The following is a 118,445-nucleotide window of genomic DNA, read 5'->3' on the forward strand; positions in this document are numbered from 1 at the left end:
AAGACCTGAAATAAAGCAACTGTGTTTCAGAACAGCTATGATTGTATTCAATGAGTCACAAGGACTTAAACTGGAAATCTTTTGAATAAATTTAGTCAAAAATGATCCAACACAGGGAACATCCGGTAGTGTTTAGATGGTAAAATCCAATGTTAAGATTTGGGTAGTAACCATCTATCTGTTTCAGCTGCCACAAAATGTTTTAACAAAAGACAACAGAAACATGTTTTCCTTCCTCCAGTGATTGAGATCAGTCTTGACCGTGTTTGAAAGCGGCAGAGTCCACAAGCTACGTAAGACAGGAGAAAAAGCATCCCAGATGAAACTTGGACAATAGTGGGTGTGCATTCAGTTAACAAAGATGGAGGCATATGTCAGCCCTCATTATGATTCATTAGTGGCAGAACAGATTCTCCATTATTATCTGAAGATGGCATTATGGAAATCAGCATTTTTACCACTTCTCTCTCGGGTTTGTCTCTCACGTTCTGGGGGGTTTTTAGCCAGATTTATGATAATGTATGTCATGGGTTTTTAGAATATTTTGTTGTGGGTTGTTTGTTTTTTTTTTTTTTCCCAGGGAAGGGAATTCATTTTCATAGACTGAAAAAGTATACTTTTCATGGTGGTGTACCTTAGACTCTCTCAGGTGCTGACACAGGCATGGTACATAATAGTCACCTACTATTGAGAGGATAGAAGAGGGTATTTTACTGGGAGTGTTTATGTAATTCTGTGGTATTTACAGTGACTGCCTTGTGGTCTCCAGATGGAATTTAAGATGTTTGTTACGACCCATAAAGTCCTAAATGGCCTATCAGGAATTAAATCTCTCCTTGTGCTGTTCTACTGCAGCTGCTACCAACTGATATATGAGACATGATGGCTGTCAGGATATGAACCATGGAGGCTTTTTCTCTCATCCGCAGTTCAAAGTAATCTGAAATGGGCAGATTTCTGGGAAGTCTGTAACAGATATGTGACACGGCTTTTATGGAGAGGAGTAGAGGCACAGGCAGGAGGAAGCAGGCTTCTGCCTGAAATTTGTGGAAGACACTGAAACTCACTTGAGGATTTCTGTAGTCATTGTCTGATTATTTTAGGCTGTCAAGTACCAATAAATAACACAATTGTATCTCAACAATAGAAGCTTGCTACATGGTAACTGGAAAAGCATCAAATGCTTCACTGTTCTTCCAGTGTATTGTAAAAACAAAGCCACAACATGGGAGCACAAAATGTACCAAGTCTACAGAGCATTAGTAAAACAGATTATCTAATTCACTGTAAAGAATAATCCACATTTGTCCAAACGATTAGTGTCTCCATTCAGTGCTCTCGGCATTTTCTTTTCTGGTTGTGTACTGGCCTGTAGAGATACAACACGTTACGAAGTGTGAGCTAGTCAGTATTATGGGATAATGATTATTGCACTGTGCAGCTCACAGCTCTCAGAAGTGCGGCTGTCTGAAGATAAGACTTCCAGGCCTATCAGAATACAGTTACCTAGAAGATTGCCACTGATTAAACTGTACCTGGTCTAAGCCACTAAGGACATATTTGTGGTTGGTATCTGATTTTAGAATGCATTTTATTACCTTTAAAGAGATGGCAAAAAATGCCCAAACAAAGCTGTAATAAAATCCACTCTTGCAATTTAAGCTGAGGAGGAAATAAGTTGGGTAGCCTGGCAGCGTTAGGGCAGCTGAAACTGTCATCCATATTTCCATATTATACAGAATATATGAGCAAAACAGGTTTTGCACTTCTGCCTCAGATATAGAAGACATCTTACTGCATAGCCTAATTAATTTTAAAACAATATGGATCATGCAAGTGTAGAATGCTAGCAGACAATGGAAGCATTCAGTATGTCTAAGGCATTCAGGAAGCCAGAGGCACTGTACACACACACACATATATATGTAAATAATATATGGAAAACAGAAATAAATCTAAGCTAGCAATCCTAGCAATTCCCCACCCCCCACTCCCCTAGCCCGGGCAATAGATACTCCAAAAATGAGGTGGATATTGATACTTTGTGTATCTGTCTTAGCTGGTAAAATGGGATTTCTTCTGGATATGAACAAGGAAGAAAGCCTGAGAACCAGATTTCATAGAACTAACAGATGTGGTTTCGTAGTGCAGCATTGGTTCAATCTGAACAGAAATAACATAGGGGGTTTCATATAGGTCATACTCTGCTGTAGCTAAGTATATCATTAGTCTCTGGGTAGGCTTAGTGAAAAGAGAAGCCCTCAAGAAGTTTGCAGATTGCAGCTTCTGGGAATATCGAATTCACTGTACTCTGAACTGGATGAATACTGACATGCTGTTAAAAATTCAGAATAGCACTTTTTAAGAAATAAGGTGTTGAGTTACATATTATTTATGTTTTTCTTGGAAACTGGCCATTTCTGCATTATTTGTTAAGTAAATAAACTTGTTAAAACCATTATAATTGTGACTGTTTTATTTTGGTAAATGCTGTGTCACTACTTAATTATCTGTGATGTTGTACCTGTTCGGGACTAGTTGCTTTAGAAAGCTGAAAAGTTCAGATTTAAAATGAAGAAGTAATTTTAAGATTGTTTTGCAATGAAAATGACACACTATTGCTTGAGGGCATTAAGATTCAAGTGTAGGCTGATGCAGTAAAACAAGGGTATTATCCTGGAACCTTGTTTACCTATTATCAGATTACCTCATGTCTCTCAGTGGGTATATTTAAAACACATTTATAACTTCTGAACTTTTTGGCATATTTTAGCAACTGTCTGCTTAAGAACTGTATGATGTGAATTTTGATAGCCATGCACTTTAGCCAAGTGAACAAACATGCTTCAAAGCCTATAGAACAAAGCTAAGACCCTCTTTTTCAGGTGTGCATCAATTCACAGCCTACAGGAGAAATGCAAAGGCCGGCAGAATAACAGTGCATTGGTAATTATTGCCAGCATGAAAGGTATCTTTGTAGTCCAGCACCTCTTTCAAACATAGCCTTTCCTGTCTTGCTCACATTACAGAACATGCACTTTGTATGTGCAGGCTGATGACTCTGAATAAACTAACGTTACTCTTGCCATAGGGTAGTAGGTCCTCCTGGTTTATCTCACACGGTATTAAATGCAGTCATCACTAGATGGGAGTATTGCTCACAAAACTAATCTCACTGGTGAGGCTGTTAAAAGAAATTTGCTAAGTATAAAAGTAACTTTACACATACCTACCTTCTGGGGTGGGAGAGACACATCTGAGAGGATTGGGTCAAGCTGCACCTAGACTCCTCTCTGAGAAGTGTAGAAAGCAAGGGGGTCCAGTCTGAATCTCTCTGGTTTGCCTGCCTGGTGAGACGTGACAGTAGGCTGTATCTGTCTGCATCTACTGAGATTTTCTTCTAGGTGTAAACCTCTTTTCAAGGTTTGTATATATACCTTTTGAAGTTAATTTGATTTAGGAACCATGCAGCATACATTCACAGGTAGCAAGGAACAGAGCATGTCGATTTTTTTTTAAAGAAAATCTGTCTAGCACACACTGAATAACAGAAATTCTCTACCATATAGAAATATAGAGACTTCTCAGAAGACCTATTTTCCACTATATAGTGTGAAAAGACAGACTTCAGCAGAAATACTTCTTATCTCCTTGACAGAAGTGAAGAGTTTTTTATTAGTGTGAGCTTTTCCTGCTATTAGTACCTAGTCCCTCTACTTGAAGTGGATATTGATCTGAAACTTATATTTCCCATAGCATTAAATGTTGCATGTAATAATACGTTAATAAAGTTCATTCTGTTCTGAATATGATTAATCAGTATTTTTTAAAGCACCAAATACCATTTCATATAATACAGGGTATGCTGAATGGTTTGTTTATATTATCCAATTAAATCCCTGTTGATTTGGCATGAAATATCTTTTTTCAAAATGCCTATTATACAAGCAGTATTATAGTTACCTGTACCATGTATTCATGAAAATACATCAATTAAACTTGCAGATAGGTCATCTGGCATTCTTATGGTGCTCCACAGTTGAAGGGGAGACAACTTTGTCTCTATACAGCTGTTATCTGCTGTTTCATGAGTGCCCAGCAAAAGCAAATGCTTTAAAAATACCTCAGGTAGTCATTAGGACTGAAATAAAAATAATAGTAATAAAGGTATCTGGATATCATTTGCTTGTATTTTCAAAACAACAGTAACAAAATCTGTGTAAGAATCTTGGAAAGACAAAACTGTAAGAATGGAACAGAGATATTGCAAATTTTCTGACTACAGAGAACAGTAGAAAACAGGTAATGATGAATTCCTCTGTTTCTCCGTATTGGTGCAGGACTGATGGTTTTATGTTGTTCAGAGCAAACAGTTACTAAGTGTAGGTCACTTCTGAAAGTTAAAGCTACTTAAAAAGCCCTACTGTTGCAAAGACCAGATAAGGCAATTCTCTACTGCATTTTTGCTATTGTTGTTGCTTCTGAAGAATTTAAAGCAGCTGGGTATGGGGAGAAAAAGGGTGTTTGTTTCTGTTTCTCATTCAGTTATATGAGAGATGGAAAGATACTGAAGGGTATGTTTGCAAAAGAATGAAACAACTTTTTCTATAAATCTAAATTTGCACATAGTGGGACTGGATTCTCTGAGTTAAAGGCTGCTTAAAACATGCTATATAGTATTAATGAGAAGTCTGTCTCCAGACAACCAAACTCACTTTTTTCTTGGGCATGACCTCAATTTAACCAGTGGATACTGGTAATTTCTTAAAACTGAACTCTGAGCGTTTTCTGAGCTTAGTTTTCCTACTCTCTTTTTAACTAGTAATCTTAAATGCAATTTCAACTTTCATGTTAACAGCTAACTTTCCTCTGAGAGCCCTTCAGCGAAATCCTAGATTCAGTGCACAAGGAGAGGAGTGTTATGGCTGTATCTGGCATAGCACCAGGAAAAGAGGGAGGAAGCATCCTGGGTGAGGGTAGCAATGCCACCTGCATTGTTAGTAACAGTGAGATTTTTTTCCTATAGCTTTCATGCCTGTGTTTTCTTTGGCTGATCATTAGATCTAGGCTACTAAGAGCCTCCTGTTCTTCTTGGGGCTAGAGCATGATCCAGCTGATGTCCCAGCACTGTTTTTAGCAGCTTCTGGAGTGTTTTTCTAGTGTTGCAGGTGGTATGGCCTCTTCCTGCTGTGGCTCCCCAGGGGACCATTCCCTGCCCTGGCTGGATGTGGAGGGACCTGGGACAAACTCCTCTGGCTCTTCCTGGGGCTCTTCTTGCTCCCCCAGGATGGGAATGGGGGAAGAGAGGGTGCTGCCAGGATCCCCACCAAGGGCAGCTGTGGATGTGCTGACGAGCTAATCCACACTGTATCTGGCAGGGCTACCATAGAGGGCTGGGCTGGGTGTAGGAGACCCTCCACAGGGGGCAGTGGAGCTGAGGGCATCTGCAGAACTGCCCTCTTGCCCCCCTGCAGCACAGCCATCCTCCAGGATGAGGTGGTGGTGGGCCCCCCCCCCCATCACACAGTGGCATGACAGCACTGATGAAATCATGCACAAATGTCTCCATATGGTCATGGAGGAAGAGCCCCAGCAGCCAGACCACAGAGAAACAAGCCAGGCATGATGATGTCCTTCATGACAGCTGTCTGCAGATGGTCATCCTCAAAGATTAACCCCAGCCCCTGATGCAGCCAGGGCTTGAGGAGAGATAGGTGGTCCCAGAAAAGGGTCCCCCAGTCACTGGCCTGGAGACTGACCATTGAAGCCCCGGTCATCTGTCCAGCAGCCCATGGTGAAGCTGCTGAAAGGCTATGGGTGGCCTAGTGTAGAACTGGTGATGCTTTTGATGGTCTAAAGACATACTCTGCAAAGTTGTCTTATGCCTGCACCAAGTGCACAATTCACCCTCCTCTTACGTAGGGGACACTCAGGCTTGCTGTCAACCCACCAACAGATACAGGTGAAACAGAAACAGTCACAGCATGGCATCACGTAACTGCCCTCCTCCCAGCTGTCCAGGCATACGGGACAGCAGTTGTCCAGTTCATGCCCTTCATGCCCTGCAGTGGGTAGGGGAGAACTGGCAATGATGAGCCACTTCTCACCAGCACTGCAGCAGTGAGTGTCTCACTAGAAAAGGAAGAGAGGCCGTGGTCAGTGGCTGGCCTTGGCAGGGTTGAAGGAAATTTCCAGGTCCCTCCAGAAGGAAATCCTCCCAGCTTTCTCAAGTGAAGTTTCCCTGTATAGCTCATCTCTGCTGCTGTGAGCACGTCTCCTGGGTGTCCTGAAACCTGGCAGGATGGGGAAAATCCTCTGATGCCTCTGAGAGCAAGCACTGGGAGCTGCAGTCAAAAACTCTCTGGGAACACCACCAGCACCAACCAAAAGTCTTGCTTAACACTCCAGACCTTGTGTACTTGCTCAGCTGGAGCGAAGGTACAAGCTGGCTGCCTGACTCACTGCAAGGGTATAAGCAGCAGAGGATGTGATGTCACTGTCCATTCCTTGGTAATACTAGAAACCATCGCTCGGTGATGTCCTGGGCCATTCTTTGGGGAGGTCAGGGTGGGCTAGGAGCTTAGCACAGCAGCACTGCAACCACAGTACATGCACCTGGGATTACCACCATGCCAATACCCACTCTATCCCCAGCACCTTGTACTAGACACCAGTGTTTCATGCCAGGCACCGAGGTAAAATCAATGTTTATTTGGAAAAAAAAAATCTTCCTCCTCCCTTCCTTTGAATTTTTCAACATCGTTGAGATTTGTTGCTACTGTTTGCAGCACAGATTTTTAGCTGGAATGCCCTGAATACCCACAAACTCTACTCAGAGACTAATGATGTGATGTGATCTATGCAATTAAAGGGCAAGGTTACTTAGGTCTTACTTGGCCCTTCTCCTTGCTCACAAAGGATTTTGAGGGGCGGATTGCTATTTAGGAGCTAAAAAATTCAATTTATAAATTAATACAGAGGGTTCTATAGGGAGTCTGAAGAACATGGCCTCTAATTATGTCTGCCTGCCCAGGTTCTTTATTTTAGTCAGACATTTTAGTAAAAGTTGTCTCATGTCATCAGGAAACATAGAGAGAAGAGATGAGAGGAAAAAAATACTTAGGAGTGTTTTTGTCTCTCCCCACCTCCCATCCCTCTTCCCTCGCCGCCCCCCACCCCCCCACCCCCCCATCCCCCCCACCTTAACTCACAAACAGCTCCCCTGAAACAGCATGGTCTTTGGAATTGAGCTTAAAGGGTGTTTCCAGTGGAGTTAGAAACTCCTTTCTCATCCACTTCTAATCCTTCAATTCCTTGGAAGCACACCTCTGCAAAGTGTGGGGTTCCATCTTAAATTCTGGCTGCTAGTGCAGCCACTCAGTTTTAATACTTTGATCAAACAGGAGATTTTTCTTTCCTTAAACCAGAGAAAACTTGCTCTCTGAAGTTAATGAAATTGAGTTAATTTCTTCTAACTTGATCTTAAACTGATTTTAAGTTGCAGTTGAAGGATGGGTTTTTTTTTTTCTTCTTAAATCTATTTAATGTTTTTATTTCCTTAGTAATTCTAGCTTTCATTTCAAACTTGATTTATTGCTCAACAAAAATAATTTCAGTTTAAGTACTGCAGGAATCATAATCTTTGGCATTCGATTTACTCTTAATAAAGAATTTTAAATTATCATTATTACAATTCTGGGAAGTCTTTAATTGCTCATGCAGATATCTTCTCCCTGCCTTATATACAATCCTGTTTCCCTCTTCTACTGCCAAAATCTTACAACTATAGCAGGCTGACTTTCATCCCACAAATGTCTGTGAACTACTTCTTTTGTCAATTGAATGCTGACTCTGATAGTTCTAAAGAGTTCAGAGTATAGCCATTTTACTGAAAAAACACAGAGAATTTTTTATGTGGCCTACACTGGCCTCAAATATATTCATTTCCATTTTGCTATTAAACTGTAAAAAAACCATTTTTTTACATTTCAAAATTAATTAAAATAAAGGAGGGATATAAGGGATGAAATTACTTTACATGAGGCTAGTGACTTGAATCTTTTGCAAATAAAATCCTTCACCTCAAATTATGGGCATTTCAATGGATGGATCTCACTTATACTATGCTATTATGCTATTTTTAATGATTTAACATTCAGGGGAACAGGTAGTAGAATTGAGGCATACAAGTTCATTTATATGTGTCTTGCTAGTAGAGTAGAAAAGTAGTTTTCATATTTTGGATCAATTTATACTGAAGTACCTTACGTATGGATTGCAGTGCCATAGCTTAGATCATCGTTTTCAGAGTAACCAATAGCCTCATTCTGGGGACACTCTTCAGTGTGTTGTAAGATATAAAACCTAATTTCATCATGTGAGTGAATTCCAACATCTCATCTAAATATTCTAAAAACCCTCATGATAGTCTCAGAAAAAAAAAAAAAACCCACAGCAATTGACATCAACTATTAGACAAACTAATCTGAAATCACAACCTGGAGGGCTGGGAAATGGGAGGAGAAAATAAGTCATTGGGTCATAAACTATTTCTTGTAATAATCTTCCTAGATGAAATGGAATGCAGTTTAGGGAAGGTTCATTCACAGCTGAGAAAAATGTGCTTCTGTGTATCAGTCAGCTTTGACTTGAAATAGTACTTCAAAGTGTTCGATATATCCGTCTAACATAATTATTCACTCAGAAAATTTGCATGCCTCAGGGGCTTGGTGGTCCCCAGTACAAGAAATACATGGAGCTGTTGGATAAAGCCCAGAGAAGGGCCACAAAGATGATCAGAGGGGATGCGGGGGAATAAGGCACTCCAGGTGCCAGAGAGAGAGATTCCCCAGCAGCCCATGGAGAAGACCATGGTGAAGCAGGCTGTTCTCCTCCAGCCCATGGATGATGATGATGGGAAGCAGAGATCCCATCTACAGCCCATGGACAACTCCATGCCAGAGCAGGTGGAAACACCTGAAGGATGCTGTGGCCCCATGAGTAGCCCACGTTGGAACAACCTCCTGGCAGTGAAAACTGCAGCCTGAGGACAGACTGACCCACGTTGGAGCAGGTTTGCTGGGGGATTTGTGACTCTGTGGGGGACCAGACTGGAGCAGTCTGGGCCTGAAGGTCAGCACCCCATGGAAGGGACCGTGCTGAGGCACTTGGTGAGGAGCCTACACCCTGACAGAAAGGACTCACGGAGAGGTTCGTGAAGGACTGACTCCCATGGGTCCCCACCATGCAGCAGGGGAAGGGTGTGAGGAATGCCCCCCCTCCCCTCCTCCGGCCCAGCTAAGAAGAAAAGCAACTCATGAGGAACTGACTGAAACCCCCATTCCCCTATTCCCTGCCCCTCCCCGTGCCATGATGTGGGGGGAAGAAGGGAGCAAAATCATGACTAAAGTGAAGTCTGCTAAGAAGGGAGGGGTGGGGGAGGTGCTTTAAGATCTGGCCACACTTCTCATTACCCGACTCTGGTGTCACTGTGTGTGTGTGCAGTGTAATAAATAAGAGAGTTTCATTCCTTGATTCTGTGTTGAGTCTGTTTTGCCTGTGACGCCAAGTGTGGAACGATCTCTCCCTGTCCTAAGCCTCTCAATAGCTATTTTCTCCCCTTTCCAGCTGAAAAGGGGAGTGATAGAGCGACTTTGGTGGGCATCTGGCCTCCAGCCAGGGTCAGACCACCACAGCAGTGAATAAACCTCCTTGCGTTCCAGCTTGCCCTTTGATATCGGGGGGGTGGGGACAGCTAGGAGTCTGAGTGAGTGCAAATTCTGCACTGTAAGTCCAGTTCCATTCAGTACTGAGCTATTGCCATTACAGAGTCACAAATAGTGTGCAGCACCCTAGTTGTGTCCAGTGACCTAGCATGACCAGACATGGGCGGTTTGGTCGTGTTCAATTAGGAACCGCTGTGGCTAGATTAGTGAGTGGTGCTGTTTTGGGATTGCAGAGTGCAGATTCTTTGGATTGACGGTGATGATTCCCTGCCTACAAAAGGAATTATGATACAAAAGAGATTTTTATGTTAATTTCATGAAAAAAGACATGTTGTATGGAAGAATCATACTGGTTTGTTTGCTATGATGGGAAGAAGTATTTTATTTCAACAGCAGCACCAGCCAAAGCTTATAAATGAAGCAGTGATGGTAATTGAAGACAACATAGAATCATAGAAGGGATGCTTTAGATCATCAAGTCCAACCATCACCCTAACCTGCCAGTCACCACTAACCATGGCCCTCAGCACAACCTCAGGTCCTGCCAGGGCCTTGCTCCAACACAGGCTTCTCACCAGGTCACAGCATCCTTTATGTGTCTCCACATCCTCCAGTGTGGGGTCCTCCACAGGCTGCAGGTGGAATCTTTGCTCCACATTCATCTTCTATGGGCTGCAGGAGGATCAACCTGCTCCACCATGGTCTTCTCCACCGGCTACAGGTGAATCTCTGTCTCCAGCGCTTGCAGCACCTCCTCCCTCGTCCTTCTTCACTGACCTTGGCATGTGCAGAGTTTCTTACATCTTCTCACTCCCTTCTTTGGTGGCAAAAAGCGGCTGCTTGCAATTTTTCCTTCTTAGATATGTTATCACAGAGGTGCTACCACCATTGCTGATGGGCTTGGCCTTGTTCAGTGGCGGGTCCGTCCTTGAGCCAGCTGGTATTGGCTCTGTTGGTCTTTGGGAAAGCTTCTAGCTGCTTCTTGCAGAAGCAACACACACACCCCTGCCCCACCCAAACTTTGCCACACAAACCTACAGCAACTACTGATAACAAGTCCGAAATCCAGTGCTTACTCACCTTTCTAGATTCTAGTACAAGCTGTAGAAACAAGGGTGTGTAGCCTGGAAAGAATACAGGGATGCTGTCCGGACTTGCAGAGACGGGATCAGGAAAGCCAAGGTGCAGATGGAACTGAACTTGGCAAGGGATGTTAAAAACAACAAGAAGGGATTTTACAGGTACATTGGCCAGAAGAGACAGGCCAAAGAGAGCATAACCCCTTTGGTAAATGGGAAAGGAGAACTGGCTGCAACTTATGAGGAGCAGGCTGAGGTAATGAATGAGTTCTTTGCCTCAGTCTTCTCTGGCAGCCAGGATTCTCATAATTCTCGAGTCCCAGAACCTTGCATCCCTAGAACTCTAGGTGGGAACTGGGGGAGTAAATCCCCCTCCCCCCCCCCCCCCCACTGTAAGAGCAGAGCAAGTCTGAGACTGCCTCATGAGACTGAATGTCTACAAGTCTATGGGGCCGGATGACAGGCATCCCAGGGTCCTGAAGGAGCTGCTGATGTGGTTGCCGAGCCGCTCTCCATCATATTTGAAAAGTCGTGGCTGTCAGGAAAGGTCCCTGGAGATTGGAAAAAAGGTCATGTCACCCCCATTATAAGAAAGGGAGCAAGGAAGACCCAGGGAATTACAGGCCAGTGAGCCTCACCTCTGTGCCTGGGAAGATCATGGAACAGATCCTCCTGGATGACATGTTGGAGCACATGAGGGATGAGCGTGTGATCCGGGACAGCCAGCACGGCTTCACCAAGGGAAGGTCGTGCCTCACCAATCTGGTGACCTTCTATGATGGAGTGACAGCATCAGTAGGTAAAGGGAAGGCAACCAATGTCATCTACCTGGATTGTGCAGGAAGGGAGGGGTGGGGAGGGGTGGGGAGGGGAGGGGAGGGGAGGGGAGGGAAGGGAAGGGAAGGGAAGGGAAGGGAAGGGAAGGGAAGGGAAGGGAAGGGAAGGGAAGGGAAGGGAAGGGAAGGGAAGGGAAGGGAAGGGAAGGGAAGGGAAGGGAAGGGAAGGGAAGGGAAGGGAAGGGAAGGGAAGGGAAGGGAAGGGAAGGGAAGGGAAGGGAAGGGAAGGGAAGGGAAGGGAAGGGAAGGGAAGGGAAGGGAAGGGAAGGGAAGGGAAGGGAAGGGAAGGGAAGGGAAGGGAAGGGAAGGGAAGGGAAGGGAAGGGAAGGGGGGAAGGGAGGAAGGGAAGAAGGGAAGAAGGGAAAGAGAGAAGAGAAGGCTGCAGGGGGACCTCATTACAGCCTTCCAATACTTGAAGAGAGCACATAGACAGGAGGGGAATCAACTTTTTAAAAGGGTAGACAGTGGCAGGACAAGGGGGAATGGATTAAAACTAAAGGAAGGAAGGTTTTGATTAGCTATTAGGGGAAGTTTTTTACAGAGAGAGTGGTGAGGTGCTGGAACAGGCTGCCCAGAGAGGTGGTGGATGCCCCGTCCCTGGAGGTGTTCAAGGCCAGGTTGGATGGGGCCCTGGGCAGCCTTGTGTAGATCCAGGCTGGAGGTTGGTGTCCCTGCCTGTGGCAGGGGGGTTGGAGCTCTATGATCCTTGGGGTCCCTTCCAACCCAGACCATTCTATAATTCTGTGATTCTAAATCTAGGAAATGGTTGCTTACTTGATTCCCACTATCTGGCATTACTTTGTTTCCTGATACATTCTTATTTACAGTATTCCTACATGGCACCTTATTTTATTTCCTTATACGGTCTTATCACATAACTTATCAGCCAAAGACATACAGTCCAGTTTGCACATACTTGGTGCAAACTCTCACTTAATGTCAAATCAGTCCTCTGTTGTCATTGCATTGGAATGTTGTGCTGTCATCCTCTCTCTCTGATTATGAATAAAGCAGGTTTTCCTTCCTGCTCTTCTCAGTTCTTCTGATGTTGCATCAAAAGAGTTATACTCTGCATACATAAGATCCAGTCTGTACTTTGGAAAATCTCCACCTAAATAGCTTGCATGACACAGGCAATATTGTGTCCTGCCTCTCTGCCCTGCATTTCACTACCTGGCAGAAGGCTGTTGTGCAGCCATCTTCCTGAAATGGGATTTTGAGGGTCAGTCCCCCTGACCAGCCTTGTCTGTCAGCATGCTGGGACACGAAAAACCAGAAAGGCTGGTTGTGGCTCTGGGCCATCTGTGAGGGCATGACATATAGGAGGATGTGCACTCATAAAAACCCTACCATAAGACTCATTCCAAAGGTGTAGTGTAGCTCCAAGGGACAAATTCAGACACCAATTCTGCCATATTACTCTGTATCATTAGTAGAAAGTGGTTGTCATCTTTCTCTTCTAGCAGTGGTAGCTGTATGGACCAGTAATGGGTGTTAACATGCCCTCAGCAGCAGCTAGTCCTTCCAAGCACAGAGGGTAGACTCAACTTTGGGGGGAAAAACAAAACAGGAAAATTCCTGTCCACATGCAGATTAGAAAGATTTCTAAGAGACCTTAACTGCAAGCACATTTTTCCATGTCCGCAATATAGTTCAGGAACATTAATGACTTAATCTTATTTCAATGATAATAACATGTGAATTATAATGAATGATCCTTACATGAAAGTAAAATTTATGAAACAAAATTTTTTGCAAGGTAGGGCAGAGTGAACATAGCAAAACTCTGCAGATGAACACTTTTTGCAGAAGAACTCTATTCTAATGAAATATTTTTAAAAGACATAAATTTTTCTTGTATTTAATGGCTGAAAGAAAAATGTTCATTTAATTTACCCATTCTCCATATAAAGGAAATCAGAAGCAGAGCAGCCCAAATTCTCAACTACATCAGAAAAAGACCACACAGTACAGCCCCTAAGAGTACAAATAATCTCAGTGCTCAGCTAATGCGGACCACTCTGAACCACGCCAGAGGTGTATGCAAATTTTACAGAAGCAATCAAGCACAAAATCTCAACAACAAGCAGTGACTGACCCTCCCATGCCCTTCCCACCCCCCCCCACCCCCACCCCCAAACCAAACCAAACCAAACCAAAACAGCATGAAGATTAGCATGCCATCCGCTAGATCTCTCTCACAACATGTATCTGGGTCCACTAGAAGGTCCCCTTCTCACTGACTTCAAGATCAGAGCATGCTTTGAAGGCACACCAGATTTCTCTTCTGGTGCAGTTACAGTTTTCATTAAATAAACTGATAGCTAAACATCATATTTATGATATTTGCATATGACTATGCACTTGGCATCACCGGAGATTTTTTACCAACAGCTTAGACAGACATGCCAATAGTGATGACAGCCATAACTAGAAAAGGGAAATGGACTAAATGATTTCTTGAGGTCCTTTCTGTCCCTAATTTATTTGATTCTGTGAAATTCTTGAAACCACTCAACTATATTCCCACTGGAGTTTTATTTTTCATGCTCTAGTGCTCTGAAGATAACACATACATTCTAATGTTAAATTAATTAGGTCAATTCTTTCTAAGTTGCACTCTGTTTTCAGCACCCTGTAGTAAATGAATGCACCTTTAGGCTTGGAGTGTGCAGGGAATTTGGAATGTGTCACTTAAACAACATGATAACCCGATTTGTTACTTCAGTATTTACTGTTATTCAGTGCACAGGGGCCAGAGATTCTGGTTTCAGATACACGCTCACAACCCCCAGGACACCAGGATTACTGAAGAGAGCAGAGTGTGACTGCTGGGAAGTACGTGCCTCCGGCCTTTAACTGTCTTTCTGTATGCAGTGACAGGGATGATGCCATGAAAGAAGTCTTGGTTCTGGAAAAAGCTGAGCATCGTTAAAAATCTGTCTCTTCAAAATTATCAATATTAGCTTATTTTAAGAATTAAAAAGAAAATATTAAGTAGCTAGCTCTTTGCATAGCTAAACACCACCAGTGTGATCCAGAAACTGCAGGTCTGTAGATGTTGTACAGATGTGTATTTCATAGAATCATAGAACTGCCAGAGTTGGCAGGGACCTCTAGAGATCATCTAGTCTCTGTCTAGATCTAGAACTCTGCCAAGCAGGGTCACCTAGCACATGTCAAACAGGAAAGTGTCCAGAGGTGGAGACTCCATGACCTCCCTAGGCATCCTGTTCCAGTGCTCTGTCACCCACACAGTAAAGAAATTTTTCCTCATGTTGAGGTGGAACTTCCAATGTTCCAGTCTGTATCTATTGCCCCTTGTCATATCACGTGGCACCAGCAAAAAGAGACTGGCTTCATCTTCTTGGCACCCACTCTTCAGGTATTTATACACATTGATCGGATCTCCTCTCAGCCTTGACTTCTCCAGGCTGAATGGACCCAGGTCCCTCAGCTGTTCCTCACAGGATCAATGCTCCACTCCCTTAATCATGCTTGTAGCTCTTTGTTGGGCTCTCTCCAGTATTTCCCTATCTCTCTTGACTGGGGAGATGTTGCAGTTTTGTGAGGCTGTGCTGCTGAGAAGGGTTTTTTAGGCAGCAGTTAGAGTTTTCTGCCAGCCTAAACTATAAACAACGAGCAATTCAAGGCCAAAGTCGCGTCCCGAGAGATGGTTGAGCACCTCTGAGAATCACATATGGGAGAAAACAACCCGGAAACAGCTGCATTTTGCCACTGGAGAAGGGAGTGAGAAGATGTAACGAGCTGGGCAGACACCAAGGCCGAGAGGGGCTGGGGAGTAGGTGGCCCAGGTGCTGGAGAGAAAGATGCCCCTGCAGCCCGTGGAGAAACCCATGGAAAAGGCCGAGACCCCACCTGCAGCCCCTGGAGGGGCTCCACGCTGGATGGAGCAGGTGGAGACACAGAGAAGACACAGTGACCCTACGTTGGAACAAACCCCTGCCAGCACTTGCAGCCATGAGGAGAATCAGAGACACAGAGATGAGAGAGAAATATTTGCATTGGACCAGGTTTGCTGGGGGGAGGCTTGGAAACCCGTGGAGGACTGGGACTGAGAGACACTGTGAGAAAGAGATAAAGCCCCGTGGGGAAGGATTCATGTTGGAGAAGTTCGTGGAGGACTGTCTCCTGTGCATGAGACCCCACGGTGCAGCAGGGGGAGGGTGTGGAATGAATGCCCACACTCCCCTGCTCCCCCGGCCAAGAAGGAAACCAACTTGCAAGGAACTGACCGAAGCCCCATCTCGCAGTCCCTGCCCCCCTGTGCTGCAATTGGGCGGAAGAAGGGAGTGAAATCATGACTAGAGTGAAGTCTGCTAAGAAGGGAGCTGGGGGGGAGGTTAGACGTGTTTTAAGATCTGGAAGAGGAAAACAGCTTATGAAGAAGTAACCGAGAACCCCATTTTTTCCCAGTCCCTGCCCCCCCTGTACTGTGAGCAGGGGGAAGAAGGGAGCAAGATCATGGCTAAAGGGAAGTCTGCTTAGAATGGAGGGGTAGGGGGAAGGTGCTACCAAGAACCCCATCTTCCCCAGACCCTGCCCCCCCTGTACCATGAACACGGGGGAAGAAGGGAGCAAAATCCTGACTAAAGTCTGCTAAGAAGGGAGTGGTGGGGGGGAAGTGTTTGAAGATCTGCTTGCATTTGTTTTAAGATCTGGTCACGCTCCTGACTCTGGTTTTGCTGTTCTTTGTAGTGTAATAAATTAGGTAGTTTCTTCTTCACTTTGTGTTGAGTCTGTTTTGCCCATGTCATTGCTGACAGAATGATCTCTCCCTGTCCTTATTTTGTCTCCTGAGCCTCTTAATATATATTTTCTCCCCTGTCCAACTAAGAAGGGGAGGAATAGACTGACTTTGGTGGGTGTCTGGCCTCCAGCCAGGGCTAAACCACCACAGGAGCCCAGAACTGGACACAACACTCCACATGAGGCCTCACCAGGTCAGAGTAGAAGGGCAGAACAACCTCACTTTACCTGCTGGTCACACTCTACTTATGCAACCCCTCAGGATGCTAGTGGTTTCATGGCCAGAGGGCACATTGCTCCTTCATGGTCAACTTATTGTCCATGAGGACACCAAGGTTCTTCTCCATGGAGAGAAACAAATCAACGAATCTCCTAACAAATCAACCCCCAGCCTGTACCACCGCATGGGGTTATTCCTGCCCAGGTGAAGGCCTCCAGACTAATCCTTGCTGAATTTCATTAGGTTCCTCACCATCCAACAGTCTGTCCAGATCACACTGGATGGCAGCCTTTCAGTGTATCAGCCAATCCTCCCAGTTTCATATCATCATCAAACTTGTTGAGCGTACACTCTGTCCTTTCATCCAGGTCACTGCTGAAGATGTTGAACAAGACTGGACCCCTGAGGAATGACACTAGTTACAGGCCTCCAGCTAGACTCTGTACCACTGATTACAACCCTCTGAGCTCTGTTGTTAAGCCAGTATTTGTGCCACATCAGGCCCCTATCCCAAGTAATACTGTTACTGAAGCTTACCTCCACAGACAGTGATGTCTGCTTGGACTCCAGCTTCTGTCCTGCGCTGCTTCAGTGTGCAATCAAGTGGCAGACCAAGCTGAACTACAGGGACACAGACCAACAGGACAGCTTGGCACACATAAGGGATGAGAGGTGTCAGGACTCTGAACTCCAATTCTCTTCAGACAATACATCAAAATAGTGACCTTCAGGTTAATGCCAGATTGAAACTGAGATAAAATATTTTCTTACTTTTTTTAAATATCGAATTCCTTGATCATTATTTTTAGGATTAAAAATAACACTTGCAAACACATTCTTTCCCTTTGTAGAAACTGTAATGTTAATAAAAGCATTTTGAAGGAAAACACTTTGAGAACTCTATTTCCAGACCTGAGTGTCCTTTCACTTAGAGAGGCATGTTAGACACTGACTTCAGAGAAAATCAGCTGTGGACTCTCCTTTGCTTCCACACTACACACCTACCTGTAGCTTAGAAACAAATAGACTGAAGTTTACTAAGTATTGACCTTTTCTCCTGCTTTCTCATCCATGGAATTTTAATCGGTGTCTATAAATATGAGAAAAGTTTACCTCAAATAAATGCCCCTATAGTTGCAGAAGTTATATTAATTTATGTCAGTCTGAGCCAAAGGCAGTCATGCACAACACTCTCTGGTACAGTGTTTTTTTCCTTGCCAAATTAAGAGTAATTGGTATAGAGCACTGAGCAGAGGCCTCTGCACTGTCAGAGGGGAAAACAGATATGCATCCTCTAACCTTCAGTAAATGTCTTACTAAAGTCCAGCACACCTGCTTCCAGCTTTCTTTAAGCAGGTTTGGCCCAGTATTCTTTTCTGTCAGATCATCAGCTCTATCAAACAGCACACCTCTCACATGCTACTCCTTGCACATAAAACACTTTATAACTAAGCTACTAAGTTCATTCTTGCCACAAGCTTGCTCCATAAAAGGTATTTTTAAAATGCTGTCAAGACATTAGGAGAAATAGTAGGGGCCAAAACTATATGCTGGGGACTGGTACATTTGCTAAATTAGCATGCATTTTCCCGTTCTGATGACCTGACTTTCAGCTTTCCTACTTTTAAATTTAATCACCCAGCTGAAACTGCATATACTAGCTGTCTGTCGAGGACTGGTAATTTCTCTTAATTTTGATGACAAAATGTTGTCATAAGTGTTCTGTTATTTCTAAGAACAAGACTAGAGAATAAATTCCTTTGCTGAAGTTAAAAAATGTTGGCATGATACCCATGAGGAACTTTTAAATTCTCCCTGAACCTGTCTAGAAACTTAGTATGTTGTGGGTAGAAGGGCTACAGAAGAGAGGGCAGACCAAGAAAATACCTGACAGTCTGTTTCTTCCTTCACACAGCAGTGAAGCAAGAGCTTCTCAAATCTGCTGCTAAACTGCTTAACCAAGGAGTAGGCACAGCAATTAGACTGGTACTCCAGTAATGAAAGTAACTTTTCCCATGCCAGGCAGTCCTTCCTCCCTGAGAGATGGGTAATGCTCTCTTCCACAACAAGTATAAGATTGCTGACAAAAAGAATGGGAAAGAAATACAGCTGATAAAATTTAAAGATTATCTTAACACATAACTGTGTTTCCATGATACTTTTTTCTGCTTATTGTGAATAGTCAGTGTAAATCCAGGAAAAGCAAAAGGTAGCTGTTGTTTTGGAGGAGGCCAGTGCCTGTAATGCAGGTCTGGAAATGCTGTGCAGATATAGCATCATATCATTATCTGTGCTTATTTGGGTCTGTTTATTTCTGTGAAATCCATGCTTGAATCCTGTGTAAGAAAACATACCACATAACTGTCATTAAAATCTATGTAATAATATATATGTACAAAATAAAGGAATCAAAGTCCAGATGAAACTAACCCTGAAAGCTAATGGGTTTTGAAGATTGATTTAGCAACTCTAATAAAATTCATCTCAGGTTTGATTACACAGCTGTAATTGACAATTTTTTAAATACAGTATTTACTACATTTGAAGATACATATACATATGTAAATTACTCTAATGTAAAAATGAATGAAGAATCTGTAAAATAATGATTTTTCTTGAGTGATAAGTGTACATACACATGTACATACACTTCCTTCATTAGCCCACTTAAACACTTCATTAGCAATAAAACCACTTGCTGTATCCTAGGTCCTCCTTTAAAGTCCATAGGCTTTGTGACACAATGTTCTTTCAATTAATTGTCATTCCCATGCCATATCTACTGATGGACTGAACCTGATGTTTTCACACTCTGAGGAGGAATATAGGAAGGAAAACCTGGATGATGAAAAGAGCATAAATTTTAATTGTGTGGACTGTGAATTTCTAGAGAGAGATCTATTTCTGAAAACTTACATTACCATATATGGAAAATATGGAAAATATGGATGGTATATGGATTGACGACTAAATATGAGCCAGCAGTGTGCCCAGGCAGCCAGGAAAGCCAATGGCATCCTGGCTTGTACCAAAAATAGTGTGGCCAGTAGGTCTAGGGAGGTGATTGTGCCCCTGTACTCGGCATTGGTGAGGCCACACCTCGAGTGCTGTGTGCAGTTCTGGGCTCCTCACCATAAGAAGGACATTGAGGTCCTCGAGCGAGTCCAGAGAAGGGCAACCAGGCTGGTGAAGGGGCTGGAGGGCAAATCCTATGAAGAGCTGCTGAGGGAGCTGGGGCTGTTTAGCCTGGAGGAGGCTGCGGGGAGACCTTATCACCACCTACAACTACCTGAAGGGAGGTTGTAGAGCGCTGGGCGATGGTCTCTTCAGCCGGGTGACAGGAGATAGAACAAGGGGAAATGGCACAAAGCTGTGCCAGGGACGGTTCAGATTAGATGTTAGGAAAAGTTATTTTACTGAAAGACTTGTCGGGGCCTGGAACAGGCTGCCCAGGGGGTGGCTGAGTCACCTTCCCTGGAGGTGTGTAAAAAGGTTAGATCATGTACTTAGGTATATGGTTTAGCTTAGGATGGGAATGGTTGGACTCAATGATCTTAAAGGTCTTTTCCAACCTTGTGATTCTGTGATTCTGTGTATATGGAATATTGTAATCAGAATCATAGAATTATAGAACGTGTAAGGTTGGAAGGGACCTTTAAAGGTCATCTAGTCCAACCCCCCTGCAGTAAGCAGGGACACCTCTAACTAGATCAGGTTGCTCAGAGCTTCATCAAGCCTGACCTTGAATGCTGTCAGAGATGGGGTCTCCACCACCTCTTTGGGCAACCTGTTACAGTGTCTCACTGCCCCCCTCATAGCGAAGAACTTCTTCATGATGTCTCATCTAAACCTACCCTGCTGTAGTGTAAAACCATTGCCCCTTGTCCTATCACTACATGCCCTTGTGAACAGTCCTTCCCCTTCAAGTACTGGAAGGCAACTATAGGGTCCCCTCTGAGCCTTCTCTTCTCCAGGCTGATAAAGCCCAACTCTCTCATCCCGTCTTCGTAGGAGAGGTGCTCAAGCCCACTGATCATCCTTGTGGCCCTACTCTGGACCTGCTCCAAGAGATCCATGCTCTTCTTGTGCTGAGGGCTCCTTAGTTGGATGCAGTATTCCAGGTGAGGTCTCACCAGCGCAGAGTAGAGGGGCAGAATACCTCTCTTGATCTGCTGGCCACACTTCTGATGCAGCCCAGGATACAATTGGCCTTCTGGCCTGCAAGTGCACATTGTTGGCTCACATCCAGCCTGTCATCCATCAGACTTTGCAGTTAATGTCAGTCTGATTGCCGTGGTCTTGTAAGAAAGCTGACAGTTTGTAGATCTGACAACAGTTGCATGACTGACTCGTAAGTCACAACTATTCCTCTTTCAAGTCTGGAGCATGTACAAAGGATATCAGGTCTTCCAGCAAAATAATTTCCAGGTACTTTGTAACAACCCACAGATCATCCACAATCAGATTCCCTCTCTTTGTGGAAAAAAAAAAAAAGTGGATCAAAAATAAATAAAAAAGGAAAAGAAAATATCATTCTGTTAAAATAAACTCTTACATAATTCAATTTTTCTGTAACATTCCTCCTATGTTGCTACATGCAAGCTGTCTAATATCACCTTGAGTAAATTTAGACGTGCTTTATAATACAGAGAACGAGCAGAGAACCTTCTTGACTCTTCCTGGATAAATAATTTTACACTGTAGGCACAGAAGACTTTCTAGGCCTTTGAAACATAAATCTCTCAATCAGGCACATAAAGAGACCAGAATAATAGTAAAAGTAGTGCCCAATCCACCTGGCTGAAATCAGAGGCTTCAAAGATCCATGGCAAAATTAAGAGTGGGACTGCCTTGTCTGAAAGACAGTCAGAAGACAACATAAGGACTTTTTTTTTAATTAGAATGCCTCTGCAATTATTTCTTAGAGCACTGTTAGTATTGTGACTGCTTGTGATGCAGTGAGGTGAAACAAGTGCTTGATGGTACAAGGACACTTTCACTGAGCCCAAAGAGAGAGTGAGACAGACACATCCATCATGCTTAGCCTGCAGATCCAAGTGCACAAAGCCAAGCATGCTGAAAAACTACCACACATGCAAATAAAAGTGATGAATGAAAGCACAATGGATATGCAAGGTGATATAAAATGAGGAAAATACAGGATTAACAATCATCCTTACTGCTTTCAGGAAGGAATCAAGACACAATAATCAGACTAGCATTTTCAAAGCAAGAAGTGATGTGGAGCATCTAGCTGGACATATTGAAGCCCAGTGTTCAAAGTGGTTAAGACAAGCAAGTCAAAGATAGGCATAATGTGAAAAAAATGAGCCAACCTATCTATTTCTGAGAGTATAAAGCCTAAGCCATTCTGAACTATTTCCAGTTGAGTCCCTATTTTCCAACTACTTAAAATTCCAAAGAAATGAATTTTTCGAGTCCCACTCAGCAATAAGGAATCTATTAAATGGTATGGAGTAATGTCAGAAATCAGAAGCAGTCACCTTATTTTAACGTGACAGCTTCTAAGAAAAATGATAATACAAATCTTGTTCTTGCATTTAAAAAAGGATATTGGGCATAATACTCTTACACAGAAGTTTCTCTAGTACAATCCCACTAACCACAATGAGATAGCTCTGTGATAAAATGGGACATCAGATGAATAGGAGTGGTCTCTAAGCACAGACAAATACAATCTAAGAAAATAAAACAGAACAAAATAAAATGTAACAAAATAGATATTAATATTTATTGATATGCATCTTATAATAACAACAAATAATAGCAATGCCAAGTAATTGATTTTATTAAATGTGCGTGTCTTCACTAAGTCTGTCCTCTCAGAACAAAGGAAAAATAGATCCCAGTTTGCCTGCAGTGTGGTAGCCAAGGGAAAGTACTTTTCTAATCTTTTTTAAGCTTTGTATTTCTTCAGTTTTCTCTTCCTTGGTGAATTCCCTACCGGTTTTTACTGCCACCTCGTTATGGAGCACATCGCTTTGCTGCAGCTTAGTAGATGCGTGAAAGGAGCAAATGTGAAAAGGGCGTTGAGGCCCTGACCACGCGATGGCAGAAGGCCAACTGAACCCATAGGCAGAGAAACAGAAGGGCTGCCGAGTTACAGGCACCATACTGATAGCTGGAGGCAGCCACAACTATGAAACCGACTTGTCAGCTTGCAGCAGACCTGCAAAACTCCTAAAACATGTACTGATAAGGTAGTATGCAGACAACCCAGCTAAGCACTTCCTCCAAAGCCATCCATAGAATCGTCTTGCGTGGAAGAGACCCGTTAGTTCATCACAGCGTTTCCTCATTCCACTAGCAGAAACATTAAACTTCAAAGAAGAGAAAAGTTATGCTTTACATGTAAACACCATGTCATTTGTCAAGACCTGTAAGTGATGACCTTGCAAAGTTGAAGAAGGCTGTCATTTTTCTAAATATTTTACAGAGGAAATTCCGCAGGGCTATAATTGGGGAGCCTAGAAAAGATCTCTTCACAACAAGTCTTCTAGCATTGTTAAGTCTATGCTGTGATGACTGTCCTCTCCTCATGATCCTGGTGTAATTTTCCAAGAAAATCAGGACTTTATGTTCCAACTTTATTTCACTTGTAATTAAACCACACCTTCATCCCTAGATTATCCTCCCTATTTACAACAATAAGATATGGCAAGTATTTGTAGGAACTTGCAGTTTTCCTCTAACCCAGACAGAGTTTATCATGTACAACCAGAGCATTGCCTGTCTGTCTTTGTTGACTTACTCCTGCCCAAAATGTTTATCTCATTTTCTACATGTGGAGGAATAACATGGTCTGTCTGTATCAGAGGTGGGGACAAAACAGGGTTCAGTGTAATTGATCAAGCAGCTATGGACTTGTGACAGCTTCCTGTGTCTTGGATGATGCATGCAGACTGTGCAGTCACAAGTTCAGGCGGTTCCTTTGGTTGGTTGTTTCACTGGAATACACTGGTGTGCCTCAGTTCCCCCTGGGTCATGTCCAGATCCTTCTCTTTCAGAATAAGAAGAGCTGCAACGACAAACTTCCAGCATCACACTCAAAGCTAACGTGACATATAATAGCAATTGGAAAAGCACTTCAAAACGATTAACTGCAGATGTCCTTGCCAACACATGGCCTCTACTGGATATTTAATGTTTTGTTTTTCAAACTGAGAAAAATGAAGGCAGCAACAACAACAAAGCCAATTAGGATTGTTTACTCCATTCAGTAGGCATTTTGGTAAAAGAAGTGTTCTTGAAAATTGCCCAGTTAGGATGATTTCACTAGTAGTATTGGCATACAGGTCTTCAGATCTTAACAGATTCTTTTAGTCCAGCATATCCTTTTTTTTTCTTTCTTTCTTTTTTTTTCCCTCAGTACATACACTCAGAAAAATCACCTTCTACAATTTTCTGCCTTGTTCTGTTCAGGTTGAATTTCTTGCAGCTTGTGAGCACTTGTTGTGCCACTGGATCTGAAAACTAAGCAACCAACCCAACACTGAAACTTATTTTGATGAACTAACATCTCCTGATATGTATCTTATCAGAATTTCTTTCTTACCTTCCTGTAGAAGTGAGATAGCAAACCAGGAGAAAAGACTATTAGCCCCAAATTATACACATATCCATTCGCCAAAAAGTAAGAAATTGCTATACAGTTATTTTCAACATACAGCCTCTTCCAAACAAACTCATACACACAATTATCCTCAGGATGTTGTCACAGTAGAGCTGATAATAAGACCTATTTCAAAATCCTGCTGTTGACCTTTTCATTCACGTTTCCGATTAGGCAAGTCAGTGCTAAAACAGGCTCAATTCCATTTGCAATGCAGAATGTACTTGCATTTTGAAGGAGTTAGGTGGTCTCAACCTGAAAATAACAGCATTTGAGGTTAATAGGGATGTCTTTAGACCTCAGAGACTCATTAGATGAAAAGGAGTTCCCCAATACCAACTAACCTGCTGAGGACTATACAAAAACGTAATTTCCATGATGTAACTCCTGCTAGGAAAAAGATCATGTTTTACTCCTTCCCACTGGTTGATTGCAAAAGAATATGAGAGACTACTACCACGGTTGTATCTTCATGTGGTCACCAGATCCAGAGAACCTGGAGAGCTGGAGATGCCTCTGCGAAACTTCTGAAGCAAGCCTACAGATGAATCGATTAGCTTGAGAGACAATATTCTGCAACACCTTCCAGCCCTTCTGGATGAGAGGTTTTGAATCAAGAAACAGAAGAATTGCATGGCTTTGAGGACAAGGGGATCAGCATTTGAGAGCTATTATTCAAGCACAGAAGATGACAGAACTCCTTAAAAGACAGTTTCAGTTGATGAATGTGCAACAACAAGCCACAGGGAAGGAAAAAGTGAAGGCACCATACATTTGAAACACCTAAATCAATATTAAAATATGCAGTAGCTTGTGATGAGGCTGTGTTATCTCAAAAATCTAGATGCATAAGCCATCTCTTCCAAGTGATGTCATGCACAGTACCAGCTATGCAGGCCTGTGTGGGCTGAAAGCATAAACACGCGTGAGGACTGCTAGGTTTCACAAGTCGGGTAGGAGGGTTGCAGTGCTGCCCTGGGATCTGATGGTTCAGATGGACCTCAGACAGCCTTGCTCCCTAGCCCGACTCAGGTATTGCCTTGGAGTTCTCTTCCCGGGCTCCTGGGGGAACTTGAGACAGAAAAGATTTATCCTCCTCTGGTCCACCCCTTGCCCATCCATGGTGCTGTAGTGATTCCTGCAAGCAACTCATGGAGAGGTGGTTGTTGCCGAAGGCAACATGTTTCTGTTAGTCAGTTCCTTGATGGTGCTCATCTTGCCCCATCCCTCACAGTGCTAGGGAGTTGGTTGGCCATTTGGGAGAAGATTGCAGGCTGCAGCAGGGCCTGATGGATACACAGAGCATAGCAGCAGCTCCTGTGTCAAGGAAGTGATGGAAGAGAGGGTGGCCCTGATGTGCTGCTGGCCCTACCAGTTCACTTCACCTCAGTGCTGTAAGTTGTGACCAGCTCTCTCTGCAGGCACGCATGCCCATGAGAGCGGAGCCACGGCAGGTGCCAAGAGATGCGGTTAGAGGCACACAGGGTCTCTGAACAAGGGAAACGCAAGATTGTGCTTGTGGCTTAGAAATGATGTTTCAGTGCTGTGTGACATTTTGGCAGGTTTTGCCTTGAAAGCCTGGCTGAAGCCACAGGGCCTTTGGAATTTGCTAAGCCAGATAGATCACTCATAAGATCCTATAAGCCTGACAGTGCAAGAGGGACCTGGCTCTGAGGCTCCAGGGGCCCATGGCTGTGTGCCCCAGGGGTTGGTGCCGCCACAGTGGTGTGCGAGAGGCATCAGGAGAAAGGGGAGAAGGCCGCAGCCAGAGACGGGGTCAGGAAGAAAACAGAAAACTAGGGTTTATTTCTTTTCATTCAGCTACCAGAAGATGAAGCCCTGCTATGGTCCCTGGGAGCGCGGCCTCTTGTGGGGCTGGGGAGAGGCCTGTGGGCAGGAGGCCCTCCTCTTCTGAGAGTGACAGTGTCTGGGCCCCTGGGGAAGCATTCCCTGCCTCCCTTGGGATGGGTGGACCCCATCTGTAGGCAGCAATCCTGGTGCCGAATAAACCATCCCATTATCAAAAAACCAAAAATTCCACTGATGGCACCAACCTCTTAGCCATGAGTTGATCCTGCTCCTCTCAGTGTTTTTCCCTCCTTCTAAAGGGATAGATGAAAACACCACCTGTGCTCCCATACCTCTACTAATCCTTTATGATAGCCCTCAGGCTTCTCTCCAGTACTTAATCACTGCCAACCTGGAATACCAGAGCTGCGTAGTAGTCAGAGGTCCATACCAGTTTACGGAGCTGCCTAGTGATGTCCTTGACCCGGATGCCAGGGAGGCAAGGTCTAGGTAGGGTCTGGGCAAGATATCAGCCTCTGTGTTCCCCTCAGAAGGGAGTCGCCTATGACAATCACCATTCTTTTGGGTTTGTTTCTGTGCAAGGATGACCCACTCACTCTAGGTGATCCGCCCCCCCCCAGGTGTGCCATCATCCACATCCTCATTTTCCTGCCTCCTCAGTTCCAGAACAGAAAACCTATTGCGCAAGGGCACCTGGTAGGGCAAAGACAGCTGGGAGGAGATGCACATGCATCTCCAAGTAGGGATCTGTCTCCATTCCTCCCTGTCCCTTTGGCCTCCACCTTCTCTCTGATGGTGACAGGGTAGGGGAACTTCTGCCAGTTGTGGAGCAGTATGTGGAGCACCCCCCCTTGGTGCCTCTCTTGTGAAGATGACAGGGAGCAGCTCCACCAGTGTATTTCCCTTTCACACTTCCTGATGCTCCCTAGTCATTCTACTTCCTCCCTAAGCTCTGCCACCATGCTGCACAAATCATCCACCTCACACCACACATAGTCGGTATCACAGCTACCCTCCAGTAGCAGTGACAGGCTCAGGCACTGTCTGCAACCAGTGACTTGGACTGCTGCATCTCCTCACACACTGGGCCAGGGTGGAGAGAGTGGGGACGAGTTCAGTGGTCACTGCAGCATACACAGAGACATGCACACGCGCGCATGCACACACACACACACACACACACACACACATACACCCCACCATGGGGAAAGGACTGGGTTTGGTGGGCTTCTGAACTAGCTGCCCTGACATTGAGCAGCAGTGCAAGGTGACTTTCACACACTCATTTTGCTAGCACAGGAAAGACTAAGCTGTTCACTTGTAAAAAATACTTTGGTATTTCAGTCAGTTAAAAACCTTACCATGCAAATGTGCTGCACTTCAGTTAAGTCCTGACACATGGAGGGACTTTATGTCCTCTTGGATGACAGAGTTTCTACTGCTACTTCTCAAAAGCATTTCACATCTCTAAAGGCTATTTTCAGAAAGATTTGTTTGTTCTCTCAGGACATTTTGGTCAGAACTGTGAAACTATGCTTAAACTGCCACGGATAAACTAAACTACAAAGCCTGCTAAAAGCACAGGCTGAAGTCCTACTTGCTGCCAGTATTACAAGTTTATGTGTGGCTAGAAAAAAACAGCTGCTTCAAGCCCAACAGTATTTCCATGACTACATGGCGTTAAAATCTCATATTTTAAAAATACATAAGTAGTTAAAAAGAAAAAGGCAATTTCTTAAGATTTTCAATTTCCTACTTTCCAGTTTACTGATCTCTAGCTAAAGGATTTCTTAGAAACTAATTACCAGGAAGACTGTACAGCACTGTCCTCTTCATGATGTCAGATGTACCCATGGTGAGAAGCAAGCATCATCATCCTCATTTCAGGCTGCCCAGAGAGGTGGTGGATGCCCCGTCCCTGGAGGTGTTCAAGGCCAGGTTGGATGGGGCCCTGGGCAACCTTGTGTAGATCCAGGCCTGAGCTGGCCCTGCCTATGGCAGGGGGGTTGGAGCTCTATGATCCTTGGGGTCCCTTCCAACTCAGAACATTCTATGATTCTATGATTTCACAGGACTGAAACAGTTACTAAGAATGGCAGTAAGTTCCATGGGTCCCGTTAACTACTTTCAACAATATCCCTCATGTGATATATCGAGACAAATGAGCAGACCACTGTACAAACCACTTGCATAATTTGCAGTAAAATATAGTCTCTTGTATACCAACAGCTGTGTGTAAGATTTACTTACCACACTGACCGAGCATTCACCTGGCTCCTCTGCACTGCACTGCATTCATTTCTTTTCCACAATCCTAGCAGGCTTTTTTCTGCAGCTAATGCACTGAGAGGGATTCTTGGCAGTTTAAGGCCTTCCTATAGCTACGAAAATTTGACCTACGACTTCCAGTGTGGCTGAACTAAACCCCAGTGGCTAAATTTCAAGTCTCAAAATAATACCACCTCCAAACCATAGAGAATTTTCAAATTTCCTTACAGTTACAGCTGCTTTCGTTGCAATTCATGGAGGCCTGTAATTTGTATCATATTTCTTCTACTACTCTCGGGTTCTTGTTTCTCAAAATACACACTCATGTTCTGATATACTGACCTCTGCTATTAGTCAGTACTTGCCTATCCCAACAGCAATGCAAGTTTCCTGTTTTGCTCCATATTTCAGCCCAAACTTCCTGCCAGAAAATACAGTTATCATCCTTTCCAAAGGCAAATATCTGCAAAATAATTTCAGGAATCACAGTCTCCTGTCCTCCCCTCCAATTTCTTATGCCGATAATATTGAATAGGTATTTGGGAAATAGAGGCCAGTGCAAGTGGTCTTCCCCTGACTTACTTAGAAATTACCATTATTGTTATTGTTACTCTTATGGTAATGATGATGACGATGATGGTAGTGGTTGTGGTTGTTAACGTACCCCAAGACCGAAGACTGTATTACAAAATGCAATACTTAAATACAGACTGAAGTGATGTCCCTATCACAAAGACTTTACAGTCTACAGAATAAGACTGCAAAGAGTAGCTACAGTTCCCCAGATGTGTACAGAACAGGATTGCCAACCAAAAGTGATAAAAAATCACAATTCATTCTTTAGAAAATGGTGAAGCTAGCTTAAACATCATGAGATTTAAAAAGATAAGTTCTGCTTGCCTTCAGAGCATTTACAGTGCATTACCATTATATTTTTAAACTTTTTCTTCAGTCTTTTGGACTAGATTCTTAGTTTACAACTGAGTGTTAATCAATTTTTTCAGGCAACTGAAAAGCTGGGGCTTAGACACAGCCAAACAAAACCACTCAGAGTCTTATGATAAAGCTGCCAGGGATAAACTGGTAAAGCAATGATTATTTAGCTCTGGCTAGAAAGGATGTCAAGGGCATCAAGCATTTTCAAGTTCCTGAAATAAGCCGGTCAGCTGAGTGACAGTTGCAGTGCCTGTAACTACTTTTTGAAAGTTGCATAGCCAGTAATTCTGAATGCCTTTCTCCACTTTGCTCTCCAGATTTCTGTGTATGTAATTTAACCTATTTCCTTGAACTTGCTCAACATTCTCCAAATTAGCATTCACCCACTCATCCATTTCAATGTGTTACCAGGAGACCTGAGCTTTAAAATAATTTTGTCATTTGCTATCATTACCTTCTATCAAGAAAGTGTTCTGCTTCATTATGTCTTCATTAAAATAAGTCTCCAAATGGTGTGTGGGTGAAGAGAGCCCTCCAATTCCATTTATGCCATTTTTTAAGAGTGGTAAAGAGCAACTGTCTGCAAGAATCAATAATTTTATAATTACATACATATTAGAGTAGCTACATGTATGATATATCACATAATGAGTCATTTTTCAGAACTGCTGCAGCAGCAGTTGAATATTACCCTATACTTTGCCCTTTGTTCACTGTCACCATATTAAGGCATATGCACTTTGTATGCCTTGGAGATAAAACCATGTTGCTCCAACATGGCAAGGAAATAGCGTCTTCATTTTGCCAACGATTTACTATTCTACTAGTAAAATGGGTTTTGTGTAACATACTTTTGCCTCTCAGTTTTTCAAGATGGTAAGAGCTGATTGTGAGGATCCAGCCTTCTCACGTGGACCTGGAGGTCAGATGTCAATGCTACTGTGAAGTAACTTGCACTTTGAGGTAGAGGTGCCTTGTAGGTATTGGTGTGCCACAAAGCAATATTAAATCACTTTCTTCCTTTGCAACTGGAAGTCACATCTGCAAACAATAATGCTCCATCCATGGCCCTAAAAGCTTGGAAACGTGTATCAGGAAACCAGTTCAAATTCCTGTTAGTCATTTGCCTTAAGCAGTGCACATTTCTGAGTCAGCAGGTGGCAAGCTTTTCAGAAATCAAAAGGTCCGTCTCCACTCCAGACTGCAGATGTACTTATCTCTCTATGGAACCTATATTACCCACATCTGGACCTATCCATCAGCACCTTTATGAATTTCTATTTAAAAATCAGTTACTGAATACAAGTTTGCCCAAGAAAAGATGAGCCTTCCAGACAAACCTCAGCCCTGCCATGCTGCTAATATCTGCCAGGCATTTTTGAATGCTTTGCAGAAACTCAGGAATTTTTAATCATCACTCACAATGAATTAATTTCTTATTACTACCCGAACTCCTTCTCACATGAAGGTAAAGAAGGGTGCTGTGAGAGCATAACATGTTGTTGTTATACTTATTCTCAATGTTTTGTGTAATTAGGAAGGAAAACTGTTTGCATTCATGTTGGCCTAGCTCTTCATGGGCATCAAATAATTAGGAAAACGAAGATCCATTTAAAAAAACATTGCCACAGTATGCACCTGGATTTATGCAGCTGCTGGCTCATGATCAGTTCACAGCTATGTCACCATACTTCCAAAGCAAATGAGAACTGCTGGACTTTGTAAAATATATCTGCCCTTGATGACTTTCAGAGCACAGCTTTCCTTCAGCCCTCTGTAACTAGTACACAGCTACTGTTTAAATCTTGATTTGTGAAATGTAATTTTATGCCATCTTCACACTATGCTTGCCTAACTTTTGTGGAAATTGCTCCTAACAGGTTAAAAACCCAGGTGTCCACATCTCTTATGCAAACATTGTGGATGTTGGTGTGAGAAGCAGCTGAAGGAGAGAGTCTTGTAGTCCTAACAGCAGCAGGACAGCTTTGTTTTGGCTAGAGAATGCAAAATAGACAGATGTCTTCTGCATGGAACTGTGAAGGCCAGGTAATTGAAGCAAGACCTTTTTCCTCATTAACTACAAAATTAATATTAGGGTTGAATACAAAATACAAGGAATGTATTTAGATCAGTAATTCAACAATCCTGAAAAAACTCAGTGGAGGAAAATGCAGAGAAGAATGGCTAATTTGTTAAGGTTTGGAGTGTCTTTGGTAAGACAGTAGAAAAACCTATGCAAACAGAAGATAAAGCAGCTACTGGCAGTCTTCCTAGAAGTTATACGTAGATAACAAAGATCCTTCTGTGTATTCAGAAACAGCTACTGGAACAGGAATACATATGCCTTTAAAATTAAAGGAGTGGGTTGGATTAGTTAAATACACCAATAAGAGACCTGGTAGCTCAAATCTAACCTACACTGGATTAAACAGGATCAAAGACATTGTTGCCACTAAACCATTTTTCATTAAAAAAAAAAGTAAAAGCCAGCACCACATCAGCTCCGGGACAGTCAAATTATCTGTCAAAGAGGTCATGTTTATTTATTTCCCACAGTGTATATGGCAGTTAAACTTTCGAGGTCAGATATCATGAGGCACAGGTTCCAGGCTATAAGGAAAAATCCTTCAATTTTGGGCATTTAGTTACAGTAATATATTCTTACATACACAGGATACAACTTTGTGCATTTCCTTGAGCCTCACGTCTCTTCACTGAACTGCATCCAGAATCACACTTTTCATTTGTCTCTCATTTCTGCCTTCGTATTTGGCTGGAAAGCTAGAGTGGAAACAAAGCAAGGCAACTTTGCTAATAGCATAATTCTGGGATTCGTGGATAAAAGCATTCTGCTTAATGGCTCATGCTTATTTAACCCCATAAAGATTTTACTCTTCAATGTAGTGTACTCCAAGGACAAAAGAATTTCAGTTACTTTAATGATTAAAGGAATCCCATGCAACAACATGGCCCAATGCAAAGGATGATAATTGGAAATGTGCACAATACTTAGAAACACTGTCCTTTTTATTGAGCTATTTTGTTATTAAGATGTGATACATTGGACAAGATTTGATTAGTCTGTGCTATGAAATTTTGTATGTGTTGCCTATGGTATTAAAAACCTCTTGCAAACTTCCCATTTGGTGGACAGGTCTGAAAAAAAATAATTATTCTACCTGCTTTCTAGGTAGATTATTAGCACTTGTTTGTTTCCTTGCTTGTTTGTTTTTAAAATCATTGATAAATATTGTTGTTTTATCAAAATATATAAAAAATACAATGCCCACTATTTTCAGCAGTTCCCTGTAATGCAATTTCTTATCTATGGATACCACAAACCATAAGGAAAAGGCACATCATTAGTTTTCTATGCATCAAACCAACTGTCACCAAAGTTTATACATGTTGTGGTTTTACCCCAGCTGAGAGCCGAGATCCACACAGCTGCCTGCTCTTTAAAGGAAAAGAGGAGGGGAAGAAGTTGGGGTCAGGGGGGTGAAGGGAAGGGAAAAGGAAGGGGCAAATAACAACCCCAAAACCAAGAAACCAAAAGCCCGTGGGTTGGGATAAGGAGAGTTTACTAGAATAGCAAAAAGATACAATATAACAATGCTAACAGGACTTTAGAGCAAAAAATATATCAAGCTGTTGATACACAATGCAGTTTCTCACCGAACCCACAGCTCAGGCCGTGCCACCCAGAGCCGTCCCGGAACCCAATCGTCCCCCAAAAAACCTGTGCATACTGGAGCCCCCCGCTCCTCCTCCCACCAGCCCCCCTTTATACTGAGCATGACGTAATTGGCATGGAATACTCTCTTTGGCCAGTTTGGGTCACCTGTCCTGGCTTCGTCCCCTCCTCTCTCATGAGTAGAGAAATATGAAGAACTGAGAAAGTCCTTGACTGTCTGACAGCAACTAAAAACATCAGGGTGTTGTCAGCACTGCTCCCATTTTAACACTCAAACACAGCATTCCATCTGCTGCCACAGAAGAAGTTAACTCCATCCTGACCTAAACCAGGACAATACAAATAACAACAATAGGCAGACCTATCGAGAAAAAGTTGAAGGGCCAATTAGGTAAAATTCAATTGTTCTTTCTCTTCTACTACAACCTCTGAAGATAATTTAAGGGAGTATCAAGAAGCAAGCTTCAATTTGCTATACTCTGCACTACTACACTGTACTGTCTACATTCCTGTTGGACCGGTCTGCCTCTACAGAAATGAAACACACAAATGCCCCAAAAAGTCGAAAATATTCCTGGCCTGTGAAATTACTTGCTATGTTCCTAGGCAATTCACTTAAAATGTTGTTAAGACAGTTGTACAGGTTGGAATTCACATTGAGAGACAGGGCCACACACACATCAGGTCACTGTGCAGTAATAGTTTGTCAACATAAAGTTTAAGTATTGATCTACAATCCTAGGTCTGCATCAAAGTGACCTGGATTAACTTGGCCTTCAATAAAGAAATCATACCCGTAAACACACATCACTTTTTCCCAGGGAAATGTACATATTTTCAAGACCGATTCCTCTGCATGAATCGTTACTGTAAAAAAAACCAAAAGAAAACCAAAACAAAAAAAACCCCCATATTGTTATGCATACAATCTTATCCGTCATCTACTCAGGTAACTTTGTAACAGTGAGAACTATAGCTAAAGAATGCATTCCTATCACCTGTACTCATGAAGGCTACTGACATTCTTCACATGTGCATCCTATACATTTCATAATTATTCCAGGATGTCTCAAAATCACACAAACTTACAAACTGTTTAAATAGAATTTAGATTCTTGTTTGCTCAGCAGGTGTGCTTGGTAGCTGTACAGGCAGCTAGTCTCCCAAAGTATTAGTTCTTTTGGTCATTTTCCATTTTTAAAATAACTTCAACATTTCAAGAATGATCCATGGGCTTGGGCTACCTTTAATTCTTTTCCATTTTATTGGGACACTTTTATTACAGGGTTGGTTTGGGTTTTGGGTTTTTTTAATAGCTCCCCATACAGAAACTGCCAGCTTGACTCTACATTCAGGATCACAGCCAATGTCTGTCATTCTATTATAGGAAGATCAAATTAAAAACAGCTTGCTCATCAGGGTGTTTAAAACATCTCTATTTCATCAGCCTAAGTCTTTTTAAAAATGCTTCTTTAAGTTTCTATGGATGCTATAAGTTATCAACTTCTCCCCTTCAAGGTCATGTCACATTTGATGAAGTGACAAAAAAGACAGACAAACTATTAAGAAAGAAGTCCAGATTTTTGGCATGCTTTTTTATCTTAAATATTTTTGGAGACAAAACACTAGCAAAAAAAAGAACAGAAACATTTTACTTTGACAGGAAACAAAAAATATGTAGAGGTCTACTATACAATTCAATATATATTTTACTACCATTGCAGAACATGAAAATCTGTCTCTAGTTATATAGCATAATTGTGTTATGTTTTTTTCTAAGGTTGCATAACTCCTTTAAAATATTCCAAGCTCCAGGAAGGCATACATCAGCTACAATCACATTACTTTATACCAACAGGAGGGCATTTTTTGTACTACGAGTGCTGCAGACAATTCTAGCTCTCCCATAAAAGTACTACGAAATAATGTGAAAGTATTTTGCATTTTAATACATGTTAAGTACATTTAGTACATATTATGCTTTTCACAGCTCAAAGAAAAAGCAGAATAAGTTATATTAAAGGATAAGTAAAAAGGTGAATAGACAGAAAAATAAAGGAAGGCCTAAAATCTGAAGGTACCTTGCAACTGGTTTTGTCGCTACTGTCCAGAGAGGCATCACTTCCCACTTCCCCATCTCCTGGGGCAAGTAAGACTTTTTACTTACTGAAAGCAACATCTGAGATTCCCAGTATGTGGAAGAAAACAGTTATTGAACAAAACAAAAATACTGTACTCTGTAGCAGTAAGAACCAAGGCCACAACTCTTTTGCACAGGGTGAGCCTGAGCCTGTCCACCCTGCAACCTTATGTACCTTTTCTTTCCTATACCTCTTCAACTCATACTTTGCAGCGGTTTTGTCTGAACATAGTCATGGTGCTCTTACTGTTTCTTTATATTACATTTTTTTGTTTGCTTTTTATGTAGCATGGTAGTATGCCAGCTTTCCTTTTAAGTAGTCTAGAACCTTTTATGATTTAATTAAATTAATATAATACTTACTCATCTACTTCCTAACACTAGGCTTTTATTTTTTAATTACATTTTCCTGGTGGTGACAGATGCAGACAAATTACTGCAGTAGCTTAACACATTTGAAAAATAAGGCAAATTTTTAGGAGCCTCTATATAAATTTATGCAGCTGGCTCCAGCTTTTAACATTTGAGGTGGATGATAGCTCTTGCTTCTCATCCAGGTGTACCTCAGTGTTCTTCCCGGTCCTCAGCAAAGTCCACATTTGTCTTTTTCTCCCCAAGCTGCCACAAACAGCCAGATCCATGTGGAAAAATTGGTAAGGTTTCAATTATAGTTTTTGCTGATCTGCCCCAGGCTGTAGCTACCTGGTCATCATAGACAGTAATCAAGCAAACTTCGCTGGTGTACGTTTTGGCATGGGTGGTGTCAAGTGTAATTACATATGATAAATTCAACTTTCATTCTGCCCTTTCCTTCATGTCATTCAGGAAGACAGCATAAGACTTTTTTTCTTTTATCTTTTTTGACTTATGTTTTCCAATTGATTTCCCAAGTTCAAAAATCATAACTAACAAGTTTACAAACAGATACTGAAAACTGCACAGGGAATTAAGTCCCAGTATCATGTGTATCTTTATCATGATTATGGGTGGGGACAGGGGAAGAGACCATCATCAAGGAGTTGCATGGAGAAATTAATGAGTCTTCCAAATTTTGATATTTAAACTTAACAGGATAAAACACCAGTGGGAAATCTTACAAGCCATTTCTGTAATCTCTACCTCAAATTTTCCCCACCAGGAGTACAGAGCAGAATATTTCTCCTTAATATTTAACCAGAGATTATCCCCAGTGCAACCACTTCCCAATGGGACCACTTGTCCCCAGCACAACCACTTTCCAGCCACCACCATCTCCCAGGACCAACTCTTTTGCCTGGAGGTGTGGGCCTCCTACATCTTGCAGAGAATGGAGACTGACTGGCTGGCAGTGAGGCCTTTGCCATGGGTCCGCCTTGCCTCTGGCATGGCAGTCGTCAGGCATCATGGGGCCTGGCTCGCACGCCCCTTTGGCACAAAGTCCAGCGGACTGGGAAAGGGCATAAAGGGCACAAGCGCAGTGAAGCAAGTGGAGGCAGCGGGGTTTGGGCATGGCACCCACCAGTCACGGCCGCAGGTTGTTGGCTTTTGGCAAGGCCCACATTTGCTCCTTCCTCCCCTGGCCCTGCCTTGCGGCCCGGGGCTGGGGGGTCACAGGGATGAAGCACCCTGGGCAATGGGCCCCGCCGGGAAGGCTGCCGGGTGACTCTCTCCCCTCCCTGGCCCGCGCCCCTGGAGGTAGCTGTGCCACTGTACAGCCCCGGCGGACATGTGGGAAGGGCCAGCAAGGAGAGATGACTGGCAGCTGGGCCTCTCCCCGTGGGCCGGCTGGGCAAGCAGGGCGGGAGCGGGGCTGGCAAGGCAGAGAAGCGGAGGGCGTGCGGCGGGGTGGGTAGGGAGACAGGCGGGCAGGCCGGGGGGCGGGCGGAGGGCCGGGCTCTCCAGTTGCCAGGTGAGGTGCAACGTCTCCGCCCCTCCTCAGTAAGCGCGCAGTAGAGCGGAGCACAGGCAGGCAGGCTGCTGATACGCCCCGGCTAGGCGCGCCCCAGGCCCGTCGCCCCCCGTGACGCCGCCGCCGCCCCCCGCCATGGCGAGGGTGGGCCGCAAGAAGTGCAGCTGCCCCGGCTTCCTGAAGAAGAACTGGCTTCTCCTTAGCACAGTGGCTGCCGTGCTGATGGGTGAGTGAGGGGGCAAGGCTGGCGGCAGGGTGCGAGCGCGGCACTGCCGCTGTCCCCCGCCCGGCCTTTACCCAGCACGTTACGGCCCTGCCCGTCGCAAGGCCGGCGCGGCTCCAGAACGGCGGCCGCCACGAAGCGTTGGGCAGAGCCAGCGAGGGGCGCTCCACGGCCGCGGGACCGGGCCGGGCCGGGCGGTGCGGTGCGGGGTGATCTGCGGCTTCTCCCCCCCACCCCCGCCTTTCCCGCCGCCCCGATCCCGCCCGCCGCTGGTGCCGTAGAAGGCTACCGGCTCTAGCGGCGGGCAAGGGGGGGACCGGCTGCCCGTCCCCGGCGGTGCGCAGGCCGGCTGAGGTGCTGCGGGGAGTCGCGGAGCCGTGACCGCGAGGGACAGCTCCGCCGTGTCAGGGTGCCGTGGCGGCCGGTCTAAAACGGGGTTTCTAGTGAGTAAACGCAGCTCCTCCCGCCCCCGAGGCATCAGGTCGGCAGCGGAGTGCCGAGCCGCGGGATGCCCGCGGCCCCGAGGGCCGCGCCTCCCCACCCCCTGCCTGCGTGCCTCCAGCCCGTGTGACAAAGGTCTGGCAATTAGTAGGGTGAAACTCTGGTATGAAAGACCTGCAAGTGCACCGGATGCCTGCGAGCCCTTCGTGCGCGGGTGCTGCAGGTCTCCCCGGCCGAGTCATAGCAGGCTGTGCCCCGGGACGGCCTTTGCACACCTTGTGGGGGTCACCTCATGCTGAGTCGGGACCGACCATGGCGCCTTGGGTTAATCTGCAGGTTGGAGCCCCGCTGAGATGGAGGCTGATGGGCTGGAAAGCATCGGTAGTGCTTTTGGAGTGCTTCTGATGGCCTAAACACGCAATGCAACTGCAAATATTTGGCAGTGCCACCCAGCTGTCGGTGGGTTTTCTAGGAGTGTCATTGCAAAGACAGGAGACTTTCTGTGCTTGCTGGCAACTTGCTGAAGGAGAAATTAATTGAACACTGTCTTATTAAGAATAAATGGGCGAAAGAGACAAAAGAAGCTGTCAAATGACTTGGCTTAAGAGACTTTTGCATAGGACTTAATTTTGGTCCTAGTCGCACACCCAGTTCATTTTCTCCTGGTGATTGTTTCGATGCTAAGCAAGGAGAGCTTCCTTTGCATTATTGCTCCTGTAGAGAAGAGCTGCTTTTAATACTTCATTAACAGTACTTGCTGTTTGATTAGTAGCTTTCAGATTACTTTCCTGCTGATTCTGGAGCTTACCTATTTCTGTGCATGTTTGTTCAGGATAGTGTTATTCTTTTGGAATTACACCCAGTTATTTATAAGCTGTGATCAGAGGCCTGCTGACATACACGTGTGTTCCTCCACACATTCTGTATTTGAGAGATCACAGGTCTTTCTCACGTCTTTAGAAAGATGAAAGATTTTTGTGAGTTCTGTATACCAAGTTCTCAGGGCTGGCATTGAAAACCTGGCAGTACAAATGGTGAACTGTGCGTATGTGCCTGTGTTTATATGTGTACAATGTCTTTTTCACGAACTCCTGTCAGGTGCACTTCTATAAATCGACACATTTACTTCCCAGTTTCAGAAGTGGTTAAGAAATACTCCCCTCTCATATCTTGAATGAATGTAGGTAGAGCCAAACTGTGTGATGTGATCCTGTAAGCTGATCATTCTCTAGTGAGATTTCCCTGAGAGACATAGAGCCTGGCAATGTCGGAACTGTGGGGACAGTTTGACCCTGATCCCTCTGGGAATATGCACTGGGAATTCACAGTGAGAGAGTGACAGTCATCCAAATACCTCCCATGTCTTTTGGACCTCTTTGCCTGCTAGGCTGTAATTAACAGGCCAGAACTCAGGGGAGCTCTATAACATGATGAAGAGAGTCTTCATAAAAATTCCTTGAACTTTGGACCGAATTACATTTTGCAAGTAGCTTTGTATCTGCTGAATTTTCAGTATTTCTTGGAGGTGAAATAAGTTACACAAAGAGAACAGCGAAACCCTTGTAAGGATGGCTCGGTTGAATCATATGTTATCTTTTCATTACCACTTTAGGAATGTTTGTAATACACCTGAACTTCACAAACCCTTCACAATTAAATTTACATATTTAATTTTTTTTTATGTACGCTGGGAAATTGCCATGAAGTTTACTGGTCTACTTAGTTTGGACGAACAGTTTAGCACTTACAAACAGGAAACTGTCACTTACTGTTTTGGAAACAGAAGGTATATTTAAACTTTTCAGAGGAGTATGCATGAGTGGAGCGGAGAAGTGCAGCAAGCTATGGAAATGTACTGTGAAAGCTGTTCAGCTGTGCTGCAAAGTGCCTGATATTCCAGCACTGTCATAGGGAGTCATGATTTTTCCTCATCGTTATCAGAGTCATGCTTGGTATCCTGGTGAGAACTGCTTATCTTTGCTAGTACCCTTACAAAGATGGAAAGTTTTCCTGGTTACTTCTTGTGTGCATCTTTGACAAGAGGAGACAGAGACAGAAACCTCTCAGAATTCCTAACATTTCTTCCTTAAGAGTAATTATTTTGTGTGTTACATATGAAGCACTCAAGCACTTTTGCCTGTCATTTACAAAAACATTGACATTTCTTTTATAGCAGTTGAGGGAGGGTTATTTAAAATCTGTACACAAAATACATGAAGAATGTCGTTATTGTTGGGTCAAAACACCTGTATGTGTTATTCAAAGAAAACAAAAGTCGAGGGTGGAGGGTTTTTTTCTTACCTTAGTAGAGATTATGATGCGGAGAGATCTGTGAACTCATATTTGGAGTGTGAAATAAACTGAATTTCAGGTTTCAGGGATAATTTCGAGGCTTGCCGTTTGTATTATTTCAGGGATAGGTTTGCCTTAATGAGGGCCTGACAGGTTGATTGTTTGTTAGTTCTTAGGGCATGTGGTGAGTCATCTGTCCTGATCGGTGGCTCAGAGGTGAGATTTAGGCTCATCTGTGCCTCCTCTGTCTCACTGCCCTGCATTAGGAGGAGAGGGGCAGAAGACTGACTAGCAGGCAACTACAAAAGCAGGAATATCTTGTGTCTTTTTTGCTCCCTTTGCCTTGTTGAGCCCAAAGGAGCTGAGCTAACAGAAATGATTTCAAAGCCCACTTAGTTCATGTGCTTCTTCAGCCATTAATAAAGTTATATTGCTTCCAGTTTGTACAGACAAGTAAAAAAAAAAAAAAAAAAACAAAACCCAGAAATATCCCTGAAATTTACTCACCCTGAAACAGGTTTCTAAAGGACAATTGCAAAGACGGAGTTTAAGTCACACTTCATAGGATTCTCATACAGCATCTATTTTTTATCATCACTTTGTCTCCGAGAGGTCACTGCAGCAACACAACCAAAGCTGTCATGGAGGTAAAAGGCTGATGATGGTACTTATTCATTAGTCTGCTGGTGATAGCCTAATAACTCGTAGTCCTGGGGAATATTTCAGCAGAAGAGCTTTTTACTTAGAGTGGGATTTAAAGCGTGAGTGATATGAGCACATCTGGTCTCAGGCATCGAGTCACAATGCTACACTGTGCTGTAAAGCAGAGAGCTTTGTACATGCTCTGTACGCAAACAGATTGCAGGGGTTGTGAATACTTCTACTTTTCAAATCAGTTATAACAATAATACAGTTTTCTAATAGTTCTGTGGTTAGGGAACATGATCCCGAGGCATTCAGTTTGCATACATGTGAAGGTTACAAGTACCTTTTCTTTTTTTTCTCCTTTTTTTTTTTGTCACTTCAATGTTTGTCACCTCTTCAGGTGCCCGTGAGCCTGCCTGTGACTCAGAAGCTTTGTGGGTTGGGGTTTTTCTTTTAGCAGCAGCTGTTGGACACTGAACTGGTTCAGATGTTCATGAGGAAGACAGGAGAAATGCAACACGTAGATTGAAGCAGCTACCCACACAAGAGGTGGAGAGCGGCAGGCCATAAACCCTGTGCTTACCGGGGGTGCGTAGATGCCGTTCTGTGTGCCAGGTGGCGGTGAACAGCCCCCTCTTCCCGCGCCGACACGGCTGCCGGCGCCCGTGGCCAGCGCCCGGCCTCTGCAGGGAGCCGGGGCTGCCGTGTGCGGGCGGGGCGGCGGGAGGCGGGGCGGGGCGGCGGGAGCTGTCCGAGGTGGCCGTGGGGAGAGCCCCGGGACGGGGAGAGCCCCAGGACTGGGAGAGCCCCGGGACGGGGCGGCGGGAGGTGACAGCGGGGACTGGGAAGCGCGGTCGCGGGCGGCGGCGGCGAAGTGACTGAGGGCGGGAGGGGGGGGGGGGGGTTGGGCAAACAGCTCCAGCTTCCCTTCCTTCTGAAGGGAAGTTTATTCCGCCTCTGCAGGATCAGACACCTTGCTCGTGCAGTTGCCTTGTGGGAAGATTGAGTCTGGCTTCAGACCTCCTTTTCTCCCTGCATGTGGAAGCGAGATTGAAATACACGTGGTTGCTACCTGTAACGCCAGCGCTGCAGAAACTGAGTGGTGCAGCCACAGCTGTTTGCCAGGATTCCGTCAGTGCAGCAGCACGGGGCCGTCTCTCTTGTGCTTCACGATATACTACCCCATCAGTCCACATGCCAGAAATTTACTCTCCTTAATTTTAATGATTGTTTTCTGCTATAGTAATAAGCTGTAATATCTCCCTATAAAATATTGTCAGGTGCACCCACCTCTGCTAACTGAAAGTCCGCGTGTAATCACGGGGGGATTTGGCACCTGCTTTCAAAAGCACTAGTTTCTTTAAGATTCATCCATGAATCTTCATCCAGAGCAATGTCAGCACCTGCTGTTGTTACTGTAAGCCCACCAGTGCAGTCTTACAAGAATGAATGTCTCACAGGATGAAGACAAGAGAGTGATTAGTCACATAGCACTCTGCTGGTGGCTGTCACCTGCAGGCCGTTCTGAATCCTGGGAGTTCACCATCCTCCTCAGGGTGGGAAGTTTACTTTGTAAGTGTAGCCTGCAGCCTCTAAACCCTGGAACCCTATAAAGTCAGTTTCTCACAGGAAGTTGTTTCAGTTTCTGACAGATGTAATTTAAAAAGCCTATTATGGATATGGAGTAAGGCTTCACTGTTCTTGATTTCCACCTCCTCGTACCAGAGAAGTGGCCTATTATTTTAGTTTAGGCTGCCTTTGGCACCATTTCTCTTTGCTTGCAAAGTACGGTGTGAAGGTTACAAACAATGAAGCATATTAATTGCCTTTTGAAATACATTAGCAATACCAGAGCTCTTTTCTTCACAGCAGGAAAAAACTTAAAGGTGGTATACCTCAGTAAAGGCATTGTCACCCTGACAGTTTCCATCAAATATAGTTGTAAAGAAAACATCTGATTCCTCTCTTAAAATCTGAAGCATAACATTTTATTAATTTGGAATTTATACAAGTGAAGACCAGGCATCGCAAATCCACTGTGGTAGCATGGAAATTTAACGAAGACTTTGTTTTCTTTCAGGTGTGATTTAGACCAGCACGTGTGATACTGTGTCTTTTTATGCTTCTTTAGACAGTTGTGATGCTTATCTGTCTGTTCTTTGTCACACCGTGTACAGATCAATACAGGATGAGATCTGTTCGGTAATGTGTGAAACCCATAAATTCTGAAAAAAATTAATTTTAAAGACAGAAAGTAAAATGCAGAATGGCTACAGTTTCATCTGAGAGTTTTACATTCTACTGAGGATAAAAAATGCTCTGAGCCACGAACTCAGCCAGCTAAAGAAACCAAAGATAAGCATGGACCCTCTTTTGCTCTTGAGCTGTTTTGAAGCAAAGAAAACCTATTATTTGTTTTTCTAACATGTAAAGTGTTTTCCTGTTGTCCATGTGTTTTGTATCTTGTTTTAACATAAAGCCTGGTTTCACTTTATATGAGTGACTTGAAACTATCACCAGAGCCAAACTTTTAAATAAAGGGAGATTTGGGAGGAATGTACCTAAGGTCAGATTCGATTCTACAAAGCCCCACAGCTACCAGTCAGTGAAATATTTCTTTCCATTTGAAACAATAGCACCAACACTGACAGCAGCAAAATACTTACTGATTCCAATTTGCCAATATTATTTAAGGGAAAATGCTATGATGTAATTACAAAAATATATTTTCTGTTTAGATCTTAACAAAGAATGAAGACACTTTCTTCTTATATACCCCAACAAATAGGTAACATCCAGGTTGAGACTGTTCCCAAACTACACTTGCACTGTCTGCAAGTCCACCTTTTTTTGTTTGTTTGGGGGGGGGGGGGGGGGGGGTGTTGTTTTGGGGTTTTTTTGTTTCTTGTTTTTTGTTTTTAGAAGTATCTCATGCTGTAAGGTCACAACTATACCATATTTTATGCTGAAGATCAAGGCTATATTGGACTTGGAGTTCCAGGTTTATTTTTCTGTCTGCCTTTGTTACACACTTGCACATTCCATGAGAATCTGCTAGCATGCCAAAGATTACATGTGATATGATAACAATTTCAGTGTATTATATATAACCTAAGTATTTTCACAGTGTGTTGCAAAATACCCATTTCTTGTCCCTTTTCGTGCTTTTGGAAGAACAAACAACCTGGCTTTGCCTAATCTGAACCAATTTTCAAGGTCATATGTCTGACTTCTCAACACATTGATATCATTGTTAGTTCCAGAATAATGATGTTTCTGCATGTAACTATCTGTCTTTCTTTAGTTTCCACCAAATTCCAGCTGCTTATCTCAGTTTATTACAGTCAGAGTAATTCCACTGCCCTTCCAGCAAGGGAATGGCTAGAACAGTATGTCCTGTGTACTGTCCTTCATCATGGTTTAAAACAGAAGCAGTAACAAGGGTCAAAATCTGGCAGATAGTCCCAATTGCTAGCTTTTCACCTTATACCACTGCCAGCTATTCAGTTCCTTGTGTGTTTCAGGGGTCCCAAATGAAGATGTATTTTTCCTGATGTGCTCCATTGAGCTAATACCTCTTAGGCTATACAGGATGTACAGAGGTGCTCTTATAGCTTTGGGATAGCCACAAATGTTAGGTAAAAGGAACAGAAAGTCAGTGTGCTTTTACAAGATAGGGTGAGAAGCTCTAATTTGTGTGTGTGTGGCATTGGAATTGTACTATTTGGTGCTGTAATAAGTTAGGCCATGGAAGCAAAATGTTAGGCACTGGGAACACGGGAACTGGCAACATGACAGCATGTGAAATGAATTGCAGAAGGGGTACAAATGAAAGCACAGTTTTATAAATTTGAGTGGATCTGGGGACATGGAGGAAGCAGCGAGACCTCTGCATGTCTGGATGACTGCAGAGGAGAGAGATCATATTTAAAGGAAGCTCCCAAGTTACATATGAGTGGGGTGATGGAGAGTGGTAGAGGGCACAGGAACATGTCCAGGTGGGTTTTGAATGTCTCCAGAGGAGGAGCCTCCACAGCCATTCTGGGCAGTCTGTTCCAGTGCTCCAGTTCCAATATTCTTTTATCTTTGCTTTCTTAGAAGTTTCATCTGCATATTGAAAATATTTGGAAGATATGTGAAAATTAATCTACAGCGTATTTAGATAAAGGACTGGAAACTTAGAGTTCAGTAGGAGTTATTAAACTGCTCAGCCAACTTCACATTGCTGTTCTGAGGGAACACCAGCTCGGTGTTAAGCAAAACTGTGGAATGGCCATTACTTACCTTGTCCTGGTGAATTAAATAACTGCCTGTGGTTTGGCTAAGGGTGGGATCGGTCCTCTGTGTGGCTACATTGCAGAGAGGCCACTTGGTGTTATCAGTGACTGCTACAGAGTATACTGTGCTATCTATCATCCCTGCTACAGGCTCCCCCAGCACAGAAAGGAGTGACGCAGCCTGGCGGGTTGCCTGTGGCAGTAAGGGAAGTACCCCACACCAGAGAAGCTGGTTTTTTCCCCCAGGGTGATGCTCAACCTTGCCTTCATTCCTGAAAATCCTTCACAGGGAGTCGCTGTCCACCCGAACTTTCCTCACATTGCAGTCAGATGACAGTGTGTCATTTGAGTGAAGGAATTTACAACCGCTGCACCCTCAACAGGTTAATCAGAGACAGGGGGGTCTCACCACCGCAGGGGAATGAACACGCTTTCCTCCAATACATTCCTGCCAAATACTTTTCCGTACACCAAGATCTCACTTGGGAACTTCCTTCAGGAGATTTCTGAGAGAACTTTTCTTCACATATCCTTGTATGCAGCCTGGTAGTCTGGGTCACACCAATATCCAGGGAGTTAAGATCAGTTGCCGTGCAATTATACCCCAGGAACTCTAAATCCTACCTCAGTAGCCTGCAGTTTTCTAAGAATTTTGGGATTTTTCGGTTGGAAAGAATATGAATTGTCAGGCAGAGTGTAAGACAGTAAAACACATAACATTTGAAAATACAAAAAATAAAGGAGAGAGCTGAATTAATAAGCTGAATTTATTAGTTTGTAAGTATGTAATTTCTTCTACACCTTCTATTTTAGTATTCTGTATTTGGCACAGTGTATTTCTTTGTAGTGAGTAGACAGCCAGTGATATCACAGAAACTCTATAGAGAGATGAAACAAAATGGGTTTCATAAGATATTACTGAAGGATTCAGCCTGTATCACAGACTGCAAAAATCTTGCCTGCCTGTGCTGCAATTTGGCACGTTTATATTGGATGTTGTATATTGTGTTTCATACTAAGTCAGTGAACATTGTTCACTAGCCTTCCCAGTCCTGTGAATCATTTGCTGTAAAGATAATCCAGTTAAGACCCAACAATATGATAGAAGTAATTGTGTTTTAGTCTGTCACGTGACCAGTGTATCATGTGAAATTATGAAGAGCATAATGACTTTTGTTAATAGCACAATCCATTTTGCTGCAGTACAGTTAAATAATACCAGGTTTGAACCATGAGACATGCCCACATTTTGCCTTTTTCCAGTGCCATATCAAAGTGGAATTCCTGTAATTCCCCCAGCATCTATCAGTATCAGCCAGAATCACTAACTCTGCTCCAGTGAAAGGGAGTTTTTACATGCTGGAATTACGTGAAAACAGGAAAAAGGAATACCACAACTTCTTTGTCAGAGAAGGACATAGTATAGTTCAGAAGATCATTTTACAAAAGAGATTACTTGTTCTCCATAAATATACCCCAGGTTCCTTTCCTCACTGTCTTTATGGTTCATTCCTAAGGATCATTCCTGCAATAAAGTCAGTGTGAGTTGAAAGCAATGTGGTGTTTCTGCGGTGTCATGCACACTGATGGGGTGGGAACTCTCTGCCAATTAACAGCATATGTCCCATATCAGTGTTGTAATCCATTACCACAGGTAACATGTTAGGGGATCCTGCCTTTTAGATACCAATTTTCTCTGGCTTATATTCTCTTTCAATGAGAAATAGGTCCAGGCATGTCTGTGTGTGGACTTCAGTTATTTGTTTCTAAACGGTGAGTTGTTTTATCTGTAAATGAAGGTAAAGAAAGTGAAGGTGCATAGTGTCATGCCTTCTTGTTATGAAAGATACAACCAGGTTCTGAAGAGCATCTAAGCCACAATGGTAATGAGATAAAGCAAGTAACTACAGTCACATCATACTGCTTGTCCTGAACAGATTCATCTACTTGGGGGTTCTGAGTTGTCAAATTTGAGATCTGAATTGTGTTGACCCCCATGTAATTATATAAAAAAAGGCTCCAGGATTTAGCCATCACTCCCTTAGAAGGTCTAAATAGTCTTTGTTTGCCTAGCTGGCTGCTGAGCAGGGAGCACATTTTTACAAGTCTGTAATAGCTGTAGACAATCTCTGACACTCCCTATGTGTGTTAGTATAGATGAACCCAGAGATTATGGAATTTGTTTGAACAGGATGTGTGTTTCTTTTCTTACTCATTTTCAAATCTCTGTCATGAACTGCAGCACAGTACTTGAAGAAAAATGTAGTGCTCTAGTTGTTTCCATACAAATAAGTTGCCTTTTTCCATAGACAGCATTTCAGAAACAACAGCAATACGCAAAAAGACATCCTGTAGATGTCTGGCAGATAGTGATAAATGAGTCTTAACCTGACACCCAGTGTCTTAGAGTTAGCTTTGCAGATATGCAGAACCCACAACATAATGGTCTCCCAAGACACATTTTGCCTTATTTCTGTGGTTTTCTCACTGCACACGTACTCAGGCCAGACTGGTCATTCCACCTCATTACACACAGCGTCATCTAGGCCCTGGAAGGTGTCTGGTCTCACAGGTGTGATGGATTCTCTGCTGCACACAGTGAAGCTATTTGCAGGTGCTATTCCCTTGCAGTACTGCCTGCTTCCCTTTTCCTGGGTAACACAATAAAAAAATGGGTCATCCCACACAGAGGAATAATATATTCCCTCTGTTTTTTTATGCTGGGACTCCTGGGACTACCTGTAAAATGGGTGCCAATAGATTTTGCACAATATGTTCATTTTCAGTGATTTTATTCCACTCTGTTTTTCTTCTCTTGCTCTTCTCACCCTTGCCTTTCACTTCTCTTAGTCTGCATTTACAGCCTTTCTTTGAAGGATTTTCTATCTCTTACTAAGCTTGTAGAAAGACTGTGCTACCTGGGAGAGTAGTGCCAAGGAGTCAAGGCATGTGTTGTTTCATATGGGTTTAGACAAGAGAACTGTCCTGTGGCCTCTTCATGCGTTGCAGTCCCAGGGACCCAGACTGCATCTTTTGCTTTCTGTGTCAGTGGCTGCTGGGAGAGAAAATGTAGACACTGTGCTATACAGCTGTGTTGTACTATGCACAGTTGCAAGGAGATACTCGCCTTGGAAAATGAAATTAAAGACATGGGATTTTGCTGATGTTTTTTTTCCACCTTTACTCTTCGCTCCTGCCCAGCATTGCAGAAATCTGGATCTTACGTGATATGTGGTGTTGAGCTGCAAGTGGAGAATTGCTCTCGTGGTAAAAATCATGACCTAATTTAGACATGTGGGCAAGAAGGAAGAGGAGGGGGAGTGGAAAAGAAATAAAAAACAATTTAGCATAGACAGAAAGAATGAGAAATTAAAAGGAGGGGGAAATCCTAATATATAGGACACTGCCTACTATAGGGTTTTTTAAAAAGTAATTATATATGTAAGAATTAGTTTCAGAAATGGACTATCAGTAGCCTTCACGTAGAGAAATTAATATTTTATAAGACCTGTCTATACTTACATAGGGCTGCTGTAATAATTTTGATGTTAAAGACACTGGTGACCATGTGAAATATGGTCTGCTTTCTGTGCATTCTGATTCCTGTGAAGAAAATTCCAGTTGAACTTGGTCATTCAGATCAGGATCAAAAAGTTTTTTGTATTCCATTTCCAATACATTAGCATTCTGCTAACTTCCTAACCTTCTCTTGTTACTGTTACAAAATATCTCCATGTATTCCCATGCTAAATTCAAGCAGTTTATGTTAGTTGCTAGATCTGATTAAATGGTAGCTGCAATTTACTGTATTTTGGCATACCACACAAGCTAATATGGACATAAATGAGTGTTCTGCCTGGTAAAGGAGTAGCATGAACAAGGAATTGAGAGCAGTAATGTAATTTCAAGAGGCTGTTGGAATGGCAAAGTCTATTCTCAGTTACTGACACTACATGAATAATATTCTCACGCACACACACAAACCCCACGCTAAATAAATACATATATGTAAGTGAAAAAGCTTAAGGAAACCCTGCTGGAGTTTTAAGAGCATGTGGCTATTTTAAAAGGAATTGGAAAAGGGAACTCTGAAGAACTAAAATTTGGGTAAATCTTTCTACCTGATAGTAATTCTGCTAAATGTACAAACTTCCCAGCTGATCAAACATGACAGTGACCACTTGGAATGGAAAGCACATGGTTAGAACATGTCCTAGCCACTCCGACTGAAAGTGGCATTATTACACTTCTAATAAACATACTGTCTGTCTGCCATTTAACCACATGCCTACCCTAGGTTCTGTGAATAGTCTGAAGACCTGGAGATAACGTTTGTTTAGATTCAGCTGTTCACACAAGATGCCTTCAAGATCAAAGCCATAGCAACTTATTTCAGTATGTGTAACCATTTTACAAAGTTTTCTCTTCTTTGGGCTTATCTTAAAATGCAGACTAATTATTTTCAACACATTTAATTCAGTCACTAGATTAGAAGTAGAGATCATTGTGTCTTATCATTCACTGATCAAGGGCATTTACATAATATTGCAAGTATCTTCAAGTTTCAAGATTCTTTGCAAGGAATTTAAAGTGTCCCATGTTCACTGTTGTAGGTGGCACTTAAATCAGAAATCTTAAAAGTTGCCAGTTTGCCAGAAAGGTTAGCTTGTTCATTTTCCATCTCTTTATTAACAGAAAAGACGTGGTAGGAGTTTATAATTTGCCTCTGTTTTCTTTCAGTTTGTTTTTGCAGTTGCAGATAGAGGCAAATTCTGTGAAGGTAACTACTATTTCACATTTTTGCATTAACTAAAATCCAGGTAACATGCAAACTGTCACAAAGCACAACCATACTGAATCTTTAGGGGCAATTTTTGCATAAGTCCTTACTTTCTAGAAGAGACTGGCAATACATTTCTTCTGTAGTGGAGACCTGTATAAGGAATCCTGACTTATTTCCTTCATTATCAACAGTATTAACCAGTTTTCTGTGAATTTGTTACCAGGTTTTTAACCTGCTGGTGTTGGCCGCCTTCACAGCTTCGGTCACTAAAATAAAGAACATAACCTATAAGCCTGTTTAGTCAAACTTTACACCAGCTTCTTGGGCAACTTCTAACTTAAGTGCTTTGTTATGCCATCAGAAATAGAGCTGAAGTAAGAGGTGTGTTTGGCTTGGGTACAAGCAGCTTTCCTGGGACCCTGCAAATTTACGTGAGACTGGTAAAGGTAAATTGGTAGCACCTTCTTGGGCAGTTGTTATTCTCCTGTAAAATACACACCACTGATTTCACTAAAATACTGTGGGGTGTAAATAATTCCATTAAATTCCGTAATGCTACTCATATCAATATGACCTTTCAGCACTCAGGTAAAGAGGGGTTCTGAGTTGCCCTGTCTCACTGAATCCAATTAGAAATTAAATCTCTTGATACTCAGTTTAGCCAGGACTGAAATATTACAAAGTTCATATGTGAAATACAGTCATAATGTTCTAAACACTGATGAACACATTTTCTATACAAGTGATTTTCATTTGAAAATCATGTTGAAAGGGAAAGTATTGCTTGTCAAACTGAAGAAATTTGTCATTGGCCTATGATTTATTTTCTTTTGGTGGAATTCCCTGTGAGTTGTCTCAGAAGCTTGAACTATCTGATAATTCATTTAATCTGAAGATAGGAGGAAGTATGAAGGTGCCTGTACCATGACAAAGTCACTGACTAAATTCAGTCTGGGATGTTGTAGGTTGGTTCTGTTTTGGAATGAGGGTTAAAAATGCTGAGTGTGGTTTTGTTGATCAATTTCTTAGAAAATATTAATTTAATTATTGTAGATCACATAAGTTCATTCCTTTAATGTTTAGTAGTGTTTATATATTGTACTAATGTTTTTTTTCAGCCAGTTATGGGTCTTCCAGAGCTAGTGAAAACAGGTAAAAAGCTACTGCTGAACAGGACTGATAATAAGAGGGCATAATCATGATTTTTTCCAAAGGCATACCTAAAGACATCCTCCAACTTCAGAATTATCTGTATTATTAGTGTGTCTGTCATCAATATAGAGAACATAGAGAGAAATGTCGCTAATTTGCTTTAGAAGTTCTGCCATGGCTGTCAAAATATGTCTCTTGCTCACTCCATTTGCTTTAGTGTTCTTCACTTATTTTTCCTCCTTTTTTTCTCATGTCTCTACTGTAAATTACTGCTAATTTGAGTCATGTTTTTTTTTATGTGCCTTTTAGGTATTGGAGTTGGCATGCTGGTGCGGGAATACGGCAAACTGTCTAACCTGGACAAGTTCTACTTCTCCTTTCCTGGGGAAGTGCTGATGAGAATGCTGAAACTCATAATTCTGCCATTAATCTTATCAAGTATGATAACAGGTATGACTGGAAATGTACTGATAGCTGATGGGATTATCGCTGTGACTTAGTTTGCTTTCTAAAAGAAATAACCGTTAAAAACAATTTGATGGTACTCCTGTAAGATTGCATACATTTAGATTAAGATTTTCTGTGTATAATGGGAGTGGATTTGGAAGGATTAGCACCATCATCTGGTAGTTAAGTTTTAAAAGAGCTGTGAGATAACAATTTACATGTTTATAGATTAGTTTATCTCTTTCTCCCTGTTTTCAGGAGTGGGTTAAACAGTTGCAAATTGCAATCCCAAAGGGACAGCTACATATTTTCAGGTACAGAGTTAACTATTGTAGGTGGTCTCATGCTGCCGTTTCACAAGAAAGAAAGAGCTGATCCCATAGCTTGCTGTCATAAAACCAGGAGATTCCTCAGCTACACTTACCTAGTCTCAACAGATTTCCATGAGGTACCATACATAAACTCTGGCTTTTGTTGAATTGTTCTGTGAATCCATTCAATTCAGTGACCTGACAGAAAACTATAATTTAGAAAAGAAAAAAAAAAATTATTTTGGTATGCTTGGTTACAGAGGAATTTGGGGGAAATGCAAGATCGTGGGGAGGGCCTGGAAAGGGGTTATGGAAAGAAGAGCAAATCTTCCCTCTTTTGGAAAAAGGAAGCGAGCTGTTAACTGGCACCCTGCCATGGCATGCTAGAATTTGCTAACAGGTCACCCAGTAGGAAAGTTTTGGAAAGATTTGCAGGAGTGACCCTGAAGCAAAGAGACAAAACTGAATGTCAAATAGCCCTTAAAAAAAAAAAAAAAAAACCAACCAAAAAAATAAACAAAAAACCCCAACCAACCAACCCCCCCTCCCCCGATGTCCCAAAATCCAAACTTGTCTGTGTTTAGTAAGTCTTTACTGAAAGAACAAGGGTTTCTTTTAGCTTTATACCATGAATCAGGACTCTGTACTGTCCCTGTTCACCTCCACAAAGCCTCTGTTTTGGGAATGTACTCATGTCCATGTGTTTGTTGTTTGGTTGGATGGTTGTGGAAGTATGTCAGACTGCGGAAAAGGAGATCATGTGGTGATCGGGAAATGAAATTTTGATCATACTGTGACAGTGCTTTTAAGAATAAAATACCAAATACAAACTCCCCAGCTCATCAAAATTCATGGCCAGAATATCACTAATTTCAGTAGCACACCCCAAAGTGTGCCTATGATGGGAAGAGCTGGAGGGAGGCTGCCAAGGCCTTTGGGACGTGTCTGTAGTGCAGGGTGGCAGGAACACAAAGTTAGAATCGAAGTGGAAAATGTCAAGAGCTGCAAGATGTCTCCATCAGCAGGAGAGGAAAGCTGCAAGAGGCAGAGTGAGAAATGGTGGTAGAAAATCGTCATGGGCTGTGTCCAAAGAAATGAAGGGAGATGAAACAGTTGTTAGTATGTAAAGGAGAGAACAGAGAGAGAAGAATTTTAAAAAGCTTGATATTTTAATTAGTAGGCAGGACAGCGGCATCTTTATATGGAAATAATGAGACAAAACCCAAAGGAAAACTTAACTCTTCTTTTATCATATTGAACTTGAGTCTGTAACAGGAGATCAAGGAAAAACTGGCAAGATAAGACTAATTTATTTAAGTTTTTGAACAAGCTTTTATTTGTGAGTGAAGTTTGGCCTCTGTCTTCAGAAATAAATTATATCATTAGGATAACCATGAAATGAATTACTAAATGTATCCTTGCCCAGCACCTGCCAGAGGAAACAAGAATCATACTGTTAAGAATATTTTGGTGCTATGTAATGTTTAACATTCCAGAATGAGTAAATTGCATTTGTAACTGCTAGCAGTGGCAGACATTCGGGCCCCAGTACACTTGACTGCAGTAAGACTAGTGACGACACATCAGCTGGGCCCAAATTACTGGATTTAGTTCATAAGCTAAGGGGATGCTACTTAGCTCACCATGAGAGAAAGTTAAACATTCAGTCATGTGTTGTGGCTTTGCTGCAGGCTAAGAGTGTGCACAATTGCAATGTCTTACTTGGTGCATAATTGTTAGCAGACCATGCTACTGGGTCCAAAGCCTTCTAAGAAGTTTGATGCCCACAGGAGGGATTAGAATGCCTTAAAAGGTACTGTCACATCCTGAAAAGCATCAGCTTAACCATATGTTTTTGAGACAGTGCACAAATGCATATCACTTGACCAGATCCCTGCTCATTTGGACATAATGATGTAAATCAAGTCCAGAGCAAAGACAAGTGATGGTGGGAATCGCATCATGAGATTCCAGAAGTTTCTGCAAAATTTAAACTACTAGTAATTTTAACTTGTTGGGGTAATTCGTGTTTTAGTGGAAAAACCCTCATTGACTTAATCAGAGAAGGAGCACAGTCTATTTTCAAACTGAAAAGGCAAAACTGTCCCTTTCATTAAATGGACAGCTTTGTAGAATGTGGTTTTCTTTTGTAAGCCCAGTTCCTCATAGTGCGAAAGAGGGAAGGCATTGTTTACGTATTTATTTTACATAGCATGCAAGCTGCAATTTGTGGAATTTTTCCACTGACCTCCCTGGAAGCTGAACTGTAACCTGGTAAAAAACTAACATAAGCACTAAAGATTTATATGTTTGAAAAAATTTGGAAAGGATTGTAAATAGGTTCTTGCTTTAAGGCCAGAAGAGTCTAAGTAATGTCATGCTCTTTTAAATTATTTTTAGTCTACCTCAGAACTAAATTTTAATTCTTCTCTTCTCCTAATTATTTTAATGGATGACATGTGTAAGCTTCATTTACTCTGACCCATAAGCCCACCACTGATAATTCACTTCCAAATGTCACAGAACTGTAGGGGTTGGAAGGGACCTCGAGAGATCATCGGGTCCAACGCCCCTGCCAAAGCAGCTCCCTAGGACAGGTCGCACAGGGAGGCATCCAGATGGGTCTTGAATATCTCCAGAGATGGAGACTCCACAACCCCCCTGGGCAGCCTGTTCCAGGGCTCTCACTATGAAAAAGTTCTTTCCCATATTGGTGCGGAACTTCCTGTGCTGCAACTTGAAGCACAGGAAGTTCTTGTGCTTCAAGAAGAAGCACAGGAAGGAAGAACAAATGCCTCTTGTTCTGTCTCCACAGGCCACTGAAAAGAGGCTGACTATTTCCCCCTGTGTCCCACAGTTGAGATACTTATAAACATTAATAAGATCCCCTCTTACCCTTCTTTTCTCTAGGCTGAACAGCCCCAGATCTTTCAGCTTTTCCATGTAGGGGAGATGCTCCACTCCTTTAATCATCTTTGTAGCCCTTCTCTGGACTCCCTCCAGGAGATCCCTGTCTTTTTTATACCAGGGAGCCCAGAACTGGACACAATAGTCCGGGTGGGGCCTGACCAGGGCAGAGTAGAGGGGGAGGATCACCTCCTTCAACCTGCTGACCACGCTCCTTCTGATGCACCTCAGGATCCCACTGGCTCTCTTAGCCCCCAGGGCACACTGCTGGCTCATGGCCAACCTGTCATCCACCAGGACCCCCAGGTCCTTCTCCACTGAAGCTCTTCTCCAGCAGGTCATCCCCCAGCCTCTACTGATACTGGCGGTTATTCCTTCAGAGGTGATACCTAGCTCTTTTGGGATTTCCATAAGATTTCTATCCCTCAAATTAGATCATAATACACTAAAGCATCATTCATGTGAAGGAATTATTTGTATTTTCTGCTTCCTGCTGTGGTGCACAGGAAATGCAGAAATCAAATCCTAGACTGTTACTCAGGACGGGGTTATTTCAGACTGCTGGTGTCACTGATTTTCAAACTACAAGCCAGTGACCACAGTGTGGAGGTGTTTCTTTCGGACTAGAGTGTTTTCTGTCAAAAGCTTCCCAAAGAGCTGGCATGATGTATAAATGATAAATGACCTTTCTTTGATGATGTTTCCAAGGTTACCTATAAATGCCAGAAATCTTAGTTCTGTGGTGGTTACATCTGTTCTGGTTTCTGCATCATGCTTTGGGTTAAAAGACATGGCACGTAACACTGCAGGTCCATGGCTTAGATATCAATGGTCATGACATGATTTTATCAGCTATTCAACATCTGGTTTAATTTCTACAATAACCTCTCCCTCATTTCTTATCTCTTCTCCCTGACAAAACATTAATGAAGTTTTTCCTTATGTTTCTGACCTCTCCTGCATTTCCAGCCTTCACAGATGGCTCCAGAGAGAGATTGGAACAGATGCATGGGAGTTTTCTGGCTTGTGAATTTGTGCAGGGTCAGCTATGGGGAACATAAAAATTCCTGAAACCATTGACGTATTTGTAGGATACACACAGTGTGCCTCAGGAACACTGAAAAAAAGACAGTATCAGTTGTCTTTCTGAAGGCAGCTGTGTGTGAGCTATAAATACAATATCTGCCTTGCTGTTGGTCTGATGGTGCTCCAACCCCTAGGTTTCTGTGTCCAGAAATTAACTCCTTCTTTACCCTAGGGCCTGCTTTCATTACTGTTTCGGTACCACCTGAAGCATCCCGCGAGCTCTGCCTTTCCCAGTGCCAACTGCACACTCTTTCGTTTGCACTTCTTGCTCTTGGTACCAAGATAATGATTCCACAACAAACCTGGATTAATCTAGCTGACAATGGCCTATTACAACTGCATGAGAGAAGAATGTCCCAGCAAAGTGGCTGGCCCGTGTAACTTCCCCCAGTCGCAGACACCATTGCTTTCTCTGTGGAAAGAGGATGCTGAATCGTGGCTGACAGATGAGTATCTTGAATAGATTATTTGTTCTTTTCCATTGTTCAAACTGAAGGAAGTGTCAGTTTCCTACCTTGGATCTATGTTTAGGAAGTTAACTAGTTTCCTTTATCACAATGCCAACAAGTTTGGTGAATGGAGACAAAATATATAAAATGTGACAAAAAAAACGTGGAATACAGTGAGAGGAAAAAAATCCAAGTAAAATATTAATCAAGTTGTTCTCATTTCTCATTTTTATCTTTGAAAATCAGACTTAGCCAACCTTTTCTTTCCCCCCCACTCTGTTAACAATAGAAGTTTAAACATACTGAGGCTGCACCTTTACTCAGGAATAGACCTGCCTGTTGCATTAGCTATAAAATATCCACAGATGTAAAGAAATGTTAAGGAAATGCTGGAAGGACAAATACGTTTTGTTTCATATAACTCAGGGCATCCAAGACAATTTTCCTTTTGTATCACCATTACTGCGGCAGCATCTGTTCCATCTGTTTTAGCAGTTTCCATTTCTGCAAGTGCAAGAAGCACACGTACTGGGAGATGCTCTGTGACTGAGGCCCTGTGCATCACCAGCAGGCATGCTAGTTTCCAAGTCCCTAGGGAATCCCTGATCTATCTTAACATACTCAGAGACTGTCTCTTGACTCACTTTTCTACGTTTCTGAAGCCAAAAGAACCTCAAGAAGGCAGGTCTATTGTCTAACATTAGTATATTAAACTAGTTACCTGTGCTTGGGAAGGAAGCTGAACTTGTCCCTTTGTATGATGTGCATTGTGCAAAGGACAGAAAATGTTATGCTGCTGTTAATGATTTTTACCCTCAGTTGTACTGAGGGATGCTGGAGGTCCTGTCCCCGCTGTCCATGTGCAGTCAATGAGGCAGGGAGGACTGCAGAGTCATGGGCTATTAATGGACAAGGCTTTGTGCCATCCTCTTTGGATTAATTCTGTCACAGTCATCTACGCCTTTCTCATCAATATCAGTTGACCTTATGCAAGTGAGACAGCCCCTAAATTATTTAAGGTTTTCAATTATAGTAATAAAACTTCAAAGTGTACTTCTGGTTCATGGAGCATGATTACCACCAGGTTCTCAAGGTCAAAAAGCCCCAACACAACAAGTCATTCTGTGGCACCAGCAGTCACAGCCTCCTGTCCCAGCCCTGTAACTGGGGAACACCACTGTGGATGGGTCTGAAGTGAGTTAGTGTCTTCTGTTCTGTCCTGGGCTCAGGCCATTAACAACAATTTCCCTGTATAAAGCAAGTGGCATTTAACTTTTTACTCCATATCTATCTGTACAGACATCATCATATATTAAAAAATGTAGTGATATGTTAAAGTTTTCTTTTTAAGAGTCTGGAAGCTAAAATGTGTCCATCTATACATTTTGCTGCTAGCAATTTTGAGGTAACTCAGGTACTTTCAGTACTCCAGGTTTTCTTTATTCACACTATACATTTTATCTGCAGCAGTAGAGAGGCTGTGTTTCTGCTACATCCATGAACTGAGTCTAATTTCTGTTACGAATATTGCTAGCCTGTCCATATTGGCAGATCACCTTAAAATCATAGAATGGATTGCATTGAAGAGGACCTTAAAGCCCATCTAGTTCTGGTGCCCCTGCCATAGGCAAGGACACCCTCCACTAGACCCAGCTGACCAAAGTCCCTCTGTGCCAGGGACTCAGCACCCTCAGAGGGAAATATTTCTTCCTAATGTCTGTTCTAAAGCTGCCTTCCTTCAGCTCAAGGCCATTACCCTTCCTTGTAGTCTCTTACTATGTTCTACCCAAGGAGCATCGTATCGCCTGAAGTGGCATTAACCCAAGATTATATAACCTCTAAGAGATTTCTAGAGAAAAGTGGAGATTCTCCTACAAGTGGTACTGTTTGCAAATCCAAGGGATGCAAGGCAGTACTCACACCTTCTTTCTATGCATAAGCTGTCTAGCATTATATAGTGTTGCAGCACTGATTGTGCCAACTGCCTGCAGGGCAGAACAGTCCTGTAGGAAACTGATATCCAAGGTCAGAATTTTTTCTTTACATCTTACCTGTGCTTCTTTCTATTTTATAAAGATTTCCTCCCTTTTTGGGCTTCCTATGCTATATAGCTTCTTCAATACCTGGTCTTCTCAGCTAGCATGTGAGTCAGAGCTGTCCTCCTCATGAGACTAGGCTGTGTTTATCATTCAGTTAGCTAGTGGAAGACTAGATATAAAAGATTATTCACAGCCACATGATGCAGGAAACAGGAGGGAAAAAAGGTTACATAAGGTAGATATCAAGTGAAAGATGGTTGAGAATGATCTACAGGTAATAGCAGATAGCAGCTTCTGAGTCCTGTGTCTCAGATGAATAGTAAAGTCATACATAGAATAGTGCTGTCTGAAGTCCTGAATCTGGGTGATATTTCAGTAGACAGAATTGCTTGTTTGATCCTGACCATTTTGTTCATATGCAAGGGTTGTGGTATTGCATTTCCTAGAGAATTACACAGACCAGAGGGAAAAAGAGATTCACCCTTAAGCCCTTGGAAGGAAACAGCTGGAATTCCTGTTGAATTTTAATTTGTAAGCTTAATGTTTCAGGGAGAATATGAAGAAAGTGAGCTTTCAGGAGATTAATCACACTTAAATATACAACAAGATTGTTCCAACTAAAAGGTCAGAATGGGAGAGAGAAAGCTCAGTCTGGAATGGGAAGAGGGGAAAATCAGAGCTGAGTCAAGAGTCAGAAATCACTGAAGATGGCTTCAGTGAAGTATAGGCTCTGAGTTCAGCAGTCGTTATGGTGATTATCCCCAAAGTAGTTAACCGTGTGAAATGTATACAGCACCGTTTTCTCATGAAAATGTGGCCACAGGACAAGGACAAAAGGAAATGCTGGGCCAAGGACAAAAGGATAGAGGACAGCTGCCTTTGGTATTCTTCCTTCCATTTCAGAAGCCCTGAGCATTCTTTACAAAGGATATGAAGAGCTAGTGGTAAGATTGTCCTGCAAAAACAAACATCCAAAGTGGATATAACCACTTCACCAAGTGACTGGGTGGATGAAAAAAGTTCAGATTAGTTGGCAGACTTACCATTTAGTCTGTTAATACCCTTTTCAGGTGTCAGGGAGTGTGACTCCGACATCAGTCCCTGTTTAGGAAGAATCACTGTGGACTGATAAATTACAAGGGAGATTCCATAGGTCATGCCAGGCACTTTGAGCACAAAGATCTCTCCAAACCTGACTTCATGTTTATGAACTGTCCTGAATTTATAGGACAGCAGAGAGGACCTTTCCCTGCTGTGAAAAGGAAACTTTCCCACTGTATCCATCAAACAATGACAAAATTTACGTGGAAATAGTATGAAATCTAATCTTATGTGTGAGATTCCTTCCTTTCCTGATAGTAACTGATTAGAACTGCCAGTAGCTCATGGAACAAGAATGCAAATTTGGATTCTCTTAGACACATATAAGAATAAGAAAATAAGCAGTAGTCTTGCTACACAAGTCAACATTGGAGCTAGAAATTGGTGTTCAGTTCCTCCAGCAAAAATCATGTCTCGCTCCTGAAGATGCAGCCAAAGCACTGTCTTAGTGTTAGTGGTTAGCAAGTAGAAAGAAAGTATGCAACTAATTAAAATTGTCACTTGACTCTAAGAAAGATTCCTGTTTTGACTTGGCCACAAGCTCTGTGATGATGAGAAGATTAGATGGGAACGGTCAGTACAAGGTAAATAACATTCCAAAAAACAAATCAGAACAGACAGGTCGTACCGCACAGTCAAATGCAATTGAAATTTTGATACTGCACTGTCTTAAATTAGGAACACTCCCAGCTCCATCTTTTAAAGCCAAAGAACTTCTTGCATGTCAGACAGCTATCCATTTATCAAAGCCACTGTGTCTGCACAGCTTCATTCTTCCTCCCCCTCCCCAGGCAGTATTTTTTGAAGAGTAAATCTTATATTGTTGCAAGAAAAAATACCATAGTGCACCCCTGGCAATAAAACAACAATGCTATTTTTATATAAAACACCGTGGGGCCCCCAGAAGGACCCCTTACTGAAATTCTCTACATGCATTTTAGGATTCTGCTGTGTTTCTCTGTTTTCATATGTCTGTTGTGATATCCTGTAAAATATTTTTAAATGGACCTGGCTACCGTGGATGTCCATTGTACCACTTCCATGACTTAGTGGCTGCACACTGCAGCCAGGAGAGCCAAAATGAAGGAAAGGGTTAAAATGTGTAAACCAGGCAGAAGATTAAAGCAATAAGGCTTATGGCAGTTTGGAGCAGTTTTAGAATTGCCTTTGTCCTTGAATCAGCATCTTAGTCATAGACAAGAAGGTGTAAAATCCATAGTGTTCTACTCTTCAGGAATTTTTGTTGCTATATTTTTGTTAAAATAGATACTTTGTGTAGTTGATGTGTGCTCCTAAAACTACAGTGTGGCTAGCAGTGGTGTGGACAGGTAAGGCCCTTGAGCCAGACTCACTGTCTCTTGAGTCACACTTACAGAGAAGAGCCTGCCACCAGTGCTAGGAGCTGGCCAGGTGGTGTCCATCTTTGTACAGATGAGAGAAAACTCCCACCTTGATCAAGTGTAAGGATGTTGGCAAGTGGAGGTAAATAGCCCAGCTTTTTGCTGATTGTACTTAATGATGAGTTTGTCATGCAGATGAAGTGAGATGGTGAAAGCTGACAAGCTTCCACCAATCTTCAGCTTAGAATCATAGAATCATAGAATGGTCTGGGTTGGAAGGGACCCCAAGGATCATAGAGCTCCAACCCCCCTGCCACAGCTTCCAATGATCTTCAGGAGCTTTGAGAACATCTAAGAAGTACTGCAAGAGATGCTCTTGGTGATGGCACTGAAATTTGTAGAGTAGCAAAAAAAGATGCCACAATGTCTAGCTGTGATTGTTGCTGCTGAACAGAGTCAATGATAGCACTGCATTGTGCATGTAGTCTTCCATAATGTATTGAAAAATTACATGTGGAAGAATAAATCCTTGTGCTCAGTTGGGACAGCTCTGTAGAGTGATATGACAGCTTCTAAGGATGTAGGTCTTATCACCTAGGGAACCGGTAAGATGATAATCACTGGAAGTCAGAAGATCCCTATGATTGTTTCCAGGCCTTAATGCAACCCTTTTAACTCCTAGATCTCACAGATTAATGAAGAGCAGTGAACAACTCTAGAATTACAGTGTCATGACTCGTGCCAAAGCTATTAGGACACACGTGCATTTGTACAGACCTCCAAAGTGACACAAACCACACAGCACCACAGTGCAGTGTCATCATGTACAGAAAACATTTTGTTTACTTGACTTTTAATCATGTTGGGTACTGATTTGTTTTTTCAGTTTTAAAATATTTATCCCAAGTGCTAATTCCACTGTGATGATGGCAACTGTAGTCAGTCACTTGACTGTCCACCCCATGCTGTGCAAAAATGTAGTCCTGTAATGGATTTTTTTTATGAGGTTCCCAAATGTTGATACCAGCTTAAAATTTCAGCTTTATGTGGGAAATATCAGTCATTTCAACAGGCAGGAACAAAGGAGGAGCTAATGAGGCAGTAATCTTTCAACACCTTTGAAGGTTTTATTAGTGCACTGTAAGTGGTTCTCTCACCTGCACTCCACTGAATAAACTGAAAATATTAATATTAATGAGGACTTCATTTTTTAACCTGACTTTATAGGTTTCTTCTTAGGAACTGTTATCAGCTCTTAAGTCTGTATTAACGGCCTGCTTCAGAGAAAGATAAAACCAATCTTTATAATATCCAGATGCAGAAAAATTTCACATCACAGAGGTTTCAGTCTAATCTAGTAGCTTGATATGGCTATAAACTGAAACAACTGGCTTCTTTATCTTCCATGTTATAGGAACTGCTTCGATTTAGGCTATTTATTACAGCCACTGTTCCTTACTTAGCTCTTGACCTCAGCAACACTCAAAAGACAGGGATCAGTCTGCAATCAAGTTACACAGATGATGAAAGATATTTCCTTACAACGAGTTTGAGGTTGCTACATGGCACTGTAGCTAGTTGATGGCACTTTCCACTGCTCCTGTGTCAGGAGAGGAAGAGAGTAGGAACCCTGTTTTCTGAAGAAATGAAGCCCCTTTAGGATTTGTTAGAAAGGCTACAGTGCTTTATCCAGTGCAGAGATACACAATTTCACTGCTCCACAGCAGTTTTGCTGACACACCAGTGCAGGGGTTGAAAGGTCTCAGTTGGATTTTTATTCAACAAAAACCCTGTGGGCATTGCAGGGGCCATTTGGGAGTGCCAGGCAGGTCTGGTTTGTGACTGAGTTTGCCTGAATGGTCTACCTGAGTCCGGTATCTACAGAAGTGGGATTTTTTTTATAACCTACTTGGTTTCTTTTATCTGCAACATTATACATTATTTGTATTCCCAGAGAGCTCAGTAGCTGTTTTTGAAAACTATAAGAGATGTATAGAAATCATGAGGAATCTCACTACATTTTCCAGGAAACACTAGGAAACCTGTAGACGGACCTGGAAGCAGTAAAAAGGGGTTTATTCTGTTGGCAGTTGAACAAAGACACTCCTGTATTTAGTGGGAGTGGAGTTGTCATGTGGCAGAAGAGAGTACAAAGAAAACCTGAGGATTGGTTTCTATTCACTATGTTCCAAAACAAACTTTCTAAGCAGCAAAGCAAAGAAAGATCACAGAAAGTTTAGAAAAAAAATTTTCTGGATTTACATGGACCTTTAACAGCATCAGTACCATTGAAACATATATGCCAGTGGTTTTTCAGGACTTCATAACTTTCCAGCACTTCAGAAATTACAGCTTTGTTTAGGAACATCTCTATTCCCCTATGACACCAAAATGAAAAAAATAATAAACCACTTTTGGCAGAGATAAAATTAATATTGGTGCTTCGTGAAGTTGCAACCTTGGGGTATACTGAAGTACCATTTTTTTTAAGTCAGTGAGAAGCTGAAGGAATGAGTCTTGCTTCCGTCTGTGGCCCATGGTAAAAATTTCTGGAACATGTTTCACGTTCAGTTTTCAGCCTCAGCTTTGTTTAAGTCAGACCATTCTCTTATGTAAAGCAGCTTTATGTAGTAGCATTTCAGTCAAGATTATGGGAGAAATTTTAGAGGGATTTCAAAAGTTGCAGATGAGTGATGGTGCTATCATCCAGTCTCAACAGGACTCTTGGTTTGATGCGTTTAACTAGGTAGGGTTCTAAGGCAAGAGGCAGTGAAGATATGCATCTTTAACTTTGGCAATAGAACCTATTCCACATACAAAAATCAGTAGTTGAACACAGCAGATGAAACTGGTCAGTTGTAATCACTCCATTTTTCCATTTACTTTTTCTAAGTTTCACAGTATTGGCCTCCTTTCTGGCTATTTTTTGAAGAAGATAGTCCTGGGAATCCTATAGTAATAGAACAAAAGTAGCAGCTATAAAAATAAAAGAAAATTAAATTGGTAGGCTTCCTGGCAATATGAACCAATAAATCCAAGTAAAAAGGACCATGCACAAAATAAAGTTACTGCAATGTGAGGAACAGCTGCATTATAGTTTTCCTTTTTTCCCCCCAGCATTTAAAATGGGATGCTTGTGTTTCTTATCCAAATATATACCTGTTCTGTTGAGGGTTTTGTACCATCCTCATCCATCCCTGTTGTGTTTTGATGGTTTGATGACTTCTAATAATATTCTGTCAAACAAAATTATTAGCATCAGTCTTATTACTTATCCTTCCATCCTTTTCTAAAAAAAAAAAAAAAAAAACAAAAGAAGTGCATACACAGTACAGCATTTCATTTTGGTAGGGTTTTGAATTCCTGGGACAAGAGCGAGACAATGAGAGAATTGATTTTATTACTGTTTCCTTTTTATTCTTTTACAAGTGTATGCATTGCAAATTTGAGAAAATTGGGAAAAAAGAGAAAAGCACAAAAAGTACAAAGAGCTTTTGAGTTGGAGACTGTGACATAATCACAGAATGAGAGAATCACAAGGTTGGGAAAGACCATTGAGAGTCAAGTCCAACCATTCCCATCCTAAGCTAAACCATATCCCTAAGTACCTCATCTACCCTTTTTTTGAACACATCCAGGGAAGGTGACTCAACCACCTCCCTGGGCAGCCTGTTCCAGACCCTGACAACTCTTTCAGTAAAAAAATTTTTTCTAATGTCCAATCTAAACCTGCCCTGGCACAGCTTTGTGCCATTTCCCCTTGTCCTATCTCCTGTCACCTGGCTGAAGAGACCATCGCCCAGTGCTCTACAACCTCCCTTCAGGTAGTTGTAGGTAGTGATAAGGTCTCCCCTCAGCCTCCTCTTCTCCCGGCTAAACAGCCCCAGCTCCCTCAGCCACTCCTCATAGGATTTGCCCTCCAGCCCTTTCACCAGCCTTGTTAACCTTTTCTGGACTTGCTCAAGGACCTCAATGTCCTTATGGTGAGGAGCCCAGAACTGGACACAGTACTTGAGATGCGGCCTCACCAATGCTGAGTACAGGGGCACAATCACCTCCCTAGACCTACTGGCCACACTATTTTTGGTACAAGCCAGGATGTCATTGGCCTTCTTGGCTGCCTGAGCACACTGCTGGCTCATATCCAGCCTGCAGTCAACCAACACCCCCAGGTCCTTCTCTGCCTGACAGCTCTCCAGCCAGTCTCCCCCAAGCCTGTAGCGCTGCATGGGGTTGTTATGTCCCATGTGCAGCTCTCTGCACTTGGCCATGTTAAACTTCATCCCATTGGTGTCAGCCCATCGGTCCAGTCTGTTCAGATCCTTCTGAAGAGCCTCCCTACCCTTGGGCAGATCAACACTTCCTCCCGGCGTCATCTGCAGACTTACTGAGGGATCATTCAATCCCTTCATCGAGGTCACTGATAAAGATGTTGAACAAGACTGGACCCAGGACTGAGCCCTGGGGGACGCCACTCGTGACCGGCCTCCAGCTGGATTTGGTTCCATTCACCACCACCCTTTGGGCCTGGCCATCCAGTCAGTTTTTAACCCAGTTGAGGGTCCACCTGCCTAGGCCAGTGGCAGCCAGTTTCTCAATCAAGATTCTGTGAGAAACCGTGTCAAAGGCTTTCCTGAAGTCCAGGCAGACCACACCCACAGCCTTCCCCTTGTCCATTAAGCAGGTCACCTTGTCATAGAAGGTGATCAGGTTAGTTTGACAGGATCTACCTTTTGTAAACCCATGTTGACTAGGACTAGGTCTGAGTTCTGCAGTTCAGTGAGAAACTGCATTTTGTGTCACCATTTTTGCTATAAAGTCCTTTTTTTGTTATTTCACCCTCCCATTGCTCTCCCAGTAAACTGCCCTAATTCCAACCCAAGTATGAGGTTTGACTTTGCCCCCCCTTTCTTTTTTCTTCCCCATTTTCTGTCCCACATTTTCCACTAAAATAATATGGGTGGAGAAGTACATAGATTAACAGATTTTATCACAGCCAGAAAATTGCATTCCGCTCTTCAGGAGCTGTAGCTGAATTAGAACATCTATTGTAGGACAATTTAAAGAACTAGTCCAAAACACTGCAGTTTTGGAATGTCCAGGTAGGGAAGACAATCCATCCATTTAAACATGTCTGTTTAAATTCTGTACAGTAGACTACATTTACAGTTTATCTGCTCAGACATGTTTAAACAATTTAAGACTTGAGGATAGGCTGAAGGAGGGCAAGAGCAAATAAAATAGATATAAAGTTTAGTGGTAATCCACAGTATATACTCAAGTTTAATTACACTGTTTCTGTAATCTTATCTTTACTTACAAAACTGCAGGCTTTCCATTTTGAGTAGCATGTGTGCAATCTTAGTTTAAGAAAGAAGTTTTCTTATGTACTGAAAGAGGTGTTAGTTGTGTGCATTGTTTGCTACTTCTTCCATTAACTCTTCCCGTTACGTCAAAAGAACTTACAAAGCCATGTTCGTAATTCAGAGGAAGTTTAATTTTCAGTTGGCTTGAGAAGGCTGGTGGCTATCAATTATAGTGTATTATTACTTGCTCAGCAATGACAGTTGGCTATATCTGAAATGGAAATCCATTTTAATATATTGTGTTTCCCCCTGTGTAAGAAGCAAATTTAAAGAAGCAGCATAAAGCACTCACTACGAGCCTGTGTCTGTGCTACTTGTAGTGAGTGCTACTTCGTTCTCTGACTGGAAGCATAATCCTGAACGCAGTTCTGTTTCAGAGTACAGCTGTTTTCAAAGAACAGCCCAGAATCACAGAATTGTAGGGGTTGGAAGGGACCTCGAGAGATCATCGGGTCCAACCCCCAAACACCCCCAATGCCAAACCCACACCTATCGTCCTCAGACCGTACTCATGCTTGGGTATGTCTGCCGGTCGGATCTGCGTGTCTCCGTAGCTACTGGCAGAGCTGCAGCGACATGACAGGGGAAGCACAAACTGGATTCTAGAACAGCTCACTCAATAGTGAGTTCATTACCCGGTTTAAAAAGGCGGGGGCAAAGTTTTCTCTTCATTATACCTGACTCCAGTGATCATGACAGTTTACAAAGGGTTTCCATTTGGAGCCAAAAGAATGACTGTCACAGGAACTTCATATCATACTAATTGTAGAATCTTTACAACTGAGGCCTCCAGGGATGATTATTATGCTCTTGGCTGAGTCAACAAGACTGTCAGGAAAAAAAAATCTTAGGGCAAACTTTTTTAAGCACTGTCCCAAGAACAGATTATTATCTTACCTCCACTGCCTAATCTAACAACTATTGACTGACATTACAAGAAGAAATTTCCTTTATTTTTAGTTTTTATGAAGTTTTCATTAAAAGATATGTAAGTGTGGCAATACCAGTTTACTGTCTTTTAAAAACATGATGTAAAGGCTTCTAAGTTAATATATCATGTTCAAAAGATTCAACATTGACAGTCTTTGAAACCAGCTCTTCTACTGTCCACTGAACCCATTATTTATTACTATCCATTCTCAAGATTTCTCACTGCTGTTATGTCCACAGCTGAGCCCACAGGAATGCAAAAGTCCTCCTTTTTCCCAGTTCCCAAGGTGAGAAGTAGAAGTGATGGCTGGGATTCTGTGTCCATTCTGGTGTTTGTGCCTCAAGCAATATCCTTAGTGCTGACAGCCTCCTGTAATAGCTGTGGCATTGCTTTTTTTCTGTGCACAGGTCTCTATTTCCTTGCTATATGAGTAGTTATTTTATTATCCTTATTTGCTGTACAAGTTAGATAGTCTTGACATCATGATTTCTGTGTGCATATGTAGATTTTCTGTAGTCAGTCTGATGATATCCCATGGAATACCCCAAAATAATCCAATAGATGATGAAATAAAATAACCTTCATTCTCCCCTCCCAGCACTGTTTGCATTTCGAATAACAATTAACAGAACAAGTAAGGCATTATGTGAATGCTCTAGGCAGAAGTTGTTACTGCTGTTAATATGCCTTCTGAAAGAGACATCACCACATGGTTAAAGTATGCTTGCTAAGATCCTTTTTGAGCTCAAAGATCAATAAGTTACTTAGAAATGTATTTTGATTTTTCTTCCTTAGTTTTTGAAACTTTTTTTTTTTTTGGCAAAATCATGCCTCTTTGAGGTTTAATATCCTCATGGTGTTTTTGCTTTCCTATGCAAGGGATTCTGGCCAGTCTTTGATAATGTGGCTCAATAAACATAAAAATACAATTGGGTCACAAATGTATAATAAAGAGATAGCAGTGAATTATTAACTAGTGTGGTTACAGCCAGTAAGTTTTACAGTCACAATGTTCATTTTACCCTGGTTACTGAATTGTTTGTGTACTGATATAACTATAAATCTTTTAAACAATTGAAAAATACTTCATGAGCAGTTTGATATAATAGTGTTGCCAGAAGTTAAGTTGACCTCAGTATATAACACTGGAATGACAGATGCAGGCAGAGAACTGGGAGTAGTCCAGACTTCAGAAAAGGTTTAGAAAAAAAAAAACAATCAAACAAACAAAAAACCACCTGTTAATGAAGGCTAACCCACCAGGAATGAGTCTTAGCTGGCTGTATGTGCTTTTGAGCAGCTGCCTTCCCAGGGTTTTTAGTTTTAAAGTCAAAATGTTACAGAACTGAAGAAAGTTAAACTGTTATCTAAATGAACATGGAAGTAAATTGTAGCATACTTCCATAAACTAAAGAAGTCTAACTCATCGTGAACGTCAGGGAATCAGGAAAGCTTAATTATGTTTTTCCTAGAAAAACCTGGGGAAAATGTATTTTTACAGTGAAGCAAAACCATATGGGTCTGCTACGGACATTCTTCAGAAGTGCAACTGGCAATCAAATGTTTAGAAATATCTTGAATAAGGAAAAAACTCCTGCATAGAAATAAGAAACAAGAAAAATTGCCTCTACAAAACCAGGGTTTCTTCTAGGACTATTTTTCTGTGTTTGTTTTTGCAGGTGTTGCTGCTTTGGATTCCAGTGTTTCTGGGAAGATTGGTTTGCGAGCAGTCGTATACTACTTCTGCACTACTGTCATCGCCGTCATACTAGGTACTCTGTGATACTTTTAAAATCCTCAGCATCACCTGATTACATGTTTATAGTACTGTGACATTGCTAATTTCCCAAAACACGATGGGGGAAGAGACAGGAATCTGGACATCTGGACATACTTGTGGCTGGATACAGGGAGAAGTTCATTCCGCTGTTCACAGTTGGGCTATACTCATACCCAGGGTGAAAACACAGGGAAGATTAGGAGCTGTATGCTCAGGTAAACAGTGAGCCATGGGAAAGGTGAGATGAACATCAAAGGCCTGCCCAACCAGAAAGTTAATTTCTTCAGTAGCAAAATGTTATGTTGCTGCAGATTCTCAGCTGCAGAAGGTGTGTGTCTGACCTGATATATATAATGCCAGAAAGTACTGCTTTCTTTGTCAAGTAATTTCCTTCCTAAAGAGCTGTTGTCCACTCTGTCACTGCCAGACTCCTCTCCTGTGTCTCTGACCCACAAAAAAGAAACATGTGTTTTATCTGAAGGGCAAAACGTACATTGTATGTAACCTACTTGTTCAGCACAGCAGCATTTAGCAATAGAAAAAGAATCACATACAGACATACACTGCCAGAATAATTTCTAGCGATTGCATCGCTGGGAAATCACTGCGGTTACTCTCTCGCCTGACTGGCAATTTTCTGTGAGTACATAGTGAGGAAAATTAGCCAAGTCTAACATCAGTATGTGTCTAACTTTGACATTGTTCTTACCCTCAGGGGTTAAACCAGGCAGTTTTCAGAGATGCCTGCAAGTTACTCTATGATGCTGTGATATTACTTGTTTCATTGTGCAGAGTTAAAAAAATTCAGTTCTGCTTTTGTTCACAGCTGTCATTAGAAAGCCTTGTTCTTTTGTAATTGAAGGGTCATCCAGATGGCTTTCCTCCTACACTGAGATTTAGTAGTCTCATTTGCTTTAGCTTAGTTTTGAGTTTGGGGGGCGGGGGGGGAAAACAAAAGAAAAAATGATGTACATTTGGAAAGGCCTAGTATTTAATACGATAGTAAAAATTACTAAAGTGAAGCCACCACAGTAAATGGAAAATTTGTTACTGATTTCAGTATTTACAAGGTCAAAGCCCGTATGTGTTACCCATAATTGTTTATTTCAGTCTCTTTCTGAAACTCTTTCCTTTCATAACTTTATTGCTAACTAACTTTACCATCCTGCTGCACCTTGGGGTCACAGGGCAGCATACTCATATTCATATCTGAAAGCTAGTAAGAAGAGCTGCATAAGGGAAAAGGTAAATATGAATTCAAAGTATCACCATACATGCAAAAGCAAATCTAGAGTGTCCAAGTCAAGTGACAAGGCCACAAGTAGCTCCTGTGTTAGGGGAAAACCCACACAATTAAGTACAGCAGCTGTAGGCTACTCTTTTCTGAAAAGCCCTGCATGAGCACCCAGGGAAAGCATTTATTGCCTTTAGTTCATGAAGAATTTAGCTGCACAGGATACACAAGGCAGGATGCCCCAATGTCTCTGCTTGCACTGTGAGCTCTTCTTCTGGTTTGTTTCCTGCAGGGATTGTCTTAGTTGTGACCATCAAACCTGGAGTGCCTCAAACAGCAAATGAGATTGACAGAGTTGGCAGCACCCCAGAAGTCAGTACTGTTGATGCCATGTTGGATCTGATCAGGTGAAATATTCTTTTATAGTTTGTATACCCTTGTTGCAGAAGTCCAAACTAATAAAAGTTCTGATGGGTAATAAAAAAAAATGCTTTCTAATGTTGTTTGCGTGCATAATGATGGTATAACTTGTATTCTAACAGGTTAGACATTGCAGTATATATTCAAAGCATTTTGTTAAAAAAAAAAATCTCTTTAGACTAGATTTTAGATTTTGGTTAATAAACCAGTGGCAACAAAAAAAATCCCTCTTTCGCAGAAACTGATATGGACGATTTACTATTTTGAAGAAAATACACAGAAAGGATCAAGTGGTTGATGGGTTACTGACTGGCAGCCTCAGTGTCATCCAGCACAGACAGCCACCTGAAATTGTGATGTTAGGTTGCTCATCCTCAAAGCAGGAAGCAGAGTGACATACACACCATGCAAAGTTTTCTTAGGGTTCCACAATCAACAGTTTTGCTGCATTATCAGTATCTGAGGCAACCTAGGTCATTCCACATCAGCATCTTGGGAGATGATACAAGTAAAGTGGTTGGAGGGAAACCCTTAAAAAAGTTTGCAGAAGATTGAGCTGGTTTTCAAAACTAATCTGTTTTAAGAATTAGAAAATCCACAGAAAAGGCTGCATTTCCATTAGTGCCGAAATAGTTCCAACAAAAACGTTTCTGTGGATTATTTTTTCTACCAGCTGCAATTAGTCTCTGTTCTGTGTCACTGTTTTCTTTTTTGTAGAATTCTTACAAATCTGCCATGTAAGAATCAACTGTCACATATTTAAAATTGGCTTTCTCAGCAATTTTTGATTCAGGAAATATGACTGGCATTTGCAGATACAACTCCAGATACACAGTTCTCTGACATTTGTGAAATATACACATGCATATATACACATACAGAAACACAGAGTTGTTTAGGTTGGAAAAGACCTTTGAGATCATCAGGTTAACCTAGCACTGCCATGTCCACCACTAAATCATATGCCTCAGTACCACATCTATACATGTTTTAACTACTTCCAGGGAGGGTGACACAAACAGTTCCCAGAGCAGCCTGTTCCAATGTATATATCTGCCGTGAAAAAGTCACTGTCCTATTTAATAGCAAATGCCTCTGCTGTCATCTGGGCATCTCTTTCCTAGCACACATCAAGGTAGACATCTTTGAGAATAACTCCATTTCTCTGAGGCTTGTATGTGAAATAACCAGTTAACACTCCTTAACCCCCGAGCCCCATGTTCAACAATCCACACCTCTTCCTGGCCTCTGTCCCCTCCTACCTGTGCATGACTAGAAGGGCAGCACCTTCAAAGGTTCATGTCATTCCTCATGGTCACTTCCCAAGGAGTCAGTGAGGAGAGCCATCCAGTCAGCTGCCTTATAAAACATAATGCAGTCTGTTACCAGTACCTTCTACATGAACACTTGCTTCCACAGGCTCACAGGTTGATGTAGTTCCTTGCACAAGAAATTACTCCTATAGTACAAAGTGGTGTGAGTTGTGACTCAGAGTAGTTTGGAGTTTTGCTCAACCCCTTTTAAACAAATATAAGTCTGTAAATTATGAGTTTCAGATCTGAAACTGTCTTTTGAAGGAATTATATTAACTTTTCCACTTAGTTAAATTCGTCAGTTTCAAGATTCAGATCCAGGCAGTCTTGTAAAGATTAAGGAATATTCCAGGTTTATAAAAATAATTCTTACCTTTGAAGAAATTTTGCTTTAAAAACTTGAAAAAATAAGATAGAACTTTGTGAAAGATTTAGAAGGGAGATAAAGTCTTCTGCTTCATTATATAAACTGCCTTTTTCTGCAGTGGAGTGGATATTCAATGAATACCTAATTATTGCTTTTTTCTGCAGTTGTTTGAATCTGAAGTTGGTGGTTAAAAACGAGGCACACAACTGGATTGCAGTGCTTCTGATCTAATTTGCTGTTTTTTCAGTGTGTGAAAATGGTTCTTGACACATGGGAATCTTCCATCAACCAAGATTAATTTCAGAATTCAAAACTACAATAGACACCAAATTCTTCCAGCACAGCCATTTATAAGAGGTTTGGGTGGGTTTTTTCTACCTGTATTTGACAAATCCTATGAAAATGGTGCATCCTGAATTCCTCTTGCAAATCAAAGAATCATACAATAATGGAAAGGTTTGGTTGGAAGGGACCTCAAAGATCAACTAGTTCCAACCCTGCTGCCACAGGCAAGGACACCACCAGGTTGCCCAAAGCCCCATCCAATCAGGCCTGGCACAGTTAAGGGAGAGGCATCCACAACTTCTCTGAGCAGCCTTTGCCAGGGCCTCACTGCCCTCATAGTGAAGAATTTATTCCTAATACCTAATCTAAATCCACCCTCCTTCATTTTATAGTCATTCCCCCTTGTCATTCTCTGCCCTTGTAAGCAGCCCCTCTCAGCTTTTCCTCTCTTTAGGGGGCCTTACGAAGGCTGCAGTAAGGTCTCCCAAGACCCTTCTTTTCTCCAGGCTGAACAAGCCCAGCGCTCAGCTTGTCTTTATTGGAGAGGTGCTCCAGCCTTATAGTCACCTTCATGCCCCTCCTCTTGACTCACCAACCATCCCATGATGCGGATCATAGAGCTGGATGCAGAACTCCAGGAGCACAGTAGAGGAGAAGAGTCATCTCCCTTGACCTGCCAGTCACGCTTCTTTTGATGCAGCCTAGGATACAGTTGGCTTTCTGGGTCACGAGCATCCATTGCCAGCAGATGTTGAGCTTCTCTTCCACCAACACACCCAAGTCCTTCTCAGGGCTGCTCTCAATCCATTCTCTGCCCAGTCTGTAGTTGTGCTTAGGATTGCACTGACCCAGGTGCAGGACCTTGCTGAACTGCCAGCACTTTGCATGGGTCCACCTCTCCAGCCTGTCAAGGTCCCCTCTGGATGTTATCCCTTCCCTCCCGCCTGTTGACAGCACAACATAGCACAGTGCTGTCAGCAAACTTGCTGATGGTGCACTCAGTCTCACTGTCCATGTTTCTGATGCAGATGTTCAACAGTGCAAGTCCTGAGGAACTCCACTTGTCACTAGTCTCCATTTGGGCGTTGAGACATTGACCAGAACTCTCTTCAGTGCAACCACTCAGCCAGTTCCTTATCCACAGAGTGGTCCATCTGTCGAATCCATGTCTCTAACTTGAGACCAGAATGGTGTGCAGGACAGTGTCACATGCTTTGCACAAGTCGAAGAAGGTGACATCAGTTATTCTTCCCCAATACACCAGTGTTGTAACACTGTTGTAGAAGGCCAACTCATTTGTCAAGGATGAGTCGCCCGTATTGAAGCCATGCTGGCTGTCACCAATAACCTCTTTATTTTCCATGTGCCTAAGCTTAGTTTCCAGAAGAATTTGGTCCATTGCATTGCTGAGCACAGAGGTGAGACTGACTGGCCTGTAATTCCCCAGGTCTTCCTTTTTTCCCTTCTTACAAATTGGGGTTCTGTTTCCCCTTTCCTGGTCAGTGGGAACTTCACTGCACTACCATGGCTTCTCAAATATGATGGAGAGTGGCTTAGCCACTTCATCTACCTGTTCCTTCAGGACCCATTGGCGCATCTTGTGAGCCCCCATGGATTTGTGCACCTTCAGGTTCGTTAGATGGTCTTGAACCTGATCTTCTGTTCCAGCATGTGGGTCCTCATTCTCCCAGTCCCTTCCTTTGCCTTCTGTGACTTGGGCAGTGTGGCTGCAGCACTTGTTGGTGAAGACTGAGGCAAAAAAGTAGTCGATTACCTCAGTCTTCTCCATATCCTGAGTAACCAGGTCTCCTATTTCCTTCTGGAGAAGGACCATTTTTTCCTTTGTCTTTTGTCACTGACATACCTACAGGGGCTTTTCTTACTGTCTTTGACCTCCCTGGCCAGACATAATTCTATTGGGGGTTTAGCTTTCCTAACCTGATCGCTGGCTGCTCAGACACTTTCTCTGTATTCCTCCCAGGCTCCCTGCCTTTGCTTCCACCTTCAGTAGGCTTCCCTTTTGTGTTTGAGTTTGCCCAGAAGCTCCTTGTTCATCTGTACAGGCCTCCAGGTGCTTTTGCCTGGCTTTTTTTTTTTGTTGGGATGCATCACCCCTGAGCTTTAGGGAGGTGATCCTTGAATACTAACCAGCTTTCTTGACGCCCCCCCCCTTTTTCCTCCAGGGCTTTGTCCCATGGGACTTAACCAAGAAGATCCCTGAAGAAACCAGTGTCTGGTCTCCTGAAATCTAGGGTAGAGAGCTGGGTGGAGATCATCAGGGAAGAAAACCACTAGGTTTAGTAGTTTACCATGTCAACTACTGAGAAATAAGCCTGAAATTTCCACAGTAGGAAAGAGCCAACTGATCTTTGGGAGTCCTGAACCGTTAATTTCTTTGGATTTTATATCTGATGGTGCTAAATACACTGCTTTCTGGATAAAGGAACACAATGTGATCTGTTTTACAAGCAGCAGATGTTATCATTTTGTTTATATAAACAACTTCTTCTTAGTATAATGTTGAAATGCCTCCACTTTTTCAACAGGAATATGTTCCCAGAAAACCTTGTCCAGGCCTGTTTTCAACAGGTAAGTTTTAACATTCCCCTTTACTACTTTAGTTTTCATTGCTAACCCTGAATTATTCTTGTTTTCTCTCCCAAAAAAAAACCCCAATTCAGTTAAGTATTATTTCTGATTAAGGAGTCCAGGAGTATCTTAATTTTACATTAAAAAAAATATTTTCTTAATGTATCTTGGTTTCATTTCTATTATGATAAACATTCATCTTTTGCAAAAAGATGGTATTTAGGATCTGGGTGCCAAAACCAAGTGACATATAAGAGAAGGGTTTTCCTTTTGGGGCAGAGTTAGATGAGCCATGTCATGAGTGTCTATATCCTAGCTTTTAAAAATTCTCAGTGTCTGATGAAATCTGCATAACTTAGCCCTGACACCAACGTGTTTCACATCTAATGTCCAATGCCAGACCTGATGATCTGTCTTAAGGAAGAGGCAGCCAATTGGTAGAGTCTATTCAGTCATCTTTATCTGTAAATATATCAACTGGTTTTTATGAAGCTCTCTGCTTCCCTTTTTTTGTCCCCGCCAGCAGCTGCCTGGGAGTTTATCTGAGGTTTGTGTGTGAGGTAGTTAACCTTTCCCAGGAAATGATGTTGACTGCCCTGCTGTGCACAGCACTGAATGTATTTATAGTTTATAATATGTCTTCATGGAGTTCTTCTTATATAACTGTCATCTAGCACTAAGGGGGCAGAGGTTCCTTCAGGGATCCTTGACAGAATGATGACAGCACTAAAACATAGTTAACAATTAAATCTTTAATTTCTTAACAGGATATTATGATCAGTATAGCACATACTTTATAATCAGAATAGCCCAGGATTTCTGTAAGCAGAATCAGTGGAGTACAATTTTATAATAGCACCACTTAGCTCATGGTTTCTAATCACCTGGACCCTCTGCAGATTGGGTCAAATCTTAATACATGGCATGCTATATCAACATAACAGTGATAATCTAGACTTGAAAAACATATAAAACAATATGAGTCACTCCCCCAGTCATTAGAGGAAGCAGAAAATGGTGAAGGCATCCCCAGCCACCAAGAATTTATGGGTCTCACTGTCCAGCAGCAGCTCTGTTCCATGTTCCACCTGTGATGGGTTGACCCTAGCTGGAGGCCAGATGGCCACCAAAGTTGCTCTATCAATTCCCGTCCTTGGCTGGACAGGGGAAAGAAAATACAACAAAAAGCTCCTGGGTCAAGGTAAGGACAGGAAGGGATCATTCAGCAATTTCTTTCATGGGCAAAACAGACTCCACAAGGAATAAAACTCACCTAACTTTTTACGCAATCAAAACAGAGTAAAACATCTCCCCTCACCCCTCCCTTCTCTCTGGGCTTAACTTTATTCCCAGTTTCTCTGCCTTGTCCCCCTGAGTAGCTCAGCAGGGCAGGGAATGGGGGTTGTGGTCAGTTCCTCACACATTTCTGCAGCTCCTTCCTCCTCAGGGGGAGGAAGGAGTTCCCCACAGTCTTTACCTGCACCACTGTAGGGTCCCTCTCACAGGAGACAGTCCTCCACCAACTTACCCAATGTGAGTTCTTCCCACGGGCTGCAGTTGTTCACAAGCTGCCCCAGCATGGGTCTTTTCTACAGGGTGCAGACTTTCAGACCCAGACTTCTCCAGACTTGGTTCTCCACAGGGTCACAACTCCTGCCAGACAACCTGCTGTGGCACAGGCTTCTCTCTCCATAGGCTGCAGGTCCTGCCAGGAACTTATTCCAGGGCAGGCTTTGCACAGCGTCCCAGCCTTCTTCAGGTGTCTCCACCTGCTCTGGCATGGGGTTCTTCATGGGCTGCAGGTGGAATCTCTGCTCCCCATCATCTTCCATGGGCTGCAGGGGGACGGACTGCTTCACCAGGGTCTTCTCCATGGGTGGCAGGAGAATCTGCTCTGGTGTCTGGAGCACCTTCACCCCCTCCTTCACTGACCTTGGTGTCTTCAGGGTTTCTCACATCTTCTCACTCCTCTGGCCCCAAAAGAAAACCCAAACTACTGCCACTCAGTTGTTTTTATTTTCCCTTCCTGAGTGTGTTATAACAGAGGTGCTGCCACCATTGATGATGGCCTCAGCCTTGGTCAGCGGTGGCTCCATCTTGGAGCCAGCTGGTATTGGCTCTGTCAGACCTAGGGGAAGCTTCTGGCAGCTTCTCATGGAAGCCACCCCAGAATCTCCCTCCCCTGCCCCTGCTACCAAAAACTTGCCACACAAACCAAAAGCACTCTCTTAGGACTGCTTGGATTTCTGGACAGTGCTCTGGGTGCTATTGTGCTTCCTTGTTCTGTGGCAGGGTCATCATCAACCTGGCTAGCTCAGTCTCTGGAACCTTCAAGTCCAGTAAGGAGGGGAGCAGTCAGCCTGGCACCCAGGAATTTTGCAGCTGGTAGGGAGGGGAATTAAACATCTCTTTGGTTCATCTGTTTGGTGCCCAGGACCTTCAGGGCCTGATCATAAGGGGAAAGAGGAGTAGTGTGACCAGATCAGCCACCGAGAATGCTTGTTTGCTTTATATTAACAGCATTAGTCATGCTACAGGCTTTGGTGGTTCTCAGCATATTATCTGTGAATCACTTCTTTGAGCTACAGCAACCGTGGTGGCTCTTGAATCAGGAAATAATGCCTTTGTCCATGTTCGCTACATTCATGTCAGATTGGTTAATTTTGGGCTTATTTTTATTAGGCAAAGGCTATGTCTTTGTCCATTCTCCACTTTCCTTGTGTTTCTGAATAAGTTATTCTATTTTTTTTTGTCTTTTTTTTTTTAATTTCCAGTATAAAACGAAACGTGAAAAAGTTGAAGCTACAACTGGTGTGGATAAAAATGGCTCCACGTTTACAGAAGAATCTGTTACAACTGCTACAACAGCAGAGGCTTCAGAGGTGTGACCCTTAGTGTTGTATTCCTCATAATATGTGAAGTGAGGAGAAATAACATGGAATGTATTTGGTTTAGTTGACATGGTTAAGATCTATATTAAACTTTAAGAATGCCAAACGACTACACTGGTAATTGAGCAGTCCAAAAATAATATTGATAGTAATAACAGTAATTAATACACTCCATTAAATGTATATGCCAATGAATTGTCAATCTCTTGAGAAATTAAACAGTCGTAGGGGAAAGGCTAGATGTAGATCAGAACAAGGTATCTGAGCAGCAGTGATATAACCGAAAGCAGTGAAGGAAGAAAGGAATGGAAAATCATAACGGTTTATTTAAAGGGAAAGCAAAACAATAGAAGGCATTTTAAAATTTTTATTATTCTAAAAAAAGTGTAAATAGACAAAGTGAAGATGCTTAACAAGCTTCTGATTAAAGGTGTGGAAAGCTTATGGGAGTTTATAGTCTATAAAGCCTAGACTTACATTGGAGGAGAAGGGGAAAGGGATTGATAGAATATGAACATGAAACTATGAACAGTACCAGATCGATAAGCATTTTATTATACTCCTTCCAAATTTCATCTCATAGTAGTGAGACCATGGGAACATGAGCTGTACGAAAAGACACGATCTAAATTATGAAGCAGATGTAGTAAACAATTGTACTCTTCCCTTCCTGTGTTCATACTGCAGAAACACAGAGGAATGTGAGAATACCTAGCTATTTAGCAGGATTTTTATGTTACGTGCATCCACAATTTATCTGCTGTAAATTAGGCAATCTCACTGATTTCAGCTAAACAATTTTAAATTTGGTGCAAAATTGGACATGTCTTAGTTCTTATGCAAGGAACTGTTTATCTTAAATCCAGACACAAACCCTTGAGTTGCAGAATCCACAAGGATTCTATATCAGAACACAACAGGGAGTAAAACTTGGCTATATTGAAAGCATGACTGTGGATACCTAGAGCCTGCCATATTCTGTGCCAGAAGCGTATAGAAAGGGCAACATAAATTAAGGGTGCTTGGTTCCCTGCTATGGTTTGAACAGATCCTTGCATAGCTTTAAAAAACAGAGCTTTCAAAGATAATGTAGTTCTGTCTTAATTCCTGAACTTGCACATTTGGCACTGCCAGAAAGCGAGTAAAATGACTGGGTAAGAGCTCCATATATTTTCAAAGACAGATCTAAATGTGCCTTTAATGAATTCAGTGTTTTCTGAAAGTAACTTTTTACTCTTGAATCCGTAGAACAAAACTCAAGAATACAAAATCGTGGGCATGTATTCCGATGGCATCAACGTGCTGGGGTTGATTGTGTTTTGTCTTGTTTTTGGAATGGTTATTGGGAAAATGGGAGAGAAAGGACAAGTGTTGGTGGATTTTTTCAATGCTCTGAACGAAGCGACGATGAGAATAGTTCAGATAATTATGTGGTAAGTCCAAGGACATACTGGCATTTTCTAATGGCTTATTTAAGTGGATTTTTGTTACTGAAGAGGTAAGAGCAGACTCATACTTCATGTTTGCTTTTGTATAGTGCTTGACAGTGTACAACTCTAAAAGAAAGGCTGGTAAAAAGTTCCCTTTCTATGGGAGTTTATTCTTTTGAGGAAACCAGAGACAGGGATTCTACATAATATATACTAAAAAAACGGTCCTATTGGTACACCTGAGTTTTTCAGACACTCTTGCTAGTGGTTTTTTGTCAAACCAGTGCAGCTGCAGTAGTGATTTGAGGATTGTAGAAGCATTACCACCCACATGCCTGTCTCAGTCTTGAACACTATGCTCAGATAGCCATTTTGTTAATAGAATAGTTGACCTTGGAGCTAAGGTCCTTTAGAATATAAATTAATATACATGCTACAGCACAGAAGAAAGTCCAAAATGGTATGCAAAATCCAATTTAGCGTCTTTTACCTTCTGCTAATAGGTTTTGTGAGACAACGTTCTCACAATGTTACCTCATAATATTCTCAGACAGAGAAAACAAAAATGTAGCAATTTGTGTTTGGTTAGACTTGACAGCTATTCACAGAGCTTTTGTCCATGCAGATGACAGTTACAGGACTGGAACTGTAAGCACACAGTGTTAGATCCTACATGTGGAGTGCCTTGTGCTGTTTACATGTTCCAGACAGTAGCTTATCAGCTCTGACCCTTCCATGGATTCCTCTTCCATCCCAGCACGGTGAGATGCCTGTGAAGCAGTAGAACTGTGCAGGGTTTAGTTGCACAGTTCTTGCTGCCTTTAAAGAAAGGCTGAATAGTTTCTACAACTTGTCCTCTGCCTGGCAGCTGTTTCAGTCCCTGGCTGAGTTAGAGCCCCATAAAATAGGCTTCCACACTCTGCAGCCAATTACCACTAATGAGACCTGAGAGTTAGTACATGCCACAGAGAGGGGATCTTACACATGAGCTGACTGTCCGTTGTCCTGTGTGTGCCTGATGTTGTGGCTACAGGTTCCGTGTGTTAATGCAGGTGTGGGAGCTGTGGCACTGCAGAAGTGTGATGCTGGCCCTGTGAGGAATTAGTTCTGCTTTCACCAAGTCCATGGCTCAGAAGGAAATAGGAGTCCTCCCTTTGTGCAGGGACAAGGAACTGTTTTATTTTTGAGACAGCACACATGCGCACATGGTTTATAAATGAACTTTTTAATGGATACATTTTATATATTCACAAATTTATTAATTTATTTATACTACCCAAAGCTCTGAAGAGTCAACTTGCCTCTGTGACAGCCTGCTCTTTGGTACCAAAAAGAATGCAGTGGAGCTGATGGTAGCACAACTGTGATTTTTGCCTTGAATTTTCTATAGGCAGTAGCCCATGCAGCAGTTCATGTTCTGTAACACTTGGACTTGTGTAAGTTCACTGGAGTATGTGGTCTCCTCCATCGAGCAACACCCTGATGACTGCACTAGCCCAACATCCTCAATTCATCCTTACCCTGTGTAGGTGACCCACTGATTACCCCCCAGTGCTGGAGGACTGTAAGCACAGGAGACCTTTCCCATCCGTGTGTGATTGCAGAACGCACAGATTTTGATCTCAGCCCTCCAAGAAAGCTTATGGTGATGCATAAACTTTTGGTGCAGTAAGGCAAAGCCTACACCCCTTCCCAAATTCTGTATATTCTATGGTAGCAGGTCATAAAGTAGTTGTTAGACTCTGCATAGGTTTACATTTACTCTGATTTTCTAGTCTTTTATTCATCACATTTATTGTAGTCCTGCTGCAAGTGAATGAATGCAATTGTATAATAGAATTTTTTTTTTAATTTCAGTTGTGTAATAGAATGTAAAACAACTTCCATCTGTTGTAAAAAGTTGTACTCTACAAGCAGTTATTCTGTGGTGAGCAAATGGTATTTCTTAGAATGCATTTTTAATGGATTTGCTTTTGCTTTCTAGGTACATGCCAATTGGTATCGTGTTTTTAATTGCTGGGAAGATAATAGAAGTTGAGGACTGGGAAATCTTTCGTAAGCTGGGTCTTTATATGGCTACAGTACTAAGTGGGTATGTAATTTCTTAAAGATGAAATTAAATGTGTGGAGTTTTTAGAGCTCAGTTGAACTCAGATATACACACCTCGAGTGCTGTGTGCAGTTTTGGGTGCCACAGCACAAGAGGGACACAGAAACATTGGAGAGTGTCTGGTGAAGGGTCTGGAGGGGGAGTCATGCGAGGAGAGGCTGAAATCCCTTGGCTCGTTCAGCCTGGAGAAGAGGAGGCTGGGGGGAGACCTCTTGGTGGTCTACGGCTTCCTGACGAGGGGGAGCGAAGGGGCAGGCCCCCAGCTCCTCTCTTGGTGACCAGAGATAGAACCCGAGGGAACAGCGTGAAGCTGAGACCGGGCAGGTTTCGGTTGGATGTTAGGAGGAGGTTCTTTACTGACAGGGTGGTCGGGCACTGGAACAGGCTCCCCAGGGAAGGGGTCACAGCCCCAAGCTTGACTGAGTTCAAGAGGCACCTGGACGGTGGCTGGCCCTGTGTGGAGCTGTCATGGTTTTGCCCCCAGCCAGCAGCTGCTCTCTCTGGGGGTTGGGGCAGGGGGAAGGAGGGAGAAGGGAAAAGAAAAACCAAAGAGAAACCTCATGGCTTGGGATAAGGGCAATTTACTGAGATGGGAGGGAGAGAGAAATAACAATAGGACTAGCAAAATAGAAAAAACTAGTGTTACACAATGCAGTTTCTTACTGAACCATACAGCTCAGAGCTGTCCCAAAGCTGGACCATCCCCCAAAAAACGAGTGTCCTGGAGCCATGCATTCCTCTGCCCACCAGCTGCCCTTTATGTTGAGCATGATGTAATTGCTATGGAATATCCTCTTTGCCCAATTTGGATCACCTGTCTCAGGTTTGTCCCTTCCCAGCTTCCTGGGCGGCCCCCACCTTCTCTCTAGCAGGGCAGTGTGAACAACTGAAAAGTCACTGACCTGCTTGGCAACAACTAAAGCCACCAGTGAGTTGTCAGCACTGCTGTCACCCCACCTCCCAAACACAGCCCTTCACCAGCTGCTGGAAAGAAAGTTAACTCCATTCTAGCCAAAACCTGGACAGGAGCCAGGAGTTGGACTCGGTGATCCTTATGGGTCCCTTCCAACTCAGGGTATTCTGTGATTGTATGATTCTATGAACATCCAGCCTTTTCTAGATCAGAGATGAAAATTGCATGAGGATGTACAAGGAAGTTTTGAATGCAGTCTTTGTTGAATGCATGCTTTGTTCTAAAAAGTCACTGTTTTGCATTCTAAAAAAACTGCCAGAGGCAAAAAGCAGTCTGTTCTTGTATTCACTATTTCATCTTCTCAGCTTGCTGCTGAAACAGATAATATAATTGTGTTTTAAAGAGCAGTAATTCTTCTGTGAGATACCAGAAGAAGCTTTAAAAGGGTGGGGTTATGAATTAGGCTTATTGGGGGTCACTAGCCAACTGAAAATACAAAAATGTCTGGATTAAGTTGGGAACCTCCATGGGACCTGTGGGCCCAAGGCCTGCCAGCATAGGCCCACCTCCACTGCTCCATACAAAGGCGTCATAAGTGCAGCGCACAGTAAGTGATGGCAAAGAGGGACCCGATCCCTTCCCACCCCAGTGCAGAGCAGGCAGCTGACATGGAGAGAAGCCCCACTGCTCGTTAGTTACTTCCTCAAAGCAAAGGCAGAAAGTGAAGCTGCAAAAGCAGCAGTTGGTATCTAAGGTGGTAACTTAGCCAAGCGTCAAACCATTTTTTCCATTCATTTTCTACACCCTGGGCTATGTAAAACAGTCTAGGGTGGAGGAGTTCACCCCTGCACAATGTGGAGCCTTGCAGATGTGGAGTTTTTGAAGGGGCAACTTAACTGCTCCAAGTGATACAGATTAAAGTACTAGATCATTATATATCTCTTAAGACTATACTACAAAGAACCCTTTTGATAGATAAATGGATACTACAGTCCCAGTAAGTTGAATGCATTTGAATTTCTATTTCCAGTTCAGTGAAGCATAACTTCTAGGCTGTCTTGGTTCACTGCCTTAGCATCCACTCCTATAATTCCTTCAGTATACTAAGGATTTATTCATGTTTTGTCTGGAAGATAGATCCATAGTTGTTCCAGAGCTTCTACCCCCTCACTTTAAGCATACACATGCTATTCTTCAAATGTCATTCACATGATTTCTGACGACCAAGCATAGAGAAGGGTAATATATTAGTCCTAAATGCAAACCTCTATAAATAGTGAAGAATAATCTCTTTTTTTCCCCCATTAATCTTTGCTAGGTAAGATATTTATTTCAAAGTTGTTTTGTTTTATGCATAAGTCAGTATGTTTGAACTAGCTGTTCAAAAATAATTTGATATGACTTTCTAAGTAAAAATTACAGCTCCAGAAATAGCACTGAATCATGACTTCTTCAAAATGTTACAGAGATGAGTGCAAGTTATGTTTTTCTAATACATAATGCAGTATTTTGTGAGTTTCTATTTAGACTTGGTAAAGAAATCAGATTTTTAAAGGATACAAAAATAGATGTTTACCAAGAGACTGTAAATCAAGAGACTAATATTTTCTATATAAATTATAAATGAGACCATGACCACCAGTTAGGTAGAAGTCATTTATCTAATGACACTGTATAACTTGTGCAGGTTTTCTGTTACTAGCTGAAATTAACTCAGAGGGGAATATTTTGAATAGATTATTACTGCCCTTTGACTTCAGTTTCAGATCAGGTAGCAAGTTTCACGACTGTGGCAGCATATGTTCCTTAAAATGTGCATGAAGACACAACACCATCTCCAGAGTACTTTGATTGCAAAGTAAACTGCCACCAAGTGTAGTCCTCTGTGTAGTTTGTAACCATGGGCTTGACAGGCACAGTAATTTTAAGTGGGTTCCCCAGTGCCATCAAAAAGTTTGTGTATAGTAAAGGTGCCCACCTTTACATCCTTGGAGAGAAGAAGTCTCTGCTCTACCTATCTCCCTTGCACATGCCATGATTTCCCCTGATGGCTGCTGCAGTAGGTGTCTGCAGCATTCCTGTCTCTTATGAGATGGCCTGCTGTGGGTGATATTCAGAGTGTTGTGGAGGAGGGCTCACAGCTGCATATTCTCTGCAAAACTGACCATCACAGAGCATTTTGGAATCAGATCACAGAAGCAAAGATAACCATGTACACACAGTTATAGGCTGCCTGGAAAAGGTGCTGCTTGTACATTTTCCAGCCGGCAAGAATACCCTTCCTCCCACCCTGGCAACAGCAGTTGTGCTCTTTCTTTGTTTTGGTTTCTTAAACACTGCTGTTCACACCATCTTTTGGGTTTTCATCCTTATTTGCTTCACCTTGTCTGTCTGCAGTGTGTTCTCTTCATCAGCATCTTCTGTAGCTTTCTATCGTTCCCCTTTAGCTCCATCCTGAGAATTACAGGTTATCTTCAACATGTTTCTTGTGTTCCCTACCAAGAAAAATGTGCAAGAGCATGAGGGCTGGTGTGTCCTATCCTCCTCTTCCTTTCCTTTATCTTCCCTCTCCAGATCATCTTCTAGCTCACCTTCTCCCCAGCTTTATTATTCATGACCTTTCACATTCTCAGCCCTACCAACCCTCACCCCCATTCTTTGCAACACATTTCAGTCTCTGGGTCTCATACAGGTCACCTGAAGGGAACAAACTTCCCCCAGTGCCTCTCTTCCAGTTGGGAACTAAACATCTTCAACCTCTCACTTTTAGTGGTTGCAGTGTCAGGGTGAAGACATGTTAGTACGTCACTGAGGAAGAAGATTGAAGTAGGAGGCATAATGCAAGTTCCAGAGGATGTATAGCCTGAAGTGGGGAAAAAGGGAAATCTGCAGCAAGCAGAATCTCTCTTGGCTATGCCTTTGTCTCGTTGGAAAGCTGCAAGGCAGCCACTAAAAGAAATGTCAGTTTGGGATTCTGAGGGACAAGATTCTTCCTATCTTCAAATCAAACTATTAGAATTTCTCTTTTCAGTTTCTGATTAGAACCTGAAGGGTACTGATAAGAAAGCTGGTGGGGGACTGTTTGCAAGCAATAGGAGGAGAGGCAGTGGTTTTAAACTAGAGGAGGGTAGGTTTAGATTAGACATCAGGAAGAAGTTACTCACCATGAGGGTTGTGAAACCCAGGCACAGGTTTCCCAGAGTGGTGGTGGAGGCCCCATCCCTGGAGATGTTCACGGTCAGGCCTGGTGGGGGTCTGATCGACCTGAGCTAGTTCACATTTACTGCAGGGCATAAAGGTCCCTTCCAATCTATCATATTCTGTGATTCAGTGATTCTATGATTATGATTTTTGGTATAAAAATTCCTGCTGCTTTCTGTGGGTTGCATTTCATGCATGAAAATAAACATTACCTTGTATCCATTTGATGGAAATCAGTAGTGGCAAAGCTGATAAGCACAAATACTGTGTTTTGGATAATGCCATGTTCATGCAAGCGCAGGTCTAAATTTTTCAAAGTACCTGTTTGGCAGTCTGTATGCTTCTAGAGATAGACATACTTGAAATGTTTACTCCCATCAACTCCCATCCTTTTGTAAAGACACCCAGTGACAGCCATACCATTTTATGTTTTTCTGTATGTTCTGCGGAATTCCTGTTGTTCTCAGGCACCGTTGTGTAAATTGTTAGGTTTCTTTCTAGAGTTCTTCATTGATACATGGATACATATTGTGTGCTGTTATTGGTATGCCTTGTTCACATACAGAATGAAAACTTTAATGCCTGTTGCTTTTAAAAAGACATTTTTTCCAAGGAAACAAGTAGCGTGGTTTTGTGGGTGATTTTTGATGCTGTTGTAGACTTCCATACTGTGGCTGCTGCTCTCCTAATTGCCTGATTTTGGCAGAACAAATGGTACTGAGATTTATCCCTGTCAGCTGCTCTGAAATCATAAAGCACTATTACAACTCAGTAACAGTCACAAGAACATACTGCGAGGACAGAGTAAAAATCCCCACGTCACACATGACAACAGCTCTGGGGTTTATGTTTCCAGTTTATAATGTCTTTTCAGAAGATTTCAAACTGATGTTGCTCTAATTGCTTGGAACCTTGGAACGTAGGAAATACTTCAGAGTCCCTTCTCATGTGTTTCATTTCAAATGTACTCACAGGAGGCTGTTTACCTCTAATCCTAGTGCCCGCAACGCTGTGCATTCAGGTGCATTCTGGATTAGTGCACAGTTTTCAAAATTAATACACAGCTTGAAGGATGGATTTCTCCCTGAGACCCAGACAATTGTCCAGGCAAATAGACCTGATCAGCCCAGTCAAAAGGACAGTTTTATCTTCTATGTGTTCACACACTTAATTCTAAAAATTTATAGTTTCAAAAGACAGTATTCAGCAGTTTATAACATTAAAGATGGTGAGACTATGTATATCTCATTTGTACAGTCTGAAATACCTCGCTACATTATAATTGTGGACTTACACAGTTTTTTGTGAAGTAAGTGTGGATTTTTTTATAGGGTCGTTTTTGACATTTCTGTAGAAAATCTGTCTCTGGCTGGGAACCATATTTACCTTCAATCAAAATGTGTTTTGTAATAAAGGCAATTGAACTTAGGGAAATAATTTGGTTTGTTGTCTCTAGTCTGTGTTGTAAGGATTTGGCAGGAAAGTGGAGTGTTTTAGCGTTATTTCAAACCTCTCTCTGTGTATCAGTTTAAATAATACTTTAAGTTTTCTCATCTTCAGTTTAAAATTATTGCCAATATGTTGGTTAATGCTTGTTCTAGTTTGTAAAGGGAGACAATTAATAATCTCTCCTTTCCAAAAAAAAAAAGTGTAGAACAGCATTAGTCTGTGTATTTTTTAAGACAGTATGCTCTCCAAATACTGAACATAGGTGTCACTAAAGTCACCGTTAGTGTTTCGTAAGTGTACTTGAGGACAGGGCTGTGTACCTGTTATCAGCATCTCATTAAACCAAGGCAGTGAGATGGATCCATTTGTTTAACTAGACCATTTTATCTTGCAGACTTGCAATCCATTCCACTATAATTCTGCCACTGATCTACTTAATCATAGTAAGGAAAAACCCTTTTCGGTTTGCCATGGGGATGGCGCAGGCACTTCTGACAGCCCTCATGATTTCTTCCAGGTAAACACAGGAAACATTAATTTTCTGTAATGTTCCGAGTAGTAATTGCATTGCTCCTGCTCTGATTTTGTTGCTGCTTTGTCGTATACCCTGATTTCACCCGGACAGTTCTCAAGCCCCTGGAGGCTGAAGTATTATCTTCATCATCATCCCTGCAGTACTCAGAGGGGCACTATAGATTGCACTGACCTCACGCCGTACAAGAGCCTGCCCTGCCGGGGGGAGACATTCGGTTCATTAGTCACAGCCATTCAGGTCATTAGTCACAGACGTGGTATAATTTAGGCTGTTGCACTGTTTCTGTGACTACCTCCTTCATGATGGTTTTGCCACGTAACTTTGAGGATAACTAAGACTCTGTTAATTCTTCCCGTAATTAGAGGGCATAACAAAAATTGCTTTCCTTCTTTGTGGTGCAGCCTTCCTGCCTGCCTTAGCTGTCCCTTCCAGTCTTAGAGCATATCAGGCTCTGAGGAGAACGAAAGATGCGGGAAGTGGCGTGCTGCTGCCTGTTCTGACTTCATGTGTTTATCTGTGTGCCAGTTCAGCAACTCTGCCTGTCACCTTTCGCTGCGCGGAGGAGAAGAACTTAATCGACAAACGAATCACCCGGTTCGTGCTGCCAGTTGGAGCTACCATCAACATGGACGGCACCGCTCTCTACGAAGCCGTAGCAGCTGTATTTATTGCACAACTGAATGACTTAGAGCTGGATATTGGCCAAATAGTCACCATTAGGTAAGACTGAAGCCACCACACACGTTTTGCTAGTGGGTTTTTTCTAATGAACAGTGGTACATTAGCATCGGGTGCCCCGTGGTAAATTTTAAACTGTCATTCACCTTACAGGAAGTAACAGAAGCATTCTTACAACTTCTCACTTACCTTAGGCCAACCTCTTGCCTGTGCCACCCAATGAGGAGCTGGAGTGGGTCAAGATATGCAGCTGGTATACAGCATTGTTCTAGAAATGACATTATTCTTCCACTGCAGACACTTCCAAATTCAACTTGGCCTTAACCTGTGATTTGTGCAGTTTGCTTGTTAGTCATGCATTATTGCCTGTTATTCTGCAGAGTAACTGTAACAGGAGCTATATGTGACCTGTCTCATAAACTTGTCACTAGACTTTTGAGTAAATAATATTCAAGAGGAAAACTGGAGCATTTGGGCTTCTTTCTCACAGTGGAATAAGCCTATCTGTGCCAGAAAATAAGAGTTTATGTGAGCAACATGTATTCTGAATGCTGTTTCTGGGCTTTATTTTGGGTTTAGTGTCACGGCTACAGCAGCCAGCATCGGGGCTGCAGGCGTCCCCCAGGCCGGGCTTGTCACCATGGTGATTGTTCTGAGTGCTGTGGGCCTGCCTGCTGAAGATGTGACTCTGATCATTGCAGTTGACTGGCTTCTGTAAGTTTAAGGCACTTGATACTTAATTGTTTTTCCTTTTTTTTAATGTTTACATAAGTTGTGTGGGAACTTGTGGCTCTGAGAAAGAAAGCAACAAAATCATTGCAGGAATTGGACAGAGATTCTTCTCATGACCAGGCTTGTTCAATGTAGAGTTGAATGCAGTAGTGGGTTTAATTCTGGGAGAAGTCCTGCTGCATGGGATGGCAGTGAATAGCCTGACATCCAGAGGTGCTACCAACCTTAAAATAGTGGCCATAGCATTGGTGAACTGTGAGCATGATACTCAGGAAAGACAGATTTGACAGTGCCAAGGAACACGTCTGGACTGACAGGTGTCACCATCTTACACTAAATTCATACACCATTCGTATGAGTCAAATAGAGCCACAAGCAGAACATCTCAGCTGATTTCCATAAGGCAGATAAAATCCCTACACTAGTGAAGAGGTAGTGGAGCACAACATGAACTAAGTGAACACGAGGGGCTGTACATGGGTGATTGCTGCCAGCATGACTTTGATAGGGCCATTTTTCTCTGAGTTTTTTAAAGGCCTGGCCCCCTGGTCAACAAGCACACACATACAAACTCAGGAAGCACTCATGCCTGATCCCAGCCATCTCACCTCAGAGCACATCAAAACCCCTCGGCCTTGTTAAACAGCTCTTTCTGGAGAGAAGTGTTTTGTCCAGAAATCTTTTCTGTTCAGCTTACACTGTCACATTTCTCTGCTACTTTTGCAAAAGCCCAAAGCATTACAGGGTTATCTTCCGGAGTTCAGAAGGGAATCAGCACGCAGTTTGGTCCCATGATTCACTAGGAAAGAGTAACAAGATTCACAAAGAGTATAACTTGGTTTAGTAATTCAGCACTCAGACCAAAGTTTGTTCACCTGAAGTAACTCAGCATGGATGATATTTCATTGGGATCCATGTAGAGATCTTAATCATTTCATAGTCTCTGCATGTCTTCTTAGGCTGACATTTAGACCAAAGGTAAATGCATTCCTGTTCCTCCCCCACCCTTTCAATCATGTTCTTGAAGGATTCCTGGCAGCAACCTATGTATTTCACAGATAGATATATAGATATATATATAATTTATTTGATTATATGACTCAATTTTGCAAGCTGTAGAGAGAAATGCCAGTCCTCAGAAAACTGGGGCTGTTGAACAGATCCAAAAATCAATTCAATTTCTGTATAAGCATAATTGTTCCAAACAAAACGTCTCCAGCCACAAGTACATTCTCCCCATCAGCTATCTGGAAGAGGGTCTGATGGACTTGTTTGCTGTGCTTCACAATCATTTTGTTTTCTCCTTCTCTCTCCTTTGTCTGGTGGACATTTAGTTTTGTTAAGGATGGTAAAGATCAGTACAAACCACTGGCTCACAGCAGGTATCTGGAGAAGAGTCTAAGAACAGAACAAATTTGGATTGGTTCTTTTCCCAAAGTACTCTCATGGCTTTAACAGTTCTCAACAGATTTCTTCATCTTCATGAATTACTTACTTACTGTTTTGGGGATCCATGTAAGCTTTTAGATTTCCACAGGTCCTGAGAAGAGAAATTCCATGGAGACATACTTAATTTGGTTTGTTTTTATCTGCATCCCAATCACTTCATTCAATGCCCTCTAATTCTTTTATGGGAGTGAGAGAGGGACAAAAAGAATAGTAATTACCTAGTTCTCATAGTAATCAGGATTTTATGGATCTGATCTCATGTCCACTTTGAAAGTCCACAATTTGTGTGATTCTTAGGCACAGTATGAATACACAGTAGCTACCTGTTCCATCATGACACCAAGACTGGATGCTGTTTCTGATTCTAATTGATATATTTTTCAAATTAAGGTGTCTTGCTGTGTAAAGCAAATTAAAGATTAATTTCATGTACCGGTGATCATTACCAGTGCATTTTGCACCTCAGCAGATGGAATGCACATCATGACGCCACGTAGATTATTAACACTTTCTCCTTTTGTACTTACTGCCTAAAATGTATTACTTTGCAACCTCCTAGGAGTGGCTCATTAATAATCCTCTTGTTAATTCTGAGCTTACCAAGGTTTTATTACATAGGCTTGAGGAGTTTTCCCATGTTTTTAATAAAGAATAAAAAATCTTGAGAAGTATTATGAAAGGTGAGTTTCCCCTGCTGTTGATTCCCCCACGTGTCACAGTGATCCTGCTGCAATTTGACTTGGAGCCTCTCTCTCCCCCTTTCACTGCCACACATTTCCTCTCCATAGGGAGAACACAGGGGCCCGTTTCAGCAGTGGAGTTCAGCGGGTGTAGTAGATCAGATGCGTGAGGCATGCCAGTTCACTCCACTGTTGGTTTCCATTCCTCTTTGTGAATGTGTCCACCTCAGCTGCTGCACAGAGCCACGTGTTCTGCCACAAAGCCCTGGCAGCCTTGTGTAGCTGAAAATAAAATCAGGGAAGTGTGACCTTCCCCTGACCCTACCTTACTTCCATATCAATTTTCAGACTTTGTTATACTGTGCAGGTTTGTTGCTCCTCCATCAAGTACTGGCAGATTTTTAAGACCTGCAAACCCCATTCCTGTTGGGAGATAAACAAATAGTGCAGAAGTATTGTGGTTTTTTAAGTGACTTGTTGAATACAACTTTGTGCTTCAACCCTGTAACAAAGAGAAGCTAACAGAAGTCAGCCTTTCCCATTTCCAAGGTTTGGGCCAGAATACTGAAGATGCTGGGTAGGCACTCCTCTGGCCAAGGAAATGACTGCTAGATCCCACCGTCTCTCCTCCCAACAAAAGAGAACCAGCTGTATAGTGTACTTCAGGTGCTGAGAAGTAATCCCTACAACACTTTGTAGGGCTGTGCACAGCAGTGTGGTTTCTGCTCTAGAAGACTAGTGATGCAGTTGACTTGCAGTTTTGCACACCCTGTACAAACTAGTTTGTCATGAAAGTGACTCCAGATTCCTTCAAATACACATGGGGGAAATTCTCCTTCTTGTTCTACAAGATTTATCCCAAATCTGCATGGGGAGAAACACAGCTCTGCATTTGCTAGAATAACTTACTTTTTTAGTAAAAGGATTTTGTAACTAACTTACAGAATTACTTGTCTGACAATGGTTTTATTCCATAGGGATCGATTCAGAACAATGGTGAATGTCTTGGGAGATGCCTTCGGTACAGGAATAGTGGAGAAGCTTTCTAAAAAGGAGCTGGAGCAGATGGATGTCACCTCTGAAGTCAACATAGTCAATCCTTTTGCCCTGGAAACAACAATACTTGATAATGATGAAACAGAGACCAAGAAATCGTACATCAATGGCGGCTTTGCGGTAGATAAGTCTGACACCATATCCTTCACGCAGACATCTCAGTTCTAAAGCCAGTAGTTTCAGGTAAAAGGGGAGCACTAAGACATGGCCATATGCAATATCTCAAAAAGCATAAAGGATAATTGGTAATGAATTGCATCTCACATGCATTTGATTTACTACACAGACTCTGATTCTCCTTACTAGTTCTTCCCCCTTCCCATCACCTCTCCCTTGCTGATAGGTTGAAGAAAAGAAAGCTGTAAAATACTTTTTTTAAAAAATATACACTATGACAGAGGCTATGAAATGCCTCTTTGAAATCAGCATGCTCATAAATGGGTATATTAGCTGGAACAGCTGAACATTTTTTACTCAGGAGTAGCACAGCATTTCACATCTTACCCACATTACAAACCATCTGTATGAGATCCCTTTTAACGTCCTTGCCTTCTAAACAGATTGCACTGTACTTGACACCTACTGTAACTTGATCATGTGCCAAAATACTAATTTCTGCAGCTGAGGGGATACTACTTGGATGATTCAGGAAGGAACAGACCAGAAAGGCCTTGTAAAAAGTATTTTACTGTTAACAGTGTTTCATTTTAATTTAATTGTGAAATAATTTGGCATGGAAGAATTTCCAGTGTTTATGTAGCTAGGTTTCCCCATGCCTTTCATGTTACTGCCAGCTGATGGGATTGCCCTTCAGGTGTGGAATAAATTGCTGTGGGTTTGCTCTTCTGGCCTTTGAAGAGTTTTTGTGAAGTAATACTTCAGCAGTTCAGGTCCACTTTGATGGTGTCCCAGTATCCTTCCACTGGAAGCAGAAATGTCTGTTTAAAGTTGTTCACCTTTGACTCTAAGCAACTACTAATGAGCCCAAAAGTAGGCAGAGGTCATCAGGATAAAAACAGACTATCTAGCAACACATAGTGGAAGTTCTAAATCTTTCCTCCTTGGAATAAAAATGGATACAATATCAAGAATATAGGAGGCATACCTTTTTCTAAGCCTTTTACACACACTGGTTGGTTTTCTGCTCCTTGGTTTAGTTTGCCAGTTGAACATCCAAGTTTGTAGCTGCAACACTACTACAGTGCCAACATACCAGCTAAACTGTATCATATGAAGTATTTCTGGACCCAGAAAGTCATGTGTTCAGGCGGCTTGCTATAGAATAAGAAGCACCAAGAACTTCCTCTTGAGAAATATCCATTTTCTAAAATATTTTATACAAGATTTCCATGGTGCAAAAATCACTCTCTCAAGGGAGGAGTTGCTGTAACAAATTGTTTTGCCTTGCACATGAAAGTCATTAGCCATTTTATATGTAAACTGAAATTCATATACAGTTCTTTGTAAATAAGCTTGTGGTGAACTTAAAATTGCACTCACATACTAACAAAAAAAAATAAGTCAAGTTCTGCAGTGTTATATATGTGATTCAATCCTACACTTTTATATAGGAACAAAGCAGAAGTGTGCCAAAGAGAACTGATTCAGAAAAGAAGAAAATACTCACTGTAGGTTTTAATAAATTGCACCTTAAATGAACAAGTCAACGAGACGTAATACTGTATTTAAACATTTTAAACTATGTGGAAGTGTTAATCTAAGTATTGGTATGTTTATACAAAATAGAGAAAATGTGGGGATTGAGTAAATCAGTCTTTTAACTGTGCAGAAATAGTGTGTGTTACAGGAGGGAAAAAACCAGTTTCCACAACTAGCCTATAATCTATATGCTTTGTCTTTGCTTTTGTAAGACACCCTTTTATGGTCACCCCATTATGTAATCACCCTGTTACAATGTACTGTGAACAGTGTTCCTAACATTCTAAATAAATACCTTCTCTCTGCTTTTACCATACTCCTCACTGTACAATGTTGAGCTCACAGAATCACAGAGTGTCTGGGGTTGGAAGGGAACCTCAAAAGATCATCTAGTCCCACCCCCTTCCAGAGCAGGATCACCTGGATAGCTCACCTAGTTCCCTTAGCTGTGGCAAGAAAAATAAAACCAGTTTGATTTAGGATTTATGTCATCGTCTCTGGTGACTCAGATGTAGCTTTGGCAAGAATTTCTCCATTCTTTTTCCAGTAAAATAAATGCTTTAGAGCACAGTGCTGAGACTGCAAGAAGGCCTTCTAACTACAGATGATGTGGACTGGGAGTACACCAGTAAATACGTGCTAAGCAGGGGATCAATTAATTATTATTCGTTTATGTGGATCAGATTCAACTAAGCATGTGCTGATGGTGCCATCTATTTATCACCAAGAGAGCAAACCACATACTGAAGGTGCTGTTAGGTCCAAGGGTGCTTTCCCTGACACAGTATTCTAAGCATGTACCTTCTGTGTATGTGGAAACCTTGCATGGGCAACACATCCTCTTCTCTATAGGGTCTTGGTCTTGGTCCCATCAGAAAGCACCAGCAGGTTTTGGCTGTTTACACCATGATGTGCCTTCAGGGTCTTTGGGGCTACCACGGGACTGGACCCTGCATTTTGAATACCACGTGTGGCTTTGAAGTCATGAATGGCAAGGTTATCTACTCACATGCTCTCTCTGCAATGCTCAGACTTGCAGCCAGCTCTGACACTGAGAAAAGAAAGCACCTGGGCATAAGCATAGAGAGGTCTGTAAGCGTGCACGGGTCATCTCTGTCAGAGCCACAAGTGTTCAAACCACATAAAACCAACCACGACGCGTGTGGTTCACTTGTTCTTCAACCTTCCCTGATAAGAATAGAAACTGGCCAGTCTGAGTTCTTGGTTGAGGACCAGCCACACCCCTAAACTCTTCTATCAAGATACAGAAATATATATAGCCCTAAAAGCAAAGGTATAAAACGGGTGAAGCATGCATTAATAAGAGGTAATGGGATGAATAGAGCAGGTCGGGATCCTGCGCTTGACCAGGCTGCAGAACAAGCACTGCATGACTTGAAGAGGAACACCAAAACAGTGGTGGGGCACCGACATGTCAGAATGTGCCTGAGAGACACAGACCCCCCTCAGGAGGCCATCAAGGGGCCCCTGGTGCAAATCCTGTCACATACAGAGACCCATCCTGAGAGCTGGACCAAAAAACACCTGAAAGGACTCCCAGACGGGCAAATGAACCAGAACTGGCCAATGAGTATGAGTATGGCCAATGGCCATGAGCCACAAACTGGATTTGGAAGTGTCACACACAGAGGGTGGCTGGTGGGGGTGCTCCCTTTGCCAGTGGTTGGGGGGGATCCTCTAGCTACCCCAATATGGGGTGCAGACAGCTGCCTAAGGCTGATGTGCTTACAAAGGTTTCGCTGACTGTGGGGTAACTGGGTGCATGCGAGGCCTTGTCTGCCTTCCTGCCTGGGCCTGCAGCAGCCAAAGAAAGGAGAGACTGAGGGGGCATTTTACCCTGAAGAATGTAAAGAAAGGTGTCATCTTGGTGGGGAAGGGAAGGGAAGGGAAGGGAAGGGAAGGGAAGGGAAGGGAAGGGAAGGGAAGGGAAGGGAAGGGGAGGGGAGGGGAGGGGAGGGGAGGGGAGGGGAGGGGAGGGGAGGGGAGGGGAGGGGAGGGGAGGGGAGGGGAGGGGAGGGGAGGGGAGGGGAGGGGAGGGGAGGGGAGGGGAGGGGAGGGGAGGGGAGGGGAGGGGAGGGGAGGGGAGGGGAGGGGAGGGGAGGGGAGGGGAGGGGAGGGGAGGGGAGGGGAGGGGAGGGGAGGGGAGGGGAGGGGAGGGGAGGGGAGGGGAGGGGAGGGAAGGGAAGGGAAGGGAAGGGAAGGGAAGGGAAGGGAAGGGAAGGGAAGGGAAGGGAAGGGAAGGGAAGGGAAGGGAAGGGAAGGGAAGGGAAGGGAAGGGAAGGGAAGGGAAGGGAAGGGAAGGGAAGGGAAGGGAAGGGAAGGGAAGGGAAGGGAAGGGAAGGGAAGGGAAGGGAAGGGAAGGGAAGGGAAGGGGAAGGGGGAAGGGGAGGGGGAAGGGAAGAAGGGAAGGGTCCATCCTGAAGCTGAAAGCAGGTTGGAAATCCTTAAGCAGCACATTACCAGTACCACTCAAGATACTGCAAAACACACTGGACATGTTTCCAAGGTTGTCCCAAACAAGCTGGAAATGTCAGCAAACTGGGAAGGCTTGGGAATTATTTGTATTCAAATAAAAGCCATAAAAGAAAGAGGCATGTTACAGCCCTGGAGGGAAAAGCTACCCAGCCTTACAAAAGAAAAAGAGGGGCACCAGTGTGGTGGTTTGACCTTGGCTGGAGGTCAGACGCGCACCAAAGTCACTCTATCACTCCCCTCTATAGCTGGCCAGGGGAGAAAATATCTATTGAGAGGCTTAGGACTCAAGGACAGGGAGAGATCATTCCACAATCAGTGTCAAGGGCAAAACAGACTCAACACAGATTAAAATGCATCTGTTACCCAATGAAAATGGAATAGGACAATGAGAAATAAAACCAAAACTTAAAAGACCTCTCCCTACCCTTCCTTTCTTCCTAGGATCAACTTTATTCATGATTTCTCTCCCTCCTCCCCACTCCAGGTGGCACAGGGGGAGAAAGGGAGTGGGGGTTACAGAATTGTCTGTGCCACCCCTTCCTTTTCAGGGGGAGGACTCCCCACACTGTTCCCATGCTGCAGCATGGGGTCCCCTCTCATGGGACAGTCCTCCATGAACTTCTCCAACAGGAGTCATTCCCACAGCAGCTTCAGTTCTTCACACACTGCTCTAATGTGGCTGAAATGGGGTGCAGACATTCAGGAACTGGCTTCTCCAGCACAGTCATCCATGGGGTCCCACCAGCAAACCTGCACTGGTGTGGACTCCAGTCTCCATGAGCTGCAGGTCCTGCCAGGAGCTTGCTTCAGTGCAGGCTTCCCATGGGATCACAGCATTCTTCTGGTGCATCCACTGACACCGACTCTGGTGTGGGGTCCTCTATGGGCTGCATGTGGAATCTCTACTCCCCATCATCCTCCGTAGGCTGCAGGGGAATCTTTCCTCTGGCAACTGGAGCTCCTCTTTCACCCGCTTCTTCACTGACCTTGATGCCTGCAGAGGTGTTTACATCTTCTCACTCCCTTTTCTGGTATCAAAAAGCGGTTTCTTAGGTTTTTTTTCCTTCTTAAATATGTGATCACAGAGGCACTTCCACCGTCACTGACGGTTTCGGCCTTGGTCAGCAGTGGGTCTGTCCTTGAGCCGGCTGGTGTTGGCTCTACCAGACCTGGGGAAAGCTTCTAGCTGCTTCTTGTAGAAGCCACCCCTGCAGCTCCTCCAACACTACCAAAATCTTGCCATGCAAACCCAAAATAACAACAGTCTGACCAGGACAAGAAGAAGAAAATGAACAAGAAGCAAGGCAAACTGGTACAAAAGAAACAGAAAAAGCAGAGAAAGAGGCCCCATTCTACCTGTAGGAAAGAAAATATATTTTCAAAGGGATGGCTTTCAGTCACAGCTTCTCAGGAGAGTATACCAAATCCAAGCTGGATTTGTTTGAAGCGTCCCCAACACAAGCTTGCTTTGAGAAAAGCCTTTTTAATGAGGTGCCTTTGCTTTTCACTGATGCACAGTTGGACTTTTTCATAGATCTGAACACCCTGCTGTACCTTTGCTGCAAGACTGTAAAAGCTGACAGGTCCTACCCATGTGCTGGTGAGACTGTGGGCCTCATGAGTTACCCACTGGACTGTGTTTGCATCCAGCTGGACGTTAAACTGTGGGACGGGCTATCACACCCTCACTGAGCTGCTTCTTGATGGCAGCCATGGCACTTCATCAGCACATTTCTCCACGGGGTTGTTCTACAATTGGCACAGCCCAGCAGTGGGAAGGGGACACACTGGATCACACCAGCAATCAGCAGTTCAGGCAACAGTCAGCTCTGATAGCCCAGAGGACCGAACTATTTTGGCTGGTCCATTGAGACCTCTTCTTTCAATGTAAGATGTTGTTCAACAGTGTGAATGTAGAAACTGAGCTGGCATGTATTGAAGACAGCTTTTCCTTGGCCAAATCCCCAGCAGCAGGAACTGGTCATCACATAAACCTCGCTGATTGTGAAGAAAGTGCTGGTGGCACCTGGAGAGCATTTGGGGCACACTGGGCATTTCTTACAGCTGATGCCCAATAGCCAGTGCACCTGATGTGCATGAGAGTGTCCAGCCTACAAGCCAGCAGTCATACCGGCACCCAGGAAATCTGCACGGACTCCTTGTTACCGGGTTCACAGATAACGATGCTTTTCGCAGCTGATCTTCTAAGAACCCTTTCAACTTCAAGCATTAGGACATAGATTTTGCCCTGTGTGTGGACAGCGATGCCATCACATGCCAAACAAACGCCAGCAAAACCCAGTGCCAGCGTGGCAGCCCAATTTCGAGAGCATCGGCTGTGTGAGCAAGTACATCTACCCACAAGATGGGCAGCCATATGAAAGGCCATTCCTTACTGGGTGACAGAGCCACTGAGTCCTTAGGTGGCTACACCCAGTTTGCCTTTGACCTGTCTCCAGACAAAGAATTGCTGGTCACTGTTCCCAGACTAAAACAAGAAACCCAGGAGCCTAGGTACATTTGGCAGGGGCCATTATCCTCACTATCAAGGTGTCAGAATTCTCAAACATAACTCTGGGGAGGCCAAAAGGTTGTTGATTTGTTCTGCTGATGGAGAGGGTCTAGCAAAGTCCTAGAAATGTATCTTTTCGTTGGGAGCTGCTGTGTAATATAGACAAATGGCATTTGTCCTGCCACCAACAAGCACATCTCTGGGGACCAGCGGTGTGGGCAGTTTGATCCTGGGTAAGAGCTTTCCACCTGATTTTGTCGGAGTGGCCCAGTGATGCTCCCATATTGATCTGATATGGAAACCTTTAGCGACAGGCATCAAACACCAGTGCTGGTTTACACTACAGATCTGTACATAGCACACCCAGACTTTACATTTGTGATGTTTGGGGTGGTTTTTTTTTTTATTAGGCTTTACACTTTTCACAGAAAAGTGGCCCAACAATCACTTTTTGTTTGGCTTTTTTTAAGAGCCAGGGCTGTGTTCCTCTGCAGACATTTCCCAGACCTGTTATTCATGCAAAAGGAGGAAGCAGCTTCTCTGACACTGGAAACCATTTGGCTTAAAAGCCCCCCCTTCCCTTTCCTCCCCCCTGGACAGGAGGTTGATGAGTATATTTACACGTTACAGACTCTCAAAGAAGATGTCACCCGACACGACCTTCCTGTGCGCAGCCCACTGCATCTTGTCATGCAGCTCTTATGCTCCTGCCTAACAACCCTCCATCTAGTAGAGCCCTCACAGCTGCAAGCTCTGTAAGACTCCCAGCAAAACAGAAATTATTGTGACTGTCATTTAGATTAATTAAATAACAACAATTTTTATGTCCATAGCATTGGAATAGAAAACTGTAGGGTTCTGTGTACCCCATCCCTAATGGCTTTTGCAATAATGGTGGCTAGGCAGGAGGTCTCATCAAAACACAGTTCTCTCTGCATTGCAAAGCACTACTGATGGAGTCTGAAAATTTCACAGGCTTCCTATAGCATAAGTTAATAGTGCGGCTTTACGAAGAGTCACGCACGCTGGCAACTGCAAGATAGCACTAAGCACAGCCATCAGGTTCAAACAGATGGTGTAAATGAACATAAATCTGCTCTACAGCCCAAACAAATGTTCCATAACCTCGATGTAGTGACACTCAATCTAAATTAATTGAGCTGTGGTCGTCTACACATTGTCTAGCTGGTTTGGATTTGCATGGAAAGGTTTGGGGGGAGGGGGAAGGAAGAAGTGGGGGCTGCAGCACTGGCTTCTGTGAGAAGCTGCCAGAAGCTTCCCCCAGGTCTGAGAGAGCCTATGACAGCCGGCTCCAAGACAGACCTGCCACTGACAAGGCCGAGCCAATCAGCGACGGTGGAAGCACCTCTGTTATAACATTTTTAAGAAGGAAAAGAATCAAACCCACAAGCAGCAGCTTTTGTAGCCAGAGAGGAGTGAGAAGATGTGAGAAACTTCACAGACAGCAAGGTCACTGAAGAAGGAGGGGGAGGTGGTGCTCCAGGTGCCATAGGAGAGATGCCCCTCAGCCTGTGGAGAAGACCACGGTGAAGCAGGCTGTGCCCCTGCAGCCCATGGGAGATGATGGGAAGTGGAGTTTCCACCTGCAGACCATGGAGGGCCCCACAGTGGAGCAGATTTGCTGGGAGGACTTGTGACCCCGCAGGGGACCCACACTCAAGCAGTCTGGTCCTGAAGGTCTGCACCCCGTGGAAGGGACCCATGCCAGATCAGGGGCAGAGTGTGAGGAGTCCTCGCCCTGAGAAGGAAGGAGTGGCAGGGACAGCTCGTGATGATCTGACCACAACCCTCATTCCCTGTCCCCCTGTGACGCTTGGGGGGAGTAGATGTGGAATTAGGGAGCAAAAACAAGTCCAGGAAGAAGGGAGGGATAGGGGGATGTATTTTAAGATTTGGGTTTCTTTCTCATTGCTTTACTTTGTTCTACTTGGCAGTAAATTAGGTGGTTTTGTTTTTTCCATATTGAATCTGTTTTTCTCATAATGGCAATTGCTGAATGATCCTCCCTGTCCTTACCTTGACCCAGGAGCTTTTCATTATATTTTCTTTCCCCTCCTCTGCTGAGGTGGGGGAATGATAGAGCAGCTTTGGTGGGAACCAGGCCTCCAGCCAGGGTCAAACCACCACACTATCCTTGATCCTCAGAATCAGCCATTGCCACTGCTGAATGTGCCCCACAGATGCCATGGGATGATCTGCCACCTCCTGTCCCACTCCTGCTACGTCTGAGGGTGAGGTAAACCTGGGTGTTCAGTTGCCTCTTCAGTGCTTGGGAGTGCAGCTAGTGCAAGCCCTGAGAAACATCCTTGTTCTATTCAACTGCTTCTTGCTCTTCAGGGTGCTGCAGTAACTCCCACTGACCAAGCTGTCCTGACAATGGCAACAAGACCAGTCTTTAAGAAGGTGGGAGTGCACCTAAGACAGGTGTTATGCTAGCTAACTCAGGGTAACAAAATCTGTTTTGTGATATTTGGTACATGCAGGTAACACAGCAGTCACTGCAAAAGGAAAGAAATATCTTAAGGAGAGAAAAATAATGGTGTGCTTTGGTGTGAACTCTGAGCTCCAGCCAAGGATGAGCAAAAGCTGTGAGAGCTGAAGAGCAGCTTTGTCTGAATTAAAGGCAACTGGAGAAGCTCTGAGCTCAGTAGAAGCCCCAGCTTACAGAATAGCTCGATAAAGAGAAAAAACATTGCTCTAGGCAGAACGTCCAAAGCAGTGCAGTGCCTTGTAAAGACCCAGTGCAAGACTATAGTGTGAAGAACGTGTACCCTCTGAACTGGTGAAGAAAGCACAACATGTGGAGCAAACACAGAATGCAAGAGCAATTAAAGAGAATATGCACAGGAGCCTGGCCACCATGGATCACTTCTGGAGGGCTACCCACCCTGCAGCTGTTGGCAGGAACATCAGTCAGTCCTACAGCCTGGTTACTTGGTCCCAAGTACTGATGGTTCCTATCTTCATGACACATTGGCAGGACACACAAGAAAGGAAAAGAATAGAAGAAAACAGTGTATCTCAAATTCACTCCCACTTCAGGACTGACTACTGGGACTTACTACTTTAAATATACATAATTCTTCTGGGACTCCAGCAGACCTTGAAGAGTCTGTACTCAATGCTCCTCTTCCACCCTACAGTAGTTAAATGAAATACGTACCTGCACAAAGCCCAGTCTCTCAGCTTCTCTGCCTTTTCACATCCTCTTGCTTTTAGGTGGTGAGATATATGCTATTAACCCTTTTTTATAACACTCCCAACTTTTTCTCTCCATCACCCACTAAATGACTCATTCTTGCCAAAAACAAGGGTGAGCTCTGCTAATACCATCCCACATGGAGTTCCTTGTAGGATGACATCTCTTCTTTCCCTGTTCTCAGAGGTCCTGCTTCAGCTGTTTATGGACATACATACAAAAAGCCTCTTTTTGATCAATATGCTTTGCCTCCTTATTAAAAAGCCTAGCAAGGTAACTTGTTCTCCCTCATCAGAGTTGCAGACAGATGCCTCAGACGATTCACATCATTAGGCAAAAATGCAGCCCTCCTGTCCAGCAAGATTAAGATAAGAACTGCATTGCACTTTAGCAGGAAAAACATTGGCTCCCCTTTACCAAAAATCCTTTAATTTAAAATCCAGTGACTGTGCATTTTAGGGGGAATAGAGACTTCAATATAAAAGAGGGTCACAAGAACATCATTACAAACTATCCTCTGTAATAAAGGCAGACATGTGATTAATATCTTCTACTTATTCCCTGGTATTACCAATAGGGATCAAAAGCCTGCAAAACTTTGTCATCAACCCCAACATTCAAACAAAACCAATAAAAGAAGTCAGCAACCCAAATCAAATAAGAACAACTGTCACCATGCCACAGCAACAGGAACTAAAATTATAAAAGAAAATTACTCCACTATGGGTTTCCATGGTTACTGTACCTTGGTAATTTATTATTAAATGAGAAATAATTAGATGGTGATGCCACTTTCTGCATTTACAGAGGAAATCTAAATTTAAATTTGCCAGCATTATTTTCCCATGAAGACCCTGTTTCTCCTCACATATCAATAGGGAAATCCTATTAATAACAAAAACTTACCTCCATGTGTTCACATCCAGAAACACTGCCGATTCAACCCCAGGTCAGACATAACCCTTCTAGTCCCATGCCTGCGAAATCAGACAGCAACGCCCTGCTCCTCCCAGGTTGCCTATCTCAGCTTGCACTCCTTGCACCCTTCCTCGTCATGTCTGAATTCAGTTAGGAGATGCTTACTCACTCGTAAAGAGCTTTTTTTAGTCACTGTGGCTTCAATGAAGGACTTGAAGTGTTCTGATTACAAGAGGGACGTGCGATGATGTTTTTAATCCTTTCCCCATTAACTGTTCTTTTTAAGGGAGGAGCACCAAAAATAGAGTTCTCCTCAAGAACAGCCACTACAGAGCTTCCACTTCAGTATGGCAGGAAGAACTATGGAAGTATCTATGGTAAGGCTGCAGGACTGGTTACGATTTTAGGACCTTTGACGGAGGCTGCTTGAGTCTAGCTTGACTGTTGGCATCGAGATACCGCAGGCAGCACAGGCCTAGAAGGCTTCAGGCCATGGGAGGGGTCCTGGCTTTGCTATTGTCGGAACAACAGCAAATCTGAAGGCCTGAACCAAAGCCACCTGGTTCCCAGTTTGTTAGCTGCTATCCCAGAGCCTCACAGTCCCCAGTTAGTGAGGAATTTGTTCCAGAGAGAGCCCACAGAGACAAACGGTCCTCGTGTTGCTTTACTGTTCAAGGTAAGGGTTGAGCAGCTACCGAGCTCTTGATTTGGTTTGATGGCCTTTCACTGGCAGAGGATTGTGTCCGGCTTTTACAAGCAGCGCTTCGCCCTGCGTGCCGTGCTCAGTGAAGCCGTGCCTCCCGCCTGGCATTGCACCCCCCGATTCTGACTGACTTGCAGCCAGCCAGTCCTCCCCCTTGGAGAAAGGGCTGTCCGTGCCTGCTGTGCCTTGTTTCCTGGCTGTGTATTTAGTAGGTCATCTACTGGATGAGATCTTGCAGGGACAAAAGTCTGCCCCCCCTGCCAGAACAAAACACTCCCGGCAGATGAGGTACTTTTGTTTGAGTAGCAGGTGCTGCATTGGGCCCCCATAATTAGTCTCTTGACCTGAGATACTTGCGAGGTTTAATTGAATAAGCTGCCACAGAAGTTGGGATTTTGAGATGTTAACCACAGTTCTGAATGTTCTAAGCTCACAAGTGCTCTGCTCAAGTGCTTCTTCCTTTTCTGAGCTCTGTGACAGCCGGGGAACAGTCTTTCAGGACTGAGCCCTGGATGAGAGGTTACACAACTGAGTTGATGTGGCAGGAGACAGGACGTACGGGCCCATTCTGACTTCTTTGCCTTTCTCACTCTTCTCACCACACCCTGGCGTAGAATCTTCCTTTCTGTACACACAAAGACCCCTCTTGTGCTGTTGTGAGGTCGGTTCATGCCGGACTCATTTCTGCTGAGGTCTCAGTCTTCTTCACAGGGAGCGGCAAATGGCCGGTACGTGGTTGTACTTAAGGTGTGTTTGTACAGGAGTGAATGTCTCTGCTGGGCCCAACCAGAACAAGGACTCACACATCTGCATCACCAGAGCACAGGAACTGACTGCTAACATGATGCAAGACATCGGGGGAGAGGACAGAGGCCACAGAAGCCACACGAGGTCTTCCTCCAAACACCAGGGACTCCTTCTGTGACCTCTGCAGAGAAAGTCAGCAGCAGCCTTGAGCAGGCCTGAGCCTGGAGTCTGCTGAGTGCCAGTCAGGAAATGAGAAGAGGCCACTGTTTGCAGTCAGACACCTATGTGCTAAAGCTGCTGTGCTGTGTGAAGGAGGTGAACTTTGCAGAGTGTTAACGTCAGCGTTTTTGCCTGTCCTGTTCTGAACTCTGAGATGAGGAGAAGACTGAAGCATTGTAGCAACAGGTTGGAAAATATGAACAGAAACGGTCACAGGCAACAGAACAATCTCAGATTTGGTTTGGTTGGAAGAGGCCTCATGACACCATCTAGTGCAATCCCCCTGCTCAGGCAGGATCAGCTAGAATGTGCTGCCCAGGACCCTGTCCAGTTGGGTGTTGACTATTCGTCTGTCACGCTCCAGGGTTAGTTTCTCTGTTACCTTGCCTGGAATTCTGCTGAGGCTGGCCAGCCCATAGTTCCCTGGACCTTTCTTCTTGCCCTTCTTGTAGATAGGGGGAGGGAAGAAGGCATTGTGTATCTCAGTCTTCTCCGTGTCCTTTGGGACTAGCACACCTACCGCACTCAACAGGAGCCCTCTTGTTTCCTGGTTTTCCTTTTGCTGTTCAGGTACATGCAGAAGCCATCCTTGCTGCCCTTCCCATCTAGAAAAGTTGCCAGCTTGAACTCCAGGTTGGCCTCAGCTTTCCTGCTCCTGTCCCTGCAAGATCAGACAGCAACTCCCTGCTCTTCCTGGGTCACCTGCCCAAGCTTCCGCTCCTGACACACTTCCTTGTCCTACTGAAAACCACCCTTTTGCTGCTGAAAACTAAGGCTTATGACTTAGAGCGCTGTCTGGACGCTCCCTGGCCTGTGCAGAGAGTTGGGGGCCCGTGCAGGACACTGAGGGTAGAAGAGTTGCCCTCGCTGACAGCAGTGACACGTCACGTTATATTCCTAAAACGTGTGCATCTTTCTTGCTGTGCAGCCTGTCCTGAGACTTTGTTGTGTGAGAAGCCTGTAGTTACAAAATTAAATCTGAAATGCGAGGAAAACTGTGTTTTACAAGGAACGTTTGCATTGTTCTGTGCCCATACTGTGGCAGTTTTGAGGAGAGAAGAAAAAGAATAAGAAGGGGAGGACAAATGAGTTCAGCATTGTCTCTGGAGGCTGGAGGTGCTGTGCATTAGAGCATAGTTTTGTATGTTAAGGAGTGCATATTTCTATTATTTCTTCATTTTTAGTTGGATTATTCTATATCATTATGGCCAAGCTATTTATGAAGAATATAAATCCCCAAGAAGAACAGAAGCTGTTAGGGAGTTAACTTAGAATAGCATTTTCATGATGCTCAATCACTTCTTGAAAAAGGAAACAGTTCCTTGCTATCTCCTACTTGCTCCATAGCAAAATTAATCCAGGGAATTTACATGCACACCAGAAAGTATTTACCTAATGCTGGAGCATCCAAATGCATGAGAAAGACCTTACCTTTCAGATTGTCTTTTTGCACCCTGCAAGCAAATCTTCATGATCCTAATTTTCTCAATGTCTCCTTTACAAAAATAAAAACCCCACCAAAAACACCACCTTTGGCACAGCACAGCGAACTCAAATCATGCAAAGCCAGGCTTCTTCATCTGTAGAAGAACCTTTTCTCCGCTATGATTTTTTTACTATTGAGCTACACAGTTCACTGGTACCTCATTTAAAATGCCTAATTCTGCTTATCAGAAAGCAAACATCTGACTTGTTTCTATTCTTTCTCCGTCATTCCAGAGTAACTTCTAAGGGGTTATCTTTCATACAAGACATGTGCCAAGATGGGTTGTGAAACCTGTTTGACATACTCTAAGCAGTGACAGGCAGCAGTTCACTCTATTGCTAAAAAGATTTCATCAAAGAAAACTTAATTCTTGGAAACAGCACAGTGTTCTTATTTCTCTCTCCTTTCCCTTATTATAAGCACATCACTAAGGATATCCAGAATATAACTTACTGAGATGGTAAAAAACTAGATATTACTAATTAATACCTTACAAAACTATCTCAGAACAAGACAATCATTCTAATAAAAGACATCGTATTTTTGTACCATTACATTTCACGTATCAGAGCCCCATGGCTATGAAGAACCTTATGGATTAATTAAAAATTCCCTGAGTGATATGCTTGCTTAAAGTGTACCTTAAAGTAATTTTGTATAAGCACCATTGAGAAGACTCCAAATTCAACAGGTTGTTAATTCAGTCTGCCAAATGATCACATTTCTCTGCTTACCATCCGTCTCGATGTTATCTGTGACCAGCCACTCAAGCTTCAGGAGTACAGGGGTTGTTTATCTGGGATAACTGCCCAGAGAGGCCTGTGTATCATCTGGCATAGTTTGTGCTCCATTACATGTGTAAAGACAGACTGCTTGAAGAGATAAGAAGCTCTCTCCTTGAGTGTTCTGAATGTCCAGGACAAATCCTTACTCACTGGCTTGATTCTGGACAACAGAATGGCTGCACTGCAGTAACCTCAGGTCCACAGGATGTTTTCATCACTTTAGAGACCTGCCTGTTCACCTGAGTTCTGCTTCTCTGTGCTCTAGGCTACCAGCTCCTCCTTACTGCAATGTTGTTCCTTCTTTTTAAGGAATGTAGCCAAGAAGAATGTCTACATGAAGCAGCTTGGAGGATCTCCTCTAAAAAGCTTAACCTTAAACTAGTACAGCACTGTACTAGTACAGAAAGATTTGTGATGAGGTCTGAAAACAACAGCCATGCCAGTGAAATACTGTGCTCATCAGCTGTACTGCACCTGTACCTGGTAACAATCGACAGAGGGCTGAGCCCCCTTGGGGCTTCTCAGCTGTCCTGCTGCACCTCTAGGTCGGTATGGAGCCACCTGATGCAGGGCATGGTGTTATGGCCACATTCACTGGAGAAGGCTGGTCTTTACTAGTCCAAAACCCTGACAGAGCCAGTACTCCTCACCATAGTTTCAGCACTGATTTCCCCTCCAAAGTCTAAGGACTTATTTCCACTGTCTGTATACAGCATATGGTTGTAGTTTCTGTTTGGGAATTGTTTTTGCCAGCCTCTGTTACTCTGAAAAATTATTTTTACTTTAAAACATAACTGGTTTTGCCCAGAAAATTTAACATTTAGTTAGCTGAAAAACTACAAGATTTTATTGGGGTTGGACTCAATGATCTCGAGGTCCCTTCCAACCCTTACGATTCTGTAATTCATCACATTATTTAAAATAAAATCCTGCATATTTCTCGACTGCTCAAAGTATTTTATTAAAAGTTATGTTCCAAGTACATCCATTTCAATAAAGTCTCTTCTAGAAAGGGGAAAAAATATAACACAGTTATTAAACAGATAGTCTTTACTCTTTTTATGAATGTGCAAACATTTAAGTGTAATTTCAAGTGCCTAGTCTAGAGAAAATACAGATGAGTAAGGAGTGAAAGACTTCCACTTACATCAATAATAAGATAGTCAGATCAAAACTTTGTGAACATTCTAGCTGAGATCACAATGTAATCATTTAATTAGCTACTCTTACATAGCATAAGATGGCAAAAAAGAGAGAAATAATAGAGAGAGAAAATTTAAATTCGAATTTACATTTTGAGATTTAAAGATTTTATCTGAGTAAAAGGTATAACACACTATTACCAACAAAAATAGAAGTCCCCTCTCAGCTACAACAGAGCCATTAGTCTCAGCATGTTCATCAGGTCACAATCCAGCAGTCACAGGGCTGTGGCACCTGTAGAAAGAAGAATAATTTCACTGCCCAAGAACCAGAGTATCTGCAAGAGTGCTTTATCCAAAACACTTCTAAACAATGAAGTCTGGAGAAAACTGGGCTTAAGAATAAGCTTTGAGAAACAGACTTTTCATTAAAGGTTTCAGACTCAAGCACAAACCATGCTTTTGATGTGCTTTTTTAGTCACTGGTGCTGGTGTCACAAACATGAAGGAACAGATCCTGTGTCCCTAATAAAATGAAAATCCCACTGAATTAGACATAAGTCTTGTATGAGTAAAGACTCCAGGATGTGTCCCACTGGTGTTCATACTCCGTATTAGGTGTCAGCCATCTCCACCTGGCCTTGCAGGATGAGTCCAGAGGATGAGGAAACAGTCTGTACATTTTGCTTCCTAGAGAAGCCATGCGAGGAACTGGCCACCTGACAGGCATGTCACACGTATCCTCACACTATTCAAGACGCTGCTGGAGTGCTTGCATAAGGAAACGCTCAGGACTGCTTTTGGCAGTATGCCAGCAGATCCCCTAAGACTGCTGTACAGGGGCAGAATTTGGTCTTTTTTTTTTTTCCCCTCACAAAAGTTGAACACCAAAAAGAAGATTAAAATTAGTCACGATTGAGGAAAAGAGTTGATGTACCACCCCTGGTATGAATCATCTGGCATTTGGGAAGGATGTGTTTAGTCACCGTGTTTGGCCTTTGAAGCCTTAATGAAGTGCACTAATGCAAAAGTGGAGTATGTGCAGAGATTCTGCAATTGTCACCTGTGTGTGATGTCCACAGGCTGCTTAGTGGGCGCTTGGCTGAGCTGAAGGATGAGAGCGTCTGCCATCTGACTTGATGGCCGCAGGCAACTACGCTGCCCCAGAACTGGGCCTCAAGGAAATGAAAAATGTGTGGCAGTGTGACCCTGGAGAGAAAGGGTACACTGAAAATATGTCATCTCACTCTTCAGCAAGCCTTAACCCTCGGTTTTTCAGCTGTATGGCCACCAAAACAACAGCTATGGGTTTTACTGCATTTTGCCAGTTTTACTTGCTCCATTGGTACAACAGAGCTGAAAAAAGATCTCGGCTTCTTATGAAGCCCAAGAGAGCCAGATGCTCCAATTCCATTGTGGTGCCCTAAAGTCTAATAGCTTAACACCTGCCTGCTTTGAAAATCTCATCGAAAACACCACACAAAATTCCCTGTGCAGAATCTATCTTTCATGCTGACAGAAATGCACACATGAGGGAAAGACTCCATGAAAGTTATGGAAAAGCAGATATTGGCAAACTTTCAGAAGCATTTTCATACACAAACAGAAAGAACCCTGAATTTTAGAGTTTGACTTTAAGCAACTGGATAGCTAAAAATGTAAAAGAGATGGCAGTCACAATCACTGGCAGTTCCAGAATGAGGAAACATGGTTGCTTCCACTGTTTTCACTACAGTTTCTCTTACTGATACTGTAGCTCACATATGAAAAGGCTAAGGCTTATGCTGCTTACCCCTCTGATAACAATGGCTTTACTCCTCTAAGTCACGGTACAGGACACACCTCTGAGAAGTAGACCTTCTTTCAGGGATATCATTGGTTTCATTCTTAGAAGCTCCCTGGTGAAAACAACTCAAGTTAACTCATTGCTTCGCTTTCACAAGCCCTGGTCGTCACAGGGAAACTCAACCACACCGGTATCTGTTGGGAGGGACAACACAGCAGGGCATAAGCAATCCAAAAGGTTCCTGGAATTCATTGATGAGAACTTCCTTCTCCAAGCAATAAAGGAGTTAATGAGAAGAAGTGCCATGCTGGACCCTGTCCTCACCAACTACTTTTTTGCCTCAGTCTTCACCAAGTGCTCCAGCCACACTGCCCAAGTCACAGAAGGCAAAGGAAGGGACTGGGAGAATGAGGACCCACACGCTGGAACAGAAGATCAGGTTCAAGACCATCTAACGAACCTGAAGGTGCACAAATCCATGGGGGCTCACAAGATGCGCCAATGGGTCCTGAAGGAATGGGCAGATGAAGTGGCTAAGCCACTCTCCATCATATTTGAGAAGCCATGGCAGTGCAGTGAAGTTCCCACTGACCAGGAAAGGGGAAACAGAACCCCAATTTGTAAGAAGGGAAAAAAGGAAGACCTGGGGAATTACAGGCCAGTCGGTCTCACCTCTGTGCTTGGCAATGGCATGGACGAAGTCCTCCTGGAAATTACATTTAGGCATATGGAAAATAAGGAGGTGATTGGTGACAGCCTAACAAATTTAGTGACTTTCAACAACAGGGTTACTGTGTTGGTGGATCAGGGAAGAGTAACTGATGTCATCTACCTGGACTTGTGCAAAGCATTTGACACCACCACACACGACATTCTTGTCTCTAAATTGGAAGGATGTGGATTTGATGGATCAACCACTGAGTGGATAAGGATTTGGCTGGATGGTCACACTCAAAGAGTTGCAGTCGACAGGCCAATGTCCAAGTACACACTGGGGTGAGTGGTGTTCCCCAGGGGTCATTGTTGGGACCAGCACTGTTGAATGTATTTGTCAGTGGTGTGGACACAGGGACTGAGTGCACCCTCAGTAAGTCTGCCAACAGCACCAAGCTGTGTTGTGCAGTCAACACTGAGGAGAGAAAGGATGCCATCCAGAGGGACCTTGATAGGCTTTAGCAGTGGGCCCATGTGAAGCACATGAAGTTCAACCCAGGCAAAGTGCAACATGGTCCTGCACATGGGTCTTTAAGGTCTTCTCCATCCCAGGCCATTCCACACTGTACAGTTCCATGACCTTCAAGAGAACTGATCAAAGTATCTAGTCCAAAATAAACCTCCCACTTGTTTTGGAAAGAGTTGAATGAGTTCAGGGCAACACTTGCCTCTGTCTCTCACAGCCTTCTCAAGAGTTGGATGCATCATTATGAAACTTCATTTTTGCAAGACAGAGCCAAAAGAACTGCCAAAAGAAATTTGTTGTACCTTGGTTGACATCTAAAGTTCACAACAAAAACAGTCTCTGATGGATAGAACCCCTACACTGAATAATGCAAAATGGGATCCTTTGGGATTACAACCTTTTATTATCAAATAAGTGTTTACCTGCTGAGGTAAGTACCAGTTAACATTCCAACTCTCTGCTGAGAGTCAGAGCACAGAAGATAACCTAGGAACCTGTTCCTACATGTTTGTCATATGCTGCAGGGTCTACTCTTCATCTCAAAGCCATTCTTGCATACACTTCACCAAAGGAGACATAACTGCAGAGTATTAGTCTGCTTATGACGACTGTAGAGAATGGACTTCCTCATTAGAGAACATCTATCCTGGTGAGAAAAATAGCATTGTTTCACTTCATCAAGAATTTTGCTCTTCAGTGTTTGGGGTCAGATACAGCAAGAAGACAGGACAACAGCAGCTGCTGTCACACTCACAAACAGATAAACCACTGGGTGGTTCCGGCAGGCTAGTGTAAGGCACAAGCCTGACGATGTTTGTGTAACTCCAAACCCTGAACAGCTGCTACCAATTAGGTGAACAATGGGAAAAGACCTCAGTGACATGATGAGGGCCTTATCCTGAAAGCCTGACTCATGCAAGATTCTTACCATCTAACTCCTACAAGGTTCTTAAGCATTACAGTCTTCTGTTTCAGGCTGGTTTACGACCCAAAAAGGTTGGACACTGAATTCGGTCACTTCTGCCATCTGAGGTGGGCAGTTCCCTCTCATAACTTACATAGAAGAGGATGGAGGGAGTGGTTTGGGTTTATACCCCTTTCCTTGGTTGTGAAATAAACACTTCAGGCTTGGATTTGTCTCTGAAATAAAAATCAGTGACAGACCGAAACAGGCTTCAGTGTGCCAATGAGGAACAGCAGGCACTGAACTGGCATGTACATGGACCAAGGGTGTGACACGCCAGCAGGGGCGATAACCAAGAGATAGATACTCTCTGGTCAGCACCTGTGGCCCTGGCCCTGTGGTGTTAACACGCGCAGAAGCAAGCCGCTGCTTGACCCGTGCTACCGAGGTGAGGACATTCTGCACCCTCTTGTTGATTTTCTCCCAGCAAGGATCCAAATTGGAATTTAACCTACTGAAAGAAATCCAACAGTCACATCCCAGGTCCCCTCTGGAGTGGCATCATTTGATCCATATGAGTATGTTATTTTTAATGCCTCACTCATCATTTCCTTTCAAACCACCGTAAGAAATCATTATGATCCTTGCATCCCTTCATAAGGAATGTCTGAATAGGGTCATGCACAAATAATGCTGCTTTTGTCCCTTTCTCCCCTCAGGCTACTTCTTTCTTTGGACCATTTTCTTTAGGTTTTACACTCTCAGTGGAGATCTCACATACTCTCCTTTATCCCCAGCTCCTGTTCCATTTCTACCCTCCAGGCTTGTTCTATTTTTCCACTGCATTCAACCTCTCTTCCCTGAACAGCCACCCTTCCCTACTTCATCCTTTCCTCTCTGCTTCTTTGTGTATTCCATGAAACCTCTTCCCCCTCAGGCCTGCCTTTGTTTCCCCACCTCCTCCTTCAACACATTTTTCTCCTACCCTCCTCTCTTCTGCTAGCTGCTCCTGCACGAAGCAAAGGTTCCACAGGGCAAAGGCAGCGTTTCCACCCCACCAGCCCTGCCCTTCTGCGCAAACTGCAGGCTCTGTATCTTTGGAAGGACACAAGACACCAAGTCTGCCAGGCATCTCAAAGCAAATTTAATGTTATTGCCATAATCTCCAGGTCTTCTTGGCATACATGCCATGTAAGACTTCTACTGCCATGTTCCAGTGTACAGATAGGAAAGAAATGAAGACACAGGGTAAGACTGAATTGCCATACCTTCCTCCTGGGAGGTTAAGATTCACAGGCCTTCACACAGGCAGCTTTTCTTGCATTTCAGATGCAAAAGAGCACTCAAAGTCCCATGTAAAGTAGGGAGATGTGAAGGAAGACCAACAGAAGGCTCACACTCTTCTCAGGCAGCAGCAGCAGTCACCCCCACAGGGCAACCCAGGGCATCTGAAATGGCATCAAGCTCTTGTGCTTAGCACCTGGGTCCCTTGACGGGTCTCCTGCCTCTTCTGTCATTGTCTCAATAACCAGCTGGGCTGAAGATAAAGCATTTCCCTCTGGTTCAGCAATGTGTAATTTTTTTCTCAGGTGGACTTAACACCTCTCTTAACCACCTCACAGAAATACCATGAGATTCAATCAAAGCATCAGAAAGCCCAAGCAAAAAGTAAACATTGAGGTCTAATGGGGGGTTGGACCAGGTGATCTCCAGAGGCCTCTGCCAACTTCAGCCATCCTGCGATTCTGCAATTCAAATTCCAGTTGTGAAAAGGCTAAGTCATTTGCTCAAAGATGTGAGAAAGCAAGTTCCTAGACAAAGTCCAGCTGACCCATTCATGAGTGCTCATATTTTGGAATAAACCACATCACGTTTGCAAAAGGCGGCACCTTCATTTAAACAAAACAAAACACCACAATTCTTATTACTCCTCTGCATTTGCTGTGGAAAGTGATGGATTAATGGAAATCCATGCTCAGTGCCTGTAGAACTGGCCAGGATAGGCCTTTCATAAGGCTTAACAGTAACATTGTATTCTTGGGGCTTGCCACATCAGAGACAAGAGTTTCCTTAAGTTGCCATAGGCAGCTCAGCCCAGTCTAGGATAGCAGGTACTTTCCCAAATTCCCCATCAGCCCTCATCTCCTACAGACTCTGCTTAGGAAACCAGGTCCCAGCCAGGTACAGAATGGTCAGCAAGTAATCATTCCTGACCAAGGGACTCCTCCCTTGGCAAAGCACTTGTCAGGATTAGTCCCATGAGTCATTCTCATTACGTCACCGTAGTGAAATCGTGATCACCTGTGTTTCAGGCTGGACTGAGGTCTCAAGGAGCAGTGATGAAAAATAGCTTCACCTGATAGAAAAATCACTCTCCAGGTAGACCTACATGAGTGTTTGTATGCAGGTGCACGGTGGGTGCAGAAGGAAACAGGCATCCCCAGTTTGCTTGGTACATGAAGGGAAACAAAACAGCCCCTTACAGACAGTATGTATGTGGGGCTGTGCAAGGCAAGGGATGCATAGGGGTACAGCTCCTGCAGCGCCTTTTCAAACTGTATCCCTCCAGGGTCAGAATACACCTTGGGCTTGTTTATGTGGCCTGCCTGGAAGCTCACAGCTCCTGTTTTCTTTTCCTGGGGAACAGGTCATTTTCACCCAGACCCACACCACCTGAGCCACCATGAGGGTAGATGGCCAGTCCTGAACTGGCAGGGACAGTTAGAGAAAGTCAGCAACGTTATTACATCTGTCTGCCTACTCAGCATGACCTGCCTCAGTGAAAGGCTTGCTCTCACTCAGTGACACAGGTAGAAGATGGATACTTCACCTGAGCCTTTGCTCAGAGGAACTGGGGTAAACTTGCATTCAACAGCATACCTCTGTGCATTGATCTGCAAAGGTCCTGCAAGAAAATGGCAAAACAGAATTTCCCTGCTTACAGGAGAAGGAACTGACTCTCTGTAGAAGTGGGAGTCTACCTACTTTCCCCCATAAAGCTGCATCTAGTATTTCACTGCTCAGAGTGACTGTGACTGTCTCAAGAGCTGGGCCAGAGGGAGGGCCAAGCATTCTCCAACCCAAAGCTAGGGAGTACCCCTTCAAACACAGGAGAATGGCTGCTTAAGCTTCCTCAGAAACTAACCTTAACCCTGTACACTCATCCCACAAACAACTCCTGATCAAAACGAGTATACAGGAGTGGAGTGTGTAGGGCTTTTCCTACAAATTGAAGGGGAGGCTCATTCTGCCCAGGGAGGTGGTTGAGTCACCTTCCCTGGATGTGTTCAAAAAAAGGGTAGATGAGGCACTTAGGGATATGGTTTAGCTTAGGATGGGAATGGTTGGACTCGATGATCTTCAAAGGTCTCTTCCAACCTTGTGATTCTGTGATTCTGTGATCCACCTCAAACAGAAGGGCACAGGCAGCTGTATGCCACAAAGGAGGGCACCTGAGTCTCAGCTCCTCTCCAGATAAGGAGCATGAGCATGCATTGTGAAATTCAGAACCAATAAATGTGAAACCAACAGAAGGGAAGAAATCTGTTGTATCTGTCTACCTGGGGCATCAGTCAACCGTGGAATTCTCCAAGGAACTGCAGAAAATTATTTCATGCTAATGAAAACATATCATAAAGAGAAATAAAGAATGTGCATGGACTACAAATCTCAGATTTCAGGGCAATGAAGCAAACACCAATTGACAGGGGTGACAAAAACTTTCCTTGGGCTATTTCCTCAGGCAGTTGTATGCCACAGGGGTCTTCTCACCCCCTTCTGAAGTGTCTAGTGCAAGCCACTGGAGGAGACTTCCAGGGGAACCATGGCTTTTCTATAAATCTGTACAAACAAAGAGTTGTCACAACTTTTCTATTGAAGTTTGTCTGAGAACCCCAATTCCACTTTGCCCAAGGAGTCAGAAAGTTAACCTTTCTGGTCATTCAGATTGTGTTCTCAGAGCACAAAGTCATTCAGAAAACTGATTTAAGAATTAGGAACCTGTTTTGAAAAGCAAAGGAACTCCCAACAGGATGGGGTGACGTGAGATGTTCGAAATAGTAGAGGAAGCTGCACAGTGAAAAGCTGAATCCTTCTGCTTGAGAAGATAATGCAAGTAGCTCACAGGTCCAATAGATGATGAATCATGTTCAGAAGTACTCTCTTCAGATGGTTCTTTCATCATCCGGGAAATAAGGAAGCAAATTTCCATACCTAGAATTGACACATGACATGACAGAAGAAAGCAACTGGGAAAAGGAAGGGAGAAGTTGTCATCCACTTTATGGAAAGGAAGAATAAGGGGGATGTTAGAGGTAAGCTGGAAATGCACGATGCCAGGCATAAAACAAGTATGCAGAGCCATGGTGAGGCACACAAAGTAGAAGGTCTGATGAAGGAACCTGAAGTGGAAGCCTTTCTTTCTGATGTTACTGCAGAGTATTATTATTCTTACATTATTAATTATTAGTAATATTTTATTATTCATTATTACCCCTCTGTTTGCACAAAGCCATGCTGCTGCCTCCTCAGGCTCAGAAGGTGACATGGAAATCTTGTGTATGTTGTCCTGCTGCAATAACCTCAATGCCAAGAGGAAGCCATTGCCCTGAGGGAAACAAAAAGCTTGTTGCTGGCTGGAAAAAAGGAGATGGAAGCAGGCCCTAGGCTGGACCTGTGCTTTTTCCTTATGCCTTATCCTTGGATGGCTCCAGTCAAGCTCACCTACATAAACCAATTCACATAACCTCTTAAGCCAGAGAGCTGTAAAGATCCCAGAGGTACACTCCTTCACATAACATCTTCTTTTGAGGTTCCTTCCCACCCCTAACATTCTGTGATTCTGTGTAACAGGCATTAAAAACAGATGAAATAGTGTTATATTTGGCTCTACTAGACCCTTGCTACAAAAGATGGTATGGACCATTTTTGTCTCCTGTCCTAGCTGCGTCCCATCCCTACTTCTGGTGAAAATTAGCCCTACCCTAGCTAAACCCAGGACACACAAAGGTTTCTTCACATTTAAAAGAGCTACAACTTCCTTGGTACCACAGCTGAGTAGTCCATTGTAGCAACACAGCACGTGACAAAATGCGGACCTGTCCTCAAGTCAATTTGGGCCCAGCAGTGACTTCCTCTAGCACTCGTACAAGGTATTCTTGACCAAAGGTTAGATTTGCACAAGAAACTACCATTCAAGAACAGATTACATCAGTTTTGCTGCTGCTTAATAGTTAATCAAGTTACTACAGCACCTCCAGCCTCCAGAGACAATGCTGAACTCATTTGTCCTCCCCTTCTTATTCTTTTTCTTCTCTCCTCAAAACCGCCACAGTATGGGCACAGAACAATGCAAACGTTCCTTGTAAAACACAGTTTTCCTTGCATTTCAGATTTAATTTTGTAACTAGAGACTTCTCACACAACAAAGTCTCAGGACAGGCTGCACAGCAAGGAAGATGCACACGTTTTAGGAATATAACGTGACATGTCACTGCTGTCAGCGAGGGCAACTCTTCTACCCTCAGTGTCCTGCACGGGCCCCCAACTCTCTGCACAGGCCAGGGAGCGTCCAGACAGCGCTCTAAGTCATAAGCCTTAGTTTTCAGCAGGAAAAGGGTGGTTTTCAGTAGGACAAGGAAGTGTGTCGGGAGCGGAAGCTTGGGCAGGTGACCCAGGAAGAGCAGGGAGTTGCTGTCTGATCTTGCAGGGACAGGAGCAGGAAAGCTGAGGCCAACCTGGAGTTCAAGCTGGCAACTTTTCTAGATGGGAAGGGCAGCAAGGATGGCTTCTGCATGTGCCTAAACAGCAAAAGGAAAACCAGGAAACAGGAGGGCTCCTGTTGAGTGCGGTAGGTGTGCTAGTCCCAAAGGACACGGAGAAGACTGAGATACACAATGCCTTCTTCCCTCCCCCTATCTACAAGAAGGGCAAGAAGAAAGGTCCAGGGAACTATGGGCTGGCCAGCCTCAGCAGAATTCCAGGCAAGGTAACAGAGAAACTAACCCTGGAGCGTGACAGACGAATAGTCAACACCCAACTGGACAGGGTCCTGGGCAGCACATTCTAGCTGATCCTGCCTGAGCAGGGGGATTGCACTAGATGGTGTCATGAGGCCTCTTCCAGCCAAACCAAATCTGAGATTGTTCTGTTGCCTGTGACCGTTTCTGTTCGTATTTTCCAACCTGTTGCTACAATGCTTCAGTCTTCTCCTCATCTCAGAGTTCAGAACAGGACAGGCAAAAACGCTGACGTTAACACTCTGCAAAGTTCACCTCCTTCACACAGCACAGCAGCTTTAGCACATAGGTGTCTGACTGCAAACAGTGGCCTCTTCTCATTTCCTGACTGGCACTCAGCAGACCCCAGGCTCAGGCCTGCTCAAGGCTGCTGCTGACTTTCTCTGCAGAGGTCACAGAAGGGGTTCCTGGTGTTTGGAGGAAGACCTTGTGTGGCTTCTGTGGCCTCTGTCCTCTCCCCCAATGTCTTGCATCATGTTAGCAGTCAGTTCCTTTGCTCTGGTGATGCAGATGTGTGAGTCCTTGTTCTGGTTGGGCCCAGCAGAGACATTCACTCCTGTACAAACACACCTTAAGTACAACCACGTACCGGCCATTTGCTGCTCCCTGTGAAGAAGACTGAGACCTCAGCAGAAATGAGTCCGGCACGAACCGACCTCACAACAGCACAAGAGGGGTCTTTGTGTGTACAGAAAGGAAGATTCTACGCCAGAGTGTGGTGAGAAGAGTGAGAAAGGCAAAGAAGTCAGAATGGGCCCGTACGTCCTGTCT

The 118,445-nt window shown here is 43.2% G+C and overlaps 1 protein-coding gene across 1 annotated transcript; it reads left to right on the forward strand.

Moving 5' to 3' along the window:
• Window positions 1-37,121: 37,121 nt before the first annotated feature.
• SLC1A1 (solute carrier family 1 member 1) lies at window positions 37,122-92,068 on the forward strand (the record flags this gene model as incomplete). Its single annotated transcript, XM_084278258.1, has 12 exons — window positions 37,122-37,224; window positions 51,121-51,261; window positions 68,468-68,560; window positions 70,095-70,209; window positions 74,734-74,776; window positions 77,551-77,658; window positions 78,916-79,100; window positions 81,082-81,189; window positions 87,165-87,287; window positions 87,831-88,025; window positions 88,563-88,697; window positions 91,822-92,068. The coding sequence occupies exons 1-12, from the start codon at window positions 37,134-37,136 to the stop codon at window positions 92,066-92,068; spliced, it is 1,584 nt and encodes a 527-aa protein (XP_084134384.1). The 5' UTR covers window positions 37,122-37,133.
• Window positions 92,069-118,445: the final 26,377 nt, after the last annotated feature.

The sequence above is a fragment of the Gallinula chloropus genome (genome assembly GCF_964237585.1).
Source record: "Gallinula chloropus genome assembly, chromosome: Z".
NCBI lineage: Eukaryota > Metazoa > Chordata > Aves > Gruiformes > Rallidae > Gallinula > Gallinula chloropus.